At 40.2% G+C, this 131,556-nt stretch overlaps 1 protein-coding gene across 2 annotated transcripts; it reads left to right on the top strand.

The window, feature by feature from the left end:
• The first annotated feature begins 18,299 nt into the window (after positions 1-18,299).
• On the top strand, positions 18,300-130,292 carry ITPKB (inositol-trisphosphate 3-kinase B). Of its 2 annotated transcripts, XM_060778841.2 has the most exons (8): positions 18,300-18,614; positions 31,046-33,650; positions 110,957-111,056; positions 112,100-112,313; positions 121,495-121,699; positions 122,383-122,484; positions 125,832-125,903; positions 126,781-130,292. In XM_060778841.2, exons 2-8 carry the CDS (start codon positions 31,188-31,190, stop codon positions 126,994-126,996), a joined length of 3,372 nt encoding a protein of 1,123 aa, XP_060634824.2. In that variant the 5' UTR covers positions 18,300-18,614; positions 31,046-31,187; the 3' UTR covers positions 126,997-130,292. The 2 variants fall into 2 exon arrangements, with proteins under 2 accessions (XP_060634824.2, XP_067320055.1); XM_067463954.1 differs by lacking the exon at positions 18,300-18,614 and having other exon boundaries at positions 30,982-33,650.
• Positions 130,293-131,556: the final 1,264 nt, after the last annotated feature.

Here is a 131,556-nt window from a genome sequence, read left to right as displayed (position 1 = left end):
AATGCATTACTCATTGCTGACTGTACAAGTTGGCTCCCGCCAAGAGTGCAACCTGTACAGTTACAATCTGTCTGAACAGAAGGAATAGCATCTGCCTTTGCTTTCCCTCTTAGGATATGAGACAAGCAATGGGTGAGTAGGTGGAGTAAAGTGGGGTGCTCCTTGCCGGCTGGATAATTGTTGTGCCCAGCAGACTGGTAACCAAAGCAACAGCCTCTTGTTTTATCAGAAAAAAAGAAAAAAAATCTGCCTCCTCAGTGGAAATCAAAAAAATATTTTAGTGCAGCCAATTCTTTTAGCATAACAAAATACCTCATTTTGTTTTCCAGTTCTATTGATAACAATCTTCCTCCCCCCCCCCCCCCCCAATTAGATCAGTGGTTCCCAACATTTTTTGACCAGGAACCACTTTGACAGGGACCACTCTCCAACATTAGTACCAAAAGGGTTACGAATCAGTTTTTGGTCAACTTAGTTTCTGGTACAGAAGATATGCCATCCAGTAGTCGTCATCTTCTTGCCCACAGAAAACCCTATTTAATCACCCAGAGCCGCGGACCTTATTTTAGGTTGTGCGGCCCACAGGTTGGGAACCACTGCGTTAGATCAAAGGTGACATAAGGCACCGAAGCTGGCAGAATTACTTCTTCAGACAAAAAAACCCCAAATGAACTTTTTCAGACTCAGAACAAGAAGTGCAGGAGAACACTGGCCTGACAGCTATTGCAGAAATTATATGTGTATTCTGCTCATCCCACTTCTGTTAAGTGCTAAGAGCAGCCCCAGAAGCCAAGCATTTCACAAGGATTCGCTTGTTTTGGAATGAGTTTCCTGGAGACTTAAATGTAATGTTCCTCTGCAAAAATCAAGGTTGAGCATATAGATGCAGCTGCAGTTTATATGCTCCCATAAACTTTTGGCAAAGTCTACTGATCCTGTATGAGATGTTTAGAGAAGAACAGCCTGCATAGCACTAGGTTTTTTGGACCATCTACATTCTGAACATAATGTTTGCTAACAATGATATGCAGATAGTGCACATTGGCTGTCTTAGCAAAATTGTAGTTATGAAGTACCAACAAAAATAATTTTATGGTTGGGGGTCACCACAACATGAGGAACTGTATTAAGGGGCCGTGGCATTAGGAAGGTTGAGAACCACTGCTGTAATAGCTTCAGTGTCTTAGCTTTTGCGTGTGTGTAGACATGCTTGCAGATAATTTTGTGGGTATTACATAAGGCCCCCTTTCTCTTTTCACATTTTGGCCTGCAAATCTCAGGGTATGGGAAGTTGCTGATGCAATGCTGACCCTAGTACCGATTCAGTTGGTTTCTGTGGTATAGGTAACCAGCTGCCATTGCTAAGTAGTTACTAATGAATGTTTTCTTCCACTTCTTACACAGATCCCTGATGTGGCTAACCAAAATTCAAAACTATGGACTTTGTCACACCAATCTGCTATGCCACAACTGTCACATTAATGTAGATAATGGAAAGATACTGAGTTGAAAATCTAAAAATATTTATATTTTTGCTGTAGTTACACTCTAAAAATGTACCTGTTCTGACTTACATCCACATTCAAGAACAAACCTACAGAACCTCAAACTTGGGGACTATCGGTATATGCATTATATAAATGGAATTCACTCCCAGATAATCATTCTCTCATACATATACAGGCAGTCCCCAAGTTAAAAACCAGAAAGGTTCTGTAGGTTTGTTTTAAAGCTGAATTTGTAAGTCGGAACAGGTACATTTTAAAGTGTTGATATATATAGACATCATATCTATCTATCTATCTACAGAAGATTTTACTTCACTTTCTGTCCCTATAATACAGTGTTTCTCAAACTGGGGGTCGCGAGGTGACCGGGGGGGGGGGTCACCAAAGACCACCAGAAAACACAGTATTTTCTGTTAGTCATGGGGGTTCTGTGTGGGAAATTTGACCCAATTCTATCATTGGTGGGGTTCGGAATGCTCTTTGATTGTAAGTGAACTATTAATCCCAGCAACTACAACTTCCAAATGTCAAGTCTGTTTTGAGTCCACAGTGCTCTCTGGATGTAGGTGAACTACAACACCAAAATGCAAGGTCAATGCCCACCAAACGCTTCTAGTATTTTCTGTTGGTCATGGGAGTTCTGTGTGCATATTAGAGATTTACATTACAATTCATAACAGTAGCAAAATTGCAGTTATGAAGAAGCAACGAAAATAATTTTATGGTTGGGGGTCACCACAACATGAGGAATGGCATGAAGTGGCATTAGGAAGGTTGAGAACCACTCCTGTAATAGCTTCAGTGGAGACACCTTTTCCCCATGATAACTCTTTCAGGAGTGAATTTCCCTTCTGAGGGATAGATTTTTCTACTTCCTGTTGTCTCACCCCCATTCTTAACTGTGAGTAATTTTTAAGTTGGATGTTTGTAACTCAGGGACTGCCTGTATATGAATGTTTATCTGGGAGTAAGTTCCATTAAGAAAGAAAGGGAGATGGAAGGGTTGCAAGGAATAGGGATTTGTTCCATCATTTGATGCCATGATGGTGATAGATTAACATTATTACTGGTAGATCCAAAGATATCATAAAAGTGTGTAGCTTGCATGGATTCTAGTCCATCTCATATATGCTTTCTTCTATTAGTGTCAACAGTACTGCAGTGTTCCCTCACTATTTTGCGATTCACTTTTCGTGGACTTGCTGACTCGTGGTTTTTGGCCTCTCAGTTTATGAATGGTTGCCGTTGCCCAGAGCGGCGTTCTAGTCCTGCCTCCTGGCAATGATGGAGTGTGGAAGGGCGTTTCACCTTCGCCCTTGGGAGAGAGGCAGTCAATCAAGTGAGATTGCAAAGCAACGCAGAGATAGCTAACCAAACAAACCCAAAAGTGTGCAGTTCCTTTAAATCTCTCTTCACTTCTGCCTCACCCTCGGAATGCGATATACATATATAGCGCCCCTACTTCGCAGATTTTCACTTTTCACGGGTGGTCCGGGAATGTAACACCCGCAATAAGTGAGGGAACACAGTACACGATTCCTCTATATTTTTTCATACTGAAACAGATTTATGGCAATAGCCTTTAAATCTGCTACTGGGCTCAGTTTACATTATGTAATGCCTTTATCCTGTGTTTCAATAAACATCAAGCAGAATAAACTACAATAATTTCTGTTTCCTATTTTAAAAACTTCCCAAGTTGGTCATTTGCTAGCCAGAAAGTAAATTATTTGTCATTATAAATGTTTGAGAATAATCAAAATCACAATTAATGAAAATGCAGCACAAAACTCTCTCTCTCTCTTCTAATTGAAGTAAATCTCAGAATTAAAAAGAACATAATACGTTTTGGAAAGAATTTTGAATTAATTCATATACCCTCCGAAATGCCACAAAAGAATGAGACATTTTGCATAATGCCATGCATTCAAAAAGTCACATGAAACTTGACCAATTCTGCCAGGCATGCGCTGAAGTCAACTTGGATTGTTGTTTTTTGGATTTGGCTGCTTCTGTGGTTTTTAGATTTTGTGTACAAGGCGGCACAGCATATGATCCTCTTGTGGAAAGGTCACTTAATGAAACAGAAGAAAGCGAGAGGCTGGGAAAAATAGCTGGGATTTTGTAGAAGAAGCTCTCTCTATGCCTTTGAAGACTGCTTCATTTTACAAGCTTTACACCCAACAAGAAATCTCAAGATGCTCAGTCCCGCCTTCCATGATATTTCAGACTATGCCACCTTTTTAGCAAAATCTTCTTTCCATTAAAGGTTTGGAAAGAAAAGAGTACATGTTGTTCTTTTCCCAGTGATCTGTCCAGGTCTATACTGCTCTTCCAATGCTCTGTGTGTGTAATTTCCCCTCACTTTCCCACCCACAAAGGGCAGATCCTGCTAAGCTTTGGATCTTAGGAAGTGCGGGAACATTGCATTTGTTAAATGAAAAGGAGAAAATGTCATCCAATTGGCAGGACCTGTCCATTTTTCCCTAATAAAATTCCCATAAAGTTAAATCGTGGAACTATCTCCAGCTTTCCGCTTATTGCTGCTTCTTCCGTCATTCATCTGTCAGCATTCTGTAGTCCTCCCGTAAAAGGTTGATTTTAACAGTAAATTACATTCTTCGATTGTGAGTGTATGTTTTCAAGTTCATTCAATCTTTCAGCAATCTAAAGCTTTCCAGGCAGTGCTGGACTACAGTCCTGTCCAAGATTTTATTTTTGTGGCCAAAGTAGCAAAGTAAATAGAAACTCTGCTTATCATGAAACACTGTACCTGAAATCAGCCAAGTTGTTTTGACACAGGAGGAAGAAAATCCCTCCTTCTCATCACTAATAGTAAAGGTAAAGGTTTTCCCCTGACATTAAGTCCAGTTTTGTCCGACTCTGGGGGTTGGTGCTCATCTCCATTTCTAAGCCGAAGAGCCGGCGTTGTCCGTAGACACCTCCAAGGTCATGTGGGCAGCATGACTGCATGGAGCGCCGTTACTTTCCCGCCGAAATGGTACCTATTGATTTACTCACATTTGCATGTTTTTGAACTGCTAGGTTGGCAGAAACTGGGGCTGACAGCGGGAGCTCTCACCACTCTCCGGATTCGAACCTGCAACCTTCCAGTCAACAAGTTTAGCAGCTCAGCGGTTTAACTCAGTGCGCCACTGGGGCTCCATTTCATCTCATCACTAATAGTGATAATTTCCAATTTCTCATCACTAATAGTGGAAATATAATAACAGCCAATTAAATATCAGAACATTTGCAACCTTTTATGTGACAATCCACACTTTCTGCATGGGGCAGCTATCCCACTTTGCCTTTATGGTAAATCCAGCCCATTATAGTGCAATAATCTACAAAGATAACCTTATTAATTATGACTGAATTACTCTATAGCTGTACCTTGTCCCTCTGCTTGGCAACACAATGATAAAAATGTAAACCTCGGCACTAACAGAAATATGGAACAAGTTCAAAGTGTCTTTTAAGGACACTGATCCTCCTTCCCACATAGGCCTTACGAATCAAAAGTATGAGATTGTGTATCTCCCAGCAACCACAACATTTCAAGTACCAAACTAACAGCAAAGATCTAAGAAATGTTTCTATTGAAGTCTTAGTTCCTTTCACATTGCAAATTTACTGTGATTCCAATTTAACTGTACTAGCCCATTTATGGTTTCCTCCTTTCTGTTGAAATTGTCCACATGCTTATGGATTTCAATGACTTCACTGTGTAGTCTGAAAGAGAAAACCATGAAAATGAACAAAATATGGTTACCAGTATTTAAAAAAAACAACTCTAAAATTGGAACCTTAAATAAAGTGCAACATTCACAAGGGAATTCCAGACAAGAATCAAATCAGGGCCAGTTAAAACCTCCCCGCAAAGAATCCCTCCAGGCAGCAATCAGCCAGGCTTTGAAGAGGCAAGGCCATTACATGTTAATCAAGGTGGTCAATTGCAACTTTCACACTTGCCTCAAACAGACATTCCACAGCTATATAAGCCCTGCTTGCCTAGTTTCCAACAGAACTCACAACCTCTGAGGATGTCTGCCATAGAAGTGGGCAAAACATCAGGAGAGAATGCTTCTGGAACATGGCCATACAGCCCGGAAAACTCCGAGCAACCCAATGATTCCAGGCACGAAAGCCTTCGATAACACAGTCTGAATACTGTTTGTAAAATTTCTCTCCAACTTAGAAGAACTAGTTAAACCAAATGCCAAGTATGGAAAATCTGTTTCTGGATTTCATACTCACATCTCTGACTTAAGTTTCAGAGTCTGGAGAAAGGACACATGTGAAGGTCAGATTGTACCTTCTTCTGTTAAATGGTACATTGAACTGCAGTATGTTTCTTGTTTAACTGCATTGTCTTCTTTTGATGGAGTTGTTTTGATTTTCAAAGTGTAATGCTTATGCTCAGATGCTTCCATGAATCATACCCTAAATTATTTGTTGCTGGCTCCCATGTTAGATTACAGCTTTTGACTCAATTGTGCATCCTTTAAGAGCTATTATGAGCTACAACTACCCAGTGATTCCGGCCATGAAAGCCTTCAACAATAAATTGCCAGGTTGCTAACACGGGGATGCAAAATCTGTTGCACATATAAGGACCAAATATATTGCCAATGTAAGCCGTTATAGTTCAGCTTCATATCTAATAATTCTGTAACAACCCTTTTGTATACACACAGCTTCCCATCTTGTTTTATTTGAAAGAAAGCTGAAAGATATTTATTAAAGGCATCTAACTATCTGATCAATCAATTATTTATATCTTCTCTTATTGAAAACCTGCCTTACAAGGCAGCCTGAAGCAATATATAAATTAAGCCAAGTTCTAATAATATAAAAATATTAAAGGTCAAAATGTTTAAAAGGCACAAGATCCCATCTAGATTGCATTTGAGAATGCCTAGTTATAAATGCCCAGTTCCTTGGTTCCCTAATAATATTTTTTTCACTGAACTTCATCCAATATCTGATCCTATGATATGCTGCTTGCACTACCCCATACCTGGCCATTTTATAGCCTGGTCACGCCCATTGTATTAATGGCAGTTGGTTTTGTTGAGTATTGTTTTGATTGACACTGCTGCTGTTTATACTCTTGTTTTATTGAATTGTGATTTTATCTGGATTGTTATATTTAACTTTGTCTTTATTTTAATTGTATTTTTGCTTTGATGAATTGTTTTGTAGTTTTATTGCGGGCATTTTGTCCCAAATGTAAGCCGCCCCGAATCTCTTTGGGGAGATGATTGCAGGGTATAAGAATAAAGTTGTCGAAGATAGGTTGTAGGTTTTTCGGGCTATATGGTGATGTTGTAGGTTTTTCGGGCTATGTGGCCATATTCTAGAAGCATTCTCTCCTGACATTTCACCTACATCTATGGCAGGCATCCTAAGAGGTTGTGAGGTCTGGCCTCACAACCTCTGTAGTCCCCCTACTTACATCAGTGTCATTAGTAACCGAGTAAAGGCTGAGTTAAAGATATCATTTTAGGCAAATAGTGAACACTTCTGGTCAGCAGCACTACATGAACCTTCCTCATCATATGTGTCAAGTCTGGGAAAATGCCTAAACTGCAAACTTTGTCTGTTAGAGAAAGTGCAACCCTCTCTATGACTAACTAGAGTAGTTCTTTGCCCACTCATAGTATCTCATGTTGGGATGAAGACCCAGATTTTTCACATTTGCTCAGGCTTGGATCTCCACTGCTGTATAATCCAATTTCTAAATCCAGGTTATCTGCTTTGAACTGGATTATATGAGCCTACACTGCCATATAATCCAGTTCAAAGCAGATAATAGAGATTCAGAAACTGGATTATATGTCAGTTTAGATGGGGCCTTGGTCCCAAACAGCTTCAAAACACTGGTTCAAGGCTTCTACCACTGGTAGAATTGATGCCAGCATATTGGTGATATTTCAGCCCAAACCTCTGGATTACTCCCTCCTGTGGCAGATATTAAAAATGAACGCTTGCAACAATTCATAGAATCATAAGAGTTGGAAAAAACCACAAAGGCCATTCAGTTCAACCCCTTGCCATGCAGGAACATACTATCAAAGCACCCAACAGATGGCCATCCAGCTTCTGCTTTAAAATCCCAGTATATTCCAATGCTGAACAACTCTTATGTCAGGAAGTTCTTCCTAATGTTTAAGTGGAATCTTTTATCCTGCAATTTGAATCCATTGCTCCATGTCTTAGTTTCCAGAGCAGGAAAAACAACCCCCTCCCGTCAGTGTGATGTCCTTTCCAATATTGAATCATAACTGGTATTCCACTCTCAGCCTTCTTTTCTCCAAGCTAAACATTCCCAGCTCCCCAAGCCATTCCTTGTAGGATTTGGTTTCTAAACCTTTGATAATTTTGGTCACCCTTCTCTGAACATGTTCTAGCTTGTCAATATCCTCCTTGAATACTATTCCAGGTGAGCTCTGACCAAAGCAGATCCAAATTTGCAGGTTTAACTTTTGCAGATGTGATGAACATGTTCTCTCTGGGTATTTCTAGGTCCTCTAGGAACCTTATGATCAGACTCCACCATAGCATCACTTTGGAGAACCCTGGAGATATTTCTCTCACCTTAAAGTTGTTTTTTTAATGCACAGTTTCCCCATTTTCACAGGGGTTCTCTATCCCTAATTCTCACAAAACTGGATGGCCTACTGTATAGACCAAATTTACAAATTGGCTTATATTGGGGTATTTGGTCACTAGTGACAGTAACTTACAATTTATGTCAGCATTTCCCCTTCTTTCCTGTTTTTATTTTCCAGTTTTTTGTTACACATACTAGAACATTTTTGCATTATTGTATGTAACTGAGAAATACAGATTAATGGTGTAATATTAGAAAAAGTTGACCATTTCCACTACCTTGGCAGCCACCTCTCCACAAGAGTCAGCATTGACACTGAACTACACCACCTGAGCTCTGCAAGTGCAGCATTTCTCTGAATGAAGCAGAGGGTGTCTGGGGATTGGGACATAGGGAAACCAAGGTACTTGTTTATAAAGCTACTGTCCTCCCAACCCTGCTATACACCTGCGAAACATGGACTGTTTACAGACATCACACTCAACTCCTGGAACAATTTGTTCAGCATTGCCACCGAAAATCCTGCAAATCTCTTGGGAAGATAGGCAGACAAATGTCAGTGTACTGGAAGAAGCAAAGACCACTACATCATCAACTCCATTGGATTGGCTGCATTGTCCAAATGCCCAATCACCAACTCCCAAAGCAGTTACTATACTCCCAATTCAAGAATGAAAATGGAATGCTGGTGGACAGGAAAAGAGAATTAAAGATGGGCTTAAAGCCAACCTTAAAATTGTGACATAGACACTGAGAACTGGGAAGCCCTGGTCCTTGAGCACTCTAACTGGAGGTCAGCTGTGACCAGCAGTGCTGCGGAATTCAAAGAGATACGAATGGAGGGCAAAAAGGGAGAAACATGTGAAGGGGAAGGTGCATCAAGTTATCCCTGACCAGATCCACCTTCCACCTAGAAACTGATGCCCTTACTTAAAAAAAATGTTTTTATTGTAATGGTATCCATCTAATCAACCGAAACAAACTTACTTTATATACATCCATAAACCATTACATTTTTTGCCGCCCCCTTTTTTCCTCCCCCCAACTTTACAACAAAGCATTTTTAAGTGCAACCAGTCCAGGATTCTGTTCATTTTTTCCTTTATCTGATCATTAGCGTTCCCTTCTTCAACCCATTTCACATATCTTAACCAGTTCTCTTTGATTCTTTGTATTTTTATAGACCATGGTATATCATGTTGTATTATTCCTATAATATCCAATTGTACTTATTCATAAGTGTTTTCGTTCCATCTGTCCATTGTCCATTTTTTTATCCTTCCATCCCAATGCTATTACAGCATGGTCAGCTTTAACCATCAACAACCAACTTTGATGGACTTCTTTCTTCAGCATTTGTAGGCCCAACGTTCCAATTTGCAACAGAAACTGACGCCCTCACTATGGAAGAACATGCGGATCAAGAATAGGGCTCCACAGTCACCTATGTACCCAACGCTAAGACACTAAACTTGGAAGGCCATCGTATTTGGACAACGAAGGATTGCCTAAGATAAGTAAGTGAGAACTCTTTTGAATGAAAATGTACTGTCCAATATTCAGATCCCACAAAAGTATGCACAATTGCACTGTTGTGGATGTGGGATCAGAGTGAAATGCAAAAGGGTGTTTCCCTATTTTCACAAGTCTGGCCCTCAGATACATAAGGAATCCATATATTGCTTGCATTCACTGTAAAGTAAACACTAACCCTATATAGCTCTGCTTCTTAGCAAACATATATTTTTCATGTGCATGAGCTCAGGACTGTGGCCCTGTTCAGGAGTCTGTGACTTCCCATTAGTTTTTTCCCCTGTTTCCAGTGCTTTACAAGGAGATGCTGCACTTTCTCCCAAGGCTTCATCACTCAAAATTATTGCCTGACATTTAAGGGAAAGTCCTTTGCAATGAAAAACAGAACACATGCAGCAATAATTTCAAATCACAGGCGCGCTGGCTTTTGTAATACGTTGCATGGCAATAAGAAGTACTGTATACAGAGCATAAATAAACTGCTGGCTAGCAACCTCCTTTAAGGCTATTTTCATATCTCTAATGCTTTAGCTTTTCAAGATTAATAATAACAACCCAGATGTATCCATTTATTAACATCTGCTCAACATTTCCAAAGCTGTTTTTCCTTTTCACAAAATTGAATGCCTGAGATAAAAAAAACTTTTTATAGCATATGTATTCTATTAAATCTTTACCATATCTAATGAACAGATCCTCTGGGTTTCTGTGACTTGGATCGTGAAGTACATCAAGTTTCTACCTTTTTCTTTTTGTCTCTAAAAGTATAAAGCTGGTTCCTCCCAAAGCCCACAATACATCTTTTTTTTTAAAGTATAAGCCACTCAGCTCAGAGTGGAAACTTTTGCAGCATTTCCTGTGACTTCCTGCTCAACGTATCCCTAAAAAGGTGCTGTGGATTATCTCAACAATGTCACAAATCATACATCTATTGTGGGTTACAAAATAAAAGTTGGGGGAATAGTCCCAAAAAATAAATGATAGGGGAGGAGACAATGACCTCCTGCGCTACGTTTAGAGACTAAAAGAATAAAACACCCCTCCTCTTTTTCCTTGTTACAACAAACTAAAACAAGTGCAAAGCTGTCCAAGTATGGTATGCTGTCATATTCTATTAGAATAAAAGTGCTCAGGTTAAAAAACAGAAATGTTTCCAACCATTCTTAATACAGTAGAGCCTCACTTATCCAACCTTCGCTCATCCAATTTTCTGTATTATCCAACGCAATCTGCCTCCTGTCCAGATCCACAGCTGTTTCAATACATTGCAATGTTTTGGTGCTAAATTCATGAATACAGTAATTACTACATAACCTTACTGTGTACTAAACTACTTTTTCTATCCATTTGTTGTAAAACATGATGTTTTTGTGCTTAATTTGTGAAATCATAATGTAATTTGATGTGTAATAGGCTTTTCCTTAATCCCTCCTTATTATCCAACATTTTTACTTATCCAACGTTCTGCCGGCCCATTTATGTTGGATAAGCGAGATTTCACTGTATTATTTATTTATTTATTTCTTGCATTTATTAACCGCCGCTCTCAGCCCTAGGGCGACTCGTGGCGGTGTACAATACAAAAAGACAAAAAAGACACTTTACAAAGAATCCGGACAACAAACTAACATCACTAATACATAACATCTAAATTACACTAAAAATCCGCTCCGTCATATTATGGAATCATAGTCAAACTCGTAGTCGTAATTCATTCCGGTTGTCATTTCCAGTAGCATAGCACTCAGTTGAAAGCTGTAGTGAATGTTGAACCACTGTTATCCTTTCTGCTATATAAATGCATGTGAAACTCATAGTGGAGTACGCTAAAAGCCAGTTTAGACAGCATGTACAATGATTCTACTATACCTGTGGTTCCCAACCTGTGGTCCAGCAGTAGTCCCCAAGAACTAAAATATGGTCTGTGGCCTCATTGTTACTACACCGGTCAATGAGAGAGACTGATCTCGTGAAACCCTTATAGTGCTGAGGTAATGGGGATGTCGGAAGGGGAGAGGCTGACTACCCATGAAAGCCACGACAACAAGCCTCCTGTTGTCATGGGGTGCGGATTCAGAAAAATACATTGGATAAACCACATCAGCTCTAGATTATTAAATATAGTTTTTTGTGGGCTAACAGATGGCGACTACTGGGTGGTATATGTTCTGTATCAGAAACTAGAGTTGATGTGGTCTATCCAATGCAATTTTCTGAATCAGCACCCCAAATAACTAAACAAAAACTGATTTGTAACCCTTTTGGTACTAATGTTGGAGACTGGTCCCTAGACAAAGTGGTCCCTGGTCGAGTGGCCCCTGGTCAAAGTGTTCCCTGGTCAAAATGGTCAAAATGGTCCCTGGTCAAGTTGTCCTTGGTCAAATGCTCCCTGGTGAAAAAAAATTAGGAACCACTGTACTATACAATGTAATTTAAATAAATAAATATTAATCAAATTCCCCCCTCTTCTCTGCACCCACATTTGAAATAAAAATTTAAGTATCTATTTTAATTCAGCCTTAAACATAATACTTGGAACCAGTTTCTATTGATTTCAGTTCTAACTCTGACGGTGGGAAAGTGATACCCTTTGACTCCTGCTGCTTATAGCACTTTTTCTGCTTCTTGTGAGGAAGGAAGTCATAATGCTGAGTTGTAATGCTGAGTTGTAAGCCATGCTTACAACTCATCACAGTTTTTAACACCATAACCCTATGTACATCTCTGCAAAAGAAAACTAAATAGGACTTTAGAATTGCAACCTATAACCCAAATCAGCCCTTTTGGTGACCCCATGTATACTACCAGGCAGATAATGCAGTTGAACTGCATTCAACTGCTTTATATGAATCTATACTGAACATACAATCAAATTTGAAACTGCATTATATGACAGTGCAGATGGGGCTGATGTTAGCAGGTACTAATCTGGATCAAACCTATAGCTATAGCTATTGCTATATTATTATTATTATTATTATTATTTCGCGCATTTCTACCCCGCCCTTCTCAACCCCCGAGGGGGGACTCAGGGCGGCTTACAAAAGGCACAATTCGATGCCAACATAAACATAACAATGGATAAAACAAGTAAACAGCAATTATAGCAATTAAAACAGTCAGTCCATAGATTTCTCATACTAAGTAACATTTTCATTTTATCTTCAGCTACAGGGTTGGCTTGACACGGCTTCCTCTTGGGATATTTCTCTCTTTCACCTTCCTTTCGTGCCTCTTCAAATTCTACAGCACCGCTGGTCACAGCTGACCTCCAGCTGGAGCGCTCAAAGGCCAGGGCTTCCCAGTTCTCAGTGTCTATGCCAGAGTTTTTAAGGTTGGCTTTGAGCCCATCCTTAAATCTCTTTTCCTGTCCTCCAACATTCCGTTTTCCATTCTTGAGTTTGGAGCAGAGCAGCTGCTTTGGGAGACGGTGGTCGGGCATCCGGACAACGTAGCTGGTCCAGCGGAGTTGATGGCAGAGGACCATTGCTTCAGTGCTGATTGCCTTTGCTTCTTCTAGCATGCTGACATTTGTCTGTTTGTCTTCCCAAGAGATTTGCAGGATTTTTCAGAGGCCACACTGATGGAATTGTTCTAGGAGTTGCATGTGACGTCTGTAGACAGTCCACGTCTCGCAAGCATATAGCAGGGTTGGGAAGACAATAGCTTTAAAAACAAGCATCTTGGTATCCCTACAGATGTCCCCAGTCCTCAAACACTCTCTGCTTCATTCGGAAAAATGCTATATTCTATATTCTAGTATTTCATTTCAGTTAATGTATATATTATTAAAAGCACAAGTTAAAAGAGAAACTTTTTTTGTTAAAATAAGGAGTTAAAAAGAAGAATAAGTAATGTGGAATTTACAGAGTAATTCTCTACTGACTCAGAAACAAATTCTACAGAATTCAGTGGAACTCCTGGGCAATTGTGGAGAGGACTGAACCCTGGTTTTAGAAGAGTTTGCAAAATTCTTCTTGGCCATATCAGGCAATGTAAGATGGCTGCCCTATTCTAGGCAGCTAATTTGGGTATAATGAAAGATTGCCATTAGTAATGTAACTTATTAAAATGATATCTTGATTGTTTTGTTATGTATGAGAAAGAAAAGGATCTGGTGAAATGTTCTGCCTCAAGTTGCAAATAATACAGCAGGCAATGATTTGGTATCATTTGCCTTTGGCAGCCCAGTTGTTGGGCTGTTCTTGAGTCTCATGCCAATGACAACACTGTCTTGTTCAGCTGCGTCAATGAGCAAGAGGCTACAATGTGGGTGAACCCAGATCCTGTTGCCAATGGAAAGGACAGCTGTGACACCTGAATTTGACAGATCTGACAATGGTTGACATTTTGAGAAAGAACACCACACTTATTGAGACCTCACCAGAGGCAAAACTTACTTTGACAGCAGTCCAGTAACCATTAAAATAAACAAAGCATCAATGTAAAACAGAAGAATGTTCTGTATACTTGACCCCGGGCATTAAGGGCAAGTTGAAACAAGAAGCTGTCACTGCTCTTCTGTAAAATGCTCAAGACTAGACACTGACAAGTAAGCTCAAAAGGGCAGTCGCTGATCAGGCAATTTTGATGTTACAAATAAGCAATGACAGCGCAAGTGTGAATGATTTGCACTTCCTGTTTTCATGCTAACAGTATTATGTGCTGTCTTTCGGTTGTGCAGGCCTTGTGGTTTGAAAGGCTCGATAGGTCAAAATCACCCTTCCACCCAACGGCTTGCTCCAAATACAGAAGAAACTAAAAATGGAAATGGAAGAAACATATTTTTATCATGTAATTTTTAAATCATGCGCTAACTCCAAGGAGATATTTCTTCCTTCTGCCTTCACAACAACCATGTGAAATAGATTAGGCTGAAAGATATGAACTGAATCCAAGAGCCCTTCCACACAGCCATATAACCCAGAATGTAGAGGAAGAAAATCCCACAACATCTGCTTTGAACTGGGTCATCTAAGTCCACAATACCATATATTCCAGTTCAAAGCAGATAATGTGGGATTTTATTCAGCTGTGTGGAAGGGACCCAAGGCCACTTGGTGAGCATCAGGCATATGAAGCTGGTCCGCACATGATAACACTCAAAGCTTGGAAAGCTTACTGATGTGAACCACAGTTCCTAGAATCCTCCACCAAGTGGATTCTGACCAGTACAGTCCAAAATTACAAACTCTGGTTACACATTAGTTCCTCCGGAACAAAAAAAAAGATTAAAGAAAAATCCAATTTCTACATTTAAACTTGGTCTCTTACACCCAGCCTCTCTTTTTGCTCCTTTCTTCTAATAATAAATAATAACCATGTAGGTTGGGAAATTCTGGGAGCTGTAGTCCAAATGCAGCTTTTCTGAGGTTTGCTCAGCTGAAAGTCCTAGTGTATTGCAAAAGATGCAATAATAGAAATAAAATGTATAAGAAGGAATGAGGAAAATCAAGAAAATTCAGTTCCAAGGTTTTTTTCAGTTATCTGTAGTTTAAATGGGATGATTATGAGGAGAACCTTTTGAAGGAGCAGCACCCAAGCTGCAGTTGCTTCCAGTTGAGCCAATAAAGTGGTAGATGAAGGGCCCTTCCACACAGCCATATAACCCAGAATGTCAAGGCAGAAAATCCCACAATATCTGCTTTGAACTAGGTTATCTGAGTCCACAATTTATTTATTTGCCACATTTATATACCGTCCCTCTCAGCCCAGAGGCGACTTGGAGCGGTTCACAATTGGCAACAATTTGATGCCACAATTATAATAACGATTGCCATATATTCCAGTTCAAAGCAGAAAATGTGGGATTTTATTCAGCTGTGTGGAAGGGACTGAAATCTCACTTCTTTCTGCAGCAGGCTGCTAATAATGACAGTAGTAGTGCCGGGGGGGGGGGGGGGGGGAGGTATCACAAGATTCATTTCTAGAAAGGGTAAACTTTGCCTTCCCAACTTATGTCATTATAACATCAATGGATGCAGGTCCATTTGGATTGGGTTGAAGCCAGCACTTGCCAAAGTAAATGTCTCACAGAGTGCCTACTTGCATCATGTGTGAATGTCTCCTTATGCTTCTCTCTCTCTCTCTCTGAATAAAAACACATTTTGCCCCTTGCTCACCCCAAGTCTGACCACGAACCAGAATGGGCACCAGGCACTGCACTACAGGAGTTAATTTTGCATAATTTGTTTCCACTTTGAGGGGGTGATTATTTGTAACTTTAGTGCAGTGGTTCCCAATCTTTGGTCCTCCAGTTGTTTCGGACTTATCAGCTGTTAGGAATTGTGGGAGCTGAAGTCCAAAACACCTGGAGAATCAAAGGTTGGGATCCACTGCTTTTAGCTTGCTTTTCATTTCTAAATTCTAATTTTATTATAAAGGCATCTCTTTGAGAAAAGCCACTTTTATGTAACCACAGGGAAGACAAGGAATATAAGAGCCACAGGGAGAGATGGGTAACAAACATTTTAAAAATTATTAATATTATTGTTATTAGTAGTAAGTGACTTTCCTAAGACCAACTTAGGCCAACACCTCCCAGTTGTTTTTATTATAATGGGAATTCTTTGAGGAAAGTAACTTTTATGCCATTACAAGAACAACGGGGAAGGGATAATAAAGTATGCTAGCTATCTTAAAAGTCTAACTTGCATTCTGCATTCTAGAGTTTAGTAAAGTTACCAATTTTTTCTCAAGCACCCTGTAAACCTGTGATCCAAGAAAGACATTTCCCCAAAGTTGGTCTTAGGAAAGTCATATACTACTACTACTATTAATAATAAATTTGTTATCCCTTTCTCCCTATGGCTCTATTCCCTTATCATCTCCCTGCCTTTCTTGTGATGACATAAAAGTTACTTTCCTCAAAGAAATCCTGTTATAGGCCTCATCACACTAGAAAAAAAATCCACTTAAAATCCGGTTTCTGCTTCCTGCAGAATTCTGGGGTTTGTAGTTTAGGCAGGAGCCTTTAAGAGCCTCACTAAACTACAAACCCCAGAATTCTGCAGGAGGAAGAAACTGGATTTTAAATGGATTTTTTTCTCTAGTGTGATATAATTAAAATTCTCGGTCCCTCTCCTGGCTCTGACTATAGTTAAGGCATTGTTAAGGAGAAACTTAGCTGTACTTGGAATCAGTGGGGTGTAGTGATTACAGAGATGGGCCAAAACTAACAAAATGAAGTTCAACAGTGACAAATGCAAGATACTCCACTTAGGCAGAAAAAATAAATAAAAAAAATGAAATGCAAAGATACAGAATGGGGGACCCCTAGCTCAAGAACAGTATGGGCGAAAAAAAATATTGGAGTCTTTGTGGACAAGTTAAACATGAGCTAACAATGTCAGGCAGTGGCAAAAAAGCCAATGGGATTTTGGGTTGCGTCAACAGGAGTCTAGTGTCTAGATCCAGAGAAGTCATGCTACCCCTCTATTCTGCCTTGGTCAGACCACATCTGGAATACTGTTTCCAATTCTGGGCACTGCAATTGAAGGAAGATGTTGACAAGCTGGAATGTGTCCAGAGGAGGGCGACTAAAATGATCAAGGGTCTGGAGAACAAGCCCTATGAGGAGCGGCTTAAAGAGCTGGACATGTTTAGCCTGAAGAAGAGAAGGCTGAGAGGAGACATGATAGCCATGAATAAGTATGTGAGAGGATGTCAAAGGGAGGAGGGAGCAAGCTTGTTTTCTGCTGCCCTGGAGACTAGGATGCAGAACAATGGTTTCAAGCTACAAGAAAGGAGATTCCATCTGAACATTAGGAATAACTTACTAACTCTGTGAGAGCTGTTCAGCAGTGGAACTCTGCCCTGGAGTGTGGTGGAGGCTACTTCTTTGTAGGCTTTTAAACAGAGGCCGGATGGCCATCTGTCAGGAGTGCTTTAAATGCGATTTTCCTGCTTCTTGGCAGGGGGTTGGAGTGGATGGCCCACAAGGTCTCTTCCAACTCTATGATTCTAGTGGACTATGGCTGGATCTACACTGCCATACAGTGAAGTTTCAGAATGCATACTAATTGCACTGAACTGGATTATATGGCGGTGTAGACTCAGGTAATCCAATTCAAACCTGCATTCTGAAACTGTGTGAGGTGGCAGTGTAGATGCAGCCTATGACTCTGGAGACCAGGGTTCAAATCTTGGCCATTAAAAGCCCAGTGGGTAACCTTGGGCAAGTGTCACAAGCCCCATCTACACTGACATTTAATGCAGATCGAACATATATGAGTCTACACCAGGCAAGGGCAAACCTGGGCCCTCCAAGTGTTTTGGACTTCAAGGCTGTTAGGAATGATGGGAGTTGAAGTCCAAAACACTTGGAGGGCCCAAGTTTGCCCAGGCCTGCTCTACACTGACCATAGACTGCAGTTCGAGCTGCATTAAATACATAGTTGCTGCGGGAGGAGTGGAAAAAAGGGGGAGGATGTATCTTTAACCCACAAAGATGGGAGAGCTGAAGTTAACAATGGAAACTTTTTTTCTTCTTCTTTGGTTAGTATTTCCTTCCCTCCATCGGTCCTGCCAAGCTCTAGAAAAGAGTCAAGGGGGGAAAAAAGTAAAAAGAAAGAAAGAAAAGGAACTTGTTCCGCTGAGTTCAACCCCAGACAGGCTCACAACTTCCTTCCTGCTTTCCGACCCCCTCCCTCCTCCCTCCTTCCTCCTTCTCCCGCACATTCAACAAACACAGGCAAGAGGAGGAGGAGGAGGCCGTAGCAGCGGAAAAGGAGCATTCAAAGTAGACCAGCCCTGCCAGCAAAAGGGACAGCCCTCTGCCTGGACGGGGCAACAAGTCGCTCGTGGACCAAAGGGGTGTGTGGAAGGGGGAACAGGCGCCTGGGAAAGCCTGGATCTGGAGCCTTCAGGAGTGGCCTCTGTGCGTCTTGCGCCGCATTTGTTCCTGGAGAGATGTGACTGACTGGGCGCTGCGTCTGCTGCTGCTTCTGGCGCAGGTAAGGCAGGCCAAAGTCTCCCCATTCTTTCTCCACCCAGTCTACCTCTCTTCTATGCTTTCCAGGGTTGAACCCAGATGCATCTATTCCTTCACTGCACTGGCTCAAAGTTAGGGGATCCGCCTTTGGGGGGAGTCACAAATTCCCTTGGACAGAAGAGGCAAAAGAGCAGTCTCCAAGTTTAGACTTCCCTACCCTTGAGCCATGGCAGTGAAAGTGGGCTCACTCAAATTACATTCATCCTGCAGTGGAGATCAGGGCTTTTTCAACTCTTTCCACACACAACCCCTTCCCACCCCAGACAAAATTTATTTGACTCCAGGTATATATAAAATAGGTATACTGAATCATCAAACCAGCATTTGCAAAGCTTGCTAAACAGGCTGATTTATTTTCCTTTTGTTGACCACAGCCAAAGCATTTTCCAGAGTCCGCTGTAAACACTGCACAGTTGTTGTGCACAGGTTTGTGTTCATGGGCGGCGTTTAGAAAGCTTTGACTCTTGCAAAATGTTTCATGACCCCATCTCTTGAGCTATCGCAGTGGTTCCCAAACTTTTTCTTTGACCAGGGACCACTTTGACCAAGGATCACTTCTCTGACATTGCTTATCCAACCTTCACTCATCCAAGGTTCTGTATAATCCAGTGCAGTCTGCCCCCCCTCCCAGATCCACAAATGTTTCAGTACATTGCAATGTTTTGGTGCTAAATTCGTAAACACAGTCCTTACTACATAACGTTGCTGTGTACTGAACTGCTTTTTCTGTCAATGTTTTGGTGCTTAATTTGTAAAATCATAATGTAATTTGATGTTAAATAGGGCTTTTTAAAAATTCCTCCTTAGTATCCAACCATTTCACTTATCCAATGTTCTGCCAGCCCATTTATGTTGGATAAGCTAGACTCTACTGTAGTACCAAAAGTCTCAAAGATATTGGTTCCCAACCTTTTTTTGCTCAAGGACTGCTTGACCATGGACCACTCTCCAACATTAGTTACAAATCAGTATGAAGTATTTGGTCAACTTCAGATTTGGTTTGGTTATTTGGGGTGCCGATTCAGAAAATTGCATCAGATAGACCACATCAGCTCAAGTTTCTGATACAGAACATATGTCATCCAGTAATCGCCATATGCTTGCCCATAAAAAAACCATATTTAATAAGCCTCAGCATTATAAGAGTATTTTGCTCTTGTTGCAACGGTGTAGTAACGGTGAGGCCGTGGACTATATTTTAATGTATTGTCGAAGGCTTTCATGGCCAGAATCACTGGGTTGTTGTAGGTTTTTTCGGGCTATATGGCCATGTTGTAGAGGCATTCTCTCCTGACGTTTCGCCTGCATCTATGGCAAGCATCCTCAGAGGTAGTGACCATATTTTAGTTCTTGCAGACCACTGATGGTCCATGGGCCACAGGTTAGGAACCACTGAGCTAAGGGATCCCAGTTTGGTCAGGATCCACAGTTTAAGAGGTATAGATGTTCATGTGCACACACACACCCTCCATTAGAGCGGAGGTGGCAGCCTAAAGCAGATGAGAAAGGAAGGGCGACAGGTCTTGCCAAGCATGGTCTCGACAGCCACAACGTTTGCCAACCTGCTCCCTGGTTACAGATTGTGGGCCAGCCTTGACTAGGAGAGGGTTCCCCACATATGTTTGGTTGGGTGTGCCTTTGTGTGTGGGAGCCCTTGGCCACCAGGACTAGGGATCTGCCCTGGCACTTGCCTTTAGCAGTGAGAGGTAGGAATCCAGGGTGGTGGAGACCCTTTTAGATTAAAGCAAGGATTCATATATGCACAAATTGGCAAGCAAGCAAGTATTTCTGCACATGCACAGAAACAGAGGCTTTTTTTTTTTAAAAAAAATCTTTATTAGAGAAACAGTTTTTAAAATTAAGTTACATTAAAACATCCAAAAGATATATAGAGTATAGAATAGGGATATGAAGTAAAGAGGAAGAAAAAGTGAGCAAGTAAAAGGAGGGGGGGGGGGACAAGAGAAAGAGTGTACAGGAAAAAATGTGAGGAGTTGAGAAAAGCGGGGGGGGGGGGGGGGGGCGGGAAGGTAAGTGATAATAAAATTTAAGATTTCTTGACTTCCCGGTAGCTTCTATGAGGTTCCCTCCTTTTTCTTTCTTCTTCTTTATTCTCTTCCTCGTTTCCTCCCGCTCTTCTTTTTACAGAGGCATTTTAAAGGCAACATCAGTCGTGTCCAAACTGAAACCCAGGGCTGGGTTTAAGATAGCTAGGGGAAATAAATGAGGGACATAATATTGAATCCATGGCCCACATGATTCCCATTCTGTTGGAGTGCCTTCTGCAACTTTTGTTAACTCCCTTCAAGTTGAGTTTGACATATGGCAACCCTATGAAGGTTGCACTGTAGGAGTGCATCTACCATGAGAAAATGTTGCAGTTCGACACAGCTGTAACTGCCATGGCTCAATGCTATGGAATCATGAGGGTTGCAGTTTAGTGAGGCAGCAGCACTCTTGGCCAGAGAAGGCTAAAGATCTTGTAAAACTATAACTTGTATGATTTTGTTGCAATGAGTGATCACAGTTAAAACAGTATCAAACTAGGTTGCTGTGAGTCTTCACAACCTTTGAGGATGCCTGCCATAGATGTGGGTGAAATGTCAGGAGAGAATGCTTCTGGAACATGACCAGGCAGCCTGGAAAAGTCACAGCAACCCAATGATTCTGGCCATGAATGCCTTTGACAACACAGTATCAAACTATATTATTTCTACTGCAGATGCACCCCAAGCTCTGTCCTTAACAACCCTGCAGAGGTTTTGCAGGCGCTTTTTCATTGCATCTATCCATCCAGAATGTGATCTTCCTCTTTTCCTATTACCCATTGGTTTCCTAAGCATTATAGTATTTTTTTTTCCTTCTTATGATGTGGCCGGAATACAACAGCCTCATTTTAGTCACCTTGGCTTCTAGAATGATTTCAGACCTGTTTTGCTCTAGGCTCCATGTGTTTGTCTTTCTGTCAGTCCACAATATCTACAGAATTTTCTGACATTTAAAATGAACCGATCTGCCTATCAGTGTTCTTCACTATCCCTTTTTAAACTCATATGTAACATCCTCACGATCACTTGGACCATCCTAACTTTAGCAAGTTACAGCTAACTAAAATTTAAATACGAATTTATGTATTTCTCTATCTCTTTTGCATTTCTGGAGCAGATGTGGTTCTTTTTTTAAAACAATCTTCTTAAACCTTGGTAAAAAGTTCCTGAGATTTCTCTTATGTTTAATTCATTTATTTTGGGTGATGAGCAGGATAATAAAAATGACTTGGGATAGTAGTACATGTAAATGTATTGGCACCTACAAAATGCTTCCTCTTTTGAAAAAAAAAAACATACTTTGAAGGCAACCCAAATTTCAGGATTGTATGAACTGGGAAAATGTTCATTTGAATACGACAAAGGACACCCAGTAACAATATTTTAAAAATGGTCTTAGGAGCGGTAGTGCTGTTTTCCCTAATGGACCACTGACAGCTTAAGCGGCTGAGGGGGAAAAGGAAGGGGCCTGAGGCTGTCAGGAATTGTGGGAGTAGGAATCCAAAACACCTAGAGGGTCCAAATTTGACCATGCCCGCTTTAAATCATACATAAAACACACACAGCTATAGCTGGTATGTTTACAAAATATTCAGCATACCTTACCTCCCTCCACATTTCTATATGTTCCATTCCCTTTTTAAGAGACATTCAGGAGTGCTTGGAAAAGTTGATTTTTAAAAAATTACTGGTTCTAGAATCTCCCAGCTTTAAAATAAAAATTAAAGAAGTATCATTCATAGGCAGTTGCTTAGCACCGCATAACTGAATCCTGAAGCTCATGCCTCCTGCCTGCTAGCCTCAGGGCTCTTCCACACAATCATATATTTCAGACTATCAAGACAGAAAATCCAGAATATTTGCTTTGAACAGGGTTATCTGAATCCACACTGCCATATATTCCAGTTCAAAGCAGATAATGTGGGATTTTATTCAGCTGTGTGGAAGGGGACTCAGTAGGCTTTGTGTGGCTGTATAAGGTGTGTGTGTACGCCTTCAAGTCACCTGTTGACGTATAGTTTCCCCATAAATTTCATCATAAGTTTTTAAAGATGAGGAATATTCAGAGTTATTTTTCCAGGTTCTTCCTTTGAAATATAGCCGACAGCACTTTGTTTTTCTTTGGCAGTGTCCCATCCAAGTTGTAACTGGAGCCTGACCCTGCTTCCAAGATCAAGCGGGACTTGGTGTTTGTAGGGTATATAGGCCAGTAACAAAAAGTGAAATTCTAGAAAATACGTAAAAATGCAGATGGATGGAGAGTCCCACTGAATCCTGTAAATATGAAAAGTATTAAAATGAAGAAATAAATATAATTGTAGATCTATTCATTTTAAAATTTTAGAACTGTAAGAAGTGTGCATATATGTGGCACTGCGAATATTAGCACACTTTGTATAATTTACAAACTTAGCCTCAAGGCATACAGTTTCACTGTGTTTTGAAAACAACAGATAGTAGGAGGGGGATATCAACATATACATATGTACACAAAGCAATACTAAGAAATAACTGGCTTAACAGGTATAGCCTTGATCTGAAGAGAAGCATAATTCTATGAATTAAAAAAAACTAATACAAATATGCATGATGATGGAATGATCGCACATTAGGGTTAGCAAAGCACTACATGTACTCACCAAACAATATGGCTACAAAAGATAGTTTTACTTAGTGTCCGTTCTGTGATCTTACAGTGATCTTAGACAGGCCACTTTTAGTTTAAAAAATACTGGAACAACATGAGCTTTGCCCTACTGGGATACAGTTAAGGCAATGCAGTGAGAGCTTCATAAAATACCATCATATCATTGCAGATTCCAGAGAGAGAGAGAGAGGGAGAGAGAGAGACTCATTAGTTTCTCATAGCAAAAACAATGTAGAGGAATGTGGCATATTAAAGACTTGCAGATTTATTGTGGTCCCTGTCTCTGTAGGCAGAATGCAATTCAGTTGCATGAAGTGATATTCCCAGGACCGAATGGAAGATTTGTGATGAACAGAGTGTCCTAGTTTTTATTTATTTACTGTATTTATATCCTGCCCTTCTCACCCCAAAGGGGACTCAAAGCAGCCTTACAATCGACATCAATTTGATGCCATATCAACAGAAATATAATAAAATGGACATATACATTAAAAACATACATTAAAAAGCAATATAAATATTAAAACCATTATTAAAACCATGCAAACTGAAGTCATAGTAAAAAGCCATTCCAGTCGTTTTTGCACATATTCCAACTACACTTATTGCATTGGACTACTGGACGAAAGCCTGGTCCCAGAGCCATGGTTTCCTTTCTTTTTGAAGCTCGGGAGGGGGGGAGACTGCTTTTAAAAATGTTAACAGCCACAAGATTAGGAGGCAATTTTGATTAGAATCACAGTGTTGGGTCACAATAATGTTTCCTTATTTCATGTATGCTCCACCTATCTCCCAAGACTGGCCCATTCACACTACAGAATTCCACTGCTATAGTATCAATATAACTCCCATAGTTTTATGCCATGGAATCTCATAGTTTGTAATTTGATAAACGCTGGAGTATTCTGGCTCTGAACTGTAAATGCGCTTCCACAAACTATCATTCTCAGGAACATGGCAACTTTTTTAAAATCATGTCAGAAGTGACTTGAGAAGATACTGCAAGTTGCTTCTGGAGTGAGAGAATTGGCACTCTACAGAGACATTGCCCAGAGGACACCCAGATGTGTTACCATCCTGCTGGGAGGCTTCTCTCATGTCCCCGTAAGATAGAGCTGACAGATAGGAGCTCACCCTGTCTCACGGAATAGAACCGTCAACCTTCAGGTCAGCAACCCAACCTTCAGATCAGCAGTCCAGCTGGCACAAAGATTCAACTCATTGTGCCATCTCGGCACCATGGCAACTAAAGTGGAATAATAGCGTTATAATAACTGAGTGTATATGGACCTGAGACTCAAGGCAGTTCATAGTCTGAATAGCTAATAGCAACCCAAAGCTAAATTGACTTATAATATTAAAACACACCTAAGTAAATGTATGGAGAGAACAAAATTAAAATCAATTTTAAAATACATCAGAGAAAAGAACCCCATAAAGGATCTTTTTCTGTAGCCAATGAGTTGCCAAAAGTCTGTCTGAATAAAAAGATGTTAGTCTGCTGGCAAAAGGACAAGGGAGATCAGTAATTTGGGAGTAGTCACTGAGAAAGCCCTCTCTTCTCTCAAAACCCTAAAAACTAGCAAGCTAGCATAGGGAAATGCCATGGTTAAAAAACATTTTCTGGGGAAATTGGCTGGGATTCCTGAAACCCTTGCCTTTATTAAATGACATTATATTATGTCAGTGCACAAAAAACTTAAAATGTCACACCGCACGTAACACTCAGTATTTTCTTCTTTACTACACAGTGTTGACAAACTCCACTCCCGCGAGTGTTTACGGAAAAGGCAAAGAAAATTAGACTTGTTTCCTGTTCTTCAATCACTTTGATTTTGAGTAGAAGAGGAAGTGTGGCAAGGGGTCATTGTTTCATTTTCGGTGATCATGAACAGGATTACAGGAATAGGGGTAACAGTTATCAATGTTGTCTAAACACATGCAATTTTAGCCTCAGACAGCTGATTCATATATGAAGTTACTCTGCTCAGGTTTCTGCAATCTGTCCAGCAAACATTTCCAAACAATAATAAATTATCAAGAAACTTGTTATTGCTTACAGTTTCTTGCGCAAAGGTCACCATAAAAAGGCGTTGATAATTGTAATTTGTGGGAGACTATTCATATCAGACATAAAGGCTCTAAATAGACTTTTCTACACTCGGATGAAGAGGCAATAGCAACAGTATACCCATGGGCATGCCTTAGCATGTATATTCTGGTAAAGGGTTAGGGTGGCGCAGTGGGTTAAACCCTTGTGCTGGCAGGACTGAAGACCGACAGGTCAGCAGTTCGAATTCGGGGAGAGCATGGATGAGCTCCCTTTGTTAGCTCCAGCTCCCATGCGGGGACATGAGAGAAGCCTCCCACAAGGATGGTAAAACATCAAAACATCTGGGCATCCCCTGGGCAACATCCTTGCAGACGGCCAATTCTCTCACACCAGAAGTGACTTGCAATTCCTCAAGTCACTCCTGACATGAAAAAAAATTACTATCAAATTGGAAGTTAAATCAACACCTTGTAAGAGATACTGACACATACATAAACTGTAAGATCAAAATATATGTAGTCACAACATCTCATGTAAGCATTTCATTTATGTATTTTAAAAACATACAGTTTCAAAATGTTTGTCATTTTTTGTTACATTCGCATGGCACACCCACACTCTCTGCAGACAACACACTAGCATGTTGCAACACACAGTTTGGAAAGCTCTGTAGTAAACTGTCCAACAATTCAGATTCAAAAAGCTACAAACCAACTGGGTGATGTCCATAATATGTACTCTTGGATGTTGTTGGACTTCAGTTTCCTTTAGCTATTGCCAGTGATGACGGTGGGTGGGAGATGGAGACTAGCAGTTTCTGGAGTGTTACAGGTTCCCCACCTGTCTGCATTGGACAGAGATTTAAATTTAAAAATGTGTACAAATAAAGTGTAAAATAATAACTTTAAAGCTATACTCTGGAGCTCAACTTCCTCAGGGCCCTTCCAGACAGGTCCTATATCCCAGGATCTGATTCCAGGTTTTCTGCGTTAAACCGGATTATCTGGATCCACACTGCCAGATAATCTGAGATAAACAGAAAACCTGGGATCAGATCCTGGGATATAGGGCCTGTCTGGAAGGACCCTTATTGAGCATTTGAGCGTTAGTGCTCCACTGAATTGGCGAGTCTCCCAGTAATCCTTCCTATAACTTCTCAGGTCCTTGCCCAGGTGATGCTGCTATGCCGCACTGTTGTTACTCTGTGCTTTCAAGTAAACCTTGATTTATAGCCACTTTGTCCCAGGATTTTCCTGGCATTTATTATTTATTTGCCATTGCGTTCCTCAAAATTGGAACTTGCACAAAGTTACTCAGTGGGTTTCCATGGCCGAGCAGCGATTTTTGAACTTTTGTCTCGGAGACCTAATCCGACACTGAAACCACTAAACCATAGCAACTTTCAACATACCATGTTGTTATCTCCTGTTGCTATTTTTTGTTGTTTTCTTCACCTATAGTGTTGAATTAATGCAGTTCAACACTATAGGGTGCCCCATAAGGGATTATACATAGGGGAAATGTGAAATTGTAGCTACCACTTTATCTCTCTAGAGAAAAAATCCACTTAAAATCCTGCAGAATCCTGTCTCCTGCAGAATTCTGGGGTTTGTAGTTTAGTGAGGATCGTAAAGCCTCCTCCATAAACTGCAAACCCCAGAATCCACTTAAAATACCTTTACTTACAAAATATGCATTACAATTTTTCAGAGTATTCTTTACAAGTTGTATATCTGAAAGTCTAAAAATATAAAAATATGAAATATTAATATATTTCAAATACTAAATACGGAACTTTAGAAATATTAAATATTTTACTATTTAAAATATGAAATATTAAATATTTAAACATTAAATATAATTTTTAATTATATTTAATGTTTAAATAATTATGTATAAAGACATTTGGGACATAAGTGCCATGGTGCAGTGTTATAGCCTTTTGCCTCACCAAACTACAACTTCTAGGATTCCATAGCACTGGCTTATGGCAATTAAAGTAAAGTCTTTAAGTCCAGTCGTATCCGTGTCTGGGGGTTGGTGCTTATCTCCATTTCTAAGCCGAAGAGCCGGAGTTGTCCGTAGACACCTCCAAGGTCATGTGGCCAGCATGACTGCATGGAGCACCATTACCTTCCCACGGGAGCGGTACCTATTGATCTACCAACATTTGCATGTTTTCGAACTGCTAGGTTGGCAGAACCTGGGGCTGACAGCGATAAAGGCTTCCCCTTTTTTATCTCTGGTGTTTGGAGGCTGTGCTCATCTCTGGCCATGGGGAGGTCCTCTTGTTCCATTTTCCATGCCAAGGAGTCTGTTGTCCATGGATGCCTTCCTGATTGTATTGCCGGCATGTTTACATGAGCCCCTTTTACCTCCCCATCACATTTCTCACATTTTTGTTTTCAAAATCGGAGTAAGTAATACTCATGTTTACAAGCTCTGAACCAGTGTCATTATTGCTTAATGTAACCTAAATATTATGGAACTGAATATTATTTAAATATTGTGATGGGAAGCTGGAAAGAAATGACACAATTGCTCATTGAAGGTTATTGGGGATGGGGAGTAAAAGGGATAGTCTTTGTGAGGCTTCCCAGATATAGCTGAATTGCACTTCCCAGTACTGCGTCTGCTTGGAAGTTGTAACTCGACAACATTGGTGGCCACACATTCGTTTCCCGTCCTTGGCTTTTATGAGATTCAACATGATTATCTTAAGTTATCTGTGGAATGCAGTGTAAGTGCTGCTTGTTGTGATTATGGGTTAAGTCACTGCAGGGAAAGAGTAGCCTCTGGCATTCAGTGTGTAAATGCAGCGCACTTGGGCTTTACAGTTCCTTCAGTCATTAGGTGCATCTGCACTGTAGAGTTAATTCAGTTTCACACCACTTTAACTGCCATGGCTCAATGCTGTGGAGTCATTTGCAAGGTCTTTCCCCCTTCTCTGCCTTTAACTTCCCTGCCTCAGTGCTATAGGATCATGGGAGTTATAGTTTTGCAACGTCTTCAGCCTTCTCTGCCCAAAAGTATGACTAGTGTCTCATCAAAACGATATATTTTAAATTGGTTTTCATACTTTCAATAGTTGTAATTATTAACTTTAGCTAGTTCTAAGGTTAATTCACTTTAATGTTTAGTCTTTGAAAGACTGTTAATTGTTTATGGCATTGTTTTTACAGCTGTTCAGTGCTTTTATTCTCTTTAAGAGAAAAAAGCAGGATATAAATCAATAGCTACAACTAACACAACCACACAACACTAAGCCAGGAGACTTGAAATGGTGCATTAAAGTGCAATTAATTCTACAGTGTATAATGGACCCTCAGACCCCAGCGACACTGCTATATAATGTGGCTTGAAACTGTTGTAATATGGTCAGTGTGAACCAGTTTGAAACTATATGGTTAGTGGAGACCACATAATATATTAATATTGTATTATGTGAAGCTAAACTGAACATATAATGTAGTTTGAAACTATACGGTCAGTGTAGGCCATATATTAATATCCTATTATATGAATCTACACTGAACATATATAATGCAGTTTGAAACTATATGGTCAGTGTAGACCATATAATGCATTGAACTATATGATATGAATCTACACTGAATATATAATGCAGTTTGAAACTATATGGTCAGTGTAGGCCATATAATGCATTGAACTGTATGATACACTAAATATATAATGCAGTTTGAAATTATATGGTTAGTGTAGTGTAGACCATTTTTTTAAAACAAAAAGTAAATTATTTAATGCATGAACAGTGTTAATCCACACTAAAATGAGGGTGTTTTTTTTCATTTCTTTGAAGATAATTTTCTTTGTTTAATCCATAGAGTACTGAAAAGACATTATATAAATATTTCCTCCATGTCCAGGTGAAACAATCAGTCCTCATGCTTGGTTGGGAGGTAGTGTAGACCTGAGTCCCTCTTGGGGTGAGAAAAGCGGTATACAAATAGTGTAAATAAATAAAATATGATGCATTGAACTATATGATATGAATCTACACTAAATATATAATGCAGTTTGAAACTATATGGCCAGTGTAGACCATATAATATATTAGAATTGTATTATATGAATCCACACTGAACATATAATGCAGTTTGAAACTATATAGTCAGTGTAGACCATATATTAGAATTGTATTATATGAATCTACACTGAATATATAATGCAGTTTGAACTATATTATATGAATCCATGCATTGAACTATATTATATGAATCCACACTGCAGTTTGAAACTATATGGCCAGTGTTGACCATATAATATATTAGAATTGTACTATATGAGTCTACACTGAACATATAATGCAGTTTGAGATTATATGGTTAGTGTAGTGTAGATCATATAATGCATTGAACTATATTATATGAACCTACACTGAATATATAATGCAGTTTGAAACTATATGGACAGTGTAGACCAGTGTTTCTCAACCTGGGGGTCGGGACCCCTGGGGGGGGTCACGAGGGGGTGTCAGAGGGGTCACCAAAGACAATTAGAAAACACAGTATTTTCTGTTGGTCGTGGGGGTTCTGTGTGGGAAGTTTTGCCCAATTCTATCATTGGTGGAGTTCAATGATTATAGGTGAACTATAAATCCCAGCCACTACAACTCCCAAATGTCAAGGTCTATCGTCCCCAAACCACACCAGTGTCCACATTTGGATATATTGAGTATTCATGCCAAGCTTGGTCCAGATGCATCGGCGTTCTCTGGAGATGGGTAAACTACAACTCCAAACCCAAGATCAATGCCCACCAAATACTTCTAGTATTTTCTGTTGGTCATGGGAGCTCTGTGTCCAAAGTTTGGTTCAATTCCATCATTGGTGGAGTTCAGAATGCTCTTTGATATTGTAAGTGAACTATAAATCCCAGCAACTACAACTCTCAAATGACAAAATCAATCTTCCCCTCAATCCCACCAGTATTCAAATTTGGGCGTATTGAGTATTTGTGCCAAATGAATGAAAATACATCCTGCATACCGGATATTTACAAGATGATTCATAACAGGAGCAAAATTATAGTTGTGAAGTAGCAATGAAAATAATGTTATGGTTGGGGGTCATCACAACATAAGGAACTGTATTAAAGGGTCACGGCATTAGGAAGGTGGAGAACCACTGGTGTAGACCATATATTAGAATTGTATGATACGAGTCTACACTGAATATATAATGCAGTTTGAACTATATTATATGAATCCACGCATTTAAGTATATTATATGAATCCACACTGAATATATACTGCAGTTTGAAACTATATGGCCAGTGTAGACCATATAATATATTAGAATTGTACTATATGAGTCTACACTGAACATATAATGCAGTTTGAAACTATAAGTGTAGTCCAGGCATGGGCAAACTTGGGCCCTCTAGGGGTTTTGGACTTCAACTCCGAATGGTGGGAGTTGAAGTCCAAAACCCCTAGAGGGCCCAAGTTTGCCCATGCCTGCACTCTGGCCACGCCCCTTTTAGAATTAGCCTCGTTGCCATTGGCCGGCGGCTCCGCCTCCTCTGCCAATCGGCGCGTCCGGCTCGGTCTCTTGTTTTTCTCTCTCTCTTTTTTCCCGCGCTGACTCTGGCCTCCCTCTCTTGCACTCTTCTTCTCTCCGCAGTGTTTTATGGAGCATCGGGACGGAGGGCCTTGGTGCGCCTCTCTGTTAGCGGGCGATGCCCGGCCGGAGCTGATCGCAGAGAAGGAGGAGGAAGAAGGCGGGGAGGGAAGCGAGGACGGAGCGGAGCCTGCGCCCCTCGACTATGGCCGTGTCCTGCTACGCTCTCAACACTTTGGTGATCATGAAGAGCGGCGAGGAAGAGGAGGAGGAGGGGCGCAGCAAGAAGGCAGCGGCGGCAGTAGTGGCGGGAGGGCCCGGCAGCGAGGGGAGAAGCGCCTACTCCCCGCTCTCCGCCTTCAGCAGCAGCAGCAGCAGCGGGAGCGGCAGCACCGTCTCCCCCTCGGCCTTCCTCTTTCCCCCGGTGCCTGCCGAGGAGGAGGAGGAGGAAGGAGAGAAGCCCTCGCCTCCCCGACGCCTGAGCAGCCCCCGCTGGGCCGGCCCCCATAGCCGCTCCCCTTCCCCAGGCGCCCCCCGCAGCCTGCCCTCCCCTTCCGTGCCGAGGGAGCTGCAGCACGTGCAGGTCACGCAGAAAGTGGGGCTCTTCGAGGCGCACATCCAGGCGCAGAGCTCGCCCTTCCTGCTCAAGAGCCCCCGCCCCGAGAGGAGGAGGAGGAGAGGGGACACACCAAGCCCCCCAGACCCCAAGGAGGAGGCGGAGAGTACGGCCAACGGGGACCCCCAAGAGGCGCAGCTGGGGAAGGGCAGGAAAGACCTGGGGCCCCACATAGCCCCTGCCTTGAGGGTCTGCGCTGGGGACCAGCCAGGCGAAGGACAAGGAGGGTCCAGATTGCTGGAGGGCGCCCAGAGGGTCCAGGCGGTGTCAGTCTTGAGGGTCGGCATCATCAAAGTGGAATCAAAGTCTCCAGGAGAGCGAGAGGGAGTCCGGAAGATCCAAGGGTCTCCGGCAGCAGCAGATGCGGGGCATGTCACCAAAATCCAGGCAGGGGAAGGCGAAGCAAGGTCTCCAGGGGGGTCCAGGACGTTAGAGGGTGCCCAGAGGATCTGTGGGGCTCAAACATCACCGGTTGTGAGGATCAGTTCAGGTGAAGGTGAGGTGAGGTCTCCAGGAGAGCAACAGGGAGCCCAGATGGTCCAGGAGGCCCAGAGAGCACCTGCGTTGAGGGTCGACACTGGTAGGAAACTGTCATCTTCCTCACCAGCGATAAGGATCAATACCGGGGACCAGAGAGGTGACGTGAGGTCTCCAGGAGAGCAACAGGGAGCCCAGATGGTCCAGGAGGCCCAGAGAGTGCCTGGGTTGAGGATCGACACTGGTAGGAAACTGTCATCTTCCTCAACAGCAATTAGGATCAGTACCAGGGACCAGGCAGGTGAAGGTGAAGTGAGGTCTCCAGGAGAGCGAAGGGGAACCCAGATGGTCCAGGAAGCCCAGAGAGCACCTGCCTCAAGGGTTGACACTGGGATCCAGGCAGGGGAAGACAAGGTGAGATCTTCAGGGCAGCCCAGGGAACTGGAGGGAGCCCAGAGGATCCATGTTGCACCTGCTGGTTTCAGCACTGGGGACCAAGGAGGTGAAGGCAAGATGAGGTTGTCAAAGGAATCCAGAGAGCTGGAGGGAGCCCAGAGGATCCATGTAGCACCTGCAGTAAGGGTCAGCACTGGGGACCAGGGAAGTGAAGGCCAAATTAGGTTGTCAAGGGGGTTCAGAGAGCAGGAGGGAGCCCCGAGGATCCAAGTTGCTCAGGCAGTGCCAGTGGTGAAGGTCAGCACCAAGGACCAGGCAGCAGAAGGTGAAGCAAGGTCTCCTGGGGAGTATACAGAGCCCAACAGTGCCCAGGGGTCACACATAGCACCTACATTGAAGTTCAGCACTGGGATCCAGGCAGGTAAAGATGAAGTGGAGTCTTTGGCAGAGTTCAAAGAGTTGGAGAGTGTCCAGAGGATCCTGGGCATCGGCACCAGGATCCAGGCAGGGGAAGGTGAGGCAGGAAGGCCTGCAGAGCAAGAAGGAGCCCAGAGGGTCCTGGGGACTCAGACTGTGTCTGCGTTGAGGCTTGGCACTGGGATCCAGGCAAGTGAGGAGGAGGCAGCACGTCTCCCAAGAGGGTCGTGCAAACCTTTGAGCTGCTTGGGTGGCGAAGAAGGGAGGCGCGGCTTTGGCAGAGGGCAGGGCTCCAGTGCTGCTGAGGAGCCCCTTGGAGGCCTGTCTTGCCTCTCCAGGACTGAGGGCACCAGCTGCCCGCTTGTGTTGGTGAAGAAGCAGCAGCAGGAGACGGCACCGCCTGAGCAGGGCACTGAACTCCTCATGGCTGAAGCCAACGAAGCCAGCCCTGGAGACCCACTCAGGATGTTGGCAGGAGTGGAGGAACAGGGGGACCTTCAGTTGGAAGGGGAGAAATGCTGCGGAGGTGGCAGTGGCAGTATCCCTGCTGTCATTGTGACTGATTTGGGTGCTCAGGAGGAGGAAGAGACTGGAGGAGCCCCTCAAAGGACTAACGCTGGTAGGAAACTGTCATCTTCCTCGGCTTCCTCGACTGGCTTCTCCTCTTCCTGGGAAGAATCAGAGGAAGACATCTCGAGTGACCCGGAGCGCTCCTTGGATCAGAATCCAGCCTTCCTACAGACCTTGGAGAAACCCAGAGTGGTAAGTCTTAAGCTAATGTAAGTCTAAGCCAAGAACAGGAAGAGTTGCCATAGAATCATGAGCAGAAGGGAGATCCAGTCCAACCCCATTCTTCCATACAGGAATGCACAATCAAAGCTCTCCCAAGAGATGACCACCCTGCCTCTGTTTTAAAAAGAGAAGGAGACTCCACCACGTTCCCAGGCAGCATATTCTGCTGTCGAACAATTCTTACCATCAGGAAGTTTGCCCTAATACTAAGATTGAATCTCTTTTCCTGTAGTTTGAATCCATTGTTCCATTGCTTAGTTTCTGGAGCAGCAGAAAACAAGCCTTTCTCAATATGACATCCTTCACATATTTGAACACGGCTAGCAAGTGCCCTCTCAACCTTCCCTTCTCCAAGCTAAACATGCCGCTACTTTCACAGGCAGTTGGCACTTCCCTGCCTACCCTCTTCACATTTTTTGGGCACAAAAATGCCTTCCAATAGATTTATTTAATTTGGCAAGCAATAGCAATAGCTTCCTCCCCCTTTTATTTTTTCTCTGCATAGCTTTTCACTTCATAATCCCTTAACTTTTCCTGTGGCTGGCTTGTCCTGCAGAGCTTTATTTTGTTAACAGCTAAAGGTTATTTATCTGTATTTTGACTCTTAAGTAGTCAGGCCCAGGTATGTCTGTATGGCCATGATGTACTAGAAATGTTCATGGTGATGGGAAAGACCCAGATATATTAAAGTTGGAGAGCAGAGTTGTAACATAAGCTCACAATGGGGATTCTTTGAAGGTTCATTGAGGGATGACTGTGAAATGGACCATCTGCCCATCTTGGCTTCTTGCCCTGTGACTCACTGATAAAAATAATGGCATCTTTAGAGAACATCATACTCTTAGAGCAGGCATGGGCAAACTTCGGCCCTTGAGGTGTTTTGGACTTCAACTCCCACAATTCCTAACAGCCGGTAGGCTGTTAGGAATTGTGGGAGTTGAAGTCCAAAACACCTCAAGGGCCGAAGTTTGCCCATACCTGTCTTAAGAGAGTACAGAAGAAATAGAGATGACTTACAAAACAGTCATATTGATGTCAGTTTGGAAGTAACTCCAAGTGAAGTCAGTTGGACGTACTCCCAAGTAAGTGTGTACAGGCAGTCCCTGACTTAAAAATGACTCCTTGTTAAGAACGGGGGTGAAACAACAGGAAGTGAGAAAAATTTACCACTTGGAAGGGAAGGGAAGCTGCTTTGAGTCCCCTTTGGGGAGATAAAGTTGGATGTAAACACAACAAAATGAGTCCATGCAGACAAGATCACTCTGCTGGTTTTTGTATTGAATTAACATGTAGGACTGTGCGATGTATTGGGGAATAATGCATGCAGATCCCAGTAAGGTGGCCTTTTGCAGCTGGCAGAGGGTAATTTTGTCAGCGCTGATTGTGTTTAAGTGCAGGCCAAGGTCTTTAGGCACTGCACCTAATGTGCCGATCACCACTGGGACCACCTTGACTGGCTTGTGCCAGAGTCTTTGCAGTTCAATCTTTAAATCCTTATATTGTGTAAGCTTTTCCAGTTGTTTCTCTTTGATTCTGCTATTATTATTATTATTATTATCATCATCATCATCATCATCATCATCATTATTATTTCACTCCTGGATGAGTTATCAGGAGGAAAAGGTGTCTCCACTGATGCTTTCTCACCAATTCTTGTTTCCACAACAAGCCAATGTTTTCAAAATCCAATTATCACAGGAACAGAAAGTGAGGCGAAATCTTCTGAACAGGGGCACAGACAGTAAAACAAACACCACAGGGGTGTTAACTTTTCCTTATGCTATCCAAAAGTTATAGTTATGTATAACTATAACCTTTGGAGTTACATTTAATGTACCTATTCCGATTTGTAAGCAAATTCAACTTGAGAACAAACCTACAGAACTTATCTTGTTTGTAACTTGAGGATGGCCTAAACCAATGAAATGTCTAAACCAGTGGTTCTCAACCTATGAGTTCCCAGATGTTTTGGCCTTCAACTCCCAGAAATCCTAACAGCTGGGATTTCTGGGAGTTGTAGGCCAAAGCACCTGGGGACCCACAGGTTGAGAACCACTGGTCTAAACTGTCAAGAAATGGAGGGAAGTCATAGTACCACTGTATTCCACTTTAATCAGACCTCATCTGGAATACTGTGCCCAGTTCTGGGCACCGCAAATGAAGAGAGATAGGTCCAGAGAAGGGTGACCTCAAGGTTTGGAAACCAAGCCCTATGATGGTATGTTCATTTTTGGCAGGGACTTGGAATGGATGGCCCTTGTGGTCTCTTCCAACTCTATGATTTTTTGAAATAAGATCAATTTAATACCATTGATTTAGTCCCAGTTTCCTGGTAGTCATTTTAATCCCCATTTCCTTGAAGAAGTGTGCATACTAACTGATTGCTGTAACACTGAAATCTTCGTAGTTTCCAATTAATTAAAGCCTTAATTCAATCCAGAACAATATATCAAAGTTTTTGGTCAAGAAGCCCTCATGAATTTAAGAATTCTATCTGATCGTCATGTATAAATATGTGAGGGGAAGTCATAGGGAGGAGGGAGCAAGCTCATTTTCTGCTCCTTGGAGAGTAGGACGCAAAACAATGGCTTCAAACTACAGGAAAAGGGGTTCCACCTGAACATTAGGAAGAACTTCCTAACCGTGAGAGCTGTTTAGCAGTGGAACTCTCTGCCCCAGAGTGTGGTGGAGGCTCCTTCTTTGGAGGCTTTTAAACAGAGGCTGCATGGCCATCTGTTGGGCATACTTTGATTGCAATTTTCCTGCTTCTTGGCAGGGGGCTGACTGGATGGCCCAACGCTGATTTTGTCTGCTCTTCCAACGCTGATTTTGTCTGCTTAGAGAGACAAGAAACATCACTATTTGGCTCTTCTATACATGTGCAAGCAAGTTTTCTGTTTGAAGACTAAAGCTGTAATAAATTTTAGGAACTAAATCCTATTTGTGTACACAGCACTGAAAAAAAATTAAATGAATTCAACTGTAAATTTCTAGACAAGTCCATACAAAATAGTGACTGTCGGTGAAACGTCAGGTAAACAAATGTCTCTGCCATTTGTAAGTGTTTGGAAACTTCCGGATATTAGAGAATTTGAGGAGTTCATCATGGATCTTTTTGGGATTTGTAGGTGATCCTGGTGTTATACAAAATGGTACGTCTTGTGCCGCATTGCCAATGAGGCCCGGAACCGATTCCTGTTTACAATCAAGAGTTATAAACACTGAGCACGATGTTGTGTCACCAGTAATGATGAATGTCAGAAATTACAGAATTCCTTCCAGACTTCTTAAATATATAAAGCCTAATTTTATTTAATAATGGTCATTTTTTACATGTTAAGAAACTATAAGAAATAAATATTCTAAAGGCACGAGTTTCTAAGCTAAGCAGGCTCAGCCCTGGTAAGTGCTTGGCTAGTTGCAGGCTAGAGCCACAGTGGCACAATGGGTTAAACCCTTGTGCCAGCTGAACTGCTGATCCGAAGGTTCGAATTTGCAAGATGGAGTGAGCTCCCATCTGTCAGCTCTAGCTTCCCATGCAGGGACATGAAAGAAGTCCCTCACAGGATGGTAAAACATCCAGGCATCCCCTGGGCAACGTCCTTGCAGAGGGACGATTCTCTCACACCAGAAGCAACTTGCAGTTTCTTAAGTTGCTTCTGAAAAAAAAGTTGCAGGATATATTCCTTGTTTAAGAAAACCCTGTGAAATTCAAGGGGTTGCCATAAGTTGAAAGGTGGCCTTGCTTAAATAAAATGGGTTAAACCATTTTGCCGGCAGGACTGAAGACCGACATGTTGGAGGTTCGAATCTGAGGAGAGCGCAGATGAGCTCCTTCTGTCAGCTCCAGCTCCCCATGCGGGGACATAAGAAAAGCCTCCCACAAGGATGGTAAAACATTAAAAATGTAGGTGAAACGTCAGGAGAGAATGCTCATGGCCATATAGCCCAATATAACCTACAACAACCCATTAAAAAAAAACATCCGGGCATCCCCTGAGCAACGTCCTTGCAGACAGCCAATTCTCTCACATCAGAAGTGACTTACAGTATCGCAAGTCGCTCCTGAAATGGAAAAAAATAATTCTTGTAAATTAAAATCTGGTTTAAAATGTTGGAAGGCAGTTATACTAAAAGGGGAAAAAGACACCACCCATTTTCAGTCTTATACAGGATCTTCTGTTCAGTTGAAGAACTGTTCTGCGTGCAGTTGTTGCCTGCAAATGCAGATGTGGAAGAAAGGTATTGTTTGCATTCCCGGTGATAGTTTCCAAATTCCTGTGGGTCTGTGATCCAGAACAGGTGGCTCCACTCCACACAATTAAATTCCACATGGATATCCAACTTAAGATAAAGGGCAGAAAGTCATATCGCAGCAGGACTAAATAGTTGTGTGAATTCAGAGCAGAGTGAGTTTCAGCTGTTCAAACTTGTCTTAGCCGAATGGGAAGAGATCCTCTTATGTGTCATCTTAGAGAAGGAAAACTTGCCAGCTCACCACACAGTTCCCTTTCATTGCTGAGACCCTTCAGCTGTTACTAATTGAGAATGCTTTACGCTCTTACTCTCAAATAACAAGCCAGAAGAAGTGCCAGGCACACTCTGCCTGAGTTGGCAGCAACTGTACAATGTTTGTGGTTGTCCGAAAAGGTTTTGCACAATTTTATTTTTAGTGTATCTAAAGGGAAGAAAATAATTGTTTTGACACATGTTGTGTTTATTGTTTTGTGCCTTAAAAGTTATTTCTGAGTTACGATGATGGCTCTGAGGCAAACCTATCTGGGGTATTCTTGACAATATTTATTCAAGGGAGGTTTGCCTTTGACTCCCTCTGGCACTGTGTGTGTGTGTGTATACTGCAGATGAATCTGTTATTTGTTATTCCTAATTCAAGGTAATATTGAGATTTTCCTGAAAGTAGGGTTCTTGAAATGTGTATAAATACATGCATTAACTTTGTGCCATAGACATATATTTCATCCGTGGTCTTGTACATCTGTCGGGAGTGCTTTGATTGTGTATTCCTGCACGTCAGATAGTTGGACAGGATGGCTCTTGTGGTATTTTCCAACTTGACAATGCTATGATCTCTCATTTTCTCTAAAATGGGGACTTGGCCAACTTTTTATTTGAACACACCTAAAAGCAGGTTCTATATTTGATCTTTAGGGAGCCCCTGGTGGCGCAGCGGGTTAAACCGCTGAGCTGCTGAACTTGCTGACTGAAAGGTTGGTGGTTTGAATCCAGGGAGCAGGGTGATCTCCTGCTGTTAGGCCCAGCGTCTGCCAGACTACCTGTCCGAACGTATCTCCTGTTACGAACCATCACGAAATTTAAGATCATCTGGAGAGGCCCTGCTCTCAATCCCACTGTCATCGCAAACGCGACTGCTGGGGACGAGGGACAGGGCCTTCTCTGCAGTGGCCCCCCGTCTGCGGAACTCTCTCCTCAGGGATATCAGATTGGCCACCTCCCTCCTGTCTTTTAGAAGGAAACTTAAGACCTGACTATGGGACCAAGCATTTGACCAGTAATAACAGCAAGTAAAAGAAGTTTTAAGGCAATGAATTGACCCGGACTGGATCTTGGACTCTGGATTTTGGATTCTGATTTTAACAGGCGTGATTGTAATAAATTGTTTAATTACTGTTTTAATATTTTAATGTATTGCTGATTGTTGATTGTTTTTATGATGTTGGCATCCTATGATGCTTTTGTAAGGCCGGCCTGAGTCCCCCCTTGGGGGTGAGAAGGACAAGGTAAAAATATAAGAAATAAATAAAATAAATCTAGCAGTTTGAAAACATGCAAATGTGAGTAGATCAATAAGTACGGCTCTGGCGGGAAGTTAATGGCACTCCATTCAGTCATGCTGGCCACATGACCTTCAAGATGTCTATGGACAATGCCGGCTCTTCAGCTTAGAAATGGAGATGAGCACCACCCTCCAGAGTCAGACACGACTAGACTTCACGCCAAGGGGAAACCTTTACCTTTTTATATTTGTTCTTCACATTAGTTTTAGCTAAACATATTGCCAGTGGTCTTTGAAGGTGCCACATGATGTGTGATGTTGTTTTAACCATCCTGAGCTTTTATAATTCTTAGTTTCCTTTCTATTGCTGAGGGAATAGCTATATATGTATCACATCATGTCAAGATGCTATGCTAACAAAATGCAAATGTTTCAAGGTTGGTTGCAGGCACATAGAAAATACAAAATGTGAAACAGGAAGCATACCTCCCCCCCCCCCCCCTTGCGTTATGTCATTTCCAGTGGCTGCCTGTCTGCTACTGAGCACAGTTCAAAGTACTGGCTTTAGCCTATAAAGTCCAAAACAATTCCGGCCCATCTTATCTGTCCAAACATTTTTCTCCTGCGCACCTTCACAGAGATTAAGATCGTCTGGGGAGGCCCTGTTCTCAGTCCTGCCTCCGTCACAAGCACGTCTGGTGGGAATGAGAGACAGGGCCTTCTCAGTGGTGGCCCTTCGGCTGTGGAACTCCCTCCCTAGCGACAACAGATCAGGCCCCTCCCTCCTCGCCTGCAGAAGGGAAGTGAAAACCTGGCTCTGGGGCCAAGCCTTTGGAGATTAATCTATAGTGCAATAATAGCTTCATATTATGTGCAGTTGATCTTTGGAATGACCCCAGATTATGATTGAGTGTGGCGTGATTTTAATAGTTAATGCAATCTTTTATATGTTTTAATGTGCGTTTAATTTTATTTTTTTAACTATACGTGTATTTTAACTGTTTGCTGTCCAAAAGCATTGAATAGTTGCCATATGTAAAGCTGCCTTGAGTCCCCTTCGGGGTAGAGAAAGGTGGGGAATACAAATAGAGTAAATAAAATAAATAAATATCCCGTATGAGATTTTGCAAATACATAGGGGATATTTACTTAACATTGCTTTTTTTGGTCCTGTGAATTGTTAGGAGACTTGGAGTAGTGTATGGAGGCTTAATAATCTTTTGTGTGTGGGGATTTTGGAATACTAAGGGATTTGTGAATGCAATACATTGTCTCTGTTAGATTGGGCACAAATGGCTGCTTATCTACTTTTATTGTCCTCTAATAAATGACAAAGATTAGCTGCCCTTATTTTTACAGGCAGTATTTTTTCTATACATAATGAAAACAAGAGAATACTGTATTTTTATTTAATAGCAGTGCGTAGGTTCTCCCTTTATATTCTGAGCATGGCAGGAAAGTAAAGAGATTAACTGAGCATCTTGCCTATTTGTGGTCTGGCAATGGACAAATAGACTGATGTCATGGAAATAAAAAGTCCCATGTTTGCTCTAGGATGCAAGGTAGCATGTAAGGTTCTTGGTTTTCTTGTGTGGAATCACTGTCAGCTTCTTCCTTGGTCTGTTAAGGAAACAAAGATATATCAGTTGACTTCAGTCCTTATTTTTAATTGGCAATTAGAGGTGTATGTGTGCAAGGTATGCCTGTGGACTTTTTCTGCACTTAAATAGTACACTCATAAATTGACGTGTACATATACTCACATTTATTTATTTATTTATTATATTTACCATATTTATTTATTTACTTTTATTTATTTACTTTGCTTATATACCGCTGTATCTCAAGCCCGAAGGCGACTCACGGCGGTTCACAAACAGTAAAAACAGTAGAAACAGCAGTGGTTCCATACAACATATAACAATTGACTTAACACATTATCCATAAATTACCAATAAGCAATTACAATGCACAATTATTACAAAAAACAACCGTACCCAATCTTCTCATCATCCAAGCGTAGTCCAGGTTCGTCGTCCATTGTTCCATTCCTATGTTCCATTACCAGATTGCACTAAATTACTCAAACGCCTGCACAAACATCCAGGTCTTCACCTTTTTGCGGAATACCATTAGAGATGGTGCTAGTCTAATGTCCGTAGGAAGGGCGTTCCACAGCCGAGGAGCCACCACCGAGAAGGCCCTATCTCTCGTCCCCGCCAGCCGAGCTTGAGAAGCAGGCGGGATCGAGAGCAGGGTCTCCCCGGAAGATCTCAAACTCCTGGTGGGTTCATAGGCAGAGATGCGGTCAGATATTTATACCCTGCCTTTCTCACCCTGAAGGGAACTCAGAGCGGCATTTACACATAGGCAACAGTTCAATGCCATAGAAACAACATACAATTAAAATAAACATTTACTTTATTTATTTATTTATTTGCGATGTTTCTATCCTGCCTTTCTCAGCCCAAAGGCAACTCAAGACGGATTACAAATTGGCAGCAATTTGATGCCATAATAATAATAATAAAATACAATTAAAACATTTAAAACAACATTGTAAAAATACATTAAAAAACCATTAAAAACACATAAGCGTTACACCAATTATAACCATTACACCAAATATTAAAACCATGCAGTCCAAGATCGTAATCTGGAGCCATTCCAGTTGTCATTGCACATACACCCTATCAATTTATTACACTACAATTACAATAATAAATAAATAAATACACTTTATTTATACCCCGCCACCATCTTCCCAAAGGGGACTTGGGGCGGCTTACGTGAGGCCAAGCCCAGTAATACGTAACAACAAAAAATACGGACCAGCAAAATATCACAATTTTTGTGAGAGTTTATACAGTATTATGAGCTCTCTTAACATGTATGTTGTGAATAGAGGGGACTGCCAGTGCGTGGCATCATGAATCTTGAAGCATTTCTGTATGTTCCAGTGTACGGCACCTCTGCAGGAGTGGAAACACAACTGAGAAATCAGACTAAAATAATCTAATCCTGCCAACCTCTTACCCTTAGATCAGTGGTGCTCAATCTTCCTAATTCTGCGACCCCTTAATACAGTTCCTCATGTTGTGGTGACTCCCAACCATAAAATTATTTTCGTTGCTACTTTGTAACTGTAATTTTGCTACTCTTACGAATTGTAGTGTAAATATCTGATATGCAGTAAGTATTTTCATTCACTGAACCAAATTTGGCACAAATATCGGATACGTCCACATTTAAACACTGTGTGTGTGTGGAGGGGGGGGGGATTGTTTTTTGTCATTTGGCAGTTGTTGTTGCCGGGATTTATAGTTAACCTACAATCAAAGAGCATTCTGAGCTCCATCAACGATGGAATTGAACCAATCTTGGCATACAGAATTCTCATGACCAACAGAAAGTACTGGAAGGGTTTGGTGGGCACTGACCTTGAGTTTTGGAGTTGTTATTCACCCACATCCAGAGAGCACTGTGGAGTCAATCAATGATGGATCTGAATCAAATGATTCCTCAATATGCCCAAATCTGAACACTGGCGGAATTTGGGGAAAATAGACCTTGACATTTGGAAGTTGGAGTTGCTGGGATTTATAGTTCACCTACAATCAAAAAGCATTCTAAACCCCACCAAACTTCCCACACAGAGCCCCCATGACCAATAGAAAATACTGTGTTTTCTGATTATCTTTGTCGATCCCTCACCCCCTTGTGACCACCCCAGAGGTCTTGACCTCCAGGTTGAGAAACGCTGCCATAGATCCAGGTTCTACATCAGCCAACCAACTCCAAAGACATCTGCCAACTAGCTATGAACATGTTATGGCCCAGAAACTAAAACTGGATTGTTTTAGGATATTCCAAGTAATGACCCATTTGGGATAAGTTCTAACCTCATTGAAGCAGTCTGCGTGAATATGTAAAGGCACAAAGTGAGAGGATGTATCTTGACTCTTCCCCAAGACCTCTAATGCGTTGGCAGAACTCTTCCCTCTTAACTTTTGTGTTTCCAGTGAAAGGATATTCTAAATGAATTCCATTGAATGCTCTTAGAAGCCTTCCTGCAATCAGAAACTGTGATAATGGGAAAATCTTCCACACGTCTGCCTTCTACATCCCTTCACCATAAATGTGTAATGATCCAGTGGAAAGAGTAGAATTAGCAACACACTGGGACTAGCCAGCACGCATGTCTTCATACTTGTTACGCATGTTGTACTGTCACATACTTAAGAGTCACACCTGAACAAGGCTTTCTTTTTCTTACTCTCATACTTTCCACTGAGGTCTCCGTGATACTAAGCTTGTAGACTTGTCTTATTTCTTGTTGCGCTTATTTCCGAAGGGAACATTCCATGCATTTAATTTGTTGTTTTGTCCCTTGAGGACTTTTATGTAACTTTCACATCATGGTCTGATTGTAATCTGATTATAAGTATGTGCTTCAAGTTACTTTGTGCGTTTTGATCTTGAAAAGGCTACAGACATGGCAGCATGAAAGAAATTCAGGTTTTGTGTGTTTCTATTTTGTCTCTGAAGTTTATTACCAGTATTAGAAGTACTATCTTGTCCAAATAGATCTGCTGTTCTGCATTTTTCTTCTGTGAGATCAACATGCCTTTTGACGTTTTTGAAAATAATAGTTCTGTACTTTCTAATCCAAGAGACCAATATTCTTTTTAAAAAATTGTTATGGCACTGATGCAAGACTACTACACGTAGCAAATAGATGAATATCTGCAACAGGAGAACACACTTCTGAGTAACTGCAGGCTCATCCTGACCTTCTTTTTCTGAGAATGAAAGCTGCATGATAAAGGAACATTTGGTTACCTGTTCTGTAGAGAAGATTCTGTGTCGATGTTTCACTACTGTTATTACTTAAAGCTGTTTTGCAATTCACAAGTTCCAATAGAGTCCTGGTTAGGCAATAATGTCTCAACTGAAAGGTGAGGCGAGGTTGATTTCCTTTTCTTTTTTACCTGACCAGAAAAATAAACTCCGAAAAAGGTGCAGCGTGGCTGATGTCCTTTGTATTATTCTTTGTATAATTCAGTGGTTCCCAACCTGTGGTCCGTGTACCACCAGTGGCCTTCAAGAACTAAAATATGGTCCGCGGCCTCACCGCTACTACACTTTTGCAATGAGAGCAGCTGGTCTCACAAAACCCTCTTATAGTGCCGAGGCATATTAAATATGGTTTTCTGTGGGCAAGCAGATGATGACTACTAGATAGCATATGTTCTGTATCGGAAACTAGAGCTGATGTGGTCTATCCAATGCAATTTTCTGAACCAGCACCCCAAATATCCAAACTGAATCTGAATCTAAAGTTGACCAAAAACTGATTTGTAACCCTTTTGGTACTAATGTTGGAGAGTGGTCTCTAGTCAAGTGGTCCCTGGATAAAAGAAGGTTATCCCGTAGATAGTAGTAGTAGTAGTAATAATAATAATAATTTAAAAAAACTTTATTTATACCCCGCTAACATCTCCCCAAGGGACTCGGTGCGGCTTACATGAGGTCAAGCCCACAATACATCAGTAATAAAAACAATAACAACAAGTAATACAAACAATAAAAATAAAACTCATCACAGAAAATAAGCAATAAACATTAACAGTAACACAATGACGTTTAAAAACCTATGGCTGGGCCAAATGTAATAATTAAAATTTAAAAACAATGCTGAGCATGAACAGGTGAAATATGACTGGAATAGAGTTTTCAGCGAGGGATGGGCATGCAGACACTCCTAGATCAATAATAAAGTGCATTTAGAGGACATATTGCTGGGAGTTTCCTTATTCTGGGAAGGCACACTGGAACAACCACGTTTTCAGGCTCCTCCTAAAGACTGCCAGAGTTGGGGCATGCCTGATGTCCTTGGGGAGTGAGTTCCAGAGTTGAGGGGCCACCACTGAGAAGGCCCTTTCTCTTGTCCCCACCAATCGCGCCTGCGATGGAGGTGGGAGCACGAGCAGAGCCTCCCCAGATGATCTAAGGGATCGTGTGGGTTCGTACATCACTTTCACTGGCGATGACATCAGGGTTACACATAAAAGAAGGTGGAAGAAATAGACTCTAGCAAGTAGAGTCTAGCTAGAGCTTGGGTAAGTTATTGTTTTGAAGTACGATTTGTAGCATGGCCAGTCACTCTATTTGGGATTCAGAGAGTAAGTATGGGTTTTTGGAAATCTTGGAACAGAGGAAATGATGTGGAAGTTTGTGAAATTCTCCAGAGCCCTTAAGCAGAGTAATAGTACATGTAATAGTTGTTGGAAAAAGGGAGTGTCAATGTGATGCACAGAATCACAATGAGCTTGACCTCGTTGATCTTAACTGCTCCTAATCTGGCCAAAGCATGTCAGGAAAAGCTTGAATTGTACTGCCTCTGTGTTTTATAAATCATGAAGCATTATGTTCTGCTTGAAAAAGACATATGAAAGAAAGAATGAATTGTGTTGATGGAGTGTGTATGCCTGTCATTTGAGCTCTCATAAATGTATAATATAGTTGCAGAGTTCTATGATATTATAAATCAAAAACAATAAATAAGTTATTAAATATTGAAACTTCTTCGGTTCTTTTGGACCACTGTGTATAAGAAGCTCCACAGATATAGTAACTTTAATTGAAATTTTCAGTGTACAAGTTGTTTTGTAAAACTCTTGTGAGGTTGATCAGGTTGGCAGATGCCCAAAACTTCAGAAGCTGAACTGCTTTAGATAACCTGCAAATTTCTTATGCTGCCCATTTTGCCACATTATTGTATTTCTTCAATTCTCAGACACACTTTTGTCCCTAGATAAACATCTCTAAAAATGCGATTAATCTTAAAATTGCTGACACGTCTCATGCATTTTTGATGGTGGTGATGGTGGTACTGAAGTTAGGGTGCACCGTACAATTGATGGCTTCTTACATTTGAAGAAATGTGGCAATATCCAGTAATCCTGTGACTGTACTTTCTGAAAATGTGCTTCATTTTCCCTTGTGAGTTACGAGATACTGAAATGTCTCCTTATTATACCCAACATTTCTGTGTGCTCAAATTCTGTGGAACTGGTTGAAAGTATGTTCATGTCAGACAAAGGAGGTACATTTTCATACACCACTTCATTGGCTACATAATACAATTCACTATCAAAAGATATCGGGTAACTCAGATGTTTTTCATCAATGAGGTGTACGTAGAAAACAGATTAATTGAGTGGGGACTACTAAATATGATGATTAAGAATGGAAGCTCTAAGTTTTGATTCTTAGACCTCTAAGTTTAGGATGTCTGATGGAAACTGGTGGTGACTTTGAGTAGAAGCTCATTTGCCAGCGTTGGAGAAAGAATTTTTGATTGCATGATTCAGGAAGTCAGCCTTATCCCACATGTTATGGAAATTTCAGGATATGGTGTTTCTCAAAGATACTCCTTCCCATTTTTTAAACAAATAAGGGTTCTTTTGCTTTGAAAAGTAGTGGCATTTAATAAGGTATGGATACCTGCTGAAGACTCATGGTGGGCCCAAAACCCTCTCTATCCATTCTACAGTATTGCCTGGACTAGAATGACATCTGTAGTTTTCTACTCACTGGCAAATATCTTTATTTTGCACCCCTTTCTTTATATTTCATCTCTTTATGTAAAAATAACATGTAGAAAATACTGGTTTTAGGTGTCACAATATGTGCTTGCACCCATGAACACATTAAACAAACCTGTGATTTTAGATTCCAGCCCTAAGTGGAACATGGCAATGTTAGATATTTGAATTACAAGCCCCATAATCCTTTAGTCACCATGGTCACCAGTTGTGCTGACTGAGAGATCCTGGGAGTTGCAATCCTAAAGGAAGCTTTTCCAAGCTTAAGAGTCCAATCTCCACCTTCTCTTCTTAATTGTCCTCATTGGAAGAAGAAAATAAATCCCATCTTGTAGCATACAACCAGTTATTTTGTCCATCACTAGTGTATTCCGAGAATCTGTGGATTATTTCCAGATAATCCACAACTTGACTTACCCTAATTTTCTTTTCAAAAAGAGGAAATTTCCCCAACAGTGAGCATTTCTGTTTTGCAGAAGTAAATGATGACATCCTTTCCTAATAATTTTGTTCATGGTGAACTTCAAAGAACCGTTGTATCTGCACTTGGTTGTGTGTTAATGGACATATTTTAACTCCATCCATGATGCTTGAGCTGTATTTTATTTTCAAGTGGAGGAACTACTCTTTTCCCAAAATCCACTGCAATAATCCTCAGTCCATGATGACATGAGTAGGATGTGACCAAGGTTTGTTCTGCATAGTATGAGTTCTAGAGAGGAACTTTTTCATGTATCAAAACCAAATCCTCTAAGACAAGTATTACAAAGATGAAGGTCCTAGATAAAAAAAGCGTAAGGAGTATCCTGTACCAATTGTAACAAGATAGGGTTTATAAGATTCCAGTGTCTTCCTAAAAAAGGTACTGGTGTCAATCTCTGAGTACTTAATGCACAGCACGATTCAAAAATATCTCTGGAATTCAGTGACTGACAGGCACTTTTGTTCACAAATGTGATTTGTCTCTAAAAACAAAGCCAAATGTGATCCTCTAGGATTGTGATTTTTTTAAAAAAAATAGGTCAGACCCTAGAAAACTTGGCCTTGTTGGTGAAAAGATTTTTTTAAACAGGTTTTTAATGGTTTTATTGGTTTTAACTATGCACTTTTAGTAGTTCTTGTGTTTAATTCTATTTTATGATTTGGGTTTTGATTTACACATGGCATTCTTTTTAGTGTTAGCCATTTCAGTCTCATTTTAGAGACAGGAAGTGAGATATGAATAATACCACAACTAATAGTAATAATGTAATAATAGTTTTGCAAGTAGTATTCCCATGGAATAGATTTTCTGAGCCACGAGAATCTGCCTGTGCAGCAGGCAATGAATGATTGCAAAAATAACAAAATTTGTGGTCATTGTGTCTTGAGGCACAATGGCAAGGGGTTGGACTAGATGGCCCATGTGGTCTCTTCCAACTCTATTATTCTATGAGAGAGCAGAAACTACTGATTCTCAAAACAACAACTATGTACCTGAGGCATGGATCCGGGTAAAGATCCACGTCTCAAAACTGGGTGCAGAAAATTTGTACAGTCTTTTGACCAAGAGTTTTGTTTGATATGGTTCGGGGTGATTACATATTTGAAATGGGATATCATAGTTGATTTTTTGTTTTGTTTTTACTGTTCTTGTTTTATATTGGCTGGATACGTTGCAGCTGAAGTATATAGGTATAAAGGTACTACCAGTTGGAGTTGAAAGAAAAGTTGTCAGCTCTTAACTCAAGTTGAATCAAAGTAATGTTTTGTCCTGACCCCTTGCTGCAAAATACTCTCTGTTAGCAATTGCTAGCAGACTACGGCTCTACAGTCTTTACTGGGTCTTTCTACCAGTCGACTCCAAAGTACCACAGCAGCTGAGGAATGTGTCACAAATGGTTAGGCATTCAAAACAGATTGTAAAAGGGAAGGCCTTGATGGTAAATCGGAGGAGGCAGTGTGGGAGATGCTGTTGAGCTATATTGCTTTATTGACCCCTGTGCTAAGTGCAGGCATTGGCACAGGAAGAGCCTTCACCATTTGTGCTTCTCTGGGCAACCAAGGGGCACCTCGCCCCTTGAGAGCACTGCCCACTTTGAGTGCAAATCTCCATTAACATATGCAGTGTTTGGAAAATGTGCGTGCACTTACTTGCTGGCTGGCTGTTGACAGGGAACGCTTATTCATTCCATTGACTGGCAGTGACTGGGAAATAATGCTGAAGTGTGCTTTGTTTATACGTGCCATCTTTTAGCCAAGCACCATTCAGAACCTTTGTTTTTTCCTGTTCAAAAGCACTATTGGACTAAAAGAAAACACTTCACAATTGATTTCATGTAGCAAAAGCTTTTCATAACCCATCCATCCTTTCTGTTGGTGTGATATTATTTGGGAAATGTGGAAAGTAAGGGGGATATTATGTTGTGGGAACTAAATGTTGCAAAAGGATAAGTCATAGCTGGAAGTGAGCATATCCCAATGATTGGGACTGGGTCACAAGGAGTCTGGGTCTCTCTCACCAGGAACTAGAATGCAGAGGAAGCACAGATTGAATTGCAGGTTTATCAGTAGTCTTGTGGGTATATCATGGTTCGTATTGCATTTCCTCCTTCCTACTCAGCATTTCCCAGGAGAACATTTCACTTCGGAGTATAGGAAGGACATTTTGCACAGCATGTTCAAGCTCCCACCTAACTGGTGCAGTCCTAGGAGAGATATACCATCCCTGAAGATTTAGATAAAATAAATGAATAAATAAATACCTTTTTAAAAAAAAAACTAAGACAGAAAACAGAGACAAGCACATAAAAATATTACTGGGAATGGAAAATATTCAAGTAGTTGCTGGAACCTCAACAGCAAGGTAGACTCAGATTAAGCCTCCACATTTGCTGCATAGCTCAACTTTGCTTTTGATAAACCAGTGCAAAATTATGCTGGTGTGGCATTAAAAATATGTAAAATGGGACTGTAATACATAGTCCTTGTGTGTTATTGTTTATATGTGTTTTATATTTACTGTATTGTATTGTATTGTATTTGTTTATTGCTTTCTTGTTTTTATTGATGTGTTGTTGGGCTTGGCCTCATGTAAGCCGCTCCAAGTCCCTTGGGGAGATGGTGGCGGGGTATAAATAAAGTTTTATTATTATTATTATAGTCTGGAGCGAGATCAGATCCCAGCCTGAGCACTGCTATTGACCTCTAAGGCCCGTCCCACACAGCAGAACAAAATCCCACATTTTCTGCTTTGAACTGGGATATATGGCAGTGTAGACTCAGATAACCCAATTCAAAGCAGATACTAATTATTAGTATAAAATATGCAATCCTACTAGTTAAGGCATTATAAGAATACCCTGGGAGATATCGGAATGGGTGCACTCAGATGGAGGATGGGTCCCCTCCCCCCACCCCACAAAATGGTTTGGAGTAAACCAGGTTCGAGACAAGTAGTCTTTGAACATAGTGGGGTGAAAGGAATAGGGGGAGAAGAACACTACACAAGGGAAGGGAGGGAAGGGAGGGGAAGGAGGGAGAGGGGGGTAAAACAGGGAGGAGCACGAATTAGGGACCAGCCAAGTAAGAGTAAAAGTAGAATGGTAAAGGAATGGGGGAACACCTGAGGATCGTATCTTTGAACTGTAAAGGTTTGGGCTCAATTTTTAAAAGGAAAACCATTGCAGATTTGATTTATAAAGCTAAAGCTCATCTTGTATTTTTACAAGAGACTCATCAATCCAAACCAAAGGTGAACGAGCTTAAGATGCGGGGATCTGTAACGTATATAAAATCATATGGAACATCTAAATCGAGAGGTGTGGCAATTATAATCCAAAATCAATGTGGTTTCAATATAAAAGAAACAAAGATAGATGAGCAAGGAAGATATATTATTATACAAGGGACAATGGGGAATGAGGATTTCACCTTTGCTAATGTATATGCTCCAAACACTAACCAAGCGGAATTCTATGAAACAATATTTAAAGAAATAGAGGGAATACAAAAAGGGTATTTGATCATAGGAGGGGATTTCAATGGAATAATGGATGAGGAAATGGATAAATCCCACCACACAAAGAAAGGGAAAGGGAAAATGCCAAATAGAACAACTCTAAATAGAATAATAAGGAATAAAAATATGGTTGATATTTGGAGAACGTTAAAGGGGAATGAGAAAAGATTTACATTCCATTCGACAGCTCATCAAATTTTTTCTAGAATTGATTACTTTTTTGTTTCACAACAGGTACTGCCCAAAGTACTAGATACTGGAATAGGGGTAATAAGATGCTCAGACCATGCATTAATAAGCTTGGATCTCCAAATAAAGAAGGATTACCAAACATATAAGAACTGGAAGATAGGAAATGCAGTATTAGAGAATAGCAAGATAGTGGGAAAAATAACCAAAGAATTAGGAGATATTTGGGAAATTAATGATAACAACCAATGCCCTTATGCAACTGTGTGGGATGTGATGAAAGCAGTATCAAGGAGCCTGTGCATAAAAGAAGCATGCAACCTAAGAAGGGAGCAAGAAGCAGAGAGAAGGAATTTAGAATTAGAAATCCAAGAACTAGAAAAGAGATACATAAGGGAAAAAGATAAACAAAGTTATCTTAAAGCAATGGCCAAAAGGAAAGAATTGGATAAACATGACTTGGAAAAAGTACAGAGAGATTTGATATACACGAAAAGGGAATATTTTGAATATAGCAATCGGAACTCTAGGATGCTAGCTAAAGCAGCACAAGATAAGAATAAGAACACAATTGGAACTATAAAAGATAAGTGGGGTAGGGAAATCATATCAATGAAAGAAAAGCTAGCTGTCTTCCAAGAATTTTATCAAAAATTATATACAGCAGTGGATAACCCCAACAACAAAATAGAGGGGGTTATAGATAAATACTGGAAAATAAAATTACAGGAGATGGATAAAATGAGTATGGAACAATCAGTATCAGAAAAAGAGATAGGAGACGCTATAGATAAATTGAAAGGAAGGAAGACTCCTGGAATGGATGGGCTAGGACCGGAATATTATAAAAAATTTAAATCAATTTTAGTTCCAAAATTAAAAGAACTATATAATAGGATAATGGAAGGAGAACAGATCCCTTCATCATGGCAGGAATCAAGGATCATATTAATTCAAAAAACAAATAAAGATCCTAAAGATCCTGGTTCATATAGACCTATTGCCCTTATAAATCAAGATGCTAAAATATTGACGGCAATAATGGCAAAAAGATTAAATAGCTTTATATATAATTATATTAATAAAGATCAATGTGGATTCATTCCTGGTAGACAAATGTCAAACCCAGTGGGAAGAGTACTAAATATGATTCATACAATTAAGAAAAAGAATATTAAAGCAGGGATATTGGCCCTAGACATATTTAAAGCATTTGATTGTGTCTCATGGCCGGCATTAAAAAAAATATTAGAAAAATTTGGTTTAGGAGAGAGATTTAGAGGACTGATTGAGAGACTATATTCAACCAACTATGCAACTACACAAGTAAATGATGGCCTTACTGGGAAAATAAGATTGTCTCGAGGAACAAGACAAGGATGCCCCCTCTCTCCTACCCTATTCGCAATAGTCATAGAATTGCTAGCAAATATGATATGAGAGGATAAACATATAAAGGGGATAGGGAAGGAGGGAAGATACAAGATATGTTTATTTGCAGATGATACACTACTAACCTTCAGAAAGCCATTAGAACAGATAAAAAGAATAGAAGCATATTTAACAGAGTTTGGAGAAATTACAGGCCTTAAAGTTAATTGGGATAAATCGGAAATCTTATTATTTAACCACACTAAAGAAGAGGAAGAAAAATTAAGAGAAGGGAGATTGGGCAGATTAAAAATAAAGAACTCAATAAAGTATCTAGGAATTAATATTTCTAAAGAAATTGATAAACTAGAAGAGGAGAATCTAATCTAATTAAATTAAGGAAAAATGTGAAGGATACTCTGGCTAAATTTGCCAAGCTCAAATTGTCATGGTTTGGCAGAATAGCTCCAATAAAGATGAAAATTTTACCTAAAATAAACTTTTTGTTTAGGATGCTACCTATTAAAATCTCAGCTGGAGAAATTTCAAAGTGGCAGAATATGATAAACACCTTCTGCAACGAGAACAAAAGAGTTAGAATTAACACAGCAAAATGGTATAAACTACAAAAGAAGGGAGGTCTGGGAATACCAAACTTAAAACTATACTATATAGCAAACCAGTTAAGATATGTTGTTGAAGGGATTATTGGTCAAAAGGATTTAGAATGGTTAGAAGAAGAGAGTGAAGACATAGACATGAAACTAGAATATATTTTCTTTATAGGGAAAACTAGGAATCTAGACAAGAAATGGTATAACAAAATAGAGAACCCTTTTCTAAAAAACATATTGGGAATATGGTCTAAATATGAAGAAAAATTAATACCCTCGATATCCCCATTAACACTGGTGCTGATTACAAATAATTTCCCCATAAATCTCAAAAAGGAGTTGGAAAGTGAATTCAAGGAAAAAGGAATAACGAAATTAAAAGATTGGGAATCAAAGATGAAAAATATAGATGAGATAAAGGTCCAGTTAGGAGGGAACATTGGATGGTTTAAAGTACTACAACTTGAAAGATGGTTAAGGGAAATAAGAAAGAAATATAAAGGAGTGAGAGAATTTACCAAATTTGAAGAAATGATTAGCCAAAGGGGGAGTAAGGAAGGAAAAGAAAGAACAAAAGGTATAACAAGTGATATCTACAAAATGTTGTTGGAAGGGGTCCAGGAGGAGGACCACCTTAAAAGAATGTTAGATTGTAATAAAGTAATACACCCACAAAACTGGAAAGGAATGTGGAATATGCGTATATTAAAAAATATGTCAGTAAGAATAAAAGAGAACTATTACAAAGTGGTGTGGAGATGGTACCTCACACCAGTCAGATTAAATCAAATTGACAAGAAACATTCTAAGCAGTGCTGGAGGGGCTGTCAAGAAACTGGCACATATATACACATGTGGTGGTCTTGCAAATATGTTCAAAGATTTTGGGAAAATGTATTTCAAGAAATAAGAAGAATCACCCAAATAGAGATAACAGGAACACCAGAGATAACACTGCTGTCATTTATTGACAATGTTAAAATACCAAAAGAACTAAAAGAATTAATTGCCAATCTGGTAACAGCAGCAAGATTATTAATAGCTAAAAAATGGAAAGAAGGAGGGGAGTGCCAATTGGAAGAGTGGTATAGGGAGATTTGGGACATCGCAATAAACGATAGACTGACAGGAAACATTAAGGTTAAAAGAGGATTATCAAAAAAAGATGATTTTGGGAAGATTTGGGGGAAATTGATAGAATATGTATATATAGAAGGTAAGGGGACCAAACCTGTAATAGAAACAACTGATTTTTGGAAATAAGTATTGTAATTGGCTGGTCGGGGGTGAAGGGTTAGCACTGGGTGATTGGATGTAATAAAGCAGGAGAATGAAATATTATAGGTATCAAGACATACATGTTCTGTACAATTGTTAATGGAAAGTGATAAGTATAAGAATGTTTAAATACCGAATATGTTAAAGCTACAATAAATAAAAAAAATTAATCAAAGCAGATACTATGGGATTTTCTGCCTTGATATTCTGGGTTATATGGCTGTGTGGAATGGCCCTAAGAGAGCCAGCATTTGAATGTTGGACAACAATTCTGGAGACTAGTTTCCATTCAGTCATGGGAAAACCCATTGGGTGATCTTGGGCAAGTCACACTCTCTCAGTCTCAGACACTGGGCAAGCTCCCTCTGAACAGATCTCTCTAAGACAGTGGTTCTCAACCTGGGGTCCCCAGATGTTTTTGGTCTACAACTCCCAGAAATCCCAGCTAGTTTACCAGCTGTTAGGATTTCTGGGAGTTGTAGGCCAAAAACATCTAGGGACCCCAGGTTGAGAACCACTGCTCTAAGAAAACAGTGAACTTGAAGGCACACAATAACAACTGTTCTCTAATCAGTAACAAGGATATATATGGTCTTTATATCCTGAGAAAGTAGTGCTTTGAATAAGAGAAGGCATCCTAGTTTGCATTTTGCAAAGATTTTGGACTTCTTTGCTAGCCAGTTTGCATTTCTAATATGCAGTGATAGATATCCAGAAACAAGTAGTTTTTAAAAATGATTTCTAAATTTTTCATTCAGCATTGGAAGTAAAATGTGCTTGGAATTATTAACAGAAAGAGATCACCAAGTATATTTGATAAGTGTGTCTTATTTTTCAAAATTATTTAAAGTCTAGCTGCTTTTCATTGAATATCTAGGAACTTCAAAAATTAAAGGATATTTGAAATTGTTATTATTAAAATCTTTGGTGTCAAGAAAAAGAACAAAAAGCATTGGATATTGCTTTGTAACACATTCCAGGTTGTTTCCTGTCTTATTCATGTTTAGTGAAAACATTAGCACTGTACTAATCTATAGTCATTGTGTGGCACCGAAGTTGCATTCTTGATTGTGTTGGCACCTGTACATGATTTCAAATGCCACAGTGGCTGAACGCAGTGTTACATAATACTCAAAGTTCATGTTTATGTTCCGGTGGCTGAATATATCTAGTTGTTCTGACTAGTTTTAGATGGATGGATCCCAAACAAGACTCCATACACCTATGTTTAGAAAGCAGCAATCATTGTGAAGAAATGGAAGTCTTTCAGGAAATATCTGCCTGGGCTTGATAGACTTTGCCGTCTGTAAAATAAATATTAGACAGATGCTAAAATCAAACTCCACAAAATATAATTAATTGTGATATTTGCTTTGTATAAAGGAGTGGTAACATCCTCAATGTCCTTCCCAGGCAATTCCAGGGATAATAAATTATCTCCTACACCGGGTAGGAAAGTGTAAACTACTCTGTTTTTACAGAAATGCGTGTACAACTTCTGATCTAAAGTTGAACCTGCAGGATAGACAGAAGTAAACAGAAGGTTTAAGCCAGGGGTCCTCAAACTTTTTAAACAGAGGGCCAGGTCACAGTCACTCAAACTGTTGGAGGGCCGGATTATAATTTGAAAAAAAATAATGAATGAATTCCTATGCACACTGCACACATCTTATTTGTAGTTCAAAAAACACTTAAAAACAATACAATAATTAAAATGAAGAACAATTTTACCAAACATAAACTTATTACTATTTCAATGGGAAGTGTGGACCTGCTTTTGGCTGATGAGATAGGGTTGTTGTTGTTGTTGTTGTGTGCGAGGGCCGGGTAAATGACCTTGGAGGGGGCCTTATTTGGCCCCTGGGCCATAGTTTGAGGACCCTGGTTTAGGCCTTTGTGTCAGCAATCTACAAAATAGTGCCTACTTTTCACTCTGGCACTTTGGTTTGTTAATTGTAAATAGCCAGTTTTATTTGCAGGTTCTACTGCGTTTTATGAAATTTTATCATTTTATCAGATGGGGTTTTATGTGTGTTCATTATTTTAGACTTATATGGTGTTTTATTTGCTTATGTATCTTTGTTTTGTGTGCAGCACTTTGAAGTGCTTTTGTAAGCCGCCCAAGTCCCTTCGGGGAGATGGTGGCAGGATTCTTCTTCTTCTTCTTCTTCTTCTTCCTCTTCTTCTTCTTCTTCTTCTTCTTCTTCTTCGGAGTAGTACATAAGTCAGTCGGTTTGCAAACAAGAGTTTTACAACATAATAGAAGGGAGTATTGTTGAGTTGCGATTCCGCATAAATGTCCCTATTCTCATGTGTACTTGTCCCTGCTTCTGTAGTTTAGTGCCATGTTTCTGGGGCAACTCCAGATTGGAAGGAAACTTTTATTTATTTAATAGTTTTTTAAGCAATTAAAATTATAAGTATTATTTCAGATGACCACATTTTAGGTGACCCTCTTAAAAGAAAAGATAGGTGACTTCTCAATGCAAACAAGACTGCATCTCAATGCATTAGAAAGCTTGCTTTCTTTTTGAGTAGATAGGGTGGTCTTACAAGCGGATGTCCTACAACTCCTTCTTTTCGTAATCCTTAGAATGTGTGTCCTCCCCATAGAGCCGAAGTGAGCAGGCTCTGGTGCACCCAAATTAGCACAAAATCTAACCAGAACCCCAACAAACCAGGAAATTATATCTTTTCCTTATGTAATTTCCTGGTTCATTGGCAGAACTATGGAAGATGTTGGGATGATTTCGCATAATTGTGCCTGAATTGATTTTACATGTTTTTGGGAGCTTGTAGAAGTTATGGAGCGTGGAAAGGTTGGTGTGGGGGGGGGGGGGGCACAAAAAGGAGTGCCTTATATTGACCCAAACCACATGTCTGTCTAGTTCTGTATTCTACATTGACTCACACAGATTCTCTTCGGGTTCTCTGAACACTACTAGGAGATGTTGGGGATTGACCATGGTTCATTTTTCATGCAAGGCATGTGATCTGTCTCTTCCCATTGGCCTTTCTGTAGTGATATTGTGCAAGGCATCACTGACTGAAGAAAAAAAAGGTGACTGTAGCCACCTCTTCAACAAGCACACCTCCCAGTGTGTTAGGTATCATTCCTGAATGCATCATATTGCACTTTTGCTGATATTTAGAGTGGGCGTGGCAATGAGAACTAGATGCAGAGTGTTCTACAGTTTGGAAAAACCCATTCTTATAGCAGCTAAGAATAGTATATGAATAATATTTACAAAATGAGAACTAAAGTGAATTTTGCTCATACTATGCTATTATCTAGAGAATTGAGAAGTTATTTTCCATTTTTTAAAAAAAAAATGTGTTTCCCTTGGAGCGGGAAACTCACATTTAAATTAGGTTGGTTCCAGTAACAGCTGGTTCCAGTAGAAGCTAGTGTGACAAAAATAGAGATGTTCTCCATAGCCTTAGATTTTTCTTCTTTATTGAATAACTACAGCAAACACAAAGTTGTACAATCTTCACTACACCCCAGAAAACCCAACTTAACAATATTTTGTGCTGAGGTTGCCATGAAAATCTTGCATTCCTCTTATAGAAATGTTGCTCCAAGGTAACCTACACACTCCTGATAGTCACAAAGTATGGAGGTAGTGGCAGTGTACTTCATTCACCAGCTATTTTGCTTAGCACTTTGAGGCTGCAGGAAGGCCTCACCAAAATCTGTAGCTTTCTCTTTTTTAACCTCACTGCTTGTCTTTGAATAAACCGTAAACAGAGATCTCCTTACAGGGTTGTTGTGAGTTTTCCGGGCTGTGTGGTAATGATCCAGAAGCATTCTCTCCTGACAATTTGCCCACATCTATGACAGGCATCCTCAGAGGTTGTGAAGTTTGCTGAGAACAGGGCAAGTGGAGTTTATACATTTGTGGAATGTCCAGGGTGGGGGGAAAAACTCGTGTCTGTTTGAGGCAAGTGTGAATGCTGCAATTGATTACCTTGATGAGCATTGAATAGCCTTGCAGCTTCAAGTCTTGGCTTCTCCTACCAGGGGGAGTCCTTTGTCGGGAGGTGGTTAGCTGGCCCAGATTGTTTCTTGTCTGGAATTCCCCTGGTTTTTGAGTGTTATTCTTTCATTACTGTCCTGATTTTAGAGTTTTTGTAATACTGGTAGCCAGATTTTATTCATTTTAATGGTTTTCTCCTTTCTGTTGAAATTTTCCACATGCTTCTGGATTTCAATGGCTTCTCAGTGTAGCCTGACATGGTAGTTGTTAGAGTGGTCCAGCATTTCTGTATTCTCAAATAATATGCTGTGTCTAAGTTGGTTCATCAAGTGCTTTGCTATGGCTGACTTCTCTGGTTGAAGTAGTCTGCAGTACCTTTCATGTTCCTTGATTCGTGTTTGGGAAATGCTCCTTTTGATAGACTCTATGTAGAGTTGTCCACAGCTGCATGGTGTTTGGTAGACTCCTGGAGAGGTAAAACTTGATCTCCTTACAGTTTGGAAAACTTGTCTTTTAGACTATAATTTCTAGAATCCTGCTGGCAAGTGTTGCATTTTGTGGGCTTTTAGCTTCTCCGCCACACTTTATTCCTCATCCTCCCAAAATGTTAGTAGATTCTTGTGTTGGTGTTGTCTCACTTTAAATTTTTCCCCACTACAATCTGAATATTTGTGAAAGGAAATGCCATTGAAATACTGTAAAATAAATTTTGCTTCATTGTTTTGTTTTCGTGGAATATTTATGTTATTTGTAAGAACCACAGAGTTTTAGCTTGTTTGATATGGCAGATACTAGTTGAAATCTTTGGCTATTTAGACATGCTTCTTACCTCCCTATTCAAATTTATAACTATTATCAGTAACAGTGGCTGTTGTTAAGTTTCACTGGTATGTGTGCTGTATTCAGTGTAGCTAAGTGATATTCCATTGTTATTATTATTTGCCATATTTGTATTCTGCCCTTCTCATCCTGAAGGGGATTCAGAGCGGCTCACATACATATAGGCAACAATTCGATGCCATACAAACATACCTCCAACAAAATAAACCTATACATTATAAACAAGCATGAAAAACATACCAAACATTAAAACCAATTTTAAAACCATGCAGTCCAATACTATAGTCCAGGCCATTCCAATTGCCATATTTAATTGCTGCACAGAAAGATTATTATCTGAACACTTGGTCCCACATCCTTGTTTTTAGCTTTTTTTTCTGAAGGTGAGGAGGGAGGGGGTGATCAGATTTCACTAGGGAGGGAGTTCCACAGCTGAGGTGCCACCATTGAGAAGGCCCTGTCTCTCGTTCCCACCAACTGCACCTGAGAAGGAGGCGGGACCTAGAGCAGGGCCTTCCCAGAAGAGGGAGATACATTTGGACAGGTAAGCTGGGCCGGAACCATTTAGGACTTTATAGGCTAAAGCCAACACTTTGAATTATACTCGGTAGCAGATTGGTAGCCGGTGGAGCTGATATAACAAGGGTTTTTTGTGCTCCCTGTATGTCTCTTTGGTTAGAAATCTGGTTGCCACCCGTTGAACTACTTGCAACTTCCGAATAGTCTTCAAAGGCAACCTCACATAGAGCGCATTGCAGTAGTCTATTCAGGATGCAACAAGAGTGTAGACTACCTTTGTGTAGTGTCATATTGTGCCAACAGTAGGATATGGTAAAAATGTATAATTTAAGGATTAACCCCCCACCCCCACCTCGCCACCTCCGTGAGGATTTGAAAATGGACGCCACGATGTAATGGGTTAACTGGAAAGACATGTGTCGGCAGCTGATTGGCTGAGCATGTCAGGGGCCAGAGTTCTGATTGGCTGCTGTCTCTGGCTTGCTGCTAAGAGTAACGGTTCTAACTGCCATTTTCACTTTGGACAGTGAAGAGAGTGCGGACTGAAAGAAGCCAGTAAGCCTGATCATTTTAAGGCATGAGGCATATTTTAAAGACTATTTAAAAGGACTATTTTATTCCCTCTGTTCTCTGTGTGAATTCAAAGAGACTGCTGTATATATTGTTGCCCTGTTTAAACTTTTGAACTGAAGTAAAAATACTGTTACTTGTTACTCAAGCCTGACTGGCACTTTATTATACTGCAGGGTATATCTTGGTTTAAATGTTGTGGCGAAGCTTATGTTTATTTACATCTACCAAACCCCACACACCCCAGCCCCAATTTACTTGCAGTTAGGTTGGTGGATTTTGGAAGAATCAAATATAATGTTCATCATGATATGTACAATAATGCCAGCATGATGTTAATATGAATATCCATAATAACTTAAATTGCTGTTTGCAACAAAATAATTTATGTTTGAGAAAATTGCATCTCTGACATGTGCCAACTAGAGTTGCCAGAAGTTTGTCGCTGCCAGAAGTTTTCATAGACAATAAATAAACTTAACAGTGTGATTTCCCTGTTCTTTAAAGAAATACCTGTCATAGCATAGGTTGTGAAAGAGTTACTATTAGACACGTTGCCAGGACTGCTTGAATCTACAGAAGTTGGAGGAAGAAATAGGAAGACTTTGCTTTCCTGGAGATCTGGGAGCTAAAAAGCAAAGTATGCACTCTTTGGGCTATGCTTACGCTGCTAAACTTGCTTAAGTTACAGTACAGTTATTGCACCCGTAGGCTACTCACATTAAATGTTTTTTCCAATTTTAGCAACATTCTTTCCAGGCGCAACTCCATTTGTTTTTCTCTTCTCTATGGCAATTGATGACCTCAGTCTGAAAAAGCATAATTCCACTAGATTTCTTGTTATGTATTTCTTCCACAGCTGGAACCGAACCAAGGCTGTCTAATCCAATGACATGTTGTAACTGTTTAATGCTTTCTTTAATAAATCCCAGATTCAAGGAGTCAGAAGCGTTTATGCATCGCAAGTAATAATGTTAAATAGCCTTAATGGTAATAAAGGAACAGCTTGAATAATTATCCTTCTTCCCATCCCATCACGGTGGACCAGTAGGAAAACAAACAGGAGAGATAAACGATAAGATAAACAATATAATCCTTTAATAATTTCACATGGAAAATCAAACAGCAACTTGGCATGAGACTGGAAGAAGAAACAATAATCATGACTCTAGAAGGGATTACAAGAAAAGTCTGTAAACATTAAAGGAGGAGATATATATAACTCAGGAAGAGTCTTAAGGATGCTTCCTTAACCAGATCCCTTTACTGTTGGCAAAACATCAGTTTTCAATAATTAACTAAAGTTTCTGTTCGTTTAAGAAAGCAAAGAGAAATAGGAAAAGGTTAGTAATTAATTATGCCTATCTCTTCTTTGAAAGAGCAAAGGTAGTTAAGATCGTCTGGGGAGGCCCTGCTCTTGATCCCACCTGCCTCACAGGTGCGTTTTGCGGGGATGAGAGACAGGGTCTTCTCAGTGGTGGCCCCTCGGCTATGGAACTCCTTGCCCAAGGATATTAGATTGGCCTCCTCCCTCCTGACCTTTTGGAAAAGATTGAAAACCTGGCTCTTTGAGCAAGTGTTTGGAACTTCAGCGTGACCAGATAAACTCTAATAGGAATATGAACACGGAACAACTAAGATGATGTAAACAGATGAGGAATTGAACCGGAAGACATTGTTTTTATAGATTTTATAGTTTTTATTGCTTCTATGGTTTTTATAGGTATTTATGATGTTACTTAATTGCTTTTAACTGAGATATGTATGTGTGTGTGTGTGTGTGTGTGTGTGTGTATGTATATATGGCATCTAATTGTTGCCGGTCTGTACGCTGTCCTGAGTCACCTTTGGGCTGAAATGGGCAGGATAAAAATAACGTAAATAAATAAATAATTCAATAAATAGTAGAGTCTACTGGAGGGACAACTAGCAGGACCTTCGTAAGTAATCTCACTTCCGACCTCACCATGAGGCAATAAAAAAGACAAAACATGGAAGCAGAAAGCTGTAAATTAAAGGTGTTTTTTTGTTCATGTCAGGAGCGACTTGAGAAATTGCAAGTTGCTTCTGGTGTGAGAGAATTGGTCGTCTGCAAGGACATTGCCCAGGGGATGCCTGGATATTTTTGATGTTTTACCATTCTTGTGAGAGGCTTCTCTCATGTCCCTACATGGGGAGCTGGAGCTGGCAGAGGGAGCTCATCCACGTTCTTCCCGGATTCAAACTTGTGACCTGTCTTCAGTCCTGCCAGCACATGGGTTTAACCTATTGCGCAACCGGGAACTCCATTAAAGGTGTTGAAGCCCTGAAATGACTCAATAAAACTTTACCTAGCCATATTGTGAGAACTGGTGAACCAATTGTGTATTAAATTTTAAAAGCAAATGCAGCAAATAAAGTCTGCACAATCCAGGATATACTGAAAGTGCGTAGAATCATATTCGTATGTGTTTTAGAATAAGACTCAGGGTGAGTGCAGCTGGGCTTGTTTTTCAGCTCATTTTTTAAGTTTCAGTGTGATATAGGTAAGCTTCGTTTGCTGTTGCCAGACTCTGTAGACCCAGCAGAATGTGTGGAGAATGAATGTAAAGAAAGCTTCAAACACTTGCAGATTGAAGCAAAAGGAAAAGGAAAAAAAGATAGAAATGGCATTGCATTTTGTGCTGATAATGCAATGCATGCTGTGTTATCAACTTTTTGAATTGCAAAGGTGAAATCATTAGAGTGCTTTCAAATATGACCAAAATGTTGTGATCATGTTTACTGATGCAACCACTGCCTCATACTTCAACACAAAGCCTTGGATGCATGAATGAAATCCTAAAAGTGTTATAGGATAACGTGTTCAGATCGAAACAGAGGAGATGGTTGATATTTGTTCTATGCTTATCCTGTATCCTGTAATAATAATAATAATAATAATAATAATAATAATAATATCCCACCCTATCTCCCCAAGGGGACTCAGGACAGTTTACAAGAGATATTGGCAAACATTCAATGTGGTGAGAAGCTGAACAAAGACAAAAATAACCAACCCCCAAATCCCAAAAACAAATCCACATCTACATCAATAATAATAACATTATAATGCAATATTACCAGTAATATTATATTTAATATATAATATACAGTTATATTATTATTTATTACTATATTGTAAAGGTAAAGGTTTCCCTTTGACATTAAGTCTAGTTATGTCTGACTCTGGGGGGTGGTGCTCATCTCCATTTCTAAGCCAAAGAGCTGGCGTTGTCCATAGAAGCCTCCAAGGTTATGTGGCCAGCATGGCTGCATGGATTGCCATTACTTTCCTACCGGAGCAGTACCTATTGATCTACTCACATCTGCATGTTTTCAAACTGCTATTTTGGCAGAAGCTGGGACTAACAGCAGGAGCTCACCCCGCTCCCAGGATTTGAACTGCCAACCTTTTGGTCAGCAAGTTCAGCTGACCAATATATATAATACACTACCAGTACATTACACTATTAGTATTATATAATGCTCACACACTGGACGTTGAAGTACCCATACTAGAGCATGGGCATTGCTGTACTCAAAGTGAATTCTATTGTCAGCATCTGAAAAGGCTGTTAATGGTTTAGAAGCAAAACACTTTGTTGGCGCTTACTGTAAATATTTGATAGAACAGCCTTTTTGTACTGTAGGATAGAAGGATAGATAGTGCAACCTTGCTTTGCAGAGACATTTGGAGAAACATTCCTAGGCAGGAACAGTTTGCACCTTGTTGGATTCCAGAGACCATCTGAGCACATATTTTTCAAACAGCAAGGGGTACATTTTCTTACAAATCGCTGGACAAAAAGTGCTAACTGCAGGTGGTGATGGCAGGTTGGCAGTTCAGGATGGGTACAAACAGTACAGAGACGTTTACATTGTGCTTGTGGTGTCCATTTGAGATGGCTGTGTTTACAGATGTAAAATCATCTTGGGAACTAATTCCTGTATCCTATGCAAACACCCTTATTAGTGATAGAAGAAAGCTGCCAGGTTTATTCGACCATTGGCTCAGGCATGAGCAAACTTCGGCCCTCCAGGAAATTATGGATTTCAACTCCCATAATTCCTAACAGCCTGGGCTAAGTGTTGGCCTGATACAGTTCTTTATAATTTATATGTGTTTATAATTAATAGTTAATTTTTGAAATCCTGTTAGGACTGTCACAAGCTGATGATGATCATTCAGTTGCATCCAAAATGTGTAGTCACCCTTCAAGGGGTTCATGTACACTGTAGATTTAATGCCGTTTGATATCATTTTAACTGCCATGACTCAATGTTATGGAATTATGGGATCTGGTGAGGGACCAGCCTGCTTTGACAGAAAGAAACTAAAGAGGTTGTAAAACTACAGCTCCCATGAGTGCATAACACTGAGCCATGACAGTTACAGTGATGTCAAATTGCATTAATTCTACAGTGTAGATGTAACCAAGGGCTCAGTGAAGACATCATACAATGGTAGTGGATACATTGGCAGTTCATGTTCGGGATCAACACTGATGGAAGCAATCAGGTCCAATGTGAGGGGCAGAATTTGAGCAGGATTTGAGCCTAGCTTTCTGCAGCAGCTATGAATATACAGCAATCTGAGTTACTTTTTATATTGCCCAGTAGTAGTGCCTCAGTTGTGGAGCTCCCTATTCAGGAAAATAAGTTTGGCCCATCTCTTTTTAGTTTCATTGGTTGCCAAAACAGCGCTGTTCCACATGGCATTTGGGTGTTTTGAAATTATTATTCCAGTTGTTTCAGAACTGGTTTATAATACTTTAATGCATTTTAAATTGTTTTATCTTTGTATAGCCTTAATTGGCTTTTGTTTAGAATCATAGATTTGGAAGAGACCTCGTGGGCCATCCATTCCAACTCCCTGCCAATAAGCAGGAAAATCACATTCAAAGCACCCCTGACAGATGGGGGCAGAGAGTTCCATTGCTGAACAACTCTCACAGTCAGGAAGTTCTTCCTAATGTACAGGTGGAATCTCTTTTTTTGTAGTTTGAAGCCATTGTTCCGTGTCCTAGCCTCCAGGGCAGGAGAAAACAAGCTTGCTCCCTCCTCCCTATGACTTCATCTCACATATTTATACATGGCTATCATGTCTCCTCTCAGCCTTCTCTTCTTCAGGCTAAACATGCCCAGCTTTTTAAGGCTTGTTCTCCAGACTCTTGATCATTTTAGTCGCCCTTCTCTGGACACATTCCAGCTTGTCAACATCTTCCTTTAATTTTGGTGCCCAGAATTGGACACAGTATTCCAGATGTGATCTGACCAAGGCAGGTCAATCACACTTGACTACCATTTACATTGGAACTTGCAGCAGCATAAAATAATAAACAGTTGTAGGATGAGGAAAGGTGTATAGGTAACATTGGCAGTTTCTTGAGCTCCTGAATGTTGAGAAAAGTCTTGGTACAAAGACGTTGGTTTTGGAAATCTCTTGGTTGCCATTTACATTTAAACTTTATGCAGCGTCAAATAATAAACAGTTGTGGGATAGGGAAATACATATAGATAATGTAAGCAGTGTCTTCAGCTGCTGAACTATAAAGATAGGTTGACAAAAAAATTCTAGTATACAAGCATTAGTCTTAGAAAACTTCTGGAAAGTCTGGATTTTATATATGGAAAGGAGACAGCCATTCATTCCTTCAGATGCTAACAGTAGGGCTATTCAGTTGACTTGGTAGATGGACATTTTATACCAGGCAGTGAGTTAGTGCTTCATCATAAGCAAACAACATACTTTCCAGTTACGAGGAGGGAGAGGAAAAATTAAAGCATTTGTTATGGCATTCAGTTTCACTAAGGGACTGTCCCAAAATATAGATTTTGTTTGAGGTGGATATTGAACTGGCTCCTATAGACAATGTTGTGGAAAATGTCACATCCATGCAGCTTTCCTGAAATGCATCTAACTTGAGTCCCCAAATTAAGGCCTGCGGGCCGGATGCAGCCCTCTAAGGCCATTTACTTGGCGTTCATCCTAAACTTTAAACTTAGGGAGGCCCTAGGTCTGAAACAACTTGAAGACACACAACACAAGAATTTTTTTTTGGTTGGGCTGTGTTATTATCCCTGGATTTTGTTAACGCTCAGCACTATAATAGAGTTTCGCAAGACCAGTCACTCTCATTACAATGGTGTAATAACAGTGAGGCCGAGGATCATATTTTAGTTCTTGAGGACCACTCATGGTTCATGAACCACAGGTTGGGAACCACTGGTCTCGGTCAAACCTGCAATCTAACTGAAATATTGATTTACTATTACTCAGTTAGATCAGGGGCCCTCTCCAACGTTTTAAGTTGAGGGCCGGTTCACAGTCCCTCAGGGTTTGAAACAAACATAAATGAATTCCTATGCAGACAGCACATATCTTATTTGTAAATGCAAAAAAAACCAACAAAAAAACACACAAACAAACCATGAAAGAACAATACAATATTTAAAACGAAGAAACAATTTTAACCAACCTGTATTTAAATGGGAAGAAGCATAGGCTTGCTTTTGGCTGAGGAAATAGTCAAGTTAATTAAGTCTGTATCTCTTACTTTTTAGGCCTGTTCCTAGGGTTATGTGGGGTGCTGATTCAGAAAATTGCATTGGATAAACCACATCAGCTCTAGATTGTTAAATATGTTTTTTGTGGGCAAGTAGATGGTGACTCCTGGATGGCATGTGTTCTGTATCAGAAACTAGAGCTGATGTGGTCTGTCCAATGCATTTTTCTGAATCAGCACCACAAATAACCAAACCAAATCTAAAGTTTATCTAAAACTGATTCGTAATCCTTTTGGTACTAATATTGGAGAATGGTCCCTAGTCAAAGTGGTCCCTGGTCAAAAAAAAGTTGGGAACCACTGTCCTAGATGAAGCCAAACTTACAGCACTTTCTGATATCTGATCTATATGTCATCTGTACACTTTGTCAGAGTAGAACTGAATCAATTTGTCATAGTAGAACTGAATTTCAGCACTGAACTGTCTTGAATTAATTCAACATAGTATTCAATGAAAATAATAATGATTTTTTTTTCATTGAAAGACTATTTTATGGTAATTTTTAAGAACTTTATTTACTAGAGAGAAGTGCTGTCTGGTTTCGTGGCTCAGGGAGGAAAAGGATGGAGAGAGACAAAAAAGAGCCCAATGATGAGCAAAACAATGTTTGCCTTCCTGTTTGTTCAATGTTTTTGCAAACTAGGCTTGGCAATATCAGGTAAACATTGTTTGGAAAACAATATGTTGCGCTGTTTTCTGACTGCAATATTATAAAGGCAGAGTGCCAAAGACCTAGGACAGATCACAAACAAATGCAAGATCAACATTTTTAGCTCATCTTTACATGTTGCTGGGATGTTTAAAAATGTTGCATTGAGTAAATATGTCCCAAACATACTTTTAAAAACGGAATTGGGAAATCATCTTCATATTCGTTCAAGTAATACTCTTTATTTCTTATACAACAAAAACCCACTGACCTTGGAGATAAGTTCCCAGTGTCTCTTTTCATGGAAAGTGATAAGAATTTTGCAGAGTTTGTGATCTGCAGACTAAGCCAGCTACCACAGTGACACAGGATAATCAATGTAATTGTTTTAAAAAGGAAACATTACACTTGACCAATGAGTTAAGGTGTAAATTAAACTTGGTCAGTGGCCATGATGGCCGGGATATTTAAGGAGCTGTTGCCTTTAAAAAACATGTTGAAGCTCTGGCTTTGTAAAGCTCTGAGCACAATTCTAGAAATTTACTAGTAGGACAGGACACAGCCAACCTTTGAGAGATCCCAGCAAGGTAAGAAGGTAAGGTAAGAAGCCAAATCACACTTTAAGTTACTCTGACTATACTCTACCTGTACCAGCGTTCTCTTAAAATACTTTGTTGTAGGCTCCAGGCACTTGCAGTTTAAAAACTGTTCTGGTTGTCAGTGCGTATTTAATTTCTTATAGCATCTCAATTGACGTCAGCAAATTTACCAAGTTCTGCTTGAACATGCTGTCTGGTAATCCAAATATTACTTTCGGGGCACGATTTAATGTCAACTGAAAGTGTTGTCAGTTTTTTGCTCCCATTCCCCAGCCCAATGCATTAAACACCTGGAAAACAAGTATAAATTTGAAATAAGAAGTGTTTCCCAGCACGGAAATATATGTCATACATTTATTTGGACAAAAGAACCAGTGTCTAAGGTTGCATCTGTCATAGCTCAATGCTATGGAATTGTGTGAGTTTTATAATGTCTTTAGCCTTCCCTGCCAAAGAGTGCTGGTGCGTCACAAAAATACACACCCCAGGATTCCATAGCATCGAGCCATGGCTGCTGAATTGTAACCAAACTGCATTAATTCTACAATGTAGATGCACTCTTTAAGTCTTTCCACGTGGCATTTATTGATAGAATAAATTGATAGATAAATGCTATAAATAGAATAAGCCCTTTTGCGTTTGGCTACTATACCTTGGCAACTTTCCTCATTGCTTGCATTTTGATGGATAGTACAGGTATGTTTGCTTTGCTTTATTTTTTAATAATTGATCAAAGGAGTTTTAGACCTATTAGATCTGGATTAACTTCTTTTTTAAGTATTACATGATCACAGACTGTATTTTAACCACTTTGGAAACTATTGGCAGAAAAGGTTGAGAAATATAACCTTTAATAATAGATTTGGAGTCATTTTCAGGGTCCCATCTTACATAGTGAGATCTTAGCATGCTTACTACTACTCTTCAAACCTACAAACAAACACATTTAGACTGTTGTACACGCAGCCGGTTATTCTACTTGTCATATACCTAGTACCCTCTGAAAGGTATTATTAGATCCTAAGTTTCTATTTTGAGGTTGCTGTTGTTTTTTTTCCCCTCTGACCTTTATCAATGTTTGGCCATGGCAGAAGTTCATATATTATCAAGGGACCCAATTCAGCCTGCTGTCTTTGATGACCATTGCCTTTGAGCCTGAGAAAGTAGTCTGAGCTTTCACATTGATGGCTCAACTCACATGATTCTTGAACATTTGATGTTCTGGACCTATCAGTTCTGCTTTTACTGGTAGATCAAGTAATTACCAAAAGTTAATTGGAACTGAGTAATAATATTATGAAGAGCCATGTGACTTGCTTGGAGTACAGCAGTACCACTAGTGGTCATTTTACTGTAGATTGAGCAAGTCATGTGATATCTAATAGCCTTAAATAAACTCAGTAACATTTGACCTTTGGTAATTGCTTGATCTTTGCTGAGTTTAACACATTTTGTAAGGAGCTGCCAAACAAAATAATCATATGCATATCCAGGATTTGTTTTTGACTTCAGGTCCCAGGATTTCAAGTCCAAGAAGTGTAAAATAGAGCATTCGAACCCAGGATTCCAGTCTAATATGTCATCCACTACACCGATTCTGCATCACTTTATTGTATTACTCCGCAGCTGATGCAGAGTAGAATTTACTTCAGTTGATTCTCTTTAATAGCACACATATAGAACCATTTTCTTGGAAATAAGTTCCATTATATGGTATATCTCCAAAGTAAGCATTCTCAGGAAGTCAATCTGTTGCAGTTTTTTGGAATGAAGAATTATGTATGAGAAAATTCCAGTATGGAATGGACTTCTTTGCAAACACTGGTCACTATTTCAGTCCAGTTTGGAAGACCAGTAAAGGAAGACCTGAAGTGGAAGAGAAGCAACAATTGCAGTGTTTAACTGGCGTTTCTAGGGATCAGACTGCCCATTTTACAAAATCGAAAGCACTGTAACAATTATCTCAGAGAATTATTCCTTTTAAATATCTTTTATCTTGCAATGTGGCAAGATTTGCACTGGTGGCAAGTCTCTGTCTTAAGGACAGTATGGCTGATTCCATCCTACTACTCTGAAAGTGGTTGTTGTTGTTAACAACTACTCTCAAGTCAACTTTGACTTATGGTAACCCTATGAATGAGAGTCACCTTGTCCTCAACAGCCCTTGCAGATTCAGCGTTGTGGTTTCCTTGATCAAGTCTATTTGTCTGAAATGTGGTCTTCCTCTTTTTCCTACTGACGTCTACCTTCCCAAGGATCAATGTCTCTTGTAGTGGGTTATATCTTATCAAGATAGCCAAAGTATGACAGTCTCATGTTAGTCATCTTGGCTTCTAGGGAAAGTTCCGAGTTTGTTTGCCCTAATACCCAATTATTTGTCTTCCTAGCAATCCACACTTTCTGTAGAACGCTTCTACAGCACCACACTTCCACTGAATTGATTTTCTTCCTATGAGCTTACTTCACAGTCCAGCTTTCACAACCATGCGTGCAAACGGGAGAATTGATGGCATGGCCAATCCTAACACTCAGTAATATATGGTAACACTTCATGATCTTGTCCTTCCAAGTTCTAGTCTTGTGGATTGCAATTCCCAAGAGTTCTCTGTTCAGAATGGCATTATCTCTGGTGTATTCCTGAGTTTGTTTGTTTTTACTTCTGCTAGAAGAGTTTTGTAGGTAGATCTCAAAAGAAAACTTTAGCAAAATTTCAAGACTGTTTAACTAGAACTGGAAGTTTACCCATTAGCTTCGTTTGCTGTGAAAGATTCTTCCAAGGCTGTAGACTGAGGATATACTGCAAAAAAGAAACAGATAAGAAAGGGAACAAAAATAGATAGGAAAGGGACAAATATGTCCGCACTTCCTTCCCTGCCTAACCATGTCTCACTGGTCTTTAGAGTTGTTAGATTTTCAAAATAGTAAAAGGTTATAGTCAAATTCATGACATCTCTGGGTTGCCAGTCAGGAAGTAGTCATCAGCATGTTCATATTCTACCCAACTACCCAATGAAAGTATGGATTTAAGCTAACTTAGGCATTTCTTTGTGAAATTGATGTATTGTCCACTTTCAAAAAATACACGGTGAACACTCAAGAATACAGGAGTCTTTTCCAGACAAGGATATCTCTTATAATAAAAAATACCTGTCAGTTTGGTAAAGGACAAGCTTTCCAACCCACTAAAAAAGGACATAAAGGACATTCTTCAACTTTTGTGCGTTTCACCCAGAGAGACTAGAAATGTGAAAACTGCATGGAGAGAAAGTGAGAACTGTGACAGTAGATAACATGGATATAAATAACCCAAATGCTTGTCAGCATAAAATACACATAAAATATGCTCTGTGTTGTGGGCTTCTGGGTTGAGCTAGTTCGTTAATTTGCGACAGTTTGGGTTGTATGTGTTCTGAGGATAGCTATGCTTGTCACAGTTCTCAAGTTCAGTATTGTTCAACAGCACTGAACTTGCTGTCAAAAAAATTAAGAACAAAAATAAAAACAGACTCTCTAAGCTATTTCTGATGTCCTAAAAAAAGCTTTGAATTGGGATTTGTAATTGCTTCTTTTTCTGGAACAGGAAGTAACTTAAGAAACCGTCATGGTACTCAGTGGAAAAATTTTTTGTAACCACATAGTATAATGTATTGAAATAGCTGTTTTTTCAGCAAGCAAAGATCATGTGTATAGGGGTTTTCAGATATTGCAAAAATTCTCTATTTACAGACTTTATCACATGAACCCGCTATTCCACTAACAATCGTGTTATTGTTGCTAGTGGATACATATTGTGTTGAGCACCTTCAGTATCTCACTTCTTTCAGTTAGCACAGTATTGTTAATTTGGTCTGTAATTGTACTTCCACAGTGTCATAATCCTGCCTTCCTGTGTTACCTCTGTGCCTTAATATTCATTATTATTTTTAGTGCAGTTGTGCAATTTCAGCATTTAAAAGCAACAAAAAAGAAATTATAAATGTGAAATATAAAATAAAATAAACTGGCAAGCTTGGAATTTATGTTTGTGTGGTGGGAAGACTGAGAATCTCACTCTCTGGTGGCATTTTACTGAAATGGAAAGGACCCATTGCATCAAGAAAGGTGTTAGTAATGTTACTTACCTCAAAAACTCAAAAACTGTGGAATAGCCAACCTCAAAAACTGTGGCATAGACACCGAGAACTAGGAAGCCCTGGCCCTTGAGTGCTCTTACTGGAGGTCAGCTGTGATCAGCAGTGCTGCAGAATTCGAAGAGGCATGAATGGAGGGCAAAAGGGAGAAATGTGCCAAGAGAAAGGCGTGTCAAGCCAACCCTGACCAGAACCGCCTTCTGTCTGAAAACCGATGTCCTCACTGGGGGAGAACATGCGGATTAAGAATATGGCTCCACAGCAATATATGGGCCCACTGCCAAGATATCACATCTGGAAGACAATCAAGCTACGAGGGATTACCTAAGAGTTAAGTAGTAATGTTGCAGGATTGGGAGCTATTGATGGGTTTTATTCACTAATAGTTAGAGGCAGACAGGCATTAGAAGACATGGAGCTATGCCAGTTTGCCTGCTGTGCTGGATGGTGGACTCTGGGAGTTGCAGCCAAGCAGAACTTTTACAAGCACTGCTTTGTCATCTACTGAATCAGCCTAATAGCTGGTTTTGTGTATGTGCATTGATCCTACGGCAGCTATGGGAATACTTCTGCAGACTTTTAGGAAGCTACATTAATTGACAAAAACCAATTTGGCTTCTCACAATTCAGTTTCAATTGAGAGAATAGTTGCCTGAAAGTTTCTTGGTAGTAGGAAGAAATCTTCCTTCCCAGTGCTGTTTTGCTGTTTATGCTTTTTGTGTTTGTAAACAAGAGAGCCATGGGAAAGAGCAAAGCCTTGTTGTTATTGGGATGGTTTACTGAAGGGTGGAGTGAGGCAACGGTGACTGAGCAGCTGCAACTCATCCATGTGAAGAATCCAAGAAAATTGCTTGTAGAAGAAGACTGAGCCAGGAATTCAAGTATAAGGAGGCTATTGAGACTAAGGGCTGTGGTGAATCGGAGCAGAGAAAGGCTCTTGGAATGTGACTACCCATTGCATGAAACACAGTAATTGGAAAATTTTCTTCTTTTCATCGGCTTTTAGAATACCCATTCTGTTTGAGGGATTCAAGGAGCTACAGTCCAAAAAAAGTAACTTCTCCAAGGGGCTGGAAATGGAAATGGATATAGTTTGGGATGACACAAATTAGACATTGTTATTGTTATCATGCCACTGCTACTGTAATTTTAAGGAGCCAGTATATGCAATAATGTTTATATTGGAAAGTGCTTATTGTACTTCCAAAGGTTGTATATTATTTGATGTCATGGCTTATGGCTGGTACAATAAACAACTCTTTCATTCATTCAACTTCTCCAAGCTTAGATTTAAGGAACACACATGGTGGCGTTAGGAAAAAGGAAGGCAGACTTTTCATTTCAGTGAGAGATTAATACAAACTGCCATATGTTGCTGGGATTGTTCCTAAATGAAAAAGAATGAATGAATGTATTGTTGAAGGCTTTCATGACCGGAATCACTGGGTTGTTGTAGGTTTTTTTGGGCTATATGGCCATGTTCTTGAGGCATTTTCTCCTGATGTTTCGCCCGCATCTATGGGAAGCATCCTCAGAGGTAGTCTCACTACCTCTGAGGATGCTTGCCATAGATGCAGGCAAAACGTCAGGAGAAAATGCCTCTAGAACATGGCCATATAGCCCGAAAAAAACTACAACAACCCAATGAATGAATGCTTTTACTGTGATTCTCTTTTTCCAGTACTTGGCGACTGCTGCTAATACCATTGCAGAAGTTAACTTGCAGCTAAGGAAAGGGATGCACCAGCAGTCTTCTGTTTAACAAAACACATTGCACAAGTAGGAAGAAGCCAGATTAAAACGAGCATCAGTACCAGTCTCCAGATATCTAAAACAAAAACAAATTCATTTAAATAAAGCTGTTTTTGAAAGATTCTTCCAACTTTATGATTCTGTGAGATTAAGCTACTTACAGTATCAGCATATTATCAAAGTTTGGTTAAAGGAGGAATTGTGGTATGTTGTGGTGGTATCTTAGTCCTTCTTGTACTGAACAGTTGGGAAAAATGAAAAAGAGCAGAATATAATCAAACTAAAGGTCTTTAAGTTTCTGTTCCATCCATGGTATGTGCATATGGGGAGGAGGAGAAAGGATGTGCAGCTCATGAGTAGGTGCACATGACTGCAGCCCATGGGAAGGAAATGTGTGGGTGAATTTGATCTGGAGCAAGTGTGCCTCCTTGTTTGGGCCTTTTGAATGTGTGGGTGTACAATTGTGTCAGCGAACTACTGAAAGATCTGAGTGGGGCATGGAAAAGCCAAAATAAAAGAATAGAAAGAAAAAGAGCAAAGGTCGAGATCATCCAGGAGCTTTGTATTGCAACTATGCCAATAGTTATATTCTGTTGTTGTGTGCAAAAATTGCTTGTGCACAGTTCTCATCCATTTCACAGAGGCTTGTGCCAAAGATGTTTTAAAGTATACTTACATATTTACACCAGAGCCCCAGGTGAGGCAGCGGGTTAAACCACTGAACTTGCTGACTAAAATGACAGTAGTTCCAATCTGTGAGCTTCCACTGTTAGCCCCAGCTTCTGTCAACCTTAGCAATCTGAAAACATGCTAATGTGAGTAGATCAATAGGGACCGCTCCAGTGGGAAGGTAACAGCGCTCCATGAAGTCATGCCGACCACATGACCATGGAGGCATTTATGGAGAACGCCGGCTCTTCGGCTTAGAAATGGAGATGAGCACCACTCCACAGAGTCAGACACTATTAGACTTCATGTCAAGGGGAAACCTTTATCTTTACCTACTTTTTTTTTGCATTTCCAGTTTAGGTCTTTGTTGATTACTAGAATATAATTAGAGAGTCAGAGGGGTGTAGTCATTTAAGTGTTTGGCTTGGTGTCTGGAAACCCAAGGTTCAAATCTCTGCTCAGCCATAGAATCCCACTAAATGGCTTTGGGCAAAGGCAAATCCCCCTGAAGAAACCATGGCAGAGAAATTGCAAAATATGTATAAGCACACTTTAAATTGTCTTTGCCACACAATGACAGACCTTCATGATTAGTACTGGAAGTCTTGGAGAATCTGGATCTGATTCTGCATGGATTTTGGGATCCATTGTTTGAAACCTTAATTTTCAAGCTACGGCAGTTTGTAGTCATTGCACTGTCAGCTTATGTTTCAGTCTACTTTCAAGTATTTTTTCTTTAAACTATGTCTCCTGTCTAGACGCTGAACACTATCCCCATCTGGTCCATTCATCTTGTATTTATAGCCCATATTAAGTAAACACTGTTCTACTAATGTATATGCTCATACAATCTCTGTTAATTTTCTTTGAGAAGGGTCTGCTTTTCCTTTGACGTTCGTGGTAGCATGAAGTTGTGCCATGCTGCATTTATGAGGAATTTCAGTCAAATGCCAGCCGTGAAAATGAGAAATACTTCCAAATAAACTCTACTGTGGCCAAAAATTATAAAAGCTTTTCACTTGCCTGTGTGCTTTACTTAGTGTGCAAGTGGAATATGATTACTTTCAGATGCAGGGACAGTGATCTTGCCAATTCTGTATAATGTGCTGGTTCAGCTATGTGTAATATATTATTTGTAAGTTAATTCTTTCCCCCCAAGTTACCTCATTCTTTCACTCCTCATTCTTTCTACTTTTAAGAGGTTTCACACTGGGAAGTCAATAACATGAGATAATTTCTTCACTGCATTTAATATGTTTCAGTGATTCCATGTGAAAGATTACAGGGTTTCCAAATCCCACTTTACTAATAAAGATTTTCCAAGTAAAATTTGCTGTACTGCCCTTGTTTGTATGAGGATCCTGGGAAACGTTTGTATTACATCTGGCTGAAGGGCTGACATCTCAAATGAGCTTCTACATTCATTAGGACTTAATTCCAGTCAAACTTGCCAGTTTGACATCACAACACCTCATCATTAACTATGCTGCTTAGGGCTGATGAAAATTGCAGTCCAACAATATTTGAAGGGTGTATTTCCCCACTCCGGTTTTTATTGGCTTATTGTTATATCCAGAAACTTCATTGTTATCTGTGAAGAAAATATAGGAAGCTGAAGTTTTACAGATCTTTTTCATGCTTTTTTTTTTGGTTGTGTCAAGAGCGACTTGAGAAACTGCAAGTAGCTTCTGGTGTGAGAGAACTGGCCGTCTGCAAAGACGTTGCCCAAGAGACGGCCGGATGTTTTGATGTCTTACCATCCTTGTGGGAGGTTTGGATCAATAAAAAGGAAAGTTGCCTCTCTGAAGGACAGTATGCAGGTTGTATAAGAGGACCTGTCCATTTAGGCCAGTGGTTCCCAATCTGTTTTTGACCAGGGACCACTTTGACCAGAGGCCACTTTGACTAGGAGCCACTTTCCAACATTAGTACCAAAAGGGTTACAAATAGTTTTTTGTCAACTTTAGATTTGGTTTGGTTATTTGGAGTGCTGAGTCAGAAAATTGCATTGGATAGACCACATCAGCTCAAGTTTCTGATACAGAATATATGCCATCCAGCAATCACTATGTGCTCGCCCACAGAAAATCATATTTAATAATCTAGAGCTGATGTGGTAATAGTGGGTAGTTTGCCTCTTCCCTCCTGACATCCCTGTTGCCTCAGCACTAATAAGAGGGTTTTGCGAGACCAGTCACTCTAGTTGCCTCATGGTTTCGAGACAACAATAAGGCCACGGACCATACTTTGGTTCTTGCAGACCACTGGTGGTCCATGGACCACAGGTTGGGAACCACTGATTTAGACAATGCCCCCTCTTCGTCAAGACATATAAAATCTGACAATTTGACAAAAACAATCCAGACTTGAGCACAATCTCCTGCAGTATTACTTCTGATTTGAAGAAGTAAACATTCCATTGGTAGAATGGCACGCTAGGTAAACAAACGTATCACCACTTGGCGTAATGTGATTTTTTAAAAGTTGATCTCAAGCAATTAACACATTGCAATTAATATGCCCAGGCATTTCAATAAACAAAAAAAAACCTGTATTTGTAAAAAAATGTTAAAAATCAGGTCATACATTTAGCCACTTCATAATGGGATTTGCACAATGAAACTACCGAGAATTACTCCAGCCTGAAGCTTAATTGCAGCATATAAGTCAAGACTGAATAACTGGAAATGTTCATCAAAGAATGGTCACACTCACATACTACTGAATATTTTGGTTTTGCTTGATGATTTTGACAAATCAGTGTGATGTTTCACCAAAGCTGAATGGGGTGTTGGTAGTAATGAGCAATGTGTTTTTCAGAAGCAAGCTAGTTTCAGACTGAGTAACTCAGTAGTGAAACAAACAAAACTTGGACTGAAATTGCTGTAGGAAAGGCAGCATGGGTTTACTTATGAAAGACCTGAGAGAATGAAAGCAGCATTCAAAGACCATGTGAGTAAAGTATGAGTCAGTAAAATTTATAACTCTAATGCTGTATACAGGTTTCCCATGCCAAGATAACCCATGTCAATAACTGCTCTTTATGTATTGTGGTTTGTTCTTGCTGAAGGTCAGATATTGTTGTCTGATTGTCTCTTGAGCACATAGAAGCACGGGGAGCTGTCTTACGCAAGGTTTGACTAATTTCTAATCTAGTCAGTATTGTCTAACTTGACAAGAAAATCTTTTCCATTGTTTGCAAAGCACATGTTCTTCCACTGAACTCCAGACCTCATAGTCATGTGGATCTGTCTGTTTGTCTATATAGGTAGAGATATACAGATAGCATTTTCAAATTCTCCCTTCATTTATCTTCAGATATAATGCTGTGGGGTGGGTTAAGCTGAGAGGTGGTTTTGCTGGGCTTCAAACAGACCAGTTCTGTTCTTGGGTAAAGTGTTTAGCTTCTAAGATAGGTTTCTGTAGACATCTTTTGTCAGTTACCTCTCCTACAGATGGACCTTACCTTGAACTTGTTTGAGGGTTTTAGCAGGAGAGCACAGCTATCATTTACCTTTGGCTGAAGATCAGTACACTTCTATCTGGGATGGCTGCCCTATTCTACTGTGATATGGCAGTAAAACCTGTCATCCCACATTATCGAGGTGGGTTTAGCTGATCTATCTAGCCTGGTGTCCCCTCCCTTCCTCACTGCTCCTTGTACATCCTTCCTGAAGCTCTAGTCATGATGCTTCATGATGAGGAATACAGGAATTGTAGTCCTATATCTAGAGGCCACGTAAAATGACACATGGGCTTTGAGTTTGAGACCTGTGCTCTAGCTTCTCATATTTTTACCCCAAGGAGCCATGTTCCCAAAACTGTGACTTGTCAGAAACAGCATGTTTTTAGCCAATACTTTTTGTGTGTGTAGCTGGAGAAGCCCCAGTGACACAATGGGTTAAAACGCTGAGCTGTTGAACTTGCTGACTGAAAGGTCGCAAGTCCAAATCGGGAGGCGGTGTAAGCTCCCACTGTTAGCCCCAGCTTCTGCCAACCTAGCAGTTCGAAAAAATGCAAATGTGCATAGACCAATAGGTACCTCCAGCAGTAAGGTAATTGCACTCCATGCAGTCATGCTGGCAACATGACATTGGAGGTGTCTATGGACAATGCCGGCTCTTTGGCTTAGAAATGGAGATGAACACCAACCCCCAGGTTTGGACACAACTGGATTTAATGTCAGGGGAAAACCTTTACCTTTACTAAGCAGGAAAAGGGAGGAGGTTTATGATTAAAGAACATATGTGCATATATTGCCTACCTGTGGAACTGGTAGAAATTAGTTGATACAGATGCAAATTTTGGGAATTGAGTCTGGAAAGGTATCTTCCTTAAATATCACTTCCTTGTCCCCCAAAATAGTTCTGTGGTTCTGCAGAATGCTAAATAGTAAAAAGAAACAAAATCTCACACTTCACCATAGAGCTCAGAAGTAATGCACACTCTTGGTAGATGTAACTTCTTACTTGGGGGAAGAGTAATGAGGATGCAGTTTTCAAAAGCGATATAACAGGTCTGAGCAAAGTGACTTTACTGTTCTATCACAGCTTTTAGTTAGTTGGAAAGTTCAATGAAATAATCTTATTCTCTTCTTAATCCTAAGGTTTTATTTCCTTGCAAAATAAATAGAAAGCAATGTAGGAGGAATAAATAGTGTGTGGTATTATTTTCCGCATCAGATCTAGTTTGAGTATAAAGGAAGCAAGTGTCAGGGCCACAGTGATGCATAGGCTGAAGAATTTCCATAGCTTGGTATCCCACGGGAGGTGGTTTCCTCTGACAAAAGAGAAGCCAAGGATGCACAGTGCATTTCCTTTTTCTGGTGGCAGTAAGCCAAGCTAAACACGTCAACACATAAAAAACCATTTATTTTTTTGTAATCCCCCCTACCAGCAGTAGCAAATGAGTTTCATTTTCAGATTTGCATTAGTCTCGAACCCCTTTGAAGTGACCTGAATTACAAGGGTAAGGTCTCTTGCTGACATGGTTAACTGTAAACAAGAGGAGGAAGTGGGGAAGGGCATACATACATGCGCACCTGAAAGAGGACATTGTTTTTCAGTTGGTGACATGGTTTCAGTGACGAGTGTCTCAACACACAACAAACTAGATAGTTGCAGAACAGTGTTTCAAAACAAAAAAGATACGCATGTAGTTGAGGGGTAGGAAAATAAATAAATTAATTTCTTCATCGATCCAAGAACTGAGTACATGGAGCATTAACAAGGACCCCTTCCCCCCCTTGCATTCCTTGATTCTGATTCAATGTGTTTATGATCTCTGTATCTGTAGACCGCCGCATATACTTTTTATGCATAATTCATACCCTGGGGGGAAATGAGTATGCGCATTCAAATATCTGAATATAGGCATAGAGATTTCTTGTGTATCAGGCCAGGTAACAAACTCAAGACCTTTTTGCATCCATTTAAAGTCAATGCTATTTTGGGTTTTGCAGCTTTATAGTGAATGGAAACAGGAAGCGCAAAGACTGTTCTTTACTTGAAAACCAGTTTTCTTGAATGCTTGTCATACACTGTGGAGAAATTTCATCTCATGGAAACCTTTTAAATGGGTTGCTTAATTATTTAACAATGAAGTTCCGTTTTTCAAAAAGAGTAGAATTCAGGTCATTTCCATTTCTGACAGTCGATGCAGTTCCTGGAGAATCCCAAAGACAAAAAAAAAATTGACTCCCGGGGCCACCTCAACTAAGACTTGCTTAGACTAGGCCTGCTAATTTCAATCAGCCAAGATAGTAATAATTTCCAAGCATAGCGCTGTCTGGTATAAACGCATTAACTTTTGTGTGTGTGTGTCAGGAGCGACTTGAGAAACTGCAAGTCGTTTCTAGTGTGAGAGAATTGGCCGTCTGCAAAGATGTTGCCCAGGGGATGGCCAGATGTTTTACCATCATGTTGGAGGCTTCTCATGGCCCCACATGAGAAGCTGGAGCTTTTATTTATTTCGTATCAAAAGCATTGCATAAATTAGTATAAAACTGATAAAAATAGAAGGAGCGCAGGTGGCTAAATATCTTTTGACCAAAAATGGGCAATAGCAATGTCATTGTCTGTAGCCTCCAACAATTCTTCATGAGGCAGTACATAGTGGGCAAGCATACGGACGCAGAGTTGTCTGTTCTGCTCCGCAGTCGCACAAGGTGTGGGATTCTTTTAGGTAGTGCCATTTTGCCAGGTGGTCTTTTGATCTGCCCACTCCACTTCTGAGTCTGTTCAGGGACTTCCAAGTTGTCCATTCTTGGTTTACCCCTGGAGGAAGACCCTGAAGCTGGAGCTGACAGACAGGAACGCACCCTGCTCCCCGGATTCAAACCACCAACCTGTCAATCAGCAGTCTTGCCACCACAAGGGTTTAAACCCATTGCGCCACCGGGGGCTCCATTAATTGGGCTTCCATAAGTTAAGTTCCATAAGTTAATCCATTAACTGGGCTTCCATAAGTGAACACATAAGAGAAACAGAATAGACCCAGAGGACTGATTATTTTTAGTCTACCCCTCAGTGTGCCCTTTTGGGGAAGGTAAGACATCAAAGAACGAAAGAATTTGAAAATTATATCAAGGATTACAACAAGATTTATTTATTTATTTATTTGGGGGCATTTGTATCGCATCCTTCGCGACCTCCAAAGAGGATTCAGGACGATTGCCAACCAGCGCTATTCAGTGCCAACACAGAATAAAACATTGCATAAAATATATTTAGCACAAGTAAAACAGTTATAAATATATATTAAAGCAATTCTCTGGTTCAAATCATCATCCTAATCAGTCCATTGTAGTCCATTAAGAGCATATATTTCCCAGCAAGTCAATCTATTCTGCAAACTCTTGATCCTACATTCAGGATTTGAGTTACTTCTGGAAAGTCAGGAGCGAAGGGGTGGATCTGATCTCATTAGGGAAGGGTTCCACAGCCAAGGAGCCACCACGGATAAGGCCCTGTCTCTCATCCCCACCAAAAGCAACTGAGATGGTGGTGGGACCGAGAGCAGGGCCTCCCCGGATGATGTTAAGGTCCATAGTGGTTTGTAGAGGGAGATTCGTTCGGACAGGTACACTATGACAACAGTGTTTAGTTATTTAGGAAACAAACAAGAGACAGCTTGTATAAATACATCTTGGTATTGTTAGTTACCATATTGCAGTGTGCAGTGGTATTTATCCTTTATTTGCGGCAAAAAAGATAGCACAGAATGTTCATAAGCGTTAAGGGCCACAAAACTAGATTTGGGGCTGAATGTTGCCCCATGTCTACATTTTGTCGATCAAAACCATCTCCACTTCAATAGCTTACTGCATTTTTTCTCTAAAAGACTGAACATCAACAGTTTATTTCTGTTCTGCAATCGTGTACAGAACTACTCAGCTCTAGTCCTTTGTGCCGTTGTGACACTGACAAAAAGCTGCTGAAATGGCAGTATAATTTTTTTGTGAGCTGGCATCAACACAACTATTGACACCCCCCCCCCCCACCTTGTTGTATGGCTAGTCTGAAAGGAGTAAAACTGAGTCTAGCCACTGTTGTCTGCTGTTTGGGATTTTCTTCTTTCATAAAAGAAGAAAAGGAACCTAAATCCAATGTCCTGTCTGCACCCATTCTGAGAGTTGTCAGATCTGGCTACATGACTTAGCTGTATCCTGTTTGGATCGTATATGCTGTATGTAGGGCTGCCTTTGGAAACTTTTTCTGAACTAGAGCAGATCCAAACACATTGGCCGGACTTCTGACTGGAACTGGTTATAGGGAACATATTACTCCTTTGTTGAAACAGCTTTTCACTCTGATTCTGGCCAGAAAGCAAAGGCCTGGTTATAACCTTTAAAGCACTATGGCTTGAGTCCACATTATCTCTTATGCAAGCCTGGCTGAATCTGAAGATCTTTGGGAGAAAGGACTTCTCAGTGGTTGTTCCCAGACTTACACAAACTTCCTTACACAAGAAATCTGATTGGCACATGCAATGAGCAGGATTTCTTGTTGGGTGCCTTCAGATTGTTTCCAACTTAGAACAACTTTAAGATGCAGGTTTTCATGGGGCTGAGAGTGTGGAACTCCTCATAGTCACCCAGTGGGTTTCCATGTCTGAATGGGGAATCAAACTCTTGTCTTCAGAGTCATAGTCTAATGATCACATTGCTTTTGGAATCCTTGCTAGCAAAGATGTCCAATGGCAGTAAAGATCTACTGAATACTTTTTGTATTCACTTTGCAGTCTTAAGACTAGGAAAAGATTTGTTGTTCATTTGTTCAGTCGTTTCCGACTCTTCGTGACTTCATGGACCAGCCCACGCCAGAGCTCCCTGTCGGTCGTCACCACCCCCCAGCTCCTTCAAGGTCAATCCAGTCACTTCAAGGATACCATCCATCTATCTTGCCCTTGGTCGGCCCCTTTATAAATAATAATAATAAAACTTTATTTATACCCCACTACCATCTCCCAAGGGACTCGGTGCGGTTTACATGAGGCCAAGCCCACAATACATCAATATTCCTTTTTCCTTCCATTTTCCCCAGCATAATTGTCTTCTCTAAGCTTTCCTTTCTTCCCATGATGTGGCCAAAGTACTTCATCTTGGCCTCTACTATTCTTCCCTCCAATGAGCAGTCAGGCTTTATTTCTTGAAGTATGTACTGGTTGGATCTTCTCCAAGGCACTCTCAGCACTTTCCTCCAACACCAAAGTTCAAAAGCATCTATCTTCCTTCGCTCAGCCTTCCCTATGGTCCAGCTCTTACATCCGTAGAATGCCATTGCTTGGGGAATGCCATTGCTTTAACTATGTGGATCTTTGTTGCCAGTGTGATGTCTCTACTCTTTACTATTTTATCAAGGAAAAGATATGAAGGCTAAAAACGAACTCAGTGTGATTTTTTTTTCTCTGTTGCTGACCTGCTTGCACAGTTCTCACAGATGGAGGGAAGATGGATCAGGCTGCACTTTGTTATGATATGTTGCAGGCCATCTTGGGTCTTGTGTCAGGGTATATATTTAAAACCAATAAATGGCGTGATCTACAAGCATGCAGTAATCAAGATAAAAGTGGTGTACTCTAAAAGGCATTTTGCACTGTGATAAAGAGATATTTCCAGTATTTCGTTGTACACTATGAACATTATGAAAGAATAGATTGTCCCACATGGTGTGCACATAATGCTAAAACATTGCACAAATAATTCTGTATCGTTGACCCTTAATGGATTTTCTATGGTAATTAAAAAGAAGAAGTAATGGGAAAATATGAGAGATTAGGCTTCACAATAAACAAACCTAGTCAGAAACGAGTCTGTTGTCCTGGTGCAGTGGTTCCCAACCTGTGGGCCATGGCCCATTGGTGGGCTACGAGACCAAAAATGAGGTCTGCGGCTCTAAAATATTGTCCACAGCCTCACCATTTCTACACCGTTGCAACAAGTGTGACTGGTCTCATGAAACCCTCTTACAGCACCAAGGCTTATTAAATATGGTTTTCTGTGGGTGAGCAGATGGCGACTACTGGGTGGCATATGTTCTGTATCAGAAACGAGAGCTGATGTGGTCTATCCAATGCAGTTTTCTGAATCAGCACCCCAAATAACCAAATCGAATCTAAAGTTGACCAAAAGCCAATTCGTAACTCTTTTGGTACTAATGTCGGAGAGTCAAAGGTTGGGAACAACTGCCCTAATGAATGGTGACAATGAACTCATGGAGACTGTCTATGTTTTACTATTACCATTGCATTTTGGAATATTTTCCAGATCCCTTGTCATTGTCGGTAGTCTCTGTGTTTTGGAAATTTCAGTGTTTTGTTTTGCAGGGTTTAAAATGTGTTCTTTTTATCTAGAGAGGGAAGTTTTTGATCGTGGGGCAAAGCAGTGATCTAAAAGGGACTGGTTGTTGCATGGTACAGTATGTGCTGTGATATTATAGTTTCAACCTGGCCAGGTTGGGTTGACAGGGTTGACTGAGCAGCAGAAATAATGGTTTGCAGCAACCAATGGCATTGCAGCAGATCTGGGCAACCTCCATGAAAACCTGAATGCGCTCCGGCTTGAAGTGTAAAGTTTATAGTGCACTCCGTGTACTGCTCCTTGAAGAGCAAAAAACAGGACCACACTATATTCTTTATAGAAAAGATAACTTTATGGGTGGAGGCTGCATGGCACTGCAAGAGTCTCAAAGGTGGGACAGCCACAGTGGACAAGAGCAACTCCACAAAGGCATTTTATCCAAGGTAAGGACCTTAACCTCAAGTGTTACTGAAGCCTGAAATATAGGATATGTAGTAATGTTAGGAAAGGGAAGGGTTTAATTACAGCACTCAGCCTGTCCTCTAACTTGTTTACAAACTGGGCCCCCTCCCTCCAAAATGAGACTAAAAGTATTTCTGGTTGTTGCGTTTGATGCTTGTTCATTATTGTTTATGATGTTGTTTTTATGCTGTTTTAATATTTTATTTTGTTTTAAATTGTATGTTACTTTGGGCTTGGACCCATGTAAGCTGTCTCTAGTCCCTTCGGAGAGATAGAGGTGGGGTATAAAATAAAGTTGTAATTCTTCTTCTTCTTCTTCTTCTTCTTCTTCTTCTTCTTCTTCTTCTTCTTCTTCTTCTTCTTCTTTGTGGGGTAATGCCTAAGTATAAGTGATTCCCAACCTGCAGCTCCCCAGGTGTTTTGGCTTACAACTCCCCAAAATCCTAGTCAGTTTACCAGCTGTTAGGATTTCTGGGAGTTGAAGGCCAAAACATCTGGAGACCCACAGGTTGAGAACCACGATTGTATCCAGAGCTGCCACTAACTTAAAGAAGATACGTTCTATCATTAGGTATTTCTTGGTTCAAGTGTTTTCACTTGTAGACAGAAACAATATAATGACTAATATAACATGCTTGTCGACTGGTTACCAGTTCTGGTACAATATAAGTGCAGTGTTCCCTCACTTATTGCAGGTGTTACGTTCCAGGACTACCCGCGAAAAGTGAAAATCCGCGAAGTAGGGATGCTATATATGTAAATTGAGTTCCAAGGGTGAGGCAGAAGTGAGGAGAGATTTAAAGGCACCGCACACTTTTTTTTTTTGCTAGCTATCTTTTTTGCTTTGTAATTTCTCTTGATTGGCTGCTTCTCTCCTGAGGCGGAGGGTGAAACCCTCTTCCACACTCCATTGTTGCCAGGAGGTGGGATTAGAATGCCGCTCTGGGCAATGGCAACCATTCATAAACTGGAAGGCAAAAACCCGCGAAACAGCGAGTCCGTGAAAAGCGAACCGCAAAGTAGTGAGGGAACACTGTACTTGTTTGCAGTGAACTTACAAGATCATTTCAGGTGGATGAAGGATGATTAATTTAATTTCTACATCACTTCTTATCTGTGTTGAATGGTATATCACAACAGTGTGTTCGCTTAGGGAAATAGGCAGTAGGGAGGGGAAAAAAATCTTCTGAGGTTTTAAGCATACAGAAAATATTGTTTTTGATTTCATATTCATTTAGAGTCAATTCTGTGTTGTAAAGGGAAAATGTTTTCATGCTGTGGATTTGACATTTTCACCTGATAAAAATATAACCCAACTGTGAATTTTTGCTGTACTTTGTGAAGAATAGTCCTGTAGCTACTTCTGTGACTGATAAAATGTAAGCAATTAGTAATATTCACACTTCAGGTATTAGTTATTTGGTGTTAGGCAAATGCTTTCATCTAAATAGCCTGACCTTAACCTTTGGGTTACCAAACCAAGCTGGATGTGGTACAATTGAATTAAACTTCGTATTTGTGATATGTGTTTTCTGTAGTTTTAATGGCCTATTGAAAATGCCAACCTCTTGTAAAAGAGGTTTGTGAAGGAAAACGCTCTCTGCATAAAACTTGCCAAGAAACCCCCATGATAGGTCTGCCTTAGGATCACCATAATCAGAAATGACTTGAAGGTGAACAGCAACAACAATTGAAAACTTTTTACTGGATTCACAGTGAAACCTGGTTTGTTTGCCCTATGTAACAAATGGAGCTTAAGTTGTTTCTTGAAGTTGCACAGAAAAGGTGCATAATAGGCTTTTAAAACCTTCCTGACATCTATAAAACAAGGCAATAGTGTTGCTTCCCATGAACTCCCCAGGAGCTGTGGCTGTACAAAACAAAACCGTCTGTTCAAGCCTCTTTTTTTTTTTTTTTTTTTTTTGATGAGCTCAAGCTCCAAGTAGCACCCAAGTGTCTGGAGAAGAAGTTTCCAGGACTGCTGTCTCATGCTGACCTGGTTGCAATCTGGAGTTGAGTTCTTCCCATAACAGCACAAACCGTTGCCAGAATACTGGCAAGAGTCATGCACTGCTGAGGGGCAGCTGTGCTGTAACCATTGGCTCCTGAGCTAGTAGAGCTTAAAGGCAGGCTTTGCCAGATGGTAAACACAATGGTAAAATCACTGTGTCTTGGAATCGAGAACGTAAAGAAACCTAAGTAAGTGATCCTCAGCCATGGCAGGCAGATATGGCCCAAATTGCTCTTGGCTAAAGTAGCTGTAGCAAATGTTTTGTTACTAAGAGAATTGTGCTTGTTTAGTTGAAGGCTTTCATGGCCGGAATCACTGGGTTGTTGTAGGTTTTTTCGGGCTATATGGCCATAGTCTAGAGGCATTCTCTCCTGACATTTCTCCTGCATCTATGGCAAGCATCCTCAGAGGTAATGACCTACAACAACCTTGTGCTTGTTTACTTTAGAACTCTTGAAAGTGGGTGCCCCAGCATACATCACCCAAGTTGGCAATTGGTCACAACACTTGGATAAGTGTTCATTGTGTTGTTGCATTTCAGGCTGGTTTCCCAACCTTCATGTCATATCTTGGAAAAGCTAGTTGTTTTGGAACCATTGCGTGTGCTGGGAGTTATAGTCCAAAAAGTAATGCCCCTGAGCTTTGGTTCATATGTATTCCAACACAGAGTATTCAGGCAAGACCCTACATGCCAGGTGAGCAGATTCAAGGCCAGTTTATGATTCGAAAACTAGCAATCAAGTTAAATGTGACATGATGCATAAAATTTTTAAAGGAGAGGGCCATTATGACAACAGCCGCTGCAGGGAAGCCAGGGTCACCCTAGTACTATAGTAGCCTTAGTACTGAGAAAGAAAGAATAAATACTGTCTCTTCGCAAATGCTTTTTGCATTCCATAAATATCAATAGGAAGTTCTCTCAAAATGCAAATAGGTTGGTAGGCCATAACCACCTTCCTTTCCAGTATCGGGTCTCATTCCTTTAATGTTTGTTCCTTTTCAAATGTCACTGTTTTTGTTTGGGCAAATGTGCACCAGCAGTCATTCAGTTGCTTCCTCTCTAAACCAGACATGAAGAAACAGTTGCGCAGCAGTGGATTGGCTGCTTCACCATTGCCCATGCTGGGAAGCAGTGAAATGTGTTTGAACCTCAGTGACATCTGGTGGTCTACAGATTCTCCTGCCTTGATCTAACCCTAACTTTTGCGCAGCATTAATTGCTTCACTCATTGCCTTTTGTTTATTAAGTCTCTCTTGAAACTAAAATGGCCAGTCTTAAAATATGATGAAAATGCCCCTTGAACTCTCGAGAACGCATTTGGACGCAATTATCTGTATAAATAAAAAAGTAATGTTAGTTTGTGAGATTAACATAACTCAAAAACCACTGGACGAATTGACACCAAATTTGGATACAATACACCTATCACATGAGTGGCCATCACTAATAAAAACACTGAAAAACACAGTTGAAGGGACTTTAAAAAGCAAAAAGACGCTACAGCGCATGCGCAAAAACGACTCCCCCGGCAAACAAGACACATAATAACATATCCACACTCTTCAGGACTACAGCTCCCAGCATCCCCTAGACCAGGCCCTGTAGGAGAGGAGGATGATCCACATGTACTGTTTCCAAGATCCAAGCTTTCTTCTTCTTGGATTTCTTTGAGAGCATCCCAGTCCCTGCATATTTCCAATTTCCTGTTCCTGGACTGCAACTCCCAGCAATCCTCCAGATAAATAAATTAGATAGAGATAGATAAGTAGGTAGATAGGAGGACTGCTGGAAGTTGCAGTCCAAGAATAGGTAGAGAAGGAAGAACAGGGAGAAAGAGAAGAGAAAGAAAAAGGGGGGGGGGGGAGAGAGAGAAGTGGAAAAGAAGGAAGAAAGGAGAGAAAGAAAGGAGGAGAGAAAGAGGGAGGGAAGGCGGGTACAGCTAGTATATAATAAAGAAGATGATGATAATGATAAATATGATGTGAAGGATGCAGCCCTCTAAAGCCCAAGTTCCCACAATTGTCCATACTTTCTATACTGTATAAAATGGACTGAAGCTCTGTCCAGAAGATGTAAATGCAAGAGTTGAGCATTCTTAGTAAGTTACAAAACTTATTATACTAAACTTACATTACTTGACTAGCTTCACTGTAGCTTAATTTTCTAAAAGATAACGCATCATTTTTGGTGCACATTATTATGATAAGTGAAACTAAATGAATTCATGCTGTATGTGAATTGGCATTCTTGGCCATGGCTGGTCTTAAAAGTCTTACAGTCAAAGAACTGTACAGCTGGGAGGGAGCGAAAGGGTCATTCAGTACAGTGCCTTGGACTCAATGACTCTTTTGGGCCTTCCCAGCATTACAGGTAAAGGATCCCTGACAGATAGTCAAACATTTCCCTTTAAAGGAGAATCGGTCATTATGTAAGGCAGTCTGTCCAACTGCGAAAACAACTTTTACACTCAGAATATTCTTCCAAATGATTTGCAGTCTTTCAGTTTGATCTCATTTGTTTAGAACTGAATACCCAAAACAACCTTTTTTTCTGTACGCAGGTGTTGTTTTTAATGATTTGCAGATATTTATTTTGCCACTGAGATGTGCCTATGTCTCTGAATGTTAATTAATCTATTTGAATGTCTTTCCTGGTGTTTCTAACAGTTGAGAATTTTTAAAATGTGTCGCCTGTTATTATTTTTTTCAAATCAACACATTAGATGTGAAGTTCTGAAATAAGCATTGTACCTTCGGTTCTAACATTTGCAGATATATTGGGTTGTCTGATTTCATCAGCAAAGAAAGCATTGTGATCTCTCATTGTGGTTGAGACTAAGTTCAACTGGTCATGAATCTGACTTTGCCCTCAGAGGTATAATTTCTTGGCTTCCATTGTATATAGTTACTAGATCTGCTGTGCAAGGAAGTACTTTGACATTAGACTGAAGACTAAGACAGGATCAAAAAGTTAAATTTATATGCAGATCTCAGTATGGCTGTGAAGTCATTGGTAGATGTTTAGAAAGAGGGCTTATTGCTAGGTCTGAAATACTGGTAATCCCCAAGGTACGAACAAGGTAAGTTCTGTAGGTTTGTTCTTAAGGTGAATTTGTATGTCAATCAGAACAGGTACATTTTTGAAGCATGTGTATATATATATTTGTGTGTGTGTGTGTAGATACAGTAGAGTCTCGCTTATCCAACATAAACGAGCCGGCAGAATGTTGGATAAGCAAAAATGTTGGATAATAAGGCAGGATTAAGGAAAACCTTATTAAACGTCAAATTACGTTATGATTTTACAAATTAAAACATGTTTTACAACAAATCAGCAAAAAGAGCAGTTCAATACATTGTAACGTTATGTAGTAATTACTGTATTTACAAATTCAGCACCAAAACATTGTAATGTATTGAAACAGCAGTGAATCCGGGCAGGAGGCAAACTGTGTTGGATAATGCAGAACACTGGATGAGTGAAGGTTGGATAAGCGAGACTCTGCTATATGTGTGTGTGTATACACATGCACACACACACATGATTTGGATAGCAAAGGGAAAGGTTAACACCCCTGTGGTGTTTGTTCTGCTGTCTGTGTCCCTGTTCAGAAGATTTCAGCTCACTTTCTGTCCCTGTGATAATTGGATTTTGACAATGTTGCCTTGTTATGGAAACAAGGTTTGATGATAAAGCTTCATTGCAGACTTCTTTACCCCATAACTCTTTCGGGATTGAATTTCCCTTCCAGGGGGTAGATTTCTCTCACTTCCCATTGTCTCACTCCCATTCTTAAATAGGAATTGTTTGTAAGTCGGATGCTTGTAACTCAGGGACTGCCTGTACTGGGAAATTTGCTGCTACTCAGAACAGACATTGCTCTGGAACTGAAATACTAATAATCTCAGTTCTTATGGAGTAACTCCATGCGTCCCCATCATTCTGCACAATATAGGGTTGGTACAGGTTGACTATAGAGATGCTATATGCAAAACACTATAAGCATGACAGTGGCTAACATCCCTCTTCTGTTTCCTGTGGTTTGTTTTCTGACCATTTTAGAATACAGAATTCCAACTCTTTTCCTCTTCGCCCGCCTTAAAAATTTCAGACTCCACCTCTACTGTGTCTTGCCTTTTTTTGGAAACTGAGTGGACAGGAAACAAGTGATGCATAAGAATAAGGAGAGGGAATCAGCTCAGTTTGTTTATTTGTATCACAAACTGGTGTTTCTCAGAAACTTCTCATCTTAGCCAACCTTTACCACACGACTCTGCCGGTGCAGAAAAAATAGTTTTATGTGTGGAAAGATCGGTCATAGTTCACATGCTTCACACATTGTTGGGAGACAAAAGTTGCAGGCAGAGCCAAATACTAGTTTACGTTTTGATCATTGTGCTTCATGGTCTAAACAGCATGATTTCAAAGTTTCCATTGACTAGAAAGTGATGGAAGAGCTCTGAAGCTTATTTTTCCTGAAATATTGAAATTAGGTCCTGGGCATTCTAATCTCGGAGGTTTATGATCTATTTTTCTGCAATGATTGCTTAAGTAACAGAAGCAGCCCTGGATTACAGGTGTGAAGAATGTGTACCTTCGAATTGTCAGTTGATTATGAGGACCGCATGAATTTCAAAGTATTTTCTTAGGTAAAGAATACTCATGGTGGTTTTGACAATTTCTTCCTCTGAAATGTAGCCCACTCCACCTGGTATTCATTGGTTATGTCTACTTTAGCTTCCAGGATCAGATGGAATCTTGTGCCGTTAGGTTATTGTTACCACAAAAATATTTTGCATGTCCATAAAAATATAGAGATGCGTCAACTTGATATTTTAAGTGAGTGTGTAAAATATCATATATAGGTTGCTGTGAGTTTTCTGGGATGTATGACCGTGTTCCAGAAGTATTCTTCCCTGACATTTCGCCTGCATCTATGACAGGCATCCTCAGAGGTTGTGAGCTCTGTTGCAAACTAGGCAATTGGGGTTTATATATCTCTGAATGTTCAGGGTGGGAGAAAGGACTCTTGTCTGTTTGAGGCAGGTCTGAATGTTGTAATTGGCCACCCTTGATTAGCATCAAATAGCCTTTCAGCTTCAGGATCTGGCTGCTTACTGCCACTGGTATTCTACTCAGAAAACAGAGGAATTCCAAACATGCATCAATCAGGGCCAGCCAACACCTCCCAACATAGGATTCTCCCAGGCAGAAAATACTGTGTACATATTTGCCATAGTTAACCTGCATATGAATTTACATCCATTTCGCTTTAAAAGACTGGGCTGTGAAAGAGGTGATTTTAGCTACTTCACTGTGTGCTCCTAGAAGTGATACCACAGAATGAGAAGTGAGAGGAAAATTAAATACCCCTTTTGTTGAACAGTGTAAGTGTTGAAATCATTCCCTATTGCAATATTCAAGAATAGTGCCCATTTCTACACGTTGTGCCAGATTCAAGTTGGCCAGTGGCTTGAAAGTGGTCAGAGTCAGTAAGGCAGGGCCTACAATTGTGACTAAACATATAACACTAAAACCTGAGGATTTTTTCCCCTGAAATAAGTAAGTATAAAGGTTCTCATTCCTAAATAATATTGTTTGCTCTTAAAAACTGTATTGATGAACTCAAATGACACTTCCCTGTTAAGTGAACATGCATTTCCATATATATAAATGGATTTCTGGACTCTGGATATTTTTTTAACACAGAGGGGGACTTGGTGTTTACACAGGTGGACAAAAGGAACATTCAAAATCTAGGTTTTGCAAAAATACATATGCAAATGTAACTTCGAGTTTCCATCTTCTAAACATACTATTTTACATATGGAAGAACTTATTTTCCTCTATAAATCCCTGATGGCTCACTTATATTTTGAAATCTGTTCATGTATTTAAAACTATGGGCCTATTTTGAAAGATGCAGTTGCATAGAATACCATGCATTCTCATGCAGAAGTTCTTCATCCTCATCCCAGATGCATGTAGCTGGTAAGAAAAGGATATTCTGCACAGGTGCAAAGGGACTTGCCATACAAATGGTCCTAAACATATAGTAACTACCCATTAGTTCAATGAAATTACTTTCTATTCCACCATCAGATAGGAAGTTCAGAAATGTATGTATAGTAGGAATATATGTTCCATGCCAGGATAAGTAGCAGCTTGAGGTTGCAGACTACAAAACTTCTCCCATCATTTAATTATGTCCTATTGCTGGGCCAGGTGTCACCCATCTTGTGTTTGCATCTCATTTCCCTTACATAAATGTACAGCTTTGCATTTATCTCAGTTCAGATTTGTTTTGTTAGTTTTGACCCTACTCTCTGTTCTGCCAAAATCAAATTGAATCCTATCTCAGTCTTCTAAAGTATTAGCTATTCCTCTTAGTTTGATGTCATTTGCAAATTGGATGTCTGAGATTTTTGAATTCCAAAGCTTTCCTGGGTTGCACATAAACAGCAGTTCTAGTTTTAGTAGCATTGTGCATGATGCTTAGGTCCAGCAATTTTGCCCTCCAGTCTTGGAGAATATAGACATACCTCTTTTAACAAAGCATCTGACAAAGAAGCTCCTTTTCCAAAGTCTTTTAATGCTTTTTCCACGTCCACTGTTCCTTCTTGTCATCTGTCTGTTTGGGTTTTTGGTTTTTGTTTAGCAATCATCAACACTGGAAGGATGATCAAGGAGAGCTGGAGAGAGACCGATTTCCAGACTCAGGTTGCAGCAGCGTAAACAATACAGTAAAACTTAAACTAGATTCTTTTCTAGCCAATCCTGCTATAGCAGTAGGTGCCAATCTACAACAGGCAAGGTAAACAGCATCCCTAACTGAGTATGCATGAACTAGAAAACAGAGAGAAGAGTGGAGAATTGATAAGTCTGCCCCGCCAGTGCCTCCTAGTATGTTAAAGAATCATGTGTCTAAGTTTGACCATCATAAGCAGCATTCAAAGAAAGATAGAGGCCGATGAAAGACAAAAAAACCCCAAAAAACAAAACAAAACAACCATGGGTGAATTCAGGGGGACCCTTCAATGGGTTTCTTCTAATTTGCAAGAATTCCCTTTTAGTGTTGTATAAAAGTAATGCATTTTAAAAACCTCCACAGGCACGTTCGTCATAAAAGGAAAATACTAGGGGGTGGGAGAAGATGGTATAGTTTTGTAATTGACAGCTCTGGTAACTAGGAGACAAGTTTATTTAGACTTGCTAGTTTTTACTTCAAATCATAGTGTTTTGGGGAGGGATATATAAAAAAGCAGAAGCAGCAGAGGTGTTGTGATCCTTTCTCTGCTTCCCTTCCAAAGCCTTATATGGGTTTTCATGAATCGTGTCTTCCAAAAAAGTTCCACATAGCTTACCAAGAAGCCACCCTGATTTCTGCTATCCACAGACTGGGGAAAAGATCTCATTTTTTAAAAGGCCACTAAATTTTAAGCAAAGGTGGTTAATACAAATGTTCTCCAGATGTGTTTGGACTGGAACTTCCATAATCCTTATCAATAGCCTTGCTGGCTTGGATATTTGAATTGTGGTCCTTTGGGTGTTGAACTAAACGTCTCCTATCCTTGCTTTAAAGATTTCCCTTGCAAAAAAAAATAATAATCCATTGTATTGTCAAAGGCTTTTATGCCGGAATCACTGAGTTGTAAGCTTTTTGGGCTGTATGGTCATGTCCTAGAAGAACATAGCCATACAGCCCGAAAAACCTAAAACAACCCAAAATCCATTGTATTTGAAATTTAAAAGACTCAGAAAGGGGCATCTGTGCCTGCAAATTTCACCCAGTTGTGATAAACCAGCCTTCTTGACATTAGTTTCTCTGTTAAACAATTGGGAAGACCAAACAGAACTTCAGATTACAGTGTGACACTTTGCCCAAAGCCAGACAACACTAGGAAAAGCACTAAACCTTTGGAAATGACATTTTTCTGTCCACGCCTACAAGCTTTTGAACTTTGATTCTAGTAGGCATTTTTGCATACGAGATAATCTGTTTTTTCCTTCATTTATTAAAAAATATCAACGTGGCCACTACGATTTCCTTGTTGCATTTGGGACACATTTCTGTAGCAGGAGTATTGAAAAAGTTCTGCAAATAGAGACATCCTTGTACGTTGTACTTCTTGTTTTAATTTATGTAATCAAGCTGTTTATGCCCTATAGAACTTATAATCTCTTGCTGATCTCTGGAGAGTCAGTTTGTTGAAGGGACTCCTCCTGTTCAGGCTTGCTGGCCTGACTGAGGACAATGTAATGGAAAAATGTAGAAATGGGGCCTACCTGTACGTCACACAGTCGCTTAGCAACTGACCGCGGTGCTGAACTTTTTCTCAATTGGCTGGCTTGCCTTTTGGTTTCCGCAAAGGCTTGAAACACAAATCGTGTCCCCCTCCCACCCCACCCCATTTCACTGAGATGCCGAAGAAGAAGAAGAAGAACAGGGAAATACCAGGGCTTCCTGGTGTTGCTGCAGCCTGCTCTGTGCCAGCAGAGAAGCACTTTATGAACTATGCCAAGAATGTAATTGCCTTTCAAATAGGGCAGAAAATGTTCAACAGCTGGTTGTTGGTGCAAGGGGGTTAAGCCTCTTCAGGACTGCAGTAGCATTTCCTGTTGCTAAGCTTAACAATGCACATCAAAACAGCACCGCCACACAGTTTAGATTGTCTGCAGTAAATCTCTAGTAAGAGGAAACTGGAAACAATTGGGGAGTCAGTAGCCTGTGCCTTCCTATTTTGGGAAAAAGAGAAATATCTCCCCTTGCAATATTTTAACCACAGTGGTGTAATTAGTTGCTTAACATTGGAAGCTTATTAATTGTTTGAAGTCGACTTATCAAATACCATTTTCTCTCATCAGCCATAATCTTTGTATGTATGATGCACTTCAATTATTTTCACTTCAATTATTTTCACAGTACATTGTAAGATATCTTTGGATGGTGATGGATGACCAGGATTTCCTGACTGAACAGGAATTTGAGCATGGTTAACTTCAAATTTAAATCTGATGATACATCTATTACACCAAGGACAAAACACCGTATGTTACATGCTAGCATACTATTTATTTATTTCCAACATTTCTACCCTGTCCCTCTCAACCCCCAAAGGAGGACTCAGGGCGGATTACGACGGCAACAATTTGATGCCGACAACATACAACACATTACGTTCAACATCATACAAAAAAAGAAAACATTAGATTAAAATTCATTTAAAACATTATTATTATCATGTAGCCGAATCAAAGTCTGATTTAGCAACCGACGACCCAAAGCCTGTCATAGTAAAAAATTCCAACATTATGATTACTGCCAAACTTAATGTCCAAAGGTCTGGTCCCCAAACCATGTTTTGAGCTTCTTTCTAAAAGAGAGGAGGGATGGAGCCAACCTAGTCTCGCTAGGGAGAGAATTCCACAGACAGGGGTCCACCACCGAGAAGGCCCTGTCCCTCGTCCCTGCCAAATGCACTTGCGAAGAAGGTGGGACCGAGAGCAGGGCCTCCTTGGATGATCTTAAATTCCGAGGTGGGATGTAGAGGGAGAGACGTTCAGACAGGTAAGCTGGGCCAGAACCGTACAGGGTTTTATAGGCCAAGACCAGCACTTTCAACTGTGCTCGGAAATAGACCGGCAGCCAGTGGAGCTGACATAACAGAGGGGTGGTATGTACCCTGTATGTTGCTCCAGGTAGTAATCTGGCTGCTGCCCATTGGACTAGTTGGAGTTTCTGAACAGTCTTCAAAGGCAACCCCACGTAGAGTGCATTGCAGTAATCTATTCAGGATGTAACCAGAGTGTGGACCACCGTGGCCAGATCAGACTTCCTACTTCTACTATTAAAGAGATGCTTTGAGTCTTGTTTAGGAGAGGAAAGCAGGGTATAAACAAATATAATAAATATAACAACAACAACAACAATTTGGGGGGGGGGGGGGTAAAGGCATAGTAGGCGCAACCTCACTGCTATTATGCACCACCATCACTACACATGTGTTTCCTGGGCACATGTTTCATTCACTTTTATGCCTTTCCACTGGCTGAGCTACAACTTCAGAGCTCCAAGAGCCCTTCCCTACAATTGGAGTCCTACAATTCCACTATAATTGCTGTGGAAACAATCTTTGGAATTCTGAGACTTACAGTTTAGAGAGGGATATTTAACACTCTCTTCCAGAGAGCTCCAGTGAGTCAAAATACAGGATTCCATAGACAATAGTGAAGGCCATTAATTTGGAATCATCGACCTATGATTGTATGAAAGGGCCCAAGACGTCGATTGAAATTGCAACTCCCAGCCTAATTTCCTTTCACCTCCCCTCTCAAGTAAGCAATGTCTCTATATATTGAAGTCTTGGATCCTTTATGTTTCCCTCAGCTCTGAAGTTAGAAAAGTTCCCAAAAATCCTACTTCAAATGCGATAAGGGCTTTGGAGAAAGGACAGAACTTCACTGGAGGCTATTATGAATTCAATGAGGAAATCAACTGGGACAGATTTTGCCCATGGGCCAGAGGTTCTCCCGTTCCTACATTACACTATTGCCATAAACCATACAGTTCTCATTCTACTTTTATCATCCAGAAAACAAGAGACTTCCTTTAGGTTTAAAATATTACACCAGTACGTCTCTGGGACACTCTCAAAATTTGATACGTTATCTAAGAACCCTGGTTGCAAGGCCATACATTTCAAAGTAAAACTCATATTCTATCCCAAAGTCTACAACAGATGTAGGTAATTGTAAAATATTAGGGGTAGACAGCTTTATTTTGCTAGGGCAAAAGTGCTTAAAAGTGAAATCAAACCAAGCTGTAGGTGACTATGTCTGCTTCTGGTTTTGAAAAAATAAGCAATTATTTTTGATATTAAACAGTGCAAGAAGTCTGTAGCCTACTTAGTAGTGTTAATTCCACTCACTGACTTTTCCAGGAGAGACAGTTTGCTCCTTTTATGGCCAAAAAAGTGGACTGCCTAGGGAGTTTGAAAGAATAGAATAATAGAGGGAGAAGCCTTGAATTTTGAATATGGCTCCAAAGTTGCTCTTTGCCTTTCCTCTAGTACACATGTGTCAATGTCAAGAATCACAAACCAAATCCAGGCCACTATGTCATTTTATATGGCCCTCCAGATGCTAGACTATAACCCCTGTATTCCTCATCATGACTACAGCTGATTGTTTATACTTTTATGAGATGTGTTTTATTATTTCCCTGTGCGGCATTGAATATTTGTCAGATTTGTAAACCGCCTTGTGTCCCCTTTTGGGTCGAGAAAGACAGGGTAGAAATGAAGTAAATAAATAAATCAGATATCGGGTTGTTGTAGGTTTTTCGGGCTATATGGCCATGTTCTAGAAGCATTCTCTCCTGCCGTTTCGCCTGCATCTGTAACAGGCATCCTCAGACCTCACAACCTCTAGAAGCATTCTCTCCTGACCTGCAAAATGTCAGGAGAGAATGCGTCTAGAACATGGCCATATAGCCCGAAAAACTTACAACAACCCAGTGATTCCGGCCATGAAGGCCTTTGACAATACATAAAACAGATGTTATTCAGTAACATCTGGGGACCCATATATAAAAAATATATAGTTGGCCCTTTGCATCCACATATTCTCCATTCATAGATTCAATGGCCCTTTGAAGGCAACCATAACGTTGATATGGCCCTCAACGGAAATGAGTTTTAGACCCCTGCTCTAGCAAATAGCCATGTGAATATATCTAGTGATGGACATGATGATAAAATGCCAGCTAAGTCATCCTGAGTTCTTTGGATGAAGGGCCAAATATAAATGTGGTACGTAAATAAATAAATGGCAGTGGGCACACCCTTCCCACCCTGTTTGGATATATCAGCATTGTTCTTAAAGTTTACAAGCATCTGGGTGGCTGAGATGCTGTTCTATTATTAATGCTAAAACATTCCACTTTCCTGTTTCCAACAACTATTTCCTCTACGTTAGAAGATAATGTCTTTACCTCACCCAGTGACCAGTAGAAGGTCTTACTAAAGCTGAAAATGCATTCTTCAGCCCAGGTCCTGTTCTCACCAATGCCGCTACCTCTCTGACATAAGAACACCCACCACACAGCATTTCAGCAGGTGAAAACCGAGAGTTGTGAGGCCAATTCACGTTCAGAGTGTGGTCAGGATGGTAACAAAACAACCACACTGCCATCCACTTGAGAAGTCTTCACAGAAGCTCCAGTGGCTGTGAAATGCTCCTTCATATATTTTACCAGCATTTGCAGTTTCCATTCCTGCAGTCTGCAAAACAATAAAACTTCAAATAGCACTTTAAATCATTACAGTGCTGTCCAAACACTCATGTGGCTAATTCCAAATATAAACCACGGGGAATTAAAGAGCCTTGGAAGAAATTAAAAGGTCAGGGCTCTTCAGCAGTACTTAGCTTTAAAGTCCTCTTTTATTTGTTAAAATTAATATAGACATATTTTCTAAAATCAGTTGTGTCGGTAAATACCAAGGAGTGTTTTGGAATTTCTTTTGCTGAGAGAGCGGAGGAGAACAAACAGTGATCCTCCTTGACTTTTAGAAACATTTTATTTGAAGGGAAACTTTTACGATGCCAATTGACTTTTACAGAGGCGATTATATCAGTTTCAAAAGACTCTAGTCTACTGTAAGGTATCAGCCAAAATCACTGTGCTCTCATCGCTTATAAACAGAGAACCCCTGTTAACAGTATGAATGTCTTCCCAATGGGAATTTGAGAATGTAATCTTTTTGGATAGTTTCACATAGTCAGAAAGGCAATGAACAGTGTGTCCCAGTTGCCACAAATCGTCTGGTATGAACTCAGGAACATGATATTGGTACTAATTAGAATATATTGATTTCTGACACCTCGGGTAAGCAAAGCAAAGCTTCTTAGCAGATCATAGGTAGAAATTGTGAAACTCAGTGGTTCTCAACCTGTGGGTCTCCAGGTGTTTTGGCCTACAACTCCCAGAAATCCCAGCCAGTTTACCAGCTGTTAGGATTTCTGGGAATTGGAGACCAAAACATCTGGGGCCCCACAGATTGAGAACCACTGCTCTTACCATTGTTGGATTACGAATTCCAGCAGGCCAAATTATTTATTATTTACCGCATTTGTATACTGCCTTTCTCAGCCAGAAGTGACAAATTAAATGATGGAAGTTTCTGCTCAACAATATCTGGAAGGCCACATAGGTTTCACTATCATCCCAAAGTGTGTTTTCAGATAAGGGTTCAATATAGGGGGAAATAGTGTCGCAGGCTTTTGTGGTTTGGATAGCATTGGGCTGAAGGAGGAGGGGTATTACTTGAAACCATGTAGATGTATCTTACACAGTGGACTTCCCCTGAGATGGGAGAATTTATAATGACTATTGGTTTTACTGATGGGTGTATGGACTGTAGTAAAATGTTGTTGCATTGGGCAGAAGGAGGAGGGGATATGCATAATGTTGTTGCTGTTCTCCTATAATCCCATGATTTATCCCCAAAATTAAAAAAAAATCCTGTTACTGGTGCAAAATATTACTTTTATCTGTTTCCTGATTGAGATGGTTCCAGGTTTGTTTGTTATGGATGTGGTTCTTCAAGCAACTTCCATTCAAGTTCAATTCCACTGGACAAATGGAAGAATTCTATATGGCATTCTCTCTCAGGCCCCTACTTCTCACACTAGGTGTGTGTGTATGGCCTTATAATAAATGTGGGTTCACACTTCCTCATCAAAGAAAAAATAGGACAGCAAGAATGCAATTGTGTTGCACCTTCAAAAGTCTGGTCAATTTGTCTACCCTTTTCTGATTTCTTTCCCCTTCCATTCTGAGTATTGGTCCAGAATGTGGAAGTACTATTGAGCTCATATGGTTAAAACATTTTTAATGGAGAGAACAATTTTGCCATTAGTATAAGCCATTAATAAAAACAGCCAGAAAATGCAAGACATGAAAATATGACAACTTCCGGAACTATTGTTAAAGATGGATCAGGGGCAGGGAAATATTCAGGGGAAGGTGGTAGGTGGGCATCACAAGCAGTTCCCAATGTGGGAGAACTGGAGAACTGCCCTGTGAAAAGTAATATTAAAGCACTGTTGGCACCATGTTAGTATATACCCCACTTCTTTAGTAAAAACAAGGAGCTGGCATGAAATAGCCCATAGTGCATCATACACATAGTGTATCATACACCTTTTGCTTCAAGGGGGTCTTGTAGCATCTTTGAGTTAATCACAAAGATGATACAAACACTGCTATGTTTTGAATGCTGTGCACAGGTTGAGCCCATGTATACTTCAGTTAACAAAGCCAATGTGTTATTTAATAGAAAAGTTGGTGCTGAGTGAAAAATAGCATGGAAAGAATAGGACTTTGTTCCTACACCACATTTTGCTGCTAAGTTTAGATGGCCAAATGGGGAGGATTAAGTCATTTTTTTCTTAGCGAGTGTAAAGGGGTTGCAGGCTTCATGAATATTGCAAGTCACATGTTTCCCAATTTTGCTAAAGATCTTATCTTTGGAAGGATAATACTTGATTTTTCTCTAAAACCTGAGCTCTACCAACTGGAGCCAAGTGTAAAACAATGTCCTCAGAAAGGGCTGCACAAACACAAAGAATAATGGAACAGGAGAACTTTGGGTTGCCCGAGAACATTTTTTTCCATATGATGGTAGATCACACATTTTTAAAAAGTAAATCCTAGTTCCTCACCTCCAAGTTCTGTCATTTTTGGGAGTCGGTGAACTATTGCTATTGTTGAATTTTGGAACTGAAGGTGATCAGTCTGGAAGCTGAAGTGAATTTGGAGTAAAATGGGGGGGGGGGGTAGGGGGTAGTGGCATGAATTATATCTATTGCTTTCAACAAGCTGATGGGTTGTATAACACTTGGGTTGGTGTCGTTATATGTGCAACAGCTTTTCAGAAGACTAAACCAGGTTTAAGCTTGTGGTTCCAGTAGTAAGCCATTCAACCAGATGCTTTTGCCTGCTAGGACTTGCAAATGGGCATACTTGTCCTTAGTTAGTAAACAAAGCTGGGCCTCACTATCACTTGCTGGGACAGGAAATATATTTGCCTTTTAAAAATTAAAACACATTCTGCTAGCACTATTTCATGTTATGTTTTATTATGATAAGTTTCAATTTGGTTTTGTTGTGTTTTTTTTATTGCATTACATTTTAGCTCTATGCTCGCTGGGCTTGTCCCTTTGTAAGCTGCCCCAAATCCCTTGGGGGAGATGGAGGCGGGGTATAAAAATGAAGTTTTTATTATTATTATTATTATTTCTTTAAAAATTGTATATGTGCACACTCTCTCACATACAAACACACTATTTTCTTGGTTGCCTGTATTGGGAATCTTGGAAAATAGACTGACTCATTTCTAGGCAAACATATTCTCTTCTTCTTTAGGACTCTTTTGGATCCTCTTTAGAATCTTATTGGTCTTGCATAATAGGATAAGAATGTCCACACAACAAACTGCTGATTCCATCTTTAAAGGTTGTGTGGGGACCAATAGATGCAGCTTTTTGTCAACATTGACTTTTTTTAAAGGCAAGTCAAGGAGAAAAGCGAGGCAAAGTGTAAAGTGAGAGTCTACCTTTGCTTACTTGACAAAGAAGACATGTCCTTTGAATGAAAAAGAATGAAAAACGCAAATTCTTTGCCTACACAACAACACCAAGAGAGTTAAATGTCTTTGAAGCATGCACTTCTGCTGCTGAGGTAGATAGATCAGAGTGGCAACCTTCCCTTGGAGAGCAATGGTAAGCCAGCTCCTGGAGTCTTTCAAGCTGTGGTTGACTGATAGTGCTGGTAAAAGGTTCTCATAGGCAGTGAATTCTCATCCACATATTCCTTGGTAATAATTACTCCTTCTGTAGTAACAGATCTCCTTAAATTTGTCAGAGAGTTGAAGGTGGCATGAGAAAATTTAGGACAGGAAACCTCAGTGTTATCAGAGTAGCAGATCACCAGGAAAGAGTGCTTCTAGAACATGGCCATACAGCCTGAAAAAAGTACAGCAGCCCAGTTGCAGACCCATTTTTATTCAAATGTGTGATGGATGAGTTCTGCAGGATGTTTCAGCTTCTGTGCAGCTCCATACTGGAAAGGAGTATGAAAGACTACTGTTAAGAAATCAGTTTTCATTGCAAAAGGAGGAAGAGAGAGAGAGAGAGAGAGAGCACTTGTCAACTGCAAGAAGCTGAAAGCTATAAGAAGCTAAACAAAAATAGCACCCTTTTCGTGCTAGGGAAGTCTTCCCAATCCCATCTCACAAACTTGATTACCCAAATAAGACCAGACTACTTCAGTATATGCAAACCTTCCTACTGCTGTTCTCAACCAATGGAAAGTACTTCAGATGGAAACTTGATAGCATCTCATAAAATTTGTCACTGTTTTTGACACCCTCTGGGCTCATAGTAACTGACATAAAGTTCAACGGCTCTTGTATGCAGACCACTGAAAAATCCTTCCCTGTGGCAGCAGCGTATGGCAAAATGTCAGGGCTCCTTATTGGTGCATTGCTCAACTGTGCATATGCAGTGGTTGTGTTCCCAAAGAATAGGGCCTGTTCGTCTACTTCACACTCAATTGAGCAGTGAGAAGATAAGGAGTCCTTAAATGTTACAGTTCTGATTGTGACAATGCCATTGAGAAATGTTTGTTCATATCATGCACAAGAGAAGAGCACTGTTGGAACAAGATCTCCTTGCCAAAGCACTTAAAGAGATTTCCTAGGCATGTGCCATTAGGCGTCTGCCTCAGCCAGAAACATGATCACTCTTAGAATTGGGAAGCCTTGACCAGGCAGGAAGCCTGTTGACAGCCTTGTTGGAGGCTCTAGCATTATAGTCCTTACTATTCCTGAAGCAGCTTTGCTTCATTTAGCTCTGGCTTTGAAGTATTTCAAGGTTTTCTCTTGCTATAGAAGGTTGCTGACCAGCCACGGAGGAAACGAACTCTTGGCTCCAGTACAGTTACTGCTCTGGCAGTCACTTGTATCCTGGGACTGAGTGACTTATGTTTGTGTTTTTATAGGAGAATTCCTCTTCTGTGAAAGTTGAGCCTTATTGATGTGAAGCCCAAATTCCCTTGGAGACTTCTATGACATCAGTCCCAGCAAAGGGCTGCTTTGAAAAAGAAAAGAAACAAAAGTGTGGGGGAATCCAGCTGTGTTGTCTGCCAACACGGAACAAAAAAGCCAAAGTACAGAGCTCCTGGCATTCTTAGTGGAAACCCTTATGTTGGTAAAGGATGATGCCTTCAGGAACGTTGACAGCAATTTGGCAAGAGCTACGGCTTTGCATAAGCATAGATTTGATAAAGAAGGCTGCCAGCAAAACAGTCTCAGTTTGTCTGGATTGCAGGTCTTCTAATCACTATTCCTGAACATTTACCTTGCCCCTTCAGGTGGTCCTTTGTACACAGTAACCATGGTCACTTTCAATTTGATACCTTTCAGGTTTGTCAGACCAAAGGTCCCAGAAATCCCAGTCAGTATGGCCAGCTGTCTGGGATTCTGGGGTTTGTAGTCCAACTCATCAGAAACAAGCCTGGTTGGGGAAGGATGCTCAAAAACCAGCAGCCCTTTGCATAACTTAGGTTCTAAGTATATAGGCTGTACCTTTTTATTCTCAATTATTTTCTCCCTGAGTTTATGTGTTGGATCATATGGCCCAAACTAGACTGCACACTTAGCAGGCATATCAGGTTTTTAAAACACTCCATATACCTTTGTATTTGTTTTTTAAACAAATACTTGTGCACCTGAGAAAGCCTCTTTGCAGAGGTACTTTTGGAACAGTATGGGGCAAGGCATTGAGACAGATGCTAACAGATGTGGAAATTAGCCCAAATTATGTGATTGTTCACCTCATTTTTGTTGTTTCTTCCTGTGTTCTATCTCTCTCTCTCTTACCTGGAGATGTTTTCCAAGGAATGCAGGTGGCTGTCAGGGAATCAGAACATTTTATGCTGAATTTTCTTGAATAAACTTTCTTTTAAGAGCCATCCCTGAGATCCAGTGTGATCTCAGTAGTTTAAGTGTTGGACTAGGGCTCACTTGTGAGACCAGAGTTTGATTTGCCACTCCTCCATGGAAACCCGTTGGTCAAATTCCTGCTTTAGAGCAGTGGTTCTAAGCCTGTGGGTCCCCAGGTGTTTTGGCCTACAGCTTCCAGAAATCCCAGCCAGTTTACTAGCTGTTAAGATTTCTGGGAGTTGAAGGCCAAAACGCCTGGGGACCCACAAGTTGAGAACCACTGCTTTAGAGAAAGCAAAGTTTGAACCCCTCTCTGCACAATACCGTAAGAGGTTCACTATAAGATGAAAATGACTATGAACACGAAGAGTCATTTCTGTAATTTTCTATTTGGTAAATCTGTGGTGAATGGGCATGTGTACAAAAGGGTGAAACTTCTAACTCAGTCCAGTGAGTTGTGTGCTCGGAAGTAAGACAGACTGAGATTAGTGGGGCTTAAACCAAAGCCAGACTGTGTAATATTACACCCTTAATTTCTATTGGTTACTAAGCCAAATCCCATGCTTTTGCAACCTCATCTACAAAAATATCTACTTTCCCTTTGTCTTTCAGAAATTTGGAGGCCCGGGTTCAAATCCCTGCTCAGATGTAGAAACTAACTGGGTGACTTTTGGCCATGTTTTCTGCATGGCAGGGGGTTGGACTGGATGGTTTTGGTGGTCTCTTCCAAGTCTGTGATTCTATGAAGTTAGGCAACTCAGATTCTCTCAGCCTCAGAGGAAAGCAAGGGAAAATCCTGCTCTGAACGATTTTGCTCAGAAAACCCTCTGATAGATTCATCTTGGGTCTTCATAAGTTGGAAATGACTTGAAGGTACACAAACACTATGGAAATGAAAGAAGAGATAACTAATTGGTTAAATAACTTTGAATAAAATACTGCCTTTGAGGCCACACAGGGACACTGGAGGAACTAGTTGCCCTGAAATACAAGGTATCTTGAGTTAACAAGTTCAGATCAACATGGGTTTTATACTTTTAGGTGTTGCATGGATATAGACTTCATCAGACATGACTTTGCTTGTCATATTGCTAGAGAAACCACACCTAGTGCCTTTTGTTTTCATGATCCACTTTTGAGGACTTCCCTGACAACATGATTGATTTGGAAAAATATTTCTAAACACAGTCTGGTCCACTCCTCCCTTTAAAGTGCTTTAAAAAGATAGTTTAAGGATGAAAATAGCATAACTTCAGTATAGGGAGATGTTTGTTTTCTAATTTTGAAAGGGCTTTCAATATACCCTTAAACCGTATATGACTTGTGTCTGAAAGAACCACATTTATTCTAATCTGCATGGGATTTGAAATCTTGATGGCCTTTCTCTCAGCTTCATCATCTTTGGAGATTTTTCTAGTGGATATTAACAAAAAGATTTTCTCAATGGCTGTTCTAAGGTTGTAGACACATACACCAATTATCATTTCTCTGACAGGGAAATATTTGCTGAAAAGAAGGCATTTACTGGGGAGAAGCTGCTGTATTTTTAATTGTTGTGTTTTAAATCTGTGTTAATGGAAATACGTTTGAAAGCATAAATTGCTTGTGTTTAATTTGTATTTTTAAATTGTCTTCTTTTGTAAGTTGTCATGAGTTCCATTTTTGGGAAATAGCTTCAGGAAGAATGGAATCACTCTCTCAGCACAGCACTTTATGATTATCGCATTCTCTTAACTTTTATTGCAGTTTTGACCGTCTTCTAGGATGAAAAAGGGAGAGGCGCAATTGAAAACTTGGAACTGAAATAAAATCCTCCTATGACATTTATATCACTGTCTGCTCCATTCTATTCCTCTCTGCTTCTAGATTGAAATTATTTTTGGACTTAAACTCCCAAAATTACAGAAAAACAATTATGGAAATCTTGCTTTCTGGGGGTTGAGTTCTAAAAATCATATTTCAAAAACTGTTCTTGGTCATGCATGTTTACCTGTATATACTCAAGTATAAGCCAAGTTTTTCAGCCTCCTTTTTAGGCTGAAAAGGCCCCCTTCAGTTTATACTTGAGTCAAAGCTATTTATCATTTATCATCTGAAACACAACGAGATTAGTATACAGCAAACAAGATCACTATGCTGGTTGTTGTATTGGATCACATGCTAGACACTTCCCATGTGTCTAGGACGATGTGATGTATCAGTGAATAATGCGTGCAGATCACTGTAGGGTTGCCTTTTGGAGATGACATAGTGTTTAAGTGTAGGCCAAGGTCTTTAGGCACTGCACCCAGTGTGTCGATCACCACTGGGACCACCTTGACTGGCTTCTTGTTGTTGTTGTTGTTATTATTATTATTATTATTATTATTATTATTACATTTATTATTTTACTCTATTTTTATTATTACATTTACATTATTTTATTATTATATGATTTTACTCTATTATTACATTTATTAATTTACTCTATTATTTTATTACATTTATTATTTTACTGTCTTTATTATTAATCAAAGGATACATAAGCACATTTACATTGAAGAAGGTTAGAATAATGGTTTAATCAGAGTTGGACAGTCTTATCTTAAATTACAGTTTTATGTAAATATTCAAAATCATTTAACCTACTGATGCCTCAATTAATGTAATTTTATTGGTATCTATTTTTATTTTGAAATTTACCTGTAGCTGCTGCATTTCCCACCCTTGGCTTATACTTGAGTCAATATGTTTTCCCAGTTTTTTTGTGGTAAAATTAGGTGCCTCGACTTACATTTGGGTTGGAATATTCTCAAGTATATATGGTACCTTTAAAAGAATAGACCCACAGTGGTATTTTAGTCTATGAGTGAATGTCAACACCAAGAGCATAGATCAAAATTCTGGAGACCTCTGTACGTGAAACTTTGCATATTCCTCAAGTTGTGCTGGCTATGATTGATGGGAGTTGCAGTCCATCAGCATCTGGAAGACCCTATATTCCTACTGCTGACCTAGAGCACACTCTACAACTCTTCAGGCATTGTCCATATGGAATTTCCTTCAGTCCAAGTCAACACAGTTTATTGTGAGGGGTTAAGGGAGTTGTAGTCCAACCAACATCTAGAGGTGCACAGTTGCTTGCCTTGTTTCTCAGAGAATCTGTTGGTGTCTCCAAACTAATGGACTAGTGCCATCTTGTTTCAAAATGTCTCCAAATGGAATGGCTCCATGTATGAGCAAGCCTTGCTGTGTGCTTTCAACACTTGCCTGACATTTCTCAAAGAAGCTTCTTCCTGGTATTGAGATGAAGTGACGCTAAAAGCTTCACTCAACAGATCCCTGTGTTGATTGCAGTTAAGGGCACAGAAGCAAAGGTGCCCTTAGATCTTGCTAAAATCCTAATCTGTGTGTTAAAAGAAGAGAGACATGATGCCATGGATAAGTGTATGATGTAGGGAAAAATAGTTTTGTCACAGAATTCATCTTATTATCTGTAGTAATGAAGTGGGGCATGCACTCTAGTCTACTTTCAGATATTATAGTTGCGGGTGACTTTTTCTCCTCACCTCTAATTAAGGAAAAATGTTTATGCTTTGAAAGATGTTTTTTAAAAGCATATTTTATATGTAATGAAAGAGGATGCACATTTCATTAGATATCAGAGAACATTATACAAAAAGGGGGGTTGTGATTTTTTTTTTGCAGTTTTAATTTTTTTTAAAGCTTCTACCATAATACTCAATCCAATGTTTTGTTGTTTCGGTTCACTTTAGTTATTCTGCTCTCTGGCAGTTCTTTCATTGTGAACTTGGATTATGATTTTCACACTGACCAGAGTCAAAATGCTGTTTTGGTTTTGTGCAATTAGGCATTTTCACCCATTGTTTTCTGTTTGCGTCTCGTCTTCCTCGATGGGTTGCCCAGCCTTCTGGCTTAGAGATAAGAAATGCCTCTGCCTTAATTAGCTGTGTGTTCCACTTGAACAATTTGTGGGAAACAATTTTCCTTCAGGAAGAATTGAAGTTTTCCTATGTTTTTCGGAAGAGTTTTTCTGATGCCTTTGGCTGAAGGACCTTTTCTTTAAACGTTCTCACAAGTGTGTCCATTTCCAAAACAAAACAAATACAAAACTTTCCAAACCCCCAAAACCTGGAATAGACCCACTGAATTAGCTGATGAATGTACAATAAATACATGTACGATAAATGCGATAAATAATTAGAAAGTACAATAAATACGATAAATAAATAGTAAATTTTTAGAAAAAAACCCCTATTGAACTGTTGAGTGCAACTAGCCATTCAACTAGACCAGTGCTTGCATTCTGCTTCTTCTCCGGGAATGAGAATGATGTGGCCCTCCAGAGATGACTGAATTGCAGTTCGTAGCATCTTTCATCTTTGGCTATGTTAGCTAGGGATGCTGGGAGCTACAGTTCTACACAATTACTACTTCTGGTGTTGTGTTACGATAAATAAATAGTAAACATTTACAAAAATCGTATTGAACTGTTGGATGCAACTAGGCATTGAAGTAAGTCAATGTTTGCATTCTGCTTCTTCTCCGGGAACGAGAATGATGTGGCCCTCCAGAGATGGTTAAACTGCAGTTCCTAACATCCTTCATATTTGGCTATGTTAGCTAGGGATGCTGAACCTGCCCAGCTCTTTAAGCTGTTCCTCATAGGGCTTATTGGAACTTGGAATTTCAAGTACATTCCCCAGACACTGGTAATAACTAATAACCTTCTCGTTGTGTTCTACTGTCTTGGGCACAACCCACCACAGAGCAGTATTCATGCACCCAATCTGGCTGTTTCTGGGTTTAGGTATGAAACTAACAGATATTTCCAATTCTTCTAGGATTTTTTTTCTCAAGGATAGGAAAAGATCTAATTACCTGGATCACTTCTTGCCCTGCAGTCCCCTCAAATGTTTAAAAGAGCCATTAATGAAAGTTGAAACAGTTCTCAGAACGGCTTTGCTTTGTTTGGTCAATGTGACATTCCTATAATCAAAACAAATGTCCAAAGCAGATGTCTTCCTCATAAAATCAGAAATAGGTTTTTTGAAGCCAAGAACATGAAGATAAAAAACAAGCCTTCCAGAAAATGGAAGGGTGCATGAACACAGTATTACCAGAAGGCCTCTTGAGTATTCCTATTATATTGAAAACGAAATAATGTATTTATTGGATCACTGTAGGATTGCCTTGAATGTCTGGTCAGGATGATTTTTAGATTTTCTTTAGCTTCTCCTGTCCTCACTCTGATGAAGTCTTGATTAGTAACCGTGCCTATTTTAGTAGTCCATTAATTCCCAGGCTTTTTTTTAAATTTGGTTAATGGACCACGTGACTGTGTTTTGGGTTGTCCCCCCTGTATTTTTCTTCTTAAAGCTTGTGGTCGCACATCCTTGCACTTTATCCCATGACCTCTCTCCATTGTTGCAGCTTGCACTTACTCAATTCCTATTGTTTACAAGAGTAGTTCCTAACCTGTGGTCCATGTAAGGTGGCCTTTTGCAGTTGACAGATCAGGATTTTGTCAATGTTTGTTGTTGTTGTTGTTTGAAACACAACAAGATGAGTCCACAGCAGACAAGATCACTCTGCTGGCTGTTGTATCAGATCACACGTCAGACACTTCACAAGTGTCTAGGACTGTGTGATGTATCAGTGAATAATGCATGCAGATCCCAGTAAGGTGGCCTTCTGCAGCTGGCAGATCTTAACTAGTCAGCCTTACATCAGTTGACTGTTGGGTTATTTAGCTGGTGTTTTCGTTAGCCTAGGTGTCTGGACTAGCTTATTCTTACACAAGTATTTCCACTTTCAAATTTATGCACTTGTGTAAGAGATCTGAAAAGATCTAATTCCTCTTCCTTTTTCCCTCCCTTTTCTAGAGCAAGTCATGGCGAAAGATCAAGAATATGGTGCACTGGTCTCCCTTCGTTATGTCCTTCAAGAAGAAATATCCTTGGATCCAACTAGCAGGACACGCAGGTGCTTAAGATCAAGTTGTGCTCTATGTACCTCAAAGGGAAACTTCACTTAATGAGTCTAGTAAAGGGAAGGTGTTCAGAAAATCTCTTGATAAAGCTTGATAAAGCTAAGATAATTAACTCTGCTAATGATATGATAGCCATGTATAAATATGTGAGAGGAAGCCACAGGGAGGAGGGAGCAAGCTTGTTTTCTGCTTCCTTGGAGACTAGGACGCGGAACAATGGCTTCAAACTACAAGAGAGGAGATTCCATCTGAACATTAGGAAGAACTTCCTGACTGTGAGAGCCGTTCAGCAGTGGAACTCTCTGCCCCGGAGTGTGGCGGAGGCTCCTTCTTTGGAAGCTTTTAAGCAGAGGCTGGATGGCCATCTGTCAGGGGTGATTTGAATGCAATATTCCTGCTTCTTGGCAGGGGGTTGGACTGGATGGCCCATGAGGTCTCTTCCAACTCTTTGATTCTATGATTCTATGTCGATTGCCCTGGAAAAAGAGCTACAAATATATGTGGCGTTATGTGTCCTGGTTCTTCCTATGTACAGAGGCACATCAAGGGACTGATAGATTGATTATATAGAGACCCTGAGGAAAATCAGTGGTGCTTGGGATTGATGACTGAAGGATAGAAAGGTTTGCCTCTCTCTCTTTGCTGGGGTTCAGGTTGGACAGTGTAACAAAGTGATGCCACTGCCGATGGCAAATAGTCTGAATCTGTTATCAAAGCCAGTCTTGGCTATATCCTTTTCAAGATTAAGGTAATATCAGATCCATAAGGAAATGCAGTACAGCCCAGGTAGTATAAAAAATACTTATTTGGGCCAGAATCACCCCAACCAACATGGTCTTTCTATTTTATTTGCACCATACTTTAAAAAACAAAACAGTAATATATTTGTTTTTTTTAATCCTTCTGTTATTTGAGATTTGATAATGTCCAGCGTATATCAATCCAACTTAGTCATTCTGTTAGAAGCAGAGAACAAAGCATTCAAAAAGTATGTAATTTTTTTTAAATGCCCCTTTTGTGTGTCTGTCTCCGTCAGGTAGCTTCAAAGCTGCAGCTAATGGGAGGATACTGAAAAAGCATTGTGAGTCCGAACAGCGCTGCTTGGACCGCTTGATGAATGATGTCCTCAAGCCTTATGTTCCAGCCTACCACGGAGATATAGTGAAAGATGGGGAACGCTACAATCAGATGGAAGATCTCCTGGCTGATTTTGACTCTCCTTGTGTCATGGACTGCAAGATGGGGGTCAGGTCAGTTTCACTTTGATGGAGCAGGAACAAACTCCCCAGCCATCGTCACAATAATTCCAGGTCAAAGATTTTCAGTATCATGAGAGATTTGCATTTGACAGAATGATTGCATTTGACAATGATTCTACTCCAGGTATGGGTAAACCCAGGCCTGGGGGCTGGATTTGGCCCCTTGGGCTCCAGATCCATCATTGTTTGAGTCCACAGTGCTCTTTGGGGATGGTTAGCTTGGGAGAACAGATGGTTGAGAGGGAACATAAGAACCATGTTTCAAGATTTTAAAGGGTGACCCATTGAGCAGGAGGGGGGAAACTTGATTTTCTGCTGCTCTAGAGACCAGACCACAAAGGAGCAATGGGTTCAAATGGCAGGGAAAGAGGTTCAACTGAAAAGATTAGGAAGAACTTCCTGGAGAGTGGCATAGGTCACCTCGCAGTGTGGTAGAGTCTCCACCGGAGGCTTTTCTGCAGAAATTGTCTATTGGGAGTGCTTTGATTGTGCCTTCTTGCATGGCAGGGGGTTGGACTGGATGGCCCTTTGGGGTCTCCTTCAGCTCTAGGATTCTATATCAGGAGAAGGCAATACGTGGTCTCGTGGATACACCTTTTCTCCCCCCTTCCACCATCTCATACTGACCAAGGCCAACCCTTTTGGGATCCAAACATTTCCTGCCTCCAAAAGAGAAGAGGAAGGGGGGGGGAGAGAGATCTCTCTTCAGCTGCCTCTTAGCTTTCTCCTCGCCCCATCTCAAACGGACCCTCTTCCTCTCCCATAAACCCCTTTTTGTGTAAAGGCTGAGCCTCCAAGGGGAGAGGTGTGTGCATATTGATGTGTTGCAGAGAGAAAGAAAGAAAGTGAATGTGACAGGTGAGTGTGACAGGAGGGAAAAGCTCTCTTCCTGTCTGGGCAGCCAATCCTTCTGGCAGGAAGGGGACTTGGGGAGAACCCCCTCCTTCTCGGCCTGCCCCATGCGTCCCCCAAATTAGAAAGTTTGCCCATGCCTGTTCTCCTCCATTGGCTGCTGTATGCCAGAAGCAGCATGCTTTAATATGACACCTTCCTTTGTTTTTTAGTTGGTAATGCACTGTAGGAGAAACTGTGTATGATTAGGTGTCAAATACAAGTCTTCCATAATGTCTAAAGAAGTCTTGTAAGTTGCATATTTTTTTCTGATTCAACAAAAATAATTTCCATTCTGTATGCATGTGTGTGTCCTGGCCTGTCATGTGCCATTGTAAAGTTGCTCTAGGAAACCTGTTGGCACTAAAAAAAAATCTACATTTTAGTTACATCATCAGTTACAGTCAGCACAGTTGCTCTTGTGTGTTTGAATTATGGCTGAGGTTATTATTTCTGAAAAAGGCAAATGTTTTAATCTCTGGGTTTAGTTATTAATTGGATAGTTTAAAGTCTGGGCAAATAAAACCTTTAATTACCACCATAGGAGAATAATGCCTTAGCATGGTTTCATTACTACAATATGTATAATTGCAGGCTGTAGTGCAGTAACCGAAGTGAGCACTGTGTTGTTTTGCACAAATTACTTAAAAGTAGAATGTCCAGGCAAAGTGAGGGAATTCCAGATTAGCTGGGGATATGCTGGCATATCTGTAACCTTTCATAAGATAAAATGGTAATTATATTATTTGCTTTCTAAAGGTAAAGGTTTCCCCTTGACATTAAGTCTAGTCATGTCCGACTCAGGGGGTGGTGCTCATCTCCATTTCTAAGCCGAAGAGCCGATGCTGTCCTTAGACGCCTCCAAGGTCATGTGGCCAGCATGACTGCATGGAGTGCTGTTATCTTTTAGCCAAAGCATTATCTATTGATCTACTCACATTTGCATGTTTTCGACTCCTAGGTTGGCAGAAGTTGGAGCTAAAAGCGGAAGCTCACCCTGCTCCCCAGATTTGAACTGCCGACCTTTTGGTCAGCAAGTTCAGCAGCTCAGCTGTTTAGCCCACTGCACCACCCGAGGCTCCTTCCAGTGGCTCTTTAATGTTTCAGTGTTAAAATATACAAAAAACAAATCTTCTAATTAATCCAAATCCATTTTTTTTAAAAAAAGTGGTAGATTGTAATAACAGTCTGAAGGTTTTGTGCACGCTGTGGAGAAAATGTCCTAAAGCAGTGGTTCTCAACCAGTGGGTCCCCAGGTGTTTAGACCTACAACTCCCAGAAATCCTGGCCAGTTTACCAGCTGTTAGGATTTCTGGGAGTTGAAGACCAAAACATCTGGGAAACCACTGTCCTTAAAGGAACCACAAACTTAGGAACGCATTACTTGGTGTGCCGTTCTAAATATGGAGTTGTGCTTTCTTCCTCATCCCGCTCTTTGAGAATAAAGAAATCTACTGTCCTGTGTCATCGCGAGTTTACTTTTTGTAAGGAAAAAGTCTGTTTGCAATGTTTACCTTGGAATGTGCTTGGGGAAAGCAAAGCAAAGTTCAAATTAACTGCATGAACAAATGGAAAAACAGTCTAAGCTGGGCTGACCAGTATTGTCCCCCTCCAAAAAAGTTATTTCCTTGTCAGGAAGATAATGGAAGATTATTCCTTCACATTTGTTTGACCTAGAAGCGCCTAGTAGATTTGCAGTTCTCTGGTGCTGATGTAGGAGACTATGAGTTGTATAGAGCTTGCTTTTCTATTGTGATTGACATCAAACAGCCAGTTTGCAGTAAGAATCCAGCACTTAATGGGACAAAGATTGTTTTTTAACCATCAGTGTCATCATATATTCTAGGAAAATGAACTAAGAATAACAAGTTTTGATTGCCAAAATAAAGCCTGGGTTTTTTTAGGCCCAAAAGAGTTTTTCTCTGAAGGCAAAGGTGCATTTTAAGTTTTTAAAAAAATGGAGGGGTGGATACCCTGAGGATCAGTGACGTGGCCTTGGGGACTGCATGCAATATATGCATTTGCACTCCCTCCTTTCCTCACTGTATATTCCCCGATTAAGCAGTGGCCATCTGCTGCATGCATCTGTGTGACCTCTGAAAGATGGAACGCTCAGCAGGATTAACTCGGTCTTGCAAGTTCATGTTTTATTTGCTAGATCAGCTTAGTGGGCGGTGAAATTGATTAGCTATCATTGCAGGGAAGTGAAACAGCATGGTTCCAGGTTCATGCAATGCATAATTAATATGTCAGGATAGATCACCTAACATGTAGGTTAGATGGCTTTAAAAGGAGTAAGGAATTTGAAGAGAGGTCATTCATAACAGAGCACCTGATGAACCAACCTGGACACAGTATATTATTTGAGAACACAGAAATACTGGACCACTCTAACAACCATCATGTCAGACAACACTGAGAAGTCACTGAAATCCATAACCATGTGGACAATTTAACAGAAAGGAGGAAAGTATGAAAATGAACAAAATCTGGCTACCAGTATTAAAAAAAACTCTAAAATTATAACAGCAAAACAACACTCAAACACAGGGAAACTCCAGAGAGGAAACAATCAGGGACAGCTAATCACTTCTCAACAAAATATTGCCCCATGCACTAACAGGCCACGCCAAAAAACTGCCAGGCCATCAAATACTAATCAAGGTGGCCCGTTGAAACATTTGCACCAGCTCCAACACACAAGAGTTCTTTCTCCCACCCTGGGCATTCCACAGATATATAAATCCAATTTTTCCTAGTTCCAACAGACCTCACAACCTCTGAGGATGCTTGCCATAGATGCAGGCGAAACATCAGGAGAGAATGCCTCTAGAACAGGAGTCCTCAAACTAAGGCCCAGGGGCCAGATATGGCCCTCCAAGGTCATTTACCCAGCCCTCGCTCAGGGTCAACCTAAGTATGAAATGACTTGAAAACACACAACAACAATCCTATCTCATCAGGCGAAAGCAGGCCCACACTTCCCATTGAAATACTAATAAGTTTATATTTGTTAAAATGTTCTTCATCTTAATTATTGTATTGTTTTTAAGTGTTTTTGCACTACAAATAAGATATGTGCAGTGTGCATAGGAATTCATTCATGCTTTTTTCAAATTACAATCCGGCCCTCCAACAGTTTGAGGGACTGTGACCTGGCCCTCTGCTTAAAAAGTTTGTGGACCCCTGCTCTAGAACATGGCCAAATAGCCTGAAAAAACCTACAACAACCCAGGTGATTATCTTGTTAGCTTCCCAAACTGATGATGAACAGGACCCTCTTGGAGCATTAGGACAGTATATCCCTAGATATGACTTTCTTCCCCAAAGTTGTGAACAGAATATTGTAAAGATAGTGTCAATATTCCAAAATCCCATCTCCGCAAAATCTAAAATGCTTCTGATCCCAAGTATTTTGGATAAAAGATACTCAGCTTATATCGGTTTCACCTTTAATCAGAACTCATGAGGAACACATGCCTTGTTTTTTGGTGAAACTGTGCAGTTCGGCTAAAAACAAGGCACAAGGCTCTTAAAGTGAAACCATGACTTCTTTTTGTTGGATACAGTGAAACTATGACTTAATTTTGCTAAGATCTGCTGCATTGTGGCAGCATAACCCAGCCGTGCAGTAGAAGGAGGGTGGAGTTCCCGAGAAAAGGCTAATAAGGTTTCCCCGCCAAAGTTTCCTACCCTTGTTCTAATTGATGTTATGCTTTAAATCTTGATCGCTGTGAGATTTTGTATGGAACATTAGACTAATAGTTTCCCATTGAACACGCACTCTTAGTCTGTAGCTCACAGGGAGCAACTGAATGTTTCTTGTTCCAAGAAAGAAACTTGTTTTGAAGCTCTGAAAATATCCATAGCTGGGTCCAGGCTTGTATTACTGTTTGGGTCTGAATTATTAAGGTAGACACAAATTTGGAGAGAGGGTCAGTGTGGTGTAGTGGTTTGGGTGTTGGAGCAGGACTTTGGAGACCAGGATTTGAATTCTCACTGAACTGTGGAAACCCACTGCATAACCCTTGGGCAAGCCTTGGATAGCCTCTAAGACAAGAGTGAGGGCAGACCCTGGCCCCTTACACACAACCATATAACCCAGAATATCAAGGCAGAAAATCCACACTGCCATATTTTCCAATTCAAAGCAGAAAATGGGGGATTTTATTCAGCTGTGTGGAAGGTGGCCCAGTGATAGATTCTCCTTAGGGTCAGTCTAAACTAGAGACATTTGAAGGGGAGACAAAAGCAAAGGGTTTGGCTCCTGGGTTATTAGGATGGACACTATTTTGTTTGAGTCCCAATCTGGTTTGGGACCACATATGGGTCATTGAGGTAGTATTTTTTCTGTATTTTGAAATACTATTTGCTGTATTGGGAGTACCATGCAGGTATGCTTCTTACTGTTAGAAGAGAGAGACATCTAGTGGATAAACAGAGAAAACTGATTTAGAAAAAGGATTTACGCATTTGTTTAGTTCAGTGGTTCCCAACCCTTTTTTGACCAGGGACCACTTCACCAGGGATCACTTTGATCAGGGATCTCCGACAGTCGTACCAAAAGGGTTACGAAACAGTTTTTGGTCAACTTTAGATTCAGTTGGGTTATTTGGAGTGCTGATTCAGGAAATTGCGTTTGATATACCACATCAGCTCCAGTTTCTGATACAGAACATAAGCCATCCAGTAGTCACCATCTTCTCACCAACATAAAACCATATTTAATAAGCCCTGGCGCTATAAGAGGGTTTCATGAGACCAGTCACTCTTGTTGCAACAGTGTAGTAATGGTGAGGATGATATTTTAGTTCTTGTGGACCACAGGTTGGGAACCACTCGTTTAGTCCCTGCTGCCCTTGATCCCAAAGAGCTTCACACAGAAGAAGCCGTAGTGTATTTGCATATGCCAAAACATGAAAATGGTCCCTTTGTCCAAATACAGCCAAGCTTAGTAGAATTTCCTGAAATCCCACTAAAATACTATTTTTCAATAAAATAATAAAGATGACAGAAATAAAATATCTCAAATTGTTTATCCTTTTTTTGCATAATTGAATGCTCAATGTAATTGGTTTTGTAGGCTATTCTGTGGACCTGCAAAGCTTCTAATCCTAGGGTGGGGACAAGGCAACCTTTCAATTGACTCCAGAACACCACCTAAAGTCTTGCGGCCCCATCTGCCTTTTTAAAAATTCTGACTAAATGTTTTGTTGCTCCAGATGGCACAGAGAGCTCTCCAAACCACCCGAAAAAGTCAAAAGTAGACTAAAGCTCAAACCAGTGTGCCCTCCAGCATATTTAGTCAGATCTGGTTTAGTCTGACCCAGGAGAGCTGCTCTCAATTTTTTAGCTCAGAATTTGACATGCATTTATTAGATTTGCTGCATTTTGGGATATTATACCAAACCAATTATGAAGTTCTACATCTCTGTGTTGACATAATAAGAAGAGCTAATATTTTTGAAAGTGATTTCTAAAATGGGTCATATTCAGTCGGCTAGCAAAGAATTCATCTTGCTAAAAAAAAAAAACCACCAATTATTAAAATGGCAAATGAGTGTGATTTTCAATAGATTTGGTAAAAATGTGTTGTGTATGATTCCCAAATTAACTCCCTTTGGAGTTTGCAAACATGGTAGTTTTGTTTGTTTATTAACTCACTGCAGATATGGTTGTAGTTCATCCTGAATCTAATTCAAGTCAAAGCTTTCATAACACATAACCGAATTAATGTAGGAACATCCCAGTCTACTTAGAATAATTCAGCTTCATATAATGGAATTATAAAACGAAGAATTCAGATGGAAGAGACAATTGTATGATTAAAATATGCCGTACAGAGAGGGGAAATGAATGCAGATAACAGAATTTCTGGTGGAACATCATGCTTAAAATGTGAGCCAAATGGAGTATTTGGAAAAACAGCAATCTGCAGTATCTTAATGCACTATCCCACGCTAGTTCTGCTCAGGAGGAGCTCAGAATGTTGAACAGATGGGCCAAATAGAGTCCTGATCACCCCTTGTCCATCATGGCAGAAGTTGGAACCTGTAAAGCATTTTTGAATCCTCAAGAATGCTTGGCATACATACATTATCATTTCTGTAAGGCTTACATGGTATTTGAAAAAAAAATACCAGACCTCCTGTGGACCACCAACAATTGTTTACCTTTGTAAATGACAGCATGTACTTGCAGTCTGCTTACAGCTAAGCTCTGTCTAATGTGTACTGTTTGCTCCTGAGTGTGCTCTCTTGCTGAACAGTATGAAAACAACCAAGGTTTGCTTAATCCATAGATCTCACTTTGAGGTCTATCAGAAATTGGCTCCATGATCTGCTAGAAATTAGTCCACTTTTAGTTATGACGAGGGCTCCATGCTGATAGACAGTACTTTGTCTAAGAAAGCCACCGAGTGAGCACATATAAAATTCGGAGTAGAAAAATTAGAATTGAGTAGAATTCAAAACGCTGCACTTGTTTTCATATAACTTCTTCAGCAAGATGCTCTTCGTGTAAGCTTTCTAGTTGAAGTCTTTAGTTGATAATATGTGAAGACGATGGTTATTTATTTATTTATTTTATTTAAAACTTATATCCCGATCTTCTCAACCTCCATAGAGGGACTCAGACTGGTTACATTGTATTACATTATAATCATAGAATCATAGAGTTGGAAGAGATCACATGGGCTATCTATCCAACCCCCTGCCATGCATGAAAAGCACAATTAGGATTATCCCACAACAAAAACTATGACAACTAATTAAATAGACTACTGCAAGTTTCATACTATCTTGCTAAATAAATTGCTAGACATTAAAACTTTAAAATTCTTGATTCCAGCCAGGCAACATGGTCTAAACCTCTTCCCTTTCCCAATCATGTATATGCAGAGTGCTTTTGTGCTTGAAAGAGTTTGATAACCAATTATAGGAGGCAGATGGAAATAATGCAGATCTCTAGATCATAGCTTCTTAAATTTTGAGTCCTGACCCCAGATAGGGTCCCCTTAGCTCAGTGCTGGGGTCACAAAAATTGGGGAAAATGAAAGATTTCTGAATGCCACACATTTACATAGATCCATTAGCAACATTATCCATTGGTGGTTGGCAATGGTCCTTGTTTTTTCTCTTCATAACACTGTAGAAAATGCTTCAGCTGTACTCCACAAAAATGGAAATCAACCTTTTTAGCAGTTCTTGGAAATGCTGATTTATTATCAGTAAATGTTTGGTTTTCATACTTATTTTATATAGCCTAGGGAGGGGGTTCTAAAGCCTGGGAGCAACCACCAAGAAGGCCTTCTCCCTTGCACTACCAAATGTGTTTTGTAAGGCAACAGAACCGTGAGGAGGGCATCCCTTGAAGGTCTTAAGAGTTTAGGCATTTTCATATAGGGAGATAGGGTCCTTCAAAAAACGTGAACCTTAGCTACATGAATCTTCTTCTTCAGCTAGGCAGAATGGTATATCCAAAGCCCCCTGGTGGTTGGTGGTGGTCCTTGTTTTTTCTCTTCATAATACTGTATGACACAATTTTTGGTCCTGGGATATAAAGGTCAAATCCGAATTGGTTGTATCACAAAAACACGGGGGGAAAAATTTAAACTGCAAAAAGTTCGTTTTTGCGGGACATCTTGCAACACATTTTGCTATAGTTTTTCAGTGGATATCTCATAGAGTCTCAACCAATTCAGCATCGTTTGTGGCAGCCACAAAAACTACATTTCCAGAGTAAAACAACCAATTTCAAAGAAAGTACTGCACAATTAAATAATACTTTCAAACCAGGAACAGAAAAAAAATTAGAATTTTGTTATGTAGTATAGTGTGTGGCATTTTAAGTGTAGAAGAACAACAAAACACCTGCCTTCCCTTAGATGTGCAATTTAATTTACAGATGGCACAAAAGGAAATGGTGATAGCAGTAGGGGAGCAATTAAGTCCAGCAGATACTACTGACTTGTCTCTCCCTTTGAATTCGCAGTAGTTGCATTTGGAGAAAGGGACTTTCCTCCCTGCTTCTGGGCCTAAACATAATGATCTAACTCCCCAACGGAATTATGACCACTACTTCTGAAAAATTCAGGGCTATCTTTACTGATACCTCCCTTTTCCTGCATGATGCACACTTCTGTAAGGGTGTCACACAAAGACTAAAATTGGTATTGGAATACATGATTCCAGAGGAGGGAGACCTGCCCACACAGTGACTATGATGGAGTTAATGGATCAGTTTCTGAAGGTAGTAATGGTAACTCATATTGTCGCCGCAGAACCTACTTGGAGGAAGAATTAACAAAGGCAAGAAAGAAGCCCAGTCTCCGGAAGGACATGTACCAGAAGATGATTGAAGTAGATCCTGATGCTCCTACTGAGGAGGAAAACTCTCAGCGTGCAGTAACCAAGCCCCGATACATGCAATGGAGGGAGACCATCAGTTCTACAGCAACCCTGGGGTTCAGAATTGAGGGAATAAAGGTAATGTTTTCAAGTCTATAAAAGAGAGCATTAAAGCCTTACAAGTCATGTACCTCTAACTGAAATGTCATATATGATAGATGTCTATGAATCTCTGAAGTCAAGTCAACTTTATACCCCGTCTCATTTCCCCTTGGGGACTCGGAAATGTTCATTCCCCTCAGAGTGAATGAGCTCTCCCACTAGCTCTGTGACGTGAGTTCAGTTGAACATGCTTACAAAATATAAAATCCAAATCCAACCCTCTCAGATGTTGAATGTCCAAAGATCTGTGACACAGCTGAGGGGGTTTAACATTTGTGTTTACTTGTACCCCACCGACAAATGACTGGATCAGGCTAATGTCAAATTGAAATGGCTATTCTTCAGGAAGTACAGTGTAAGGACTGTGGAAAATCTTCCCATTATTGAGTTATAGTCGTGCCTCTTCTACCAACCTTGGTCCAATATTGCATGGGTGGACTAAGAACAGCAACTTGCAGTCTTTTCTATACATCTGGTTGGCCTTCCAGCCTCAATTCCTTTTCCTTCTGTTTACCACTGGTTGCCGAGATTACTAATTAAATCGTGACCATCATGTATCTTTTTCCACTGTTTCTATTTAATAAACAGCAAAACTATGTTGAAATAAAAGCATTCTTTGGAATAATAGCCTTGGGTTTTGTCATTGTCTTTTTTTAAAGAAGGAAGATGGCACTGTGAACAGGGACTTCAAGAAGACAAGAACAAAGGAACAAGTCATGGAGGCCTTTAGAGAATTTACTAAAGGAAACTGTAACATTCTGGTGAGTCACTGTTACCGATTATTTCCTTTTTTGTTTCTTGGATTATTCAATATATATAGAGTACCTTCATAATGTTCTTTCTGTCCAGGGAAGAAATTTTGCACATCCATAAAGCTTTATTACAGTCCAAAGTTCCAAATAGTGTTAGGGAAAACTACTCAAAAACAGCAGAGCATTCAAAATACAAATAGGATAATTATAGTTGAGCATTTAGCTCACAGCAAGCAGAGTGTGAAGTACCGTAAAATATTTTTAAGGGAAAATTATTGGTGAAAAAATGAAATATTAATTGTAATTTTGCTTTTATGGTAGATCTTAAAAGGAAAGAAGAAGGAGAACAGAGTACAATATTAGACTATATCTGTATTTCTGTACATTGACTATAGTTTGTACTAGTGAAGCTTTCATTGAGTATGTATTAGTGGCGCCTACATGCCATAAACAGTTTACATACATAAAGCAATGTCCTTGTTATGTTCGAAACATAGTTTCACTCACCAACATGGCATTTATGTTCACTTTTGTGTGAATGTGTCGTGTATGTGTGTGTATCTATATATATATACAGTTGTTTCTTTCTGCTTCCCAAGTCTACATTGGATGTGACTCCTCAGGACTGAAATAGCAATGTAGTCTTGTTTTAATCTATATAACCCTCTTTTGCAAATGTGAACACTCCAAATTAGTATGAGTGTGTCATTGTAGAAGAGGCAGATTTATTTCTGACTTGGGATGCTTGTACAATTTCAAGAGATAGCGCCTGTTTACTTTAAAAAATTGGAGCACTCTCTCAGCCTGTTCCCTGTTTGACTTTCCAGAGCTTGGGAAAAGGCATCTTTTGGACACCATCTGCCAGGCTTCCTAATAGACATGGGCAATCCATAGTTCTAAATGTTTCTAAAGTATTTAAAAAACAAGTGGGCATTGGTGCTTTGCTTCTAAAGTGTAGCTGAAGTTCTGGTGGTTAAAATTTCAGAACTCTAACAAAACTTTCAAAATTTGATTATAAATGGAAGTTTCTAATTGGTTCTGTCAAAAAAATTGCCAATAACGAAATAATAATGAAATTTTGAAAGTTTTGTTAGAGTTCTGAAATTTTCACCACCAGAACTTCAGCAACACTTTAAAACCAAAGCATCAATGCCTGCTAGTTTTGTAAGTACTTTAGAACCATTTAGAACCATAGATTGCCCATGCTTACTAACTGTACTAACAGTGCAGAGCACTTGGATCTGTAGTCCAAACAGTCAATTTTATAGGTTCTAGAATTATCTATTAATGCTTTTTACCTTCTTTTCTCTCTGCCTTGGGAAAACTTTGTCCTTAAAAGGCAGCTTATTAATGAATATTGGAATTGCACATTTTTATTATTTCTGCAAGCTGTGCAGAGCCAGATTAACTTAATTGCAGGCCTCACCATATGTAGTTTCCAAACTTGTGTATGTTGTATTTTACTCATTCCAAGCCTCCTGGAACAGTTTACAATAGATAGTAAAGGGAAGGAGGATTATAAACAAAGCTGTTTGCTGTTCATTGCCAAGTCATTTTGTTGGGTAAATATGTTTGCAGTCCCACCTTTCAGAAGAATCTGAGCCGATGAGCCTGTCCCAGCCTTGAAATTGTGTGGAGAGTCTAACACGACTGGTGGGGACACAAAAGATAATTTCCTCAGCAGTCGCCTCTCAGCTCTAGAACTCTCTTCCTAGAGCAGTGGTTCTCAACCTGTGGGTCGCCAGGTGTTTTGGCCTACAACTCCCAGAAATCCCAGCCAGTTACCAGCTGTTCAGATTTCTGGGCGTTGAAGGCCAAAACATCTGGGGACCCACAGGTTGAAAACCACTGCCCTAGAGAATAAGCATGCCCACCCCCACCGCCAGGTCATTGCCGTTCTTTTGTTGGTAAAACCCTTTTTAAAATTCAGGCTGACTTTGAGAACCGAGAGGCTTTAGAGAAACTGCCTATTTGACACTAATTTTTATTCAGAAATGCAGAAATCCAAACATACGGGGAAAAATAGTTACAGAGACAAAAGCAATACAAAAATAACAGTTTTCCTTATATATAAAACTAAACTGCAACAACTAACCAAAATATATCTGCAACAAACCCACACTACCAAACACTAACTAAACATGCAACAAGAACTAACCTGCAGGTCTCACACTTGTTGTCTGTTGAGTTTTACTGCTTATGGTACTGTGGTGGCGCAATGGGTTAAACCATTGAACTGTTGAATCTGCTGACCTATAGGTCAGGAGTTCAAAGCTGCAGGTCGGGGTGAGCTCCCACTGTTAGCCCTAGCTCCTGCCAACCTAGCAGTTCAAAAACATGCAAATGTAGTAGATCAAAAGGTATCTCTTTGGCAGGAAGGTAATAAAGGCACCCATGCAGCCATGCCGGTGACATGACCAGGACATGTCTACAGGCAACAGACTCCTCGGCTTGGAAATGGAACAAGAATACCTCCCCATGGCCAGAGTTGAGCAGCGCCTTCAGAAGCTGGAGTTGAAAGGGAAAGCTTTTACCTTTGTTTAGTGTATTTGTATGTTATTGTTATTCCACTGTATTAAAGGCATTGAGTGTTTGCCTATCTGTGTATGTTGTAATCCGCTTTGAGTCCCCTCGGAGAGATAGAGCGGAATATAAATATGTTGTTGTTAATAAAGGGTTGTTGTTATTATTATTATTATTATTATTATTATTATTATTATTATGTACTTATTCCTTAAAATATCACTACATATCAACCTCTCTACTTTTAATGACACTCTTTTACATCAGAAAACCAATAGTTTGCTCCCATTTTTCTGTTAGAGAAGGATAAATGAGTCCCAGTCCCAAAGAAAGTGCCTTTAATGAGGATTCCTTTATTTTTTATTATATTGCTTTTTCCTAAATTGTGTGCTTTTAAATTCTTGTATTTAGACATGCTTGGCAGTATAGTTCTGTGTTAATCTTAGTCCTGTGTTAATGGATACCATTTTAATGTATGTTTTCCACTTTGTTATGTTTGAATGTGTAAACCCCCTTGAGTGTTTGTTTTTGGAACTCATCATCATAAAAATCAAAGTGTAGCTGAAAGGGGACCCAGTTGATCTGCTGTCTGCAAAGGAGCCTCTAGCTATGCTCAAGATAGCATGATCACAAGGGTGTGTATGTACAACATGCTGTGATGTGCAGTACAATGGCACTGCTGTGAACTCTGGACTTCACATTTTGTGTACGATATAATGAAAACACCTTCATCTGTAGCTTTGCTGGGTATGTCCACAAATGTTCAAAGTCGGTGTTTGTTGCAATGTAGAGGGACTCCAAGATCTTAACAAGTTCTTTTCTTACAATTTCAGAACAGTTATCTTAATCGACTGAAGAGCATCCGCGACACCTTGGTTACATCACCATTCTTCGGGGGTCATGAGGTAAAATCAACCACTTAGGATTTATTGATTGTCTAAATCAGCGCTTCCCATACTGTGTTCCCTAAAACCCTGGTGTTCCACAAAAGCATCATTAGGGTCCCACAAAAAAAAAAATTAAAATATTTTTCAAAAACTGGCAGAGTACAAAGCTCTTGTTGAAATTCAGTGTCCCTCTGCTTAAAAAATAAAATTTGAATATTTTTATTTCCAAACATACTGCATTATACAAAACACCTGGGCAGTAAGAACTGCTGGTATTTAGAACCACTGGTCTAGTTAAGTATGAAAACAGAAATACTCACTCCTGGTCGGTTGCAAGGCCGAACAGGGTATAGAGTTACAGCCTGTGTTGGATGGGGTTATATTCCCACTGAAGATGCATGTTCACAGGGTTGTTGTAGGTTTTTTTCGGGCTATATGGCCATGTTCTAGAGGCATTTTCTCCTGATGTTTTGCCTGTATCTATGGCAAGCATCCTCAGAGGTAGTGAGGTCTGTTGGAACTAGGAAAATGGGTTTATATATCTGTGGAATGACCAGGGTGTGACAAAGGTGTGAATGTTTCAACTGACCACCTTTAACTCCACGTTTTAATGTCTAAATGTTGTTATGTTTTTTGATTTTATTGATAGTTTTGTGTTATTGTTGTTTTTATGTTAGGTTTTCATATGTTTGTGAGGCATTAAATTTTGCCGTGAATATGTTGGAAACTGCTTTGAGTCCAGTGTCCCCCCCACCTCCCCGGTTGAGAAAAGCAGTGTATAAATGAAGTAAATAAATAAATAAATAATAAATAAATAAATAATGCAAATACTGTAAATCAATAAATAGGCTGGAACAATATGCTCTTACATCCCTTTTCGTCTTTACTTTTGCAGGTAATTGGGAGTTCCCTTCTCTTCATTCATGACAAGAAAGAACAAGCCAAAGTCTGGATGATTGATTTTGGGAAAACAACGCCGCTTCCAGAGGGACAGGTCCTCCACCACAATGTGCCCTGGGTAGAAGGCAACAGAGAGGACGGCTATCTCTGGGGGATGGATAACCTCATACAAATCCTAAGTGAATTGTCACAGAGTGAAGGCCTGCATTAAAGCCAAATGTCCAACTCCGCCACTACCTGGAAGCCCACCCCTCCAACTGACTCTTCTGAACTGCACTACAAGACACTTTCCTCCCACCCACCCTCTTCCTTTCTGGATCTAAAACTTTAGGAACTCGTTGTTTTATTTAAAGTGTAAATATGCAGTTATGTGCCAGAACAAATGCAGAACATGAAACTCAATGTAGGCAATGGAAGTGAATAGCAGTACAAAGCTTTTAAGTGTTAGTAGTTAAAGAATTCTGCAAATGGCTACCAAATGCAAGACTTTCATCACTTCCTCCTTAATCAGGTATTTAGCGCCTGTATCTTATCTGTGTCAACAAAGAAAATCCTTTCATGTAAGGAGTTTTCTGTGGTTTCTCAGCCAAAGGAGAGACGGTGTCCTAGTCTTGCTTGAACAATACTTATCTAATCTTTGTCAGACTGAAGGAGAGATTCATTTGTTATTATCTGCTGCTCTCTCGTCTCCAACATAAGATTTGGGCCACTCGTGCTAAAGCCATGTCCACATAAGGACACTTCGTGAGGATTTTATATATGTATGCATTCTTTCTTCCTGGGAATTTCCCACAGAAATGAAGCTTTGGAATCTACTAAGAAAGCCAGGGAGAAATGAAGCATTTTATATTTACTAACTTCCTTAAATGTAGGCCTCCAGATAATAATTTTATAGAAAGAATTAATATCAGGTCTACTTTTTTATATAGCCAAGCAACTTCTTAGCTTATAACTACTGTGCAATACTTGAGTAGTTGTAACAATTGCAAAAAAAGAGGCTTCTGTGGGTTACATTTTATGGTGCATTCATTTAGCTGCTGTGTTTGCCTTGAACTGTTGGGCAGTAGTGCTCCCATTCCTTCTTGCCTTAGACAGAATGAGCAATTTCCCAGGCCCAGGTGACTAGACTGAATAACCCAAAATGCAGCTAAGCAGGTATGGGGAAACCCAGGCCCGGGGGCCGGATGCGCTCCTTGGGCTCTTTTCTCAGGCCCTCCTCTCTCTCACCATCCCATCCTTCCTTCTCTCTTTCTTTCCTCCTTCCCTCACTCTTTCTTCTTCCCTTCCACCCTTTCGTCCTTCCTTCTCTATTTCTTTCCTCCTTCCCTTCCTTTCATCCTTTCCTCCCTTTTGTCTTTCTTTCTTTCTCTTTCCTTCCTCCTTACCTTCCTCCCTTCCCTCCCTCTTTTTCCTTCCATCCTTCCCTTCCATCCTTTCATCCTTCCTTCCCTTTTTCCTCCCTCTCTCCCTCTTTCTCCTTCCCCCTTCCTCCCTTCATTCTCTTTTTCCTTCCTCCTTCCCATCCTTCTATCCTTCTCTTCCATCCTTTCATCCTTCATTCCTTCCCTTTTGTCTTTCCTTCCTTCTTCCCTTTCTCCCTCTTTCTCCTTCCATCCTTCCCTTCCTCCATTTCATTCTTCCTTCCTTCTCTCTTTCCTTCTTCCTTCCTTCCCTTCCTTCCTTCCATCACCAGGTTAGAAAGTGCCTGAGCTAAAGTCACAACTCAGTGATGGCACTTGTATTCATCACCACCATTGCCACCACTGAAATGCACTGAAAACTATAGCAAGTCTCTGGTGCCACATGTTTTCAGGACATCCATCCTCCACCTAGAACACGCCTACACAACCCGTGGCCCGCCAGGTGTTTTGGACTTCAGCTCCCAAAATTCCTGACCATTGGACAAGCTGGCTAGGGTTTCTGGAAGTTGAAGTATCAAACAAACAGAGAACCACAGGTTGTGCAGGCCTGGCCTAGAGCTTGGTAAGACCCAACGCGGAGGGTTTTCTGCCTTCCTGAAGCAACAGGAAGCAAAGGAAGGGATGGGGTGGCTGTGATTTTGTTGGTGTGGCTGGGCCAATACAGCAACAATGTACTCTGGAGAAAAGGTCTTAAAACAGTGCCGCTAAATCTACATGTCGACAGCCTGTGCCTCAGTGTGGCCTAGTAGTATGTCCATGGAAGGACAACAGTAGAGTGATAAAACTGGTGTAACCATTGTTCAGGTATCAGCAGTGCAGATTCTTTTAATATGGCAAACAGTTTCTAAGATGTGTTCTCGATTAAACATCCAGGTTCCCAACATGTCGTATTAATGAAACCTAAAAAAACAGAACAAGATGGAATTTGATGGAAATTGAGATGTGGCTGATTGAGCATTTGTCTCTGAAATTTGTGTTCTAACTTCCATCTCTCGAATGCCACTCTGTTTTTCTAGCTTCATAACGATTTTTTGGTGTAGGTCTTGCAAAACCATCTGCTTCTCCAGTTGAGAGTTAGGCTGTTTTATAATTTCCTGGAACATTTGAACAAAAGTAGATTGCTTGCATCAGGACTGGCTTACGAAAAGGTCAGCAACTAACAGAAATGTATGGAGGGAAATGCTGTTCATTTTGAAGGAGGGGTTTGTGAGTGCTGCAGTAACTTGGGCCAGGAAGACTATGTTGACTGCCTGTTACAAATCTTCTTGAGCACAACTTCTGGCTAACTTCAGGGCCCATCTCGTGTGCCTCATCGCTACTATTCTGCCCCATAATTATATTGCCACAATTCTTGGAATGACATGGCAGCACAATCTTGCCATAAGAGATTCAAATGTATATGGTGGGAAAATGTCCCTTGAGTCCTAATGCAAGACATTTGCAAGAATTGAACTCCTTAGTAGTTCTTCCATTCAGATTTTGTGTCTGCTGTTGTATATAGTTGCTCCATTCCACTTCTTTTCTTCTCATGCTCCCCCTGCTGTTTAATAATAGCCTATGTGGAAGTGCCTTATGGACTAGTTTCTGTTCCATTTGTGTCATGGAAAAGTGGTTTGGGTTGTTTTAAAAAAAAAGTTCTATTTATTGCCATTCCTTTTTTTTCAGATGCCTAGAACACTAAGCCTCAATGCATGGGATATTTTAAATAATGACGTACATTTTTTGAAAATCTCTCTCTCCACATTTGTGATGGAGGAATAGTCCATGAAGCAGCATAAGTTTATGTTATTTTAAAGTTTTACTTAGCTTTTAAATGGCTTCTCTTATATACAGTTTTATTTTTTTAAGCCTGTCTGTTTGTAAAACAAGATTCCTTGTTTTGTGGCTTTAAAAAAAAGTGAAATATTCCTTCAGGTGTCTTTTCAGACTTATTTGGAGGCTGAAACTGTTGTTGTGAGGTTGTTTCCCCTACACCTTTTAAAACCAGTTTTCCTTGCTAAGTGATGAACTTGCAGAGTTAGAAAACAACACAGATGCACAGTGCCTGTAAGTCAAATATCTCAAAATAAAAACATATGAGATGGTTTCTTTTGTGATGTTTTGTCAGTTTCCATGATCTTTGCTTTGACCTTAGGCAACCTGAGTTCAAGAATGAAATAAAACTTTCCACTTCATCACACTGAAGCAGGGAAGTGTTTGGCAGAGTAGAGCTCCCTTTTGCAATGAAACTGATGATTTCCCCACCTTCATCACACTGTTAAATGTATCTGTGTTAGCATTCTTTGAGTTTATTTGCCATCGTGCTTTAAAGATTTGGCCCCACCCACCATCCCTTCCTGTGTTCTTTGTTGGAAAAAAACTCCTCTCTTTGAAATGTCAGCAGTTACTTGTCTTCAATTCTGAAAGCAAGGAAGTGGGGAGGGAGGGAGGAAGGGAAAGCGGCGATGCACACTCTCTCTCCCCCCCCCCTCTCTCGGCTGCCCCACAGAGAAGGATGTGTACCTTGGAAAACTATAACTCCCAGGACTGCATAGTATGGAGCTATGGTATTTAAAGTAGATACACTCAGAAAAGGTTCACGGACCTTGGAGATCTGCAGTTCCTAAGAACATCTCATGGAGACAGCACTTGAAGTAAGGTCCAACTGCAGTAATTCCACAGTGTAGATGCACCCAGAGAAGGGTATGGACCTTGGGGAACTAGGAGGACTTCATCCCATGGAGCCATGGCATTTAAAGTGGGGTGCAAGGGCAATCATTTCATATTGTAAATGCACCAAGAGAAGGGTTTGGACCTTGGAAAACTATGACTCCCAGGACTTCACAGCATGGAGACATGACATAATAACAACAACAATAGTGGCATTTAAAGTGGGTCCCAACTGCATTTATTCTCCAGTGCAGATGCGGACCTTGGCAAACGATAACTCCCAGGACTTCATAGTATGGAGTATGGAGCTATGTTATTTAAAGTGGGTTCCGACTGCATTTATTCTCCAGTGCAGATGCACCCAGAGACTGGCTTGGCTCGTTCCACAATTTCCCCTCCTGCAAATTGAAGAAAGGGTTCATTTTTAAACTTGAAGCAACAAATGCCATCACATAACAAAACTGACCAAACATCCGGATCATTACCAAAAATCTACTCCCACACCATCTCTCTTTTTTTTTTTTTTTTACTTTTTTTTAATTAGAAATATTTCAAAATATACAAAAGCTTGGGGGAAGAGTAAGCATAAAAACTTCTTAGAAAAGATAACAAGGTATAATGGGCAGGGAAAAAGGGGAGCGATAAAGGAGGGGGGAGAGGTGGCCCTAATTTCTCTTGAAATGTTTGAAACAGTCCTCTCC

This window comes from Anolis sagrei, chromosome 1 (genome assembly GCF_037176765.1).
Source record: "Anolis sagrei isolate rAnoSag1 chromosome 1, rAnoSag1.mat, whole genome shotgun sequence".
NCBI classification, from domain to species: domain Eukaryota; kingdom Metazoa; phylum Chordata; class Lepidosauria; order Squamata; family Dactyloidae; genus Anolis; species Anolis sagrei.
The sequence above is the reverse complement of the archived record's forward strand: the minus strand, read 5'-3'. Positions and strand labels throughout refer to the sequence as shown.

Bases quoted from the DNA above. Each gene is read 5' to 3' on its own strand.
- ITPKB (XM_060778841.2), top strand. From the start codon at position 31,188: ATGGCCGTGTCCTGCTACGCTCTCAACACTTTGGTGATCATGAAGAGC. The intron at 111,057-112,099 runs GTGCTTAAGATC...TGTCTCCGTCAG, and splicing joins CCAACTAGCAGGACACGCAG to GTAGCTTCAAAGCTGCAGCT. The intron at 125,904-126,780 runs GTAAAATCAACC...TTACTTTTGCAG, and splicing joins CATTCTTCGGGGGTCATGAG to GTAATTGGGAGTTCCCTTCT.